Source organism: Musca autumnalis, unplaced genomic scaffold (genome assembly GCF_047663935.1).
Source record: "Musca autumnalis isolate F117 unplaced genomic scaffold, ASM4766393v1 scaffold_3, whole genome shotgun sequence".
Taxonomy (NCBI): Eukaryota; Metazoa; Arthropoda; class Insecta; order Diptera; family Muscidae; genus Musca; species Musca autumnalis.
In genome coordinates, this window is record NW_027411866.1 from 262,564,699 (window position 1) to 262,708,877 (window position 144,179).

Genomic DNA, 144,179 nt, shown 5'->3' on the forward strand with positions numbered 1-144,179 from the left:
TGCTTATGTCATGTTCACACGAGCGTTTCAATTACGTTGTTCGCCTGTCGAACGACGTACACGAATTAACCCGTTTCCACGACACCATTCGTAATTAACAGAAACATAAATAACATTTTCTTAATTTTTGTTTCCTTGTTTTCATGATAATTTGAACCGAAAACACATAAAATATACATTAAATAAATAGGAAAGGCAGTAGACTTTCCTTCAAATGTATCTTCTATATTTAATTACACACATTTCATTCATTTTTTCCATAAATTCTGAATAATTTTGTATTTTCAATACATTTTTATATGTTTCTATTTTCAAAATTAAAGAGAGAGAGAGACATGTCCAAGCAATGTTTGTGTATACAGACTTTCAGTTATTTGTTTCCCTTTTGTTTCTGATTTTTTACGCGATTTTGGACTAATGGACAAGGAATGTGTGTGGAATTAAGAAGTAAACACAATCATCTTCCTTCTGCATCTATATCAGACATGACCAAAAAGAGAACGGAGAAAATGTGAATGTATTCAAAATATTGGCAACTTATAACAGTGTGTTAGTAAGGTTGTATTCACGCAAGCTGTAAAACAATAACAAATCAAAACATTTCTTCTCTTTTGTACGCTTTTTCTGTGCATTCGGGTGGTGTGAGTGTAAATTGCCGAAAATCATCGGCACCGCTGTGCCAAATGTGGCCATGCTTGATCTATATAAAATGTTTAGTTCATTAATTTTCATTAATCTTTTTCTTTTTTTTCTACAAATTTTTGTGTTTTCAACAAATGTTTTAATTTTGAATTTAGACATGTCATAATTAATTTTTTCGATAAATTCTCTCATTTGTTATGTCATGTTCACACGAGCGTTTCAATTACGTTGTTCGCCTGTCGAACGACGTACACGAATTAACCCGTTTCCACGACACCATTCGTAATTAACAGAAACATAAACAAAATTTCCTTCATTTTTGTTTCCTTGTTTTCACGAAAATTTGAACCGAAAACACATAAAATTTGCATTAAATGAATAGGAAAAGCAATATACTTTCCTTCAAATGTATCGTCTTTATTTAACTACACACATTTCATTCATATTTTCCATTAATTCTGAAAATTTTGGTATTTTCAATATATTTTTATATGTTTCTATTTTCAAAATTAAAGAGAGAGAGACACGTCAAAACATTGCTTGTATATACAGACTTTCAGTTATTTGTTTCCATTTTGATTCTGATTTTTTACGCGGTTTTGAACTAATGGACAAGAAATATGTGTGGAATTAAGAAGGAAACACAACCATCTTCCTTCTGCATCTGTATAAAATGTTTAGTTCATTAATCTTCATTCATCTTTTTCCTTTTTTCTAAAAATTTTTGTGTTTTTAACAAATTTTTTAATTTTGAATTTAGACATGTCATAATTATTTTTTTCGATAAATTCTCTCATTTATTAGGGATGGGACATATTTTATCGTCGTTCAGAGAGTATTTCTACTCGAACAACGTAGAAAAATCGTCGTTCGTTCACAAAATTTTGTGTGGGGAAATAAGTAATTTATTCGTAGTTATGGGTCGAACAACGAATAGAGAACGAACGACGTGCCGTGGAAACGGGCTATTAGGGATGGGACTTTTTTATTCGTCGTTCAGAGAGTATTTCTTCTCGAACAACGTAGAAAAATCGTCGTTCGTTCATAGAATTTTGTGTGGGGAAATAAGTAATTTATTCGTAGTTATGGGTCGAACAACGAATAGAGAACGAACGACGTACCGTGGAAACGGGCTATTAAACAGAATATTCGCTCCAGTTTAACAAACTAGTTGCCAACATAGAGTGAATGAATTGCAATGATCAGTGTTTGGATTTGCTACTAGTTTTTTAAAGCATAGCACAGAGTCTATGCTGGAGCTGTGAAAGTGTCGCAGCATAGCACAAAGCCATAGCATCCAAAACAAAAACGAATGCTATTGTTTCTGGCTATGCTGTGAACATGAAAGTAACATAGCAGATGGGCTGTGCTGTGCTTGTGAAATTTTCACAGCACATAGAATAGTCCCGGTTCACACTAGAGTGATTTCATTGATAAATGTTACGAAATTATGTGTTCTTAGGTCGAGTTCCCCACTGCAGCAATTTCATGATATTACTTTACTATGGAAGTCTATCTAGAGACGCATAATTTCAATGAACAAATTTCATGAAATTATGAGTCCACACTAGAGTAATTTCAATGAAATTTTGCATTTTTGTTTTGTACACGCTGTCATGTGTTCTGCAATTTTGCTTTGTTGCAATATTCGTACGAAACAATCAGACCATTTTATTTTACATTTTCTTTTACATTCATGTAAAAATGTCAGTGAAATTACTCTTAGCGTGGACCGGGACATAGTAAAGTAATATCATGAAATTGCTGCAGTGGGGAACTCGACCTAAGAACAGCGATTTCAATTAAATAATTTCATAAAATTACTTTAGTATGGAACTCGATCTAAGAACGCCTAATTTCATGAAATGCACAGCACTTAGTCCCGGGCCACACTAGAGTGATTTCAATGAAATAATTTGATGAAATTAGGCGTTCTTGGCTCGAGTTCCCCACTACAGCAAAATCATTTAGTACTTTTACTTAGTATGGAACTCGATATAAGAACGCATAATTTCATGAAATTATTTCACTGAAATCGCTCTAGTGTGGAAATGGGACAGTCATAAAATCAAAAAACGATTGCTGTGCTATGCTGTGAACATTTCGAAGTAGCATATGGTATGTTCCTTTACTTTTGAAAATGGTAAAACCGGCAAAAGTAGTAAAAGTTGTAAACTGTTCCCATATGCATTGTATGGTGTCTGGAGTAAAGGTACGCTTTTCCAGTAAAAAGAGGTAAAACTTGAAGATTCTTGCACGTAAAGGAACGGATCTTTTGTATTATTAATATTAACCCAGCAAACCCACTGAGAGTTGTTCAGTGTTTCCGTACACTAAGGAAGTGAGAATGTATATTGAAAAAGGCGACAATCACCCGCATTTGTACTTTTTGTAAATTTAAGCTTTGTTCCTTTACTTTTTTAACAGTAAAAGTAACAAAAGGGAGAAGTTCTCTCTTCTCTTAGAAAACTGTGAAAATTGCTTTCACGTAACAAGTTTTGCACAAAAGTAAAGAAACGGAAACGGCTGCTTAAAAAAAATAACAAAACAAAAAAAAAAAAAAAAAAATTTCACTGTTTTTTATTTCACGGGTTTAAATCTACATTATTTTATTTCTTTTTATTTTGCTTTGACTAAGCGCGTAGTTTTCTTTTTATACCCTACACCACTATGTGGGGAGGGTATTATAAGTTGGTTTTGGCCAAAAAGTTTGTAACGCATCGAAATAATGGTCGTAGACCCATACTTGTATATACCAAAATGAATGTCTCGACGAGCTGAGTCGATCTGGCTATGTGTGTCCGTCCGTCAGTCCGTCCGTCCGTCTGTCCGTCTGTCCATCTAAACCTTGTAATCACGCTACACGTCGCAATTTTGATCGGATCGTCACGAAATTTTGGACGTTGATGGGGGTCCCGGAGGGGAAGAAGCCTATTGATTTTAGTGATGGTCGGATAATATTTAGGGGTCGGAAAGGGCAAAAAACTTAGGTGGATAAAAATACAACGTTTTTTTCCAAAGCGAATATCTCAGCTTCTGTATGGGACATACCGAAAGCAAAACCTGACAATGAAAGCAGAAAATATCACCTTTCTAGTGATGTAAAGTAGGTGCTCGTAGGTGATCAAACAACGAAGATATCACAATAGTAGCAAATAAAACCCCAATTTTCATTTTTGCGATTTTAATTATATTGACGAATATCACAGCTTTGGTTGAAAATTTTCCAAAAGCAAAGCCTGACTATGAAAGTAAAAGATCCCGTCTTTACAATGATGCAAACTAGGTCGGCGTAGGTAACCAAATAACGGAGATATCGCAATAGTCGGTAACACATCCCATTTTTCTATTTTTTGGAAATCACGCTACAGGTCGCAATTTTGATCGGATCGCCACGATATAATATCGCCACGGATAATATTTAGGTGTCGGAATGGGCAAACACTTATTTGGAGAAAAGTCAACATTTTATTTCAAAGCCAATATCTATGTTTCTTTAAGAGGTATATCAAAAGCAAAACCTGACCAGGAAAGTAGAAAATATCACCTTTACAACGATGTAAAGTAGGTTGTCGTAGGTGGTCAAATAGCAGAGATATGGCAATAGTCGATAATGCATCCCGTTTTCCGATTTTTTTGTAATCACGCTACAGGTCGCAATTTTGATCGGATCGTCACGAAATTTTGGGGGTTAATGGGGGTCCCAAAGAGAAAGAAGCCTATTGATTTTGATGATCGGATAATATTCAGGGGTCGGAATGGGCAAACACTTACTTGGAGAAAGGCCAACCTTTTATTTCAAAGCCAATATCTCTATTTCTTTAAGAGGTATATCAAAAGCAAAACATGGCAAGGAAAGTAGAAAATATCACCTTTACAACGATGTAAAGTAGGTTGTCGTAGCTGCTCAAACAACAGAGATATCGCAATAGTCGGTAATGCATCCCATTTTCCGATTTGTTTGTAATCACGCTACAGGTCGCTATTTTGATCGGATCGTCACGAATTTTTTGGGAGTTGATGCGGGTCCCACAGAGGAAGAAGCCTATTGATTTTGGTGATAGTCGGATAATATTTAGGGGTCGGAATGGGGAAAAACTCATTTGGAGACAAATTCAAAGTTTTATTCTTTGAGAATATGTTGGCTTCTAGTAGGGGTATTCCAACGGCAAAACCTGTCAATGGAAGAAGAAAATATTACCTTTACATTGGTGTAAAGCAGGTTGGCGAAGGTGGTCGAACAAGGGAGATAACACAATAGTCGGTAATGCATCCAATTCTTCCATTTTTGCAATCAAGCTACAGGTCGTAATTTTGATCGGATGGTCACGAAAGTTTGATTGATTGCTTATGGGGGTCCCAGAGAGAAAGAGGCATATTATTTTTGGCAGTAGTCGGATTATATTCCCTAAAAGAAATGTTTACCAGCGGAAAGCTTATGCACAGGGGTAGTGGTGTAGGGTATCACATGGTCGGCCCCGTCCCGACTATAGCCTTTGCTCACTTGTTTCCTTTTGCCTTAGTTGTCAAATAAATTTCAAATCTGCAGATTGAGAGATTTTCCACTTTTTACACAACGAAATTTGTCGAGCATAAAGTAGTAAAAGAGAAAGCCATTTCGAATCTCTCCCCTCTACTTTTTGGGGTTAAGGAACGCTTTCCGAGTTAAAAATGGTAAAACTTGAAGAAACTTTAAGGTGAAGGAACAAAGCTCTAGTATTCAGAAGTTATTCTTATGTTAGACGTTGAAACATTCGCATGCAATTTTATTAGCTTTTGAAAGAGAACTGAAGGAGAGAGAGTTCTTTTCTCCCTTCTTACCCATAAAAAAGTTTCGAGTGATAGTTGCAAAGTGCAACATAAGAGTAAAAAGGGTCTACTAACAAAATTTCGAAATTCGCTTCCATAAGTCCGGGTCCACACTAGAGCGTTTTCATTGAAAAAAATTCATGAAAGTAGTTGTTCATAGATCGAGTTCCATAGGTAATTTCAATGAAATAATTTCATTGAAATTGCTCTAGTGTGGACCGGGACATACTAAAATAATTTCATGAAAATTCTGTGGTGGGGAACTCGATCTAAAAGGGTGTTTACACTACCTATCAATGTCGTATGAGCTGTCACTTCTTTTATCCATTCGACATTCTCTATGTTTGTCAAAATTGGTCACACTATGTGTAAAACATTCACAGGCAGCGAATTTTACAACTCATATGACATTGGTAGATATATGGCCTGTTCCTTTACTTTTGAAAATGGTAAAACCGGCAAAAGTAGCAAAAGTTGTAAACTGCTACCATATGAATTGTATGGTGTCTAAAGTAAAGGAACGCTTTTCGAGTAAAAAGTAGTAAAACTTTAAGATTCTTGCACGTAAAGGAACAGGGCTATTGTCCGGTCAAAATAGACATGCGTGTAAGGGGGAAATAGCAAAAATTCCCACAAAGCTGAATTTTGGTGGAGAGCTAGGGTTGGCCATTAGAAGCAACGTCCTAAAAGTCCCCATCGATCCCATGTGTGCAAAACAAGTTATTCGGGGTCAAAGGTCATTTTTGGAGGCATTATTCAGTTTTTTTAATTTTTCTCAAAAACGGAAAGACTTAGCAAAAGCCGGCTAAAGTAAAAGTTGTAGATTCAATAATTGTCTATAAGATTGGTCCTTATGATTCCTAAAAAAGACTTACCATTTTCGAGATATCTCGATCTAAAGGACAAATAAAAAATTAGCCGCGTAAGTACATTATGAGGCGAACCGGTTAAAGTAACGATACTATGTGTTAGATATTTCCGTAAGCTTTCAAACGATATCCACTTTGCAGTAATCGGTTCAGTAGAACCGGGTCTAACCCGGTTTTTAAATTTGGCCTTTCGGGTCTAATAACCGGCGAACCGGATCCGCAACCGTTGAAAATTATACATTTCCGTAATCAGCGCAACAAACTCTACCTTGGGACAAAACTTGAAAAAAATCGGAGAGTTTTCGTTGGGGTCGTTCCCGTTGGGCTTTCGACTATACATGTGGGTTAAATGGGCTATTTTTGCATAAAATGACTCTAACATTGAATAACTCTACTAAACACACTCCGATTTTGTTGGAATTTTTTTTAGAAGATAGCTATAATTTCGCTCTTCAAGAAAATATATATATTTTTGGGGGACAGAACCGATTACTTCGCTTATTTCGGCCGGTTCGTCTGAATATGTGCATATTTCCCTTATAAGTGCATAAAAATCATGTGTTTTTTAGAACAGCTATATCTCAAGAATGGTTCCTTCTAAGAACAAAATTGTAAGGGTCAAACTTGTAGATAATTTTTCTGTCTACAATATTTACTTTAGTCACTTTTTGATTAGATCAACCGTTTTCAAAAAATAAATCCGAAAACCTAAAAACCCTTAAATTTTGACCTTTGACCCCGAATAATTTTTATTGCACACATGGGATCGATGGGGACTTTTAACACGTTGCTTCTAATGGCAAACCCTAGCTCTCCACCAAAATTCAGCTTTGTGGGAATTTTTGCTATTTCAATGTCTATTTTGACCGGACTAATAGTAGGTATGTACGATAACTTCGCAAGTAAAAAGTACTTGCAAGTACTCAGCAAGTTCTCAGTAACTTCTCTCCACTAATTTTACTCTCTCGAAGCTAAAAATTTGCAGAATGTTATCGAACAACAATTTGCAAAAACTTGCAAGAAGTCAGCTGATTTGACAAAGAAGAAGTTTGGTAGATAAGATTTAATTTAACAATCGAAGGTTGTTTACGAAAATTATTTGATTATCCATTGCTACAAAAATAATTCTCTTTCCATATCATAAATTGACGGATATTACGACGCATCCATGGAGTAGGAGGAATACTATGTGGACGACCAGCCGTTAATTTAAGGTATGGAAAGAGAATTATTTTTGTAGCAATGGATAATCAAATAATTTTCGTAAACAACCTTCAATTGTTAAATTAAATCTTATCCACCAAACTTCTTCTTTGTCAAATCAACTGACTTCTTGCATGTTTTTGCAAATTGTTCTTGTTCGATGCTTCTTTTCTTTACGACAAATCATATGTCATTTTTCACAAATGAATACAAAATTCGTCTCGATTTTTATCGGGGGTTAGTCAAATTTTATTCAATATTTGCACATCGTAAATATTCTTTCAAAATTACTTAAATTACTACTTCCGGTACCTTCTCCACAAAAGTTCAAACATTTAAGCTCTTGAACAAATTTAGACCTGTTCGCGGATACATTTAAACTTTATTTCGGATAATTCTCGCAGTACTCATTACAACAGTAATGTTTTGGAAACTCCCAGTATATGTTGTTCTTATTCGATGTGCTTCTTTTCTTTACGTCAAATCATATGTCATTTTTCACAAATGAATACAAAATTCGTTTTCTAGATTTGAAAACAATACCTTGACAAACTATATTTTATTTTTACTATAATTTGATCTTTAGATCTTTACTATTGATTTGATCTCAGAATAGTATAACTTTGGTTGTTTTTGGAACTAAACGACAAAATGTACTTGTTAATATTAAGCTAAATAAATTAATTAAAAAAAAATAATTATACTATTTACTGGCTTTGGAAGTAAATACATAAAAATATACTCTTGCCGTCTTGCAATGATATTGAGGGTATTGAACCTTACATCATTCATTCAAGGCTAACATTATCCCCTTTTCTTGATATTTTTCACAGATTTCAAGTGAATTAAAATTAAACATTCCATTGTATTTGGTGGTCTTGGGCAACATTCATGGTTTGGCAATATCAACAAAAGTACAAAAGTGGCACAACTACTTCTGTAAACTTTTCTCAATTTTATAGTTGGTTTTGAGAGATCAATGGCTTTTGTCTGGCCGGTCACAGGAACGTGAGATTTAATGTGAACTTTCCATTTCTAAAAAACAACAAATTCATGCTTGTTGACAGTCGACAGAAAATTCCAATCAGCCAGAGCAAGATAGGATTCATAGCCTGCTTGTACTACCATGGTGGATGAAAACGAAAGGAATTCCTCCAATGCCGCAGCATTATGCAGTTCCTTTTTGTAAAGTTACCGAAACAACAAGTAATTTGCATTTTCTTGTTGTGTGTGTGTTTGTGAATATGATAGAGAAACAATCACAGGAAGACAGCAACGTTTGTCCTCTCCTTCGTTGTTGCCGAATTGATTAATTAAAACGGAATCAAGACAGCAAGGCAAAAATCAACAAAGTTGATTGTCAAAAGGCAATGAACGTGCGGCTGACAACAATTCATTCCTTATTTTTTTTTACTTGGATCAAGTCTGCTTGTCAGGTGGGGGTGTCACTTTCAATTTGATAGGATGTTGATGTAAGATCAGTGCTTGTATGTACGTCAGGTTATGCCTGCCGTAAGGTTCAATTCGTCTAAGCCAGCCATCTATCTGCCTTCTCTTCCAGCCGTTCCTCATCCATTTTATTATCTGACTGGTTTGAAGGTGCAAAAGCTATGTTATATTGGGTGGGTGGTCTTACATTGCTTGGTTGCCGGTAATAGACTTTTACTTAGTACATAGATTGATTTACTTTAGACGAGATTGCCTTGTCAGACTAGCTAATACTATCGACCGGTGTAATGAATTATGTCTGTTTGAAAATTGGTGTTTGGTATGCAACCTGTGCCTAACAGAAAGTGAATGTATGAAGATTTTCATGGAAATTTGACAGTTGTGATTGCAATATTATGACATACATAGGTGGTTGTTCATTTTTAATTCTGATCTCTGGGGGATGGATTCATTGATAAGGGAAAGGGGTTAATAGAAGAGAACATATCGAGCCCTTCCCGCGAAAAAGGTGTAAGCGACAAAAAGCTCATATTACAGGAGACGGTTTTTATTGAATAACTTTTGATCTAACCAAACTTTTTTATTAAATTTTGGTATAGTTCCGTTACTAAATCCTATTCACTAAAAAATAAATCATTTGTGAAATATCTTCAACATAACGGTAATTTGTGTCGCATACATCCTTTTCGCTGTCACGCAATCAGATAATTACGTTAAAAAGTGGCGGTTACATTAAACAAATTTTGTTTGAAAAAAAATAATTCTTTGTGTAATTCACATCTACAATTTAAAAACAAAGCAACTTACGTTTATAGCAAGTATTTATTCGAACAATTATAAGATTAAAGCGTATTCCTTGTAATATGGTCGAATAACTACATAGTATGTTAATGTGGAATTTTGATGTAAGCGACAATTCGCTGTCACCTAGAAATATAAACAAAATAAAAAGGGCGCTTACATCAAAATAGTTTTTGCTCTAATTTCGTAACGGTACATGGCAGAGTTATAAAAATTTTGGAGATGACGTATTGGAATATTCTTTATCGATTTCCGTAAAAAAAGAAAATCGAAAAAAATGTCGCTTACATCTTTTTCGCGGGAAGGGCTCGATACTTCAATCAGCTGTTTCTTTTTTCAATAATCTGTTAATAGGTCTGTCTGGTTACTCAAAAGTTTGCAACAATTTCGTCGGTGTCATGCTTAAGTGTTCCATACGCCATTTTTGACATTTTGAGATAAAGGTACCTTACAATCTTTTGAACCATGCTCTTTCAGATTTTTGGTCGGTTTTTCTCAATCTCTTATAGTTTCTGAAATATTTAGATGCCAGTATGTTCCATATCCGCTTTGTGACCCAACAAATCTTGTCGTTTTGTTCCATATCCATAAAGCCTGGCGTATGGAACAAAACAACTTTGCACTTTTTAGTTCCATATCCATGTCGTTTGGCGTATGGATCAAAAAGAGACTAAAACGAATTGTTCCGCACCAAAAACGATGGCGTTTGAAACAAAAAATTGCCCATTTTTGCCAAGATACGAATAATGTGGCGTATGGAACAAATTTTTTTAAAGGACTTGGTTTAAAAACTGAAGAATAATAGTTTCTAAATCCAAATATTTTTGAATATTGTATTGTTATATGAAAATTGCTTGAGTGGAGTATTATATGAAAACGAAAATTTACCAATCGTTTAAACAAAAAATCCTTAGTTTAAAGACACAATTTTGATGTAAGTCCACAAAAATATACGCAAAACCGTACATTCGACTTGAAGCTAGTGTGGACTAGAGTTGGACATTCTAGTTCCCGGAACGGATCGATCTTTCTAGTTCCTTTTCCCAAAAGGAACTAGTTCCTTAAAGTAGTTCCATAGTTCCAAATAGTTCCGAGATCGATATATTTCAAGGAATCTTTCTCTTTCATCGTTCTTTTCATTCCAAATAGTTCCGAGACCGAAATAGTTTAACGAATCTTTCTCTTTCGTCGCTCTTTTTGTTTTTCGTTCCAAATAGTTCCGAGACCGAAATGTTTTCATTGCTTGGTGGATGAATTGACATAAAAATAATTAAATTGAAGCGAACAAACAGCAACAACGAAAGATCGACGTAGGCGTTAAATTGAAGGAACGAGAAAAACCAAAGGAACTATATGAACTAAAGGAACTATATAAACGCAAGAGCTGGATATAGTTCCAATAGTTCCTTGGAACTAGTTCGTTCCGGAACTACACAACTCTAGTGTGGACACAGACTACAAAAATGGTATTATAAGAAAAACGCGTTTAAATGTTTTGTGTTACGTTAGAAATGCAAAATATCAATCCGTTTTGTCCGATCGAAATTATTACCACAAAAAAATAGTGATAAGTGGAGGCAATCCCTTAAATAAATGTTAAGGAAACCTATAATAATGGTCCTTATTGTATTAATATGCGAAAAATAAATGTTTCATTTAAAGTCCTGATTTTTAAACTCCACAGTAGCACTTCATATAAGGGAGGTGGAACACGATTGATAAAAAATGTTTTGCTTGAAATGTGACAAAACGTGTTCCATGTGACACAAACTGGCAAAAACATGAAAAAAGATTCCTTGGAACAATTCAGCAACTTTTTACAATTATGAAAATTTGCCATAACTTCTAGACTATCACAGATATTTGACTAAAATAAAGTAGTGATATATTCTATGAGTTTAGTTAAGTAGAACTGAGCTCTTAAAGTACTGGATTATTGCACCATTTTTATCCTGTATGGCCTTAAACATTAACTTGAGTTTTCTCGAATCAGGCAAATGGCGTATGGAACACTTAAGTATGACACCGACAATTTGTAGCAATTGATACAGAAAGTTGTCTGTTAACTCACATGTTCTCTGTTCTTCATAGAGAACTTGCGAGTTTTTGCTGGACAGATTTCTTCTAGCAAGAACTGGCAAGTAACCAGACACACTTAATGAATAACTGTTCAAAGTTAACTTGAATTTTGTTGAAAAATACTACAAATATTGCGTTTCAGTTATATTAATTAATTATTAATAATCTATCATTTTTTATTGATTTCACTTAAAAATTTAAAACTTTTTCATTGCTTGGGTATTCGGTTTCCTTTGTTAATCAATTGTTATTCTTCTAAAGTTTACAGAATGCTGTCTATTTACTTTTTTTCTCTATTTCCGTTTGAAAGATTAAAATATTTCTTACTCTCTGAAAACAAATTACTAAAAAGTACAAAAAACACATCAAATGTTCTTTAATAACATATGTAAATGCAATACATTTAATACTTTCCGCCTTATTTTTGTGGCATGTTTTAGATCCGATCGTAAATACCTTAATTAAGATTGACATTTCCATTAGAATATCCTCTTATAGTAAGTTTACATTTACCAAATGGAGTGGATTTCGTAAATGTAAACCATTTTTAGAAGTAAAGGAACATACCAATAAAATGCCAAAGGCTACTTTACTTAGATTTTTTTTTATATGTTGTTACTTTGGGTATTCATAACTCATCGAACCTACGCTTATCCGTAAACCTCCATTATGCGGGAAAGGAATCTATTGTATTGTTAATCAAGTCGAAGACAAAAAGAGCAGACTGCATTAGCCGACGATGCTCAAGGGTTTGCAGACCCAAAAGTAAACATTTAGAATCATATGTGTGAGAACCGGATATAGGAAAAGATCTTAGAGCGTAATTCACAAACTGTCGTTGGGCTCTTTCTACGCGTGACTCATGAATTTTGCTGGGCGGACCCCAAATAATGGACGCATATTCGACCTTAGAACGAACAAAAGCATTAAAAAGAGTCGTTAGGGTATGAAAATCGGAAAAATCTTTGCCATTCCTTTTAAGAAAAGAAAGCATTTTATATGTTTTAAGTAGAATATAATCAATATGGGGTATGAACGACATACCAGTTTTCAGAGCATATTCTCCCAAATAGAAATTACATTGAATAGGTTGATAGGATTTGTGAAATGGTAAATGGAAACATTTAGATAAATTGAGAGATAGTTTGTTATTAATGCACCAGTTTAAAACATTATCCAAATCTGATTGCAAGTTTGCCACATCTGCTAAAGAATCGACTTTAGAAAAAATCTTAAGATCGTCAGCATACAGTAAAAATTTAGATTTATTAAAACAGAATGATATGTCATTGATGAAAAGATTAAAGAGCAAGGGCCCTAACACACTCCCTTGTGGAACACCTGAAGTTTGTAGATATTGATGGGATATGAAACTCCCTATCCTTACTCTACAATATCTCTGAGATAAATACGAAGATATCCAACGTAAGATGTTTGAATGCAGACCAAGACGTTGCAATTTGTATAGCAATATTGAATGTGATACTTTATCAAACGCTTTCGAGAAATCTGTGTATACTGACTCCACTTGACTTCCTTGTTTTATTGCAGATATACAATATTCGCTAAATGTTACTAAGTTAGTGACTGTAGTTGATTCAAATTCGTTCTATTTTAGATGATTTTCAAAACGTATTTATGTTCTTCTAGAAAAAAAATTTGGAACGACCCTATTATTCAATATATATCTTTTTTTTTATTCTTTTAATTATTTTAGACAGATGATACAATATAAGCCCCAGCGCCTTAAATGCATTATAGAGGCAAAATGGCAACATTACATGAACATTATATTCTAAAGATATTAGATAGCTTTTATTACTATTAGAAGTTCAATTAATTTTCAATAACAACAATGTTGTTTTTGTAAATTTGTTAGTTGTTGTAATTCATGCATATACATACCTTATATAAATCTGTCTTGTATAGCACATATGAAGAATTTTACTGTAAAAGCATTGCCAATTTGTGACATCAGGATTTAAAATGTGACGTTGGCATCACTTACCAATGAAAAAGTGGTTGGCTACTCTATAAAAAAAACAACCCCCATTTGAATATGTGGATTGCATATGGATGTGACATGCGTACTTGACGTATTCCTTATTGGGGGCTGCTAAAAAGAATACACGAACGAATTTCCAAACAATAAGGGTGGCATATTGTTAAGAATATAAACAGGTTTATCTCTTCTGCTATATGTTTAAGTTGCAGTTGGATTTTAAAACTTTAAGAAGGCTGTCACAATTCGCGTACAAAGTGTGTGTGGTGTTTTTTTTTCCATTTTTAATTTACAAATTTAGTTAAATAAATGCAAATTTGCACAAAGAGAATTATGGAAAAGCGCAATGCAACTATTAAAAAAGTGTATTCAAATCGAAGTGACATACCATCCTAATTTTAAGAGTGTCTCCATCAAAAATCAATAATAAATTTATATGAACTGTATCCAGATATACTATATTCAATTGAATCCAGATATACTGTGTTTTTTTAATTCAAATACAAATTCGTTTTATGCAATACCTAGATCGACAGTAGTTTTGTCTATCCAGTAAAAAATATTGGACATTTTAATAATTAAATCACAAAAAATCGCACAGATTGCTGTTTGTCATATTTTGTGTATTTGTCGCCATATTGAGCACGAACAAAATCTTCCCCAAAACAAAACAAAAAACACCCCCTTCTGGAATGGTGAATGTTGTAATCGGTTGGTCGCCAAGTACCGGTCATGACGACAGCTGCAAAATAATGTGAAGAATAAATTGTGTACATTTAGCATATGAACAAAACCAATAAGACTTTTTTGAAATTGAGGATTGGAATATTGTGTCCATATTTTCATATCTAATAAGACTTTTTATTAGAAGAGACATATCAAAAAATCAAATAATTTATTACCATGCAATAGTCTGTTTAGTATGAAATATGAAGTCATATGAAGACTTTGTTAACAGTGCTGAAATATACATATGTACATATAGAAATCCTCACTTCTATTTACTAGAATTAGTAATTCAATACTAATAACACCCATACTTAAAGCCAAGACGTAGATGTGGATGTATAGACGAAGAAACGCTCACGTTATGCGCGGTTGTGCGACTCAAAACAAAAATTGCAAACTTTTTTTTCTACATTTTTTGAGGATATACCTATATCCGGACAAGGACTACCCTCACATGTTGTCTTTTATCAGAATACATATTTTAAACATTCACAGTTAATTTCATTTAAAAAAATGAGAGCACAATTGAAGAACTCAATTCTAACATACTCAGTGAGAGGATTTGTTTGTTAAAGTGCACCATTCAGCTGACCCAACGATTTATTCGTTGCTGTAAATGTGAATATATGGGATTCCGGGTTTATTGTTTCATACGGATGAAAGGGAAAATGCCAAGACTCTGCGTGTAGGGGCACACGACATAACCAAAATGACACTAATAACAAATATGTATATACCATTTTCAATTAAAAGTGATTTGTGTGGGAACTTTTTTAAACTTTAAATGGAACACAAGCTATTATAGTCATTAAAAGGCAAAAGGCTATTCATTCGTGCAACAGAAAATATTGTTTTGAAAAAAAAAACATTTTTCATTTCATAGAATTTTTGCGAATTTTTTTTCAAATTGGTTTGTGCAGAACTTTTTTGTAATAGAACGGAATGAATGTTATTTTAACAATTAATTGGTAGAAGTTCTTTCATTCTCTCTACAGGAAATCTTTTTTGTGAGAACAAATGTCAAGAACTCATAACCCTAGTGTTCACATTACGCTCAGTGCGAATGCACATTTGTTGCCATATAGTTTTGTTTTCCTAAAATCACCTGTTTTCTTGATTACCTTTGAATAACACTTTTTGGCAAATATTTGCCCAATGTGGCCGTACCTTAAGATATAAAATGACACGTTCCCATACTTTATAAAGTGTTAAAAGTAGTGAAAAACCCCATATAAACAGTACCAACGCACATTTATAGAAGGTAAAAGTAACAATCAACTGTATTTGTACTTTTTTGTAAATTTGGTTTTTTAAAATGTAATAGGGTCGTCTACTCATGAAATTTGAAACTTAGAAATTTGCTATCATAAAATACTTCTTTTCATCCTAATACCCTAGACAGACGGCAGCGTTAATTTGCATTAACTGCCGTAATTCAAATTAATTCGTGCATTATCCACATTCTTAATGCACAAAAGGGAATTTAAACTGAATTTAGGTATTTCAATGTGGCAATACTGTAAAAGAGAGACCATATTCATACAGGAGAGAGAGTATATTCATGCTCTGAGACACAATTTGCATTGCAAACAACAACAAAGCAGTTGTTTATCGCAAACAGCTGTTTCGTAAATGCAGAAACTGTCGTCTGTCAGGTTAAAATTAAATACACATATTAATGCAAATTAACGTTGCCTTCTGTCTAGGGTATAAACGTGTAATAAAAATGACCTACGACTGTTCTGAATGCTTTATATTTACATTTTTATTCAAATTTGTTCTATTTTAGAGGATTTTCAAAATGTATTTATGTTTTTCCTGAACAAAAATTTAGAACGACCCTATTATTCAATATATTCTTTGACATTTAATTTTCAATAACAACAATGTTGTTTTTGTAAATTTGTTAGTTGTTGTAATTCATGCATCTGCCTTGAAAAGGACTGTGTTATGGTTTGTGGGAGCGCAATTGTAAAAACTTTTTAGTTCCTGAACACAACTTAAATCGCCTATAAATTGTAAAATTGGGAAAAGAGTGAATGTATTTTTTACATGTCCTCCCTTTTTCACAATACAACTTTTCCTCTAGAGCAGTCGAATTTACCAGAATTAAAATATTTTTTGATTAGTTTAAAATGTATATGACGTTGTATATGATTGAAGTTCGAATTAAGGCCTGAACATGGATTTTTTTCCGAAATAACAGATTTCATACCTGTCTGATCTTCTGTCCCAATTTGGACACATCCAGCACTAAGTGAAAATATTAGATATATTCCATGTTCGAACTTGAGTTAAGTATGGACAAAATTATACGATGCACAACGTTTGGTTTGGATTTTCCATCCGAGAATTGACATGGTGACCAGCAAATTTCTTTTGGTAGCGCAGGTTTTTTTTAAATTCTGTCTTTGAATGGACTTCCTCGAAACATGACAAATTTAACTTTTTTAGGGATCTGGTACCAGAAAGAGTTGACAATTACACCGAATTGTCTTATGAAAGAAAAAAATATTAAGTTCACCAAAAATAGTCTCTTTAAAACGAAGTTTCTCTATAAAGTGTTATTTTTCGTCCTCAACATCTACGTTATAGATAAGTTCCCTGCAAGCAAAAACTATCGCGGAAGTGACTTAGTCGTGTCGGCCAGGGCTTCTAAGTCATATGGGGTGGGCAAATAAATGTGACAATTCTTTTTATCCGGAGTTGGTACAAGGTGGATTTTGCTGCGGCTTAGCTCGCCGGACGGGAGGGGTTATTTTCATCCGCAAAACTGCACATTTAATATTGTTTGTACCATTTAAATTCAAATATTTTGTAACGGAATTGTGGAAAAATATAGGGATCTAATAGGAGAAAGTGTAATGGTAGTAGTCCAATATAAATTATTCTTACTAGCGGACCCGGCGAACTTCGTCTCGCTATTGAGGAATAAAATTTCATACAAAAACTCAATTTTCGATTTTTCCAATTTTCCGACTTTTCCAGAGAGATTTTCCAAAATTTTCTTCCGTAAAGACCTTCTCCTCGAAAATACGAATAACTGACAACAAATTTTACAGAAATCGGCCTAGCCGTTCTCATTTTATGAATTACTATAAATTTTTTACGCCATTTTTATTATATATATAGATTATAATAAGAATAATTTAGCAAACTTAACCATGAATGCAAATCAAATTTCCAACTTTGATCAGGTTTTGGATGGAATACCTATGTGGCTGCCCACCCCATCTGACTTCGAAGTCACCCTGAAGTGACCTCCGTTGTGGGTAATAATGGGCCAAATATGAACAATATCGGCTAATGTTTTGGTATAGCCCCCATATAACGGTACCTTCCGATTTTCGGTATTTTGAGGATTTAAGCCACAATTTCGCAGCAAATTAGCTGTAATTTGGTATTTAGGGTTCCTAGTGGTCACAAAATATTTCCACCAAAAATTATGAACATAGGTCCACGTTTTGATATAGCCCCCATGTAACCGTACCTCCCAATTTAAGGTATTTTGAATATCATGGCCACATTTTTAATTCAACTTGGCTGTAATTTTGCACTCCGTGTTCTCACTGCGTATAAAATCTTCTTGCAAAACATTTTCAATACGAATTTATGTTTCGATGTAGTCCCTTTTATGGTACCCCCGATTCGTTGAATTTTTACTTGTTATCCCATATTTAATAACGTATTTAGCTATAATATGGTATTATAGTGTCTCCGGGGGTAGAACTCCTCCTTGCAAACATTTCTCAAGATAGGTCCATATTTTGATTTAGCTCCCATACAAAAGCACAGCTAAATTTGTATAAATTTCACGCAAAATCCCTTATTTTAAATGTGCAGTCATCAAAAGATTTGCAAATATTTGCAGCCCGAATGTGGTTATTCAGTATCCAGAGAGTCCAATTTCATTCCCCAAAAACAAATCGGACCTAAGTTCGGCCAAGTTTACAAGATGCACTCTATGGAACAAGCGCGTACAATCCATAAAAATACTAAAAAATTGAATTTTTTGAAAATTTATTGGTATATAACTAAGTACCTCCAGACCCCAAACTAATTTTTATAATTTAAATCACACCCTCTGCTATTAATTAAACATATATCTTGTCCATTTTCATTACGAATTTATTTAACATTTAAACAAATATGAAGTTAATTTTTTTGCAACAATTTTTTAAAATCTGATGCAACAAAAACTCTTTTATTTGATAGCGAATAACTGAGTGAATATTTACAACAACAAAAATGAAAAAACAAAATCTTTGTCTGCAAAGTGTCTGTAATCGATACAATGGAAAATATTTCGCAATTTTATAGTTCGATTTTTTGACTTTCGCGCCGCTAGATCAGTGGTTTCGACCAGTGTGCGGCGTGTCGTCTTGGAAGTCACTCCAGCGACACTTCTAGAAGATCATTTCCGCGTTATTTCTTGGATTAAAAAAAATATTTTTTTATTTATTTTTATTTAAATTTTTGTATTTTTCTTATTTTTTTAATTTTTTTTTTAATTTATTTATTTTTATTTCTTTTCTCTTTTAGAGAAATTATTCTTTGCAATTTCCTCCTTCATTAATTTTGTCATTTTAACATCTGATCTTTTGTTGCCTGACTTGGGAAGCGAACCCGGACCTTCAGAGAGCAAAGCGAGTATGCTTACCACTGCACCACCGTCTCATGTAATCATCAGATAGAAAATTGTTCTATATTTGTTCAAATATGTTGGATCATTAAATAAATGTAAACAATCGCCTTGAAAGTCACTCCGAAGTGTCGGCATACGCGATAAAAGTTAAACACAATAAGGCTATAGAAATTGTTTGTGTAATTCACCAACGATCTTCCTTGGCGTGTCTCCGGAGTGACTTCCTAGGCGAGGGAGTGGGAAACTCACTTCCAAATGCTGGCAGGGTTAGACCGTGTTGTAAAATAAATTCATACGCCAGAATGATGTATGGGTTTGCTTAAATGCCCTTGTGGCAGTGTATCCTGTGAGAATCACTAAAAGAATCTTTTGATTTTTCGGGACAATTTACTTTGGTCAGTTTAATGCTCTACACGCACACTAACACACAGCTTCCAACAGTGTAATTCAATCGAAATGTGTAGATCTGGAACCACTATTTTAATTATATAGGACTTCGTGGTGTAGGATATATGCACATAGATATGTATGTACATATATACATACTTATGTTCACATAATGAAGAAATGTTCGTCATGTTCTTTGTAGGTATGTATGCATGTTAAACGTGCTCGTGTCTTACTCGAAATATATGTATGTTATCATATATCTATGTACATAGATTTTATGTCCATTGTGGACGAATTTGAATAACTGCAATGATGTACTGCAGCTAAGTGGAATGTGAACTATTAGATTACGGTTATGCTTGGTTTAGCACTTTTTTGGTATGTCTGCAACTTACTTTGATGCACCTTTAATAACATTTTCAAACCAACATTCGCGACGACAGTTAGAAACGAAAAAAAGAAGTGTCTATCACGATAGTAAAAAGCCATTGTATTAATATGAAACTGATACGGACAAACCGTAAACTTGGCGAGGAAGAACAACACACAGATATCTTACATTAAGACCGGTGGGGGCATAGAGGGTTGTGGGGGCGTTTAAAGATTGTTTCATGGCAAACATCTTGAATGGGTGGTGGTTGGTGGTGCTGATTGAACGAGCGGCCAGCTAGCCCATCGAGCCCCGTCGGTCTGTTGGTATACTTAAGCGTTGTCTGCTGAGCGGATTGAGAGAATCATATGACAAATGCGATAATGAGTATCTGAAAAATGCACACTGCTTATAGATGTACATATGTATGTACATATGTATAACTTATGTGTATTTATTTACGAGTCGTATAAAATTTATACACTTGTCATGCTAATCGTAGCACTGGATGAATTTGTTGTTGCGAGAACCGAGAAATAGAGCAGCAATTAACAAAATACAGGAGAGCGAGCGAGGTCTGAAAACATCAGAAAATTGAATTCTAGATGTTGAGATCGAGGTTTCAAAGTTCCCCTTTGAAATACTGTGCTTTAGTTTTTTACTGTGTATTGTCCGGTTGGCAAGTTGTATGCAGGCAGTATTTTGTGCGTTTGTTTTTTGTTTACTCGTTGCGATTCGTCGTAAAATTCGAAATAGTTTAAAAAACAAACCAAGTAAAAAATTTAGACAAGTTGTTGTGATTGCAATTATGCTATTAATTTTGTGAAACGTGCACAACTAATCAGTTAATAATAAATCTATTGTCAATGCTCTGAGGTTATTTATAGCTAATTTAACAAAAAAAAAAATAAATAGTGCAACATTAAAAATTAAAGCGACTTGTAGAAAAACAAATCAAAAACGTGATTATCGATTTCTATTTTCAACTTTGTTGTCAAAATGCTACAACCCACTTTGTGGGACAATTGCAGACAATTGCATCCATATACATACATACATAGTAACATACATATTTTAAAACTGTAGAAACAAATCGCTATATACCATACAAACATACACACTCGCTTCTTGTGATAGGGTAGCCTGTTATTTACTTGTATTTCACATACCCTTGTTATTCTGGCCCATTTTTAATTGATACTTTACTCCAGTACTCCAAATACAATTCAAGGTTAATGCCTCATTGCTTCAGCGTTTCTCTCTACTTACCCATCTTCGTCACGATTGTTTTCGTAACAAATCAATAACCAGATTATGATTCTACTTCTGCGGTTTAATCTTTGCTTTTCTTTCCACTCTTTCTGCATATGAATCACAATGGATTGGAAACAAGAAGAGCAGAACCTTGAACCGCTTGTAAGAGGTTGACTTGTTTCCTTAAAGTTTGTATTCTTGGATGGAAAACGTTTCTAGACACAAAAAACATATTTTTCAAATAGTTCGTTAAAAGACTGTTTTAAATTTTATTTGTTCTAAAACATTTCTGTCTCCGCGTAGATTTTAAGAGCAAACCTCGCTTAATTAATAATAATTTACAGTCTTCCAAAAATAAAATTCTAGTTTAAGCTTCCACATGTTAAGCTTTGTCCGATTTGTTGATAATGAACGAAAGATTGATCTACCTTTATACTTGTCATCACCTGCACAATAGACAATAGTGTAAACAAATCCAATGAATTTTGTATGTTTTATCACCTCCAATATACATACCTAATAAAATTATTTCAGGGGAAATCATAAATAAATGAAATAGACAAGCGAAAGAAGCCGGTTTGGGGTTTGGCCTGACTAGCCAGTCTGCCTGTTCTCCATACTTGAAAAGTTACGGAAGAGTAAGCACACAAAAGAATGTGATAATACCCAGCGATCGATGTCTTTATTGAAGTGTTTGTATTTTATTATGAACTCGTAATAATCAAATATTTTACATTCTCATGTGTGTCCATGGATTATAGAATTCAAATAATTCTCCGATGACCTCCTTGTATCCGAGTGAAGAATTTCATGGCATGCATGCATAAACATATTGAAATGAATGTTAAAATGCGTACATACTTAATGCAGGTATTTGTGGGCGCACAATAAATGGACACTTTTGCATGTGGGTGCAACGGAATTATACCCGTTAATTATAATTTCTACACAGTTTATCTGGGACACTTCAGGCATGGCAAACAACGTTTGGATCGGTGTTGATATTTTTGCATGGAGGTTTTCTATCGTCTTATCTTAAAAGCTTTTGAATGTAGGTATGTATGTTTGTATGACAATGTGAACCAATGTGAACTCCACCCAAAAGAACCCAAATATACATGACAATCTCGTGCATACTTTTAGCTGCCTCCATATTTAAAGTTTGAAGTGTATATTATATTATTTCTTTCCCCACATTTTTGGGCTAATAACTCAAAACCATTTGGGTGGTGTAGGGTACAAAAACAGTAAACAACATGAGTCGTTTAATGGGTATAGATTTGTCATTGTTAGCTGTTTATATTGAAGTAAGAAGTAATTGTCATTGAACGTTGTGCCAAGCTAAGAAATGTTTAACCAAAGTCATGTGGCTAAGAATTAGTCAATGAGCAAGTACTGCGCGTATGTAGATATTTTAGTAAGCATGCATGTTCGCAGCTGTACATAAAGAAATACCAGTGTCAGTAAAAAATAAGAAAAGTTTAATTTTTGCATTGCTGACATGCCCACAATTAATGAAAGACAATATAGGTATGTACGCATATTAATATGGGGCATTTCATTGTAGTAAAGGCATTGTAAGGGTTAGATGGATTTGGAGAACAAAAATATGCAGCACTAAAATGTAAACAATTTTTTTAAACGGTGTTTGCATTAGAGCTTTTTCCCGGGTTAACCTTCTTTATGAGGATTTATTTGACATTTGCGCTGTGGAATTGACATTTCAAACCGATTGGGTTTATTAAACCCGGTTAAGTGCAAACGGGGTATTAAGTATTTAAGGGGTTATATTTTTCCAAGAAAACTACAAGTCATTATTTAACAGATCTTTTTTCATCTGAAAAGGTACATCTTGATCTACTTTAAGTATTTCATTTTAGGCCTGTTCCAGTACTGCAAGAATCTACTAATTTTTACTATTTTTTCCGATAACATAAAGGAAAAAATTTTATCGTAGTAAGAAATAGTACCTACTTGCAGGTTCTGGAACAGGGCATTTATTTTTTTGTTAAAAATGTTGCATAGTTTTGTGAAGATAGAAATGGCCGCCTACAAAAAACTGTTTTTCAAAAAAAAAAGTTTTATGGTGTTCATTCTACCTCGAAAATGTTTAGACCGATCATCATACATCTTAAATACCTAATCCATACCTGTCTTGTCTTTTAACGAGGAGATTTTAAAAATATTATTTTTTAATGGTGGACTGTCAACAAACAAAGAAGGTATATTGTAGGAGCAAACATATTCTAAGAGTAAAATAGTGTATTTTAAAAATCTGAAAATATATATCGTTGGTGTAACAATATGTTTTGTGCCATTATTGCGCCTGACACAAAATATATGGTTAAAACAACATTATATATTTTACGATTTTTAAAGTACACTATTTTACTCTTAAAATATGATTGCTCCTACAATATCTCTTCTCTGCGTGAAAGAAAAACTTCAAATTTTTAGCAAAAAATTTGCCACTTTTTTGGCCCTTTTGTGGCCAAACAATTTTAAATTTATATTTATTGTTGTCTTATTAGGACGAAGGTGATATTATTTATGAACGTTTTTAATTAATTGAGATAATCGAGCTAACATGACCTAAGGAGTTTGTATTGAAAAAGTGAATTCTAGCGAAGTCCCACACCCAACCAATGCTTTACGATCGTTTCGCTGGTGGTCTAATTCAGCTCATCAGGCATATCAGATGTGAATTGCTAGAAGACAAACTCTGACTTTGATAACTTCTATTTATACAAACATTATTGCAAATTTACGGATATGAAGTCAACCTAGTGTCTTGTCTACAATCATTTCTCAATACATACGTATTTTACCGAATTAACCGAATTTACCGATCCAATTGACATAGAATTATTCTTGAATAGATCCTTGAATTCGTAACTTTCTCAGTAACTTCTATCAAAGAATTTTACTCTCTCGAAGCTAAAAATTTGCAGAATTTGCCATCACTTGCAAAAAGTCAGCTGTAGTGGAATTCTGTAACTCATTTTTCGAGTTACCGACAAAAATCGGTAAAATTAAAATGCTTATATTGTCAGTAATTAACGAAATTCTTCGATAATTTAACAACCAAAATAAAGTAGTCGATAAGCCCTACCGAAAACAACAGTGTTGTTAACTTTTCTTGAATATTTTCATTCATAATTTTGAGTTACAGAATTTTACTACTGATTTGACAAAGAAGTTTGGCGAAGATTTAATATAACAATTGAAGGTTGTTAACGAAAATTATTTGATTCTCCACTGTAAATTAAATAAATATGAGCAATAAAAAGAAAATAGATCTAGTGTGTTCTCCAGGGAGGTATACATGGTGTTCCTCCTACTCCATGGATGCACCGCTTTTTGCTGGGATTGGATACCTTTTAAATAAAAAATAGACTTCACAAAGTACAAAATTAGTTATTTTACTTACATCTCGTTTTCCATAATTTATTTAGTTATTTACTCCTTTTTGATCTGGTAATTATTTTAATAACCAAATGTTTGTTTATGTTTTTGCCAAGAATTGCAAAGTCCGCCACAAAATAAATCGAAATTAAATCAGCTGGTCAAACTTGCAAATTCTTACAAGGACAATTTTACTTGCAAAAACTTGTAAGTTCTCAGTAAAAAAACTCTTCAAAATTCTCTCTCAATTTGCTCTCTTTTACTTTACAAGTTTGTTATCGAAGAACATTTTGTAAAAATTTGTGCAAATTTGTACAAACTTATGGGTTATCGAACAGACCTAATGACTAGAAAAAATGCATAGTGCAAAATGTTTATAATCGTTTTCATTAACATGTTAATGTTAAAACACCATTAAACCGGGACTGTCTGGTTACTCAAAAGTTTGCAACTAACAAATTGTTACATAAAGTCGAGAAAAATTAAGATGATATTTGCAATGAGTCTTTCGACATTGATCGACTAGATCTACAGAAAAATGTACTTTATTGAACGTATAGGTATTAATAACTTCTTGCATTGAGGTGTTTATTCATAAATTATAGGAAAATATATCTAAAAAAAACATTATTAAATAAATATGACGATTTGTTTTTCATTATCTTATGTGTAAGTAGGAGCATTGTGAACCAAATATTTGTATATGTTTATTCACAAATATTTGCGTTTCCACAATTACATGTGTGAACTCGGCCAACGTCTAATAGCAATGAAAATGATGCCTGTTTGGTACGTACGAGGAGTACTGTGTATGCGACTCTTACAGCTTTTACTTTGGATCAATTCGAAAGTCCAGGTTCATTTGTCAGGTGAAAGGTTTCCCAAATTTTACTGCATTCAAAATTCAAAGGAATGTTAAAAGAAACATGCCACTTGATGTTTGAATCAACGAGAAGTACATGATTCTTGGGTCAGCTGAAAGGTTTTACTAATTTGAATTTAATACTTAAATCAGGCTGGGTTTAGAACCGACCCTATGTTATACAAAAACATTGAAAGTGGATCCACGCGGTAACTGGTCATCTTAACTTCTAATCCACGCCCATATTAATTAGTTTTTGGTATTGTAAAGCGACAGGTATTTTATTATTTATTAATTGCTGAAAATGACACATTCGAAATGTTGGTAAGACATGAAGTCATCCAGAATCGTTGTTGAAGCTTTTCTGCTAATTCTCTTTTCCTCTATGTTTTGTTTTTTCTTTCATATTGCTTTTTATTCTGTGGAATTTTCGATGTTTGTTTAATTTTTTTTCTTTCGTTCGGTTCTTCTCGTGGCGATCGAGTAAATAATATTTGCATAAAATCAGTTTCGTTTTGTAAATTCACACTCAAATGTTGTCAATACGTTCGATACGTAAATCCGGGTGTGTGTGTCTGTGCGTGTCTCTTTACGAGTTATTGTCGCTATTCTTATGTCTATCTCCTAAGGTGCTCAAGGTGACCAACGACAAGTGTTGAAGAAAGAAAACAACTCAACAAAAAAATAAGAAAAAAACCTTCTGTAAATGCAAAACAGAATTGAAAAAAGAAACACCAACAATAGCAACAATTGACTAACTGACTTGTCGATTATTGACCGCATTGACCGCCCATTTGACGAAGAACCAGAAAACTTTAAAGTAAGAAAAGAGACTAGAGAAAAAACAACAACAACACTAAAACCAATTGGCAATATTGAAACAAGTCAAATCGTTTAGTAAACCAAAGAAATAATCAAACCAAACCATTTGCTCACCGTGAATCCACGCGATGAAATACGAGCATTGAACATAATTGAAATACGCCAGCATATTTTGCCCCCCAATCCCCCCCATCTTTTGTTATAGCTGAGTGGGGACGTAATCGAAAAAAGTGCGCTGCTCTGACAAATTTGCAGTTGGTGGCTGGTGGCATTTGGTATTGGATTTGTATTGTGTGCGACCTCACCAATGATAAGGTGTTGGCGTTTTTGACCACTGTACCGGTTAAGTACGAGCAAAATTACTTCTTTCTACCTACATACCTAACAATTACCCTAACAACGTATTTTGTTCACTGGTGATGCACCTCAAAAATTATATTTGAGTGGAAAGTTAAAATAGGTGTTTGCGGCAAAAGCACCGCTTAAAAATAATAAACATACACACACACACACGCTAACAACAACAACGAAAACAAATAATTAACAAGTGTGGTGACGACGGCCCCATAAACGTAAACAAGTCCCCGCATAACAACGGCTACAATAAACATTGTAAACATGGAAGTTTTTGCTGAGGAGGCACAACAAAAACCCGAAGAAGACCTTTCGCAGTATATGTTGGACGGTAAGTTGAATTGTTGAACTTTGTCAAAATTAAATTTGGCTTTTCTGAAATGTCAGATGTTTTATTTTGAATGCATAGCTACATGTTGTACCTCATTCCAGATTCATCTAGATCATTCTCGAGTAATACTCTCAACATTAGTTCTCCAACCTATAGCATTTAAGTGACATATTTACTTTTAATAGCCAAACATTTTATGTATAAGGATATCCTCATATTACAATGGTATGTTCCAGGACTTGTAAGAATGTGTTATTTTTGATTTTCTTCCTTTATACATTTGAGAAATCTTACATAAATATAGTAAGTAATAAAGTAATAAATAAATATAGTAAGTTAAATCTTTTATACATAATTTAGACGTTGTTTACAATCCTATGTACGAGGAATTGCACCATTTACCTCATATACTTGAAATTTTCCTCCTTGATTGCGACTTTAAATTAACAACAAAGATTTATATATGTACATACTCGTAAAGATTGGAAAACTCAATTGTTATCATTTGTCAATAGATGGAGTTAAGCTCTTTTGTTACGATATCATAACAACATTCTGTTAAGTAGTTAACCATTTCAGGCGTTTTTAACCGCCAAGTTCATATTCAATGTACTGGAAACTATGTTCTATGTCTTTGATAGAACTGTAAAGACTGGAAACGATGCATAATGCACAAATATTTATGAAACAAAGTATATAAACATTTTACCAACAATAGGGGTATGTTAATGATAAAAACCCCATTAAAGCGCAATTCGGCTTATACAAATTGTATGAAAGCAAAAAGTTGGACTCAGTATTGTATTCCATAGCAGTTTCCAGTTCATTGAATACGAACTTGGCGGTTAAAAACGCCTGAAATGGTTAACTACTTAACTGAATGTTGTTATGACATCGTAACAAAAGAGCTTAACTCCATCTATTGACAAATGTTAACAATTGAGTTTTCCAATCTTCATGTATATAAATCATTGGTTCTATGTCTTTGTTAACAAAAAAGACATAAATACAACTAAGACTAGACAAAATGCATGCAACAAAAAAATGTTTACGAAACTTTGTATAGAAACATTACCCTTAACAGGTTGCAGTTAATTCAAAATCGCAACCAAGGAGGAACATTTCATGTAATGGTATCAGAAACGAAATTTATGAATTCAAGGATCAATTCAAGAATAATTCTATGTCAATTGGATCGGTAAATTCGGTTAAATACCTAAAAATGTATAAAAGAAAAAAATGTTATATCACCATATCGTGATATAACATTATGTTATATTCAAAAGCCATTGACTGAAGAATGATAGCAAAGAAAATGTCTTATCTTGTTGTATTTATGTCTTTGTTAACAACAACCTACATTGTTTCTGTTAAGGGTAATGTTTCTATACATTGTTTCATAAACATTTTTTGTCGCATGCATTTTGTCTGGTGCTTCATTTAAACTACACAAAAATCCTTCACTGGATTTAATAAATCCAGTATAAATCTCGCGGCATTTGGATATACCTTTTTGAGGATTTAAAAGGAAGTCAGCTGATTTTTGTTTATGTATTGGTCTGTTCCGGTACTGCATACTAGAAAGTGTCAGTGAAAATGATGGTCAGAAAGGAGATGGGATCTAGTTGTTAAAATAGGCCAGTATTTAGACATTATCAAGGTTTTCTATGGTTTTGCTTGACCAGAAACCAGATTGGCACTTATTAATCGTATCGGACCATTACATTTACCCGCGTCAATGAAATCGGCTTGGTAAAAATTGCCTTTTCAAATGATGATAGGATTTTACAAGGTGGTTTGGAATTATGTACGAAGTACGTAGCGTTGAGATATGGAAGCGGTTTAGTAATACATACTATAATAGCACGAAAAGTAATCAATATTACTAAATTTGGTTCAGTTGGCTCTAGGGGAACGTATAGAAATTTGAATTATTTTTCTGAAGTAACTGTTGGTGAATAGGATTGAGATAAGGTGGTAGTTTTGGCAGTACATAATAGTACACGAAGAATACTAAGTGGCACTACATTTAGTACAATTGGTATTGGTGATACGAGTGTACGGAATGTCATTAATTAGAACTAAATTTAGTATAGTTTGATTTGGTAAAGAAATGTATATGTGTGAAATATGATAAGTACACAAGGTACTATGTGATACAAAACAAACAAAAAATACAAAGTGTAATTGGTAGATGGTAAGGTGCTACGTATGAGGATCGGTGTTGATATTTTGGGGACTACAAGTGAAGGAGAAACACTAAATGGTGTACAAGCTGAAATTGGCCTTACAATTTAAATGCTACAACATTCATGTCCCAGAACGCGATAAATTACCAGCAATATTTGTCCCACCAGTGACCTTCAAAAAAAATATCAGAGTTGTAGATCTCTCGTTCTCTTAATTTATATGGTACCGTGTTTAGTACACTTTAGTACCCTCATGCTTACACACCAATATTACCCAGAATGGTATCAAATGTTGGGTAGCCGTTTTAACATTTACTTTATATGGTTATACTGAATTAAATATTAACAAGTGAGCAAAGACAATAGTCGGGACGGAGCCGATTATAAGATACACTGCACCACTACCCTTGTGTATAAGCTTTTCACGCGTAAACATTCTTTTTTAGGTTGATACTAAAGTTATCAACCAGCACAGATATTTGTCATTAACATCCAAGTTTCTAAATATTTAAATTCGGATGGCATAAGAATAAAACTTTGACTTTTTTCTCCACATAAGTTTTTTTGTGCATTTTCACCCCGAAATTACAAGTATGGACAGACGGACACACCTAGCCAGATCAACTCAGCTCGTTGAGATATTCATTTTGGTATGCGTCTACGACCGTCATTTCTATTTGTTACAAACTTTTGGGTCAAAATCAACTTATAATACCCTCCCCTCATAGTGGTATAGTGCATACAAATATCTAGATATGTAATTAGCATCAATTTTCAAAATTGTACCTTCAATGTCCAAATAACTGTTTAAAATAGGTTCGTAACGGTCATGTCTTTTGGCTCGTTCGTTTTTTTTCACTCTGCGATAAATCTATAAGTTTGCAAAATAACATTCCCCAACGTTTTAGAGTTATATGCATATGTCTTGGGCACGAATCAAACGTTAACCGTTGACATTCTTTTCAGGAAGGGGTGGCGTGAGAATAATTGCAAATAATCGTTTTTAAACCCACGCATTCGCATTCGATATTTGTTTCATGTTTGTATCACTTACCATCAGTTAGTTGCTCAGTCCACCAGAGAGACTTGTTGGCTCTTTTTGTTCGTTTGTAAATGAAAATCGAATACTAAGCAATTTTTAAATTGTGTATCAAGTTATTACCTTGTTGTGCATTTTATGTGTAGTATGAGACAGTGTTTATAAAATAATTTAGTTTATCCATATTATATTAAAACAAAACCGAACATTGAGCCGGACAATTCGCATACATATGCATATTCAATATTCATTTGTGTTCGCAATGAAATATCCAAATTGAAAATACTTTTGCTTGGTAGTGTTAATACAATATTCAAATGTCACAAGTTCATATTTGGACACGAAATGAAAATCAATTCATTTGAAAAGGTGGACTGTGTGCGGCAGGGGCTTTTCTAGTTATGAACTAATAAACAGTGAAAGGTGTTCGTACTTCCAACAATTTGTTCAAGTTACGACCCAACAAGTGAACTTTTCGTACGTTTGTAAAATGCCCGTTCGTCTGTCTGTACGTCGTCCCATTATCGTTCACAGTTGCAAATGTAAAACAAGTGTACACACAACTAGTTATTTCTAGTTTCAATATAAAATGAGAGAAATACGAAAAAGGACAACAAGAGCATCATAAACGTTGTCAAATGAAATCCAATGGATTTCAGATGAATTTTCATTTGACGTATACCCAAAGGAAATGAGAGTTGAAATCGAGTGGATTTCGTAAATGTAAACCAAGCATTACGCTCTGATATACCAAAAAACTACATTTGATTATACCGGACCTAAAATGATGTTAATTGTATGGAGGAGAGATCATAAAAGACCGACAAATTAAAAATGTTTTCGCTCGATTCTGTAAGCAGCTAACGACAAATTAGGATATACGTAGTCGTCGATAAAAATATTTTTTAATGTTGTATTAGCAAATACTTGGTCCACACTATTGGTCCATAGTGTTTTTGAGTGTTTGATTTGCCCCAGAACGTTCAAATCACGACATTTATGTAACTATTTACATCGTCTCAACAAGATGGAACCTACATGGGTTGACTATATTTTTGTTTTAGAGCGATCTAAACAAAACGGTTGAAGTTCATTGATTTTTTCTCTATGCCAGTAACAAAATCTATATAATACATACATATATACATTCATACTTACATACATACATAAACATATGAAGATTAGTTCAAATGTAAACTAGATTAAATAATATACATACCTATTTTTCTAACAAAGACATAAATACAACAAGATAAGACATTTCTTTTGCTATCATCCTTCAGTGAATGGCTTTTGAATTTAACATAATGTTATGTTACGATATGGTGATATAACATTTTTTTCTTTTATACATTTTTACGTATTTAAACGAATTTACCGATCCAATTGACATGGAATTATTCTTGAATAGATCCTTGAATATATAAATTTCGTTTCTGATACCATTACATGAAATGTTCCTCCTTGGTTGCGATTTTGAATTAACTGCAACCTGTTAAGGGTAATGTTTCTATACAAAGTATCGTAAACATTTTTTTGTTGCATGCATTTTGTCAGGTCTTTATTACTTTATGTCTTTGTTTCTAATAACTGCTTACAAGAAATACGATGAATAAAACAAATTGTTAGGTAATTCTTGTCGTACTTTAGCAACATTGCACTGGATGCTTTGCAGACGTACTAGCATCGGTATTTGATGCATTGTTACCTTGTGTAATTGGCTCCACATGTTTTATTTTGGTTGGCGATTTGCGGCACAGGGTCGTCGTTTGCGATGGCAAAGAGCGTTTCTATGTGAGAACAACTTCATGAAAGTTGTCTCATTGTACTATCATGTTGGGAGTCTTCCGATGAACGACGATGGCCAACTGCTGTTAATTTCACAATGAAAACCAACATCAAAAAGTGCTTAAAACTTCCGGTCAATTAAATGTCGAAAAAAGAAAGGGCCAAAAGTTGCTTTGCAAAAAATGCAAATTTATAGAAGGTGTTAGAGCGCCTAGAGACAATTGTCGAATTCCATTTTTTGGGCGGGGGACGGGGTTGTTGTCCATGGCCGTTGGATAAGCCAAGTCATATTCATATAATACTTGTTTCTCATTGGAATGTCGGACTGCCAGACTGAACGAAGACGGCTGGAGTGTTAATTTTGTTGATTTATGCTAGCACCAGATAAATGTCTGTATATTTGTTGTTGTTTCTTTCATAATGCCATCAATACCGTGTGTATACTGTCGCACAATGTCGCGAGTTCATATTAACTGTGGCCAAAAATAGAAGGAGTTGTCGAAGGTGGATCAATTTTGGTACACGTACCTATTATTGACTTACAATCTTCAGGACAAAAAATTGGGTTGGTCGGTCCACGTTTTGATATAGCCCCCATAGAACCGTACCTCCCGATTTTCGGTATTTTGAATGTTTTAGACACAATGACCAACCGAAAGTATTACAATTTTGTGGTTAGTCTTCGGCAGAGGTTTCAAACTATCCAACCGAGAATTGTGGGCTTAGATCCACGTTTTGATATAGCTCCCATACAACGGTACCTCCCGATTATCGGTATTTTGAAGATTTTAGCCTTATTATTACACCGAAATTGCTGAAATTTGGTATTTAGTCTTCGTAGGGGGCATTATACCTTCACCTTGAAATTTGTCTGCATAGGTCCACTCCTTCATATAGCCCCCATAGGACGGTACCTCCCGATTTTCGGTATTTTGGAGGTTTTAGCCTGATTATCACACAGAAATGGCTGAAAATTGGTATTAAGTCTCCGTTGGGGGACTTATAACCTTCCACCAGAAATATATCGGTATAGGCCTTCGTCTTCCTATAGCCCCCATACAACCGTCCCTCCTCATTTTCGGTATTTTGAGTTTTGTGGCCTCAATATCCACCCGATATGACTGAAATTTGGTCTTTAGTCTTCATATAGTTTGTGAGCATATTGAATATATCAAACTCTTGTCTCTATATATGAGAAATTTCCTTTAAAATTTTTTTTTGACCGATTAGTGGACAAAAAACTGTCAATTTTTTGTAAAAAATTGAATTTTGACTTTCGCTGTTCACAATTTTTTTTAAAAAACTTGATATTTTTAAAAATCTCTCGTTTTAAAGCAAGATTATTAGGTACCTAATAAGCCCACAAAAATATATGATGATCGGTCCATTCGTTTTCGCGCTATAGCCAACCCCGCAAAACGATTTGTTAAAAAAGGGGGTATCCTCTCAGTGAGGTGGTCGCTGAAAAAGAGAAATGACACATTCGTCTGCAAACCTCTGCAGCTGGGACCTTTATATATTTGAAGTACTCACTTTTTATTACTCATACAGCAAAAAATATCGATATACACTTTTATAAAATTTTTTCCCACTCCACTCAATTTAAAATTTGCTTCAGAAAATTAATAAACCTAGTAATACATTTTTGGGTAAATGAAAACACCATATGATTAATATTTACACGCAAACAAAAGTGTAGCCAAGTTTATTACATCCAAAGAGAACTTAGGAACCATTTTTGCAGCGACCATTACTTTTAAATTTTAAATATTAACGCATAATATAATTTATTAATTTTAGAAAAAAAAAAACGCAAAAATATGTATTAACTAAAATTGTCGGATTTAAATCCTCATATAGCAAAAACTACTTCACGTATCAGCACCAAAATTCAGATTCTTCTTAATAAATATGTTTTCTATCACTCCCCATCAATAAATTTGTTCAACACAGTATTTAGTTTTTACCATTTTTGGCCACGGCCGTGACACTGTGCGTCGCTAGTTTAGAAAGGCAGTCAGCCACCCTTGTTCATCACACCAGCATATGCAGAAAAATCTGCCTTTGTTTACTAATGGCATAGGTTATTGGTATTGCTGTGCTCTGGGTATCAAATATACAAGTTGAATCTAATGGTAAGTATGTACGTTTGTACGTGGGCTACTGGATAAATTTCAGACCCCATTTGACATTTCCATTGGAAATGTTGTGTTGCGTTGTTATTTACAGTGACTTGATAAATCAATTTGCAAAAAAATATACATATACATTGTGAATAAAGACTTCTCTTGTTCTTTTTCGAATTTCATCCATTAACAACTTTCGTTGGATTTAACACAGTCAATTATTGTTTTGTTGCTGTTGTAGCAGCATTTAAACCTACATAGAATCATAGGTTTAATGCTGGGTTGGCAGTCGCTGGCCGAAACACTTTGGTTCCGGGTCAATCCGGTACGAAAGAACCCTCTGCCGTGGGATTGAGAAGTGAAGGCTAATCATTGTGCACCATGACAATGCGAGGATATATCGCTCAAACCAGAACCTTATTGAAGGCCAAAAACGTGGAATTGATGGGTCATCCGCCCTGACATAGCACTAGGGATGAGATCCCGAAATCCCGTGGTTTTTCTCAAATTTCGAATCCCGGGATTTAACCCTTGTATGTTCATATATGGAATAATAATCATTCATATATGGAACAATAATCATTCATACATATATGGAACAATAAACCTCACCAAAATGGTTTGGAAAAAATATAATTTATCAATTCCATAAAGAGTTACATATGTGTTCCAAAGAAAGTCCAGATTTACATTAGGCGAGTTTACTTGCGGCAATTCTGTTCCGACAAGTTTTGTTATCAAAACAATTAAAATAATATGCCTGTCTGCGTACTCGATAATTTGTAATAATTATTAGAAATGTTTCTAAAATTGACAGTTGTTCAATGGAAAAGTTGCTGAAAAAAGTGTTTCGGCAACATTTAGTAAGTACCATGGCAGAACTACCAGGTAGTGGTATCACACCAGCTGATCGAATATGAAAAGTCAAACCCCTTTATAAAAAAATTATTTTTGTTGTAATTTCCCCAACAACATAAAGAAAGTTTTGACATAACATATTCAAAATTTTACGATGCCACTACCTGGGTAATTGTGCCATGGTAAGTACGAAGACAAATCTAATGTCAAATACGAAAAATTTAAAAGGAATTGCCTGAAAATTGCCGATACGAGCAATTTTTTTCCATTTCCATTCCCCTTACGTGTCTGTCCTACAAACAGAGACTTGCCGCAAGTAAAGTTGCCTAATGTAAATTGAGACAAAGTTCCTTAGAGGAAGTTTATGAAGAGTAGAAAATATTGTTTTTTCTAGAGTAAATTTTAAAATCTATTAAAGAGCCCTCAACGGTGATCTCTTCTATAACTTTAAGTAGACGTGATACAATCGTTTTCACAAAAAAAAAATGGGGATTATTCTGAATGAAAACTCCCCGTTAGTTTTCTCACTTTCTCCGTTAAGTTCAAACGGCAGAGAGACAAAACTCACAGGGAGTTTTTATTCAGAATAACCCCCTATATGAACTAAGCTTTGGGGGCAAGTCGTTACTTCCACTTCGCTTCATGTATTTTTAAATATTTGCGTGATGAATATAATAACTAAATGTTGCTGAAACACGGTCCCGAAATTGAAAATCCCGAAATCCAGGGTTAAGGAATTTGGAAATCCCCAATAGAGGGAGGGTCTCAATCGGATTGGAAAAAGTGCTTCGACAATTGGTTTTGAATACTTTAGAAAACAATAAAAACTATTTTTGATGAAAACTTGGAATTTATGTAGTAACCCTCGTATGCATACATATATATTTGGCAGTTACAAGTATGAACTATGCAAGCAAAAACTATCGCGGAAGTGACTTAGGCGTGTCGCCCAGGGCGATGAAAACAGTCGCGGCGACTGAAGTGACCTCCGTTGTGAAGAAATGAACCACGCCGGCGTGTCGTCACTACAGCGACACTTCTAGAAGATCATTTAGAGATATTATTCTTTAGATTTTCTCGCCAACATTAATTTCTTCATTTGAAAAATGTGATGTTTTGTTGCCTGACTTGGGAAGCGAACCCGGACCTTCAGAGTGCAAAGCGAACCCAGCCAGCATTTTTTTAAAATTTTAATCAAATTCGAGTCTTTTTTGATCCGACTGCACGATTAAAAAGCTAGAATATGAGCCCATTTTCTGATCATAAATGACTCCTTTGTCGGTAGGAAAACATAACCTCAGGCGACTCGTCTAAGCAAATCACAAAAGAGTCTTCCTCTGCATTAGTTTCGAGTCATTTTTGCCCATTTTCTGATGGTATATAAAGTCTTTTTCGATTCGCATTTCAATCATTTATTGGTGATTTGTTGAATAATTTGGGACTCTTTTTCGAGTCTTTTTTGGGTCATGTTAATAATCGTTTATGAATCTTTAGGGAGTCATTTATGAGTATTTTTATTAAACGAAATAAATTAAAAGAATTTTCCCTTTATTCTCTTTTTCTTTTCTTTCCTTTGTTTTCTTTCTGCTTTGTTATGACTTGTTATGACTGCTTCTTCATTTCACTTGGCGAAACCTGAACATGTGTTGTGTTTGTATATACACTTAATGTTATACGTTACATTTATATCAAAGTTTTGTAGAAAGTGTATATGAGAATTTTATTTTTTTATTTACAACCAAATAAAAATAAAACAAAGCAATCAGGTTTTAATCACCTAACTGTTCAAAATATGATCAGAAGATACATAATTATAATCACTTTTCAAACACCTGCATGACCCTTTTTTTGATTAAGCACTTTTCAATCTTCCAGATGATCAAAATGTGACAATAAATAACAACAAATGGTCACATTTTAAACACTTCAATGACTAATTTGTGATTGCTACACATTTATTGTTGTATTTTAAATTGAACTCTTTTTAATCACTACAGGGAGTCACTTTCGAGTCCCTTTCTGATCATACAAGCGCCTTAATCAGTTTTTGATCACCAAAAGGACTCTAAAAAGACTCCTCAATGTGATTTTTGAAAAAACAGTCTTCCAAATGCTATCTGGGAATATATAAAATGTTATATATTTGTTAAAATGTGTTAAATCATTAAATTAATGTAAACAATCGCCTTGGAAGTCACTCCGAAGTGTCGGCATACGCGATAAAGGGTAATCACAATAAGGCTATAAAAATTGTTTGTTTAATTCACCAACGATCTTCCTTGGCGTGTCTCCAGAGTGACTTCCTAGGCGAGGGAGTGAGAAACTCACTTCCAAATGCTGGCAGGGAAGGTGGATACAAAGACAATAACAATTCATCCTCTTTAAATGGTAAATAATATTATGATACAGTGGTTGATATTTCCAGCAGGGATGCGATTTTTTGATACTGTCTTTGCAAAAAAGCGCATCCCACTGAGTTGCTCACGCACACTGTATATGAACAAAAACAAACGATAAACATCATTTGGTTGTTGCTTTTTTCCACTCATACTTTCTCACATGTTTTCGTTTTGATTGTATTTTGTTGGTCTCCACTGATTTAAAGTATAGGAGGATTATGCGATTCAATTAGGGTAGAACAATAGAAAACATCTATTGGAAGAAATTACAAATATTTCTGTAAAGTTTGGATAGAGAAATAAAAAGTTACGAAGTTTCATGAGCTTATAGTAGTAGAAACCTTATACCAAAGATATGCTAAATTTGGCGGATTAGAGTTAAAAAGAAACTCATAGTTGATTATCCACTTATCGCCGACAATTTTTTTTTACGCGAAAACTTAAAATTTTTTATGGAAATGGTATTTTTGAGACCTTATAATTATTTTTTAATAAATAACTTTTTTCTCTAAAATGTAGAGTTTTCTTGTAATCGGGCCTTCTTTTAAAAATGCCGAAAACTTGGAAGGGCAATATAGGTGTATTCCTATATGGAGAAAATACTCTTACTATATTCCTAACAAATCCCTGAATGTATTTGAATGTGACATTTATGATTAACAGCCTGTTCATGAATGTCGCACGAAAACCCGTACGAAAGGAAAGCAGTCACTCACTTCCGTCTAAAAAGGCGTTCATGTATTTCGCAAACTATCGTGCGACTTCCGTTACGTATCCTATGTGAAATATTACTAATTTAAATGAATTTAAATGTACATTTGTACAACTATTTTCCATAAATGAGAGCCAAATGAGAAATAAAAACAAAATCCACATATACATACAAACATTGGAATATGTGTGATTGTTTTGTTTGAGAAAATAAAATGTGTCGGTATTTTGAATTATTTTATTTAATTGATTTCTTCAAAATAATGAACAAAACCGCCTTTAAAACGTGTCTATAAAATTTTAATTTTGTTTCAAGAATGTGTTCCATAAATTTGTTTTAAGATTTTCGGTGTTATTCACGAGTTTACATTCTACTCAACAGCTACAAAGCAAGTGAGTGATTTTGACATTCTCTTTCTATAAAAGACAGTCCTTTCGAAATACATAAACCCAAATTTAATGGAAAAGTGTACGTTTACGTGTTATTTCGTATGGCTTGTCGGTCGCATAGATTTTCGTTTCGAAGGCGTTTACATGAACAGAAAATGATTTTTTTCCACTTCGGAAGCGCAAGAAACCTTTCGGTCGACATACATAAATAGGGGGTAAATTTATATAGCATATTTAAATTTTTCATCAAAAGTAGAATATTACAAAAAAGTCGATTTTTTGAAATGCTTCCGTTTTAGGCAAAATTCATAGACCAAATGAAACTTTATAAGCGTGGAATGATAGATAATAGACAATACTACAACAAAATGCAAAAAACCGCACAAAAATATGCGAAAATACCCGAGTTTTACGTCAATTTTTGCAACCATTTTTTGTGGCGTTTAAACGACCAGTGGCTTTAAGTGGGTTACAAGTGGGTGTAACTGTCCAAAGCACTTTTGTTTTTACGAAAAAAAATAAACAGTATATTCTGCGTTTTTGATGATAATCAGTGTTATTTTGACAGATTTTTAATTGTAATTGTATGCAATTTTTTGGGTCTTTCTTTATATTTTTTCGCTCTGTTTTTTCCACCTTCAGTTTGCAAACATATTAGTGATGCAATTACATCCTCAATACCGTTAAGTCACTTAAAGCATTTCAAAAATAAGTCTGACAAGGTTCAGCGCTTTATTCAGATATCAGATTTCATCATTGTCGTCAGTAATTGTGTGAAGGAATACATGTGTTACTGAGATTTCCTCAGTAGAATGGGATGTGGCTCAACGCAAACGTAATAATCTGAGAAACAAGATATATTTACATACAAGTCTACATATCAACTACACAGACCAATTTGTATAAGGTGCCACTTGTTTACTTTTTGATAAAAAAACGGAAAAATACATTTTACGATACCAAATCACTAAATAATATTTTTTATTAAATTTGTATTGTTTTGGGATAACTGCCAAATTTTCGGAAAGCGCAGCAACAACCCAAAATTGATGGTTTGCCATGATGGCTTCTGCGGTGTGATAATATGTAATTAAATGATGAATATACAGTCAAAATTCTCTATAACTGACGAATCACTGCGTTATAGAAAAAGACTGCATTTATTTCCACCTTCTTTTATAATAATTTTGTCATGGAGTTACATACAACGAATGACCTCCGCGATGAAAAGTTATCTATAAAAAATAAAATGCGCTACTTTTGAAATTTGTAGTTTAAATTATACCTACATATTTAAGACCAATACCACGAATGATCAAAACAGTAAGCGTGAATTGATGAGTAATTGCGAATTGATCAATTTTATAAACATTTCCGTTAATATTGAAAATTCGCAAAAAAAACAATTTGGCGTTGTCAGTTTAACCAACAAGAAATTGATTATTTAAGAATGTGTTCCCATACTGACAAACAATTGGTATTTCAAATTCTCAGAGTGGTGAAAAAAACTAGTAATAACACCAAGCCCCCCTTTTATGCCTCACTTGTTTTTGCTGCTTTTGTTTTAGGATTAACATATTTTGGATCAATATCTAAGTCTTTGTAAAAAAACAACACAACCGGAATGGAAATGAATGAACATTCAAACACACCATGCATTGGGGCTGCTACCAACTGGCGAACACTCTCGCAGTTATGCTGTTACAATATTTCTGAAAAACAAGCCTTTTTCGATACATACACACAGCCGGTGTATTTCATCTGACACAGGTGTCCACATTGAGATAACACGAAATGAGATTGAATACGACTGTAGTTGTAAGGTGTTCTCTCAGAGAAGACAACGACAAGATAAAGTTATATTGATGTCTGTAGCTGTACTGTTGCTGCCAGACTTTTAATTTAGATTCCAAATGTGAATACCTGATATTATTAATTAAATAATTAAAATATCAAATTAGTCGCAGTTGGGTTATTGAGTATAGTAATTATAAATATTTTATGAAAACAACTAATTTATTAGTACAGAAAATTTTACATTGTTCGACAGGGGGTAAGACACGGAAGACTATAGTTTCTGACAGGTCCTCATCAGTTCCCTATTTTTTTGTTTGTTTGCGAATATGCCCCGCCGTAGTTTGAAATAACTTCTTGAAGGAAAAACTTTTTATACCCAAACATCAGTGCTTTCAAATACAGACGAAATTCTCCATAACGTAGCACTTGGGAACGAATTACTACGTTAAAGAGAAACTTCGTAATAGAGAGATTATTTTGTGTGAGAATTTCCACTTGAGCTTTAAAACAACTTCTTGAAATAGAAGTATGTATTAGTTACAGGGAAGTTCGTTATATGGAAGTACTTAAAGAGATTCAAAAGCTTCATCCAGAAAAAATAACGGTTTGTGGGTCGGTGGAGTCGTGGGACCTTTTTTCTTTAAAATGATGCCGGTTAGGACTTCTTCGTCAATGGCGACCGTTATTGCGCGTGATAGCTGACTATTTGATGTCTGAACTTGAAGCTCGCAATCTCGTCGACATTTGGTTTCAACAAAACACGCCACTTTCCACACATCGCATCAATCAATGGATTTATTGAAAGAACACTTCGGTGACCACGTTTTGTACCAGTTGATTGGCCACCAAGATCGTCTCATATCACTCCATTAGACTTTTTCCTGTGATAATTGTATGCGGATAAAGCCGCTTCGATTCTGGCCTTGGGGGAAAAATCAAACTTTCGCCAGTTACCAGTTGAAAAGCTTAAACGAGTCGTTGAAAATTGGACGGATGGACTGTGTGAGACGTAGCCTCGGCCAATATTTGTTAGACATAATCTGCAAAAAATAATGCCATCGAATGTTTTTTCAAATGATAATAGACATTCCCCATTCAATTCGATTCTGTGGTTTTTATACCCTCAGCCTTTAGGCTAAGGAGGGTATATACACTTTGATACGATGAAAATGTGCCTCATCGAAATAATGGTTTTAGACCTCAAGTATGTTTGGACGAAATATGTTTCAGACAATTTGGAGTCGATCTAGCCATGTCCGTCCGTCTGTCTGTCTGTCTGTCCTGCTGGCTGGAGCGCACGATAACTCTCGAACGGATGAACCGATACGGTTCAAATTTTGGCTTTCGTAATATTTTGTCCAAACTTAGTTTAAGTTCGAAGATGAGCTACATCGGTCCACTCCTTCCGGTACCTCCCCCACAAAATTTCGAAAATGTTCGGAAAGTTTGTACGCACGATAACTCTTGTAGGGAGTGACCGATTTGGTCCATACTTTGTACAGCGTAAACTTGCTACCAGAGTAATATGAGTTTCCAATATGGTCTCAATAGGTCCACTCCTTCGGGTAGCTTCCACACAAAATTTCGGAAAAGTTCAGTTTATGGCCATCTCTCGAATCGCGTTGATTTTTCTTTTAGCAACTTGAATTCGCTGCCGTCCATACGACGGTACAAGTTTCATCAGGGGCAAGTCCATACTTCCTGAGAAAACAGCATGAAAGTTGGAAAAAACTCCGGATAAGTTCACTTTAAGACCTAATATCGAATCACATTGATTTTTGTTGAAGCAACTTGCATTCGCTGCCTCAATTACGATGGTAAAAGTTTTTGTAGGGGCAAGTCCATACTTCTTGAGCACACAGCCCGAAGAGTGTAAAAAACCCCTATGGCACCATATGTTGAGGCTGGAGATCCACTTCCATAACGGTCAATGTCGATCCATTCCTTTTAGTATCTCCTCCGCAAAACTTTTGGGAAAAAAAAATTGTTTTGATATACACAGGCTGAGGGTATATCTCTGTCGGCAAAGCCGACTGATACTTTTTTACTTGTTTCTTTAAAGAAAGGTGGAACCTCAAAATGGATCACCCTTTATATGCCAAATCCCCCAATCTTGGTGAACAACTCTTCTACGAGCAAAATGTGGGGGTTTTTCTGAAATGTTCTTTAAACATAAATTACCATGTTTCGAAACATGTCGAAAGTTTAGTTGATTTTTTTTCTCTTTTGCTTGCGCTGGAGATTTTCTAACATAAATTTTTGCACAATAGGCTTATTTACGTGCTTGAACTTTTCACATTTCAACAAAATAAAATTAAAACTAAAAAAGAATTAGTCGGCTTTGCCGACAGAGAAATACCCTCAGCCGACGTGAATTGAAAATGTCAATTCAGATCGAATGTATTTAGAATTTTGTGGCTCTCTTTGGACATTTGAACTTGCCGACAAAAATAAGGATTAGGATAAAAATTAAAAAGTGTTGCGGAGTAGGTACTTGAAATAATGGACCGACATAGTTCATTATGGACGTAGATCTTATTTTGTCATATCTTTTCGATAGTCATTCAGTGGGTCATTGTATAATTTGCCAGGACTTGTCCACGGAAAACATAATATCGCTGTAAAGAGGACCATAACGAACAGCATCGGTATACATTTGCAAAGGATCTTCGAACAGACCCAACACTGCACTCAGACACAAATGTTGAACTCTTGTAAAATTTAAACTTAAACTAAATTTGGACAACACATTAGGAGGTCCAAAGTTTGGGCCAAATTGGTTGCCCCGTTCAAGAGATATTGTGCATACCAATTTAGCGGCATTTTTTAAATATTGGGGTGAAGTACCGGAAGTTGTGGACCGGTACTGCCCATCTTAGAGCTGAAAATAAGTTTGGACAAAATATGACGAAGACTAAAATTTAGGACTAAATCTGCTCTCCAGTCACTACATCGGGCTGTTTTCTCAAGAGGTATGGATTTGCCCTAAAAAAACTTTAACCGTTTTAATTGAGGCAGCGAATGCAAGTTGCTTCACCAGAAATCAAAGTGATTCGAGATCAGGCCTTAAAGAGAACTTAACGGGATTTTTGTGTGTGACGTACCCGAAGGAGTGGACCGATATGGCATATCTTTGAACTTAAAATAAGTTTGGACAAAATATTACGAAGGCCAAATTTTGGACCGACTCGGCAGATCGGTTCGAGAGTTATCTTCCGTTCCTACCACTACACACGGTGTCATAGAGGATGTATGCACCTTTCAGGCTATTTTCCTACGAAGTATGGACTTGCCCCAGATGAAACTTGAATACAAGTTTCTGCAACAAAAATCAAAGTAAACTTGTCCGAAATTTTGCGTGGGAGGTACCCGAAGAAGTGGACCGATTGAGCCCATATTGGAACCTCATCTAAGTCAGGTAGAAATTTCACGTGCAAAGTATGGGCCAAATCGGTTACTCCCTTCAAGGGTTATCGTGCGCAGAAATTTTCCGAACATTTTCCAACTTTTGTGGGAGTGGATCTTCGAACTTAAACTAAGTTTGGACAAAATATTACGAAAGCCAAATATTGGACCGAATCGGTTGATCCGTTCGAGAGTTATAGTGCGCTCCAGTCAGACAGACTCCAAATTGTATGAAACGGATTTCGTTCGGGCTTTAACACTTAGGGTCTACCCTCGTTAGCATAAATGCTGAGGGTATAAACACAGTTTTGCTTCTTCTACCTTTTAATGGTCACATTCCCACTGAATTGTGCTAACCGTATCCAACTTTCATACTTCCCATGCCACCTCCTTGTTAAAATAATTGGTAATTGTCTGTTAAGTAAATAGGTATGACCGTGTTTTTACATGTTTGCTAACAAATTTGTTTAGATGGCTTGGAATAAGTGTACGTGCATATTCGTCTATCCAATACATTTTTATGAAATGCCTTATCAGGGTGGGTGAACCTAACTTCGTTATGAACAGATCCCTAGGTTAGAAATAAATAATTAAATTTAAAAAATGCTGTAACTTTTGAATAGATAGAGATATTTTTATTTATTGTTCGACAGATAGCAGAATATGTTTTTCGGTGAACCAAAAATGTTCAAATTCGGTCTAGTAGATGCAGAGGAATTTCAGGTCGAAGTTAAACTTTAGAGTTTTTAAATATAGTGCATCAAATTATGAGAATGTCGCCAACATTTCTGAGGGGTGATTTGCCACCGTTGAAAATTTGATGTTGCCTGATGATACATATCCTGGCTGTAGGATAGGTATCAAAAACAGTGGGGCTGACTTTTCCTGACTGGCAGACCTATTCAAAAGTACTTTTTAGCAGAATTAAAACACTCCTAAAGTTTAAGTTTTATTATAGTACGTTTATATATAAACGGATTTAACAAACCCACTGGGTTTCAAATGTCAATTCATTTGCTTATATTTCAAATAAATCCTCATAAAGAAGGTTAACCCTGCAAAAGGTTATAATATAAACATGGCCTTATCTTCGATTGGACAATAAATGTGTAAATTTATGGAAACTTTGAAGGCCCAGTGGCCTTAAAATCTTACAAAACTAAACAATCGAATGTGCAATATCTGTGGTATATTATCATGTAAATCAACTTATGTATGTACGAGTATTACTTGGCAGTTAAAATATGTTCCGTGGAAAACTAGAGTCCATACCCGGTCATCCCCGTCCGACTACAGCCCTGTCTCGCTTCTTTTTCAATTGTTCTTATGGTTTTTCTGCCCCAATAGATGTTAAGTTAATACATCTGGCATCGTTGGCTAGTTATACCAACCAGTTAAAATTTAGTTTTTTTTTACTACACACTCTCAGCAGCTCTGTTATGGTTGTGGAGTGTGTTCGTGTTGGAGTTGTTTGTTGTTTGGCTCGTTCGTTGGCTGAGTAACAAAACGTGGCAATTGTTAGATGCTTCAGATAGTCGTCGATGGAGCCAAGAGTCCCCCATTGATCATGCTGACCGTGGGGTATGCTAGCCAGTCGTTGTTTGGTTGTGCCGCTGAACGCAACGTTTTTGTTGTGCATTGTCGTGCGAGGGCTTAATTTCGAGCGTTTTCGTGTTCTTCAACGTTTTGGTAGCTTTTGAGTTTGCTTAATTGGCGGTTCCCAAAAAGAAAAACAGTGCGTGTGTCTGTCTGTGTATGTGTGCGAACGTTTGTATCAGTGCTTCGCTATTGTATTCTGCATCTAAAAAAAAAAGAAAGAATTAATGGCACACAAAACCGGGAGAGTAGTGATCGCAGTGACTCAGCCCACAACTGTTTTTTAAACATTCCAAAGCACTTGCGCAGCATCTTGAGATACTTGTGTGTGTTTTACAAGAAAAACGAAAAGCCACCAATTTTCATTCCTCCTGAGTAACCATCGGGAACGGAAGAAGAAGGTGGAAAGACCAGTTCTACTCTGCTGGTGCGCTTCTTTTGATTTCATATTGCGTAGCCGAGCCAAGGTGCACGTACGGCATTCGGGGGTAGCCACCACGATTGATGATAAAACATAGTTGATGCAAACGCAAATCGTATCGATGCTGGCTGTCTTTCGTCTTTGTCTACTGGTTGACTCCGTGTATCTATTGTAAGCCATTACCGGTCGTAGCCAATGTGGTTCTCTCGCTTTTCAAGGCAAATCCAGTGCATTGACTCCAAGAAAATTGTTCAATTCAGGTTCTGCACCTAGTAGTGCTGTTGCAGATCGCTGACGTCGTTACTACCAGTACCAGATAGCATTGCAGTGCAGGTCGCCTATTTCCTTGCGCTTGATTTCGTTCGTGTTTGCCATAATTTGCACAAAAATTCACACAAGAAAAAAAATACAAAGAAACAAAAAACGAGAAGAGTGAAAAATAGTGCAGAAAATTCTAACAGCGTCCTAAAAACTTTGCTTGTTGTTGTGTTGATGAAAGCAAATGCCTTGTCCACATCAACTGGAATTGAAGCTAAGTGGAATTTAGGCTATAATGCTATTTTGGCCAGTGCAAATAATTTCGAGTTTTCTTTTTTACATCGAACACTGATAGAGAAGTATGAGTGGTGAATTGAGCAAAGATTCGAACGGATCGCGTAATGTGAAGCCTAGTAAACCGTTCTGTTCGTTGGCTTACCTGGCAAAGAGTACGATTGCTGTACATGGTACCAATGACATCATTGGACGAAGTACTGCTGTAAATGGACATTCACATAAGAACGCCACTAATGGTTGTGACAAAAGCCAGTCTTCGTCCAGCACCAGCACACCTAATGTGGCAGTTACAGCGAAAGTGAATGATCGTGCTTCACCTTCGTTGCCGACCGGCACCAATACTGGTCACCAACAAATACACAATGCGAATTCACCGTCCCCAACCTGCCCAAACAATAACACCAAGGATGATGGAGTTGCGGATGTCTTTGGAGTAATTAATGAGGAAGACCGGACGCCAAGTAGTAGCGATCAAGTCGATAATGTATTACGTCGACCTTGGGAACTTTCGAACGGTCAGACCAGTGTCCATCATATGCCAAGTGTCGGCAGTCATCAGCATTACAATGGCGGCACTTGTTTGCCGTCACTTTCCAAATTCAACAGCATTGATTGCTGGGATTACACGATCGAGCTGGAATGCCTTAAAGGTCCACAAGGTAATTTCTAATACCCAAATTAAATTTTAAAATTCCGAACATGTCTTGCGGACACACACATTCCTATTGCCGAAAACTTTCACGTTTTAACTCTTTTTTCTCCAATTCGATTTGTTTACGACTTCGGTTAGCTAGTCATAAAGCTGCTAATACTACTTCCTTCACCAAGAAGTGATGAACAACATGCGCCTATTATTGCCAAAAAATACAAGCAGACAAGAGCTCTCGCTAATGACTTGTCAAATTTGGAATATCGAAATATGTATGTGAGATGCTTGAATAGTTAACTTGTTGGTGGCCGATCGACCGACTGTTTAACTTATAACTTCCTGTAAATACATACACACATACATACATACGTTCTATTTGTTTAGCCACCTAACCAATTTTGAGGTTTTCGTCTGCGTCATTACTGGTATAATAGCTGCAAGTTGGGGTTCATTTACCTAATGTGGTTAAATTTCTTTGATTTTTCATTCACTTTGCTGTCGTTATCGTTTCGTATAACCAACCAATAGCAATCTTTGACCCAGTTAAGGTAGCATGCCACGATCGTTATATGCGTGAGTGTCTATTACAGACAGCTCTTCTAACATTGCAAGTCAGAGTATTTCAATTATTGCTTTGCTGTGTATTTGTTTGATGAGTACTTGTCATTGACTTCCCACATGCAGTATCCATTAATGAAGACTGTCAACTTTTATTGTTTTTTTTTAATTTCGTTTCTTCTTTTGAGTGGTGGTGTTATCATTTCTCCAATCAAGTGTAACGAATTGAATAAACATGCATTAAATAGATACATACATACATATGTGTTGAAACTTACAACATTCCTTGGTTTACATGTTCAGCCAGACCCTTGTTGCATCAACGCCAATTTGTAAGTCTGAAATATGTAGCATAACACGATCTACTTACGGTCTGTAGACAGAGCGACTGAGCAGAGGTCAAGAGCTAAGTTCATTGTAAAAGTTTATTTTTATGTATGTTACTATGCATAAAAAACTTTTTGTAAATTGTAAAATTGTATTCATATTACGCTATTCATCATATTGGCTTTACAAGACTTTATTTAAGGTTAGGCCTATCAGAACAAAATATATAAATAATTTCAAATAAATTTGTAATTTGGTCTACATAAAAAATTAACCACACTAAATTGTTTTATTCGCAAAAATCTGTATGTGACAAATTAGATGAAAACAACTAGGAAAATTGATGTACATAAATTAATTTCATATTTTGTATTAGTAGCACATTGTAGCTTAATCAGGGGTTTTACAGAAAGAAAATTGTTTTGAAAAAAATCTAAAAACTTTATTTAAAAAGAAACGTATGTTTTTCAAAAAGGTGAGAACAGATTTACGTCAATAATAAATTTAATAAATTACTGACATTTTAAGTAATTTTGCACAGAACCGGTTTGTTCAATTTATCAATGACAAATATGGACGAATTCAATATTTAAAGGTTTAAGTGATTTAAATAAAGTATGTACGAGTTTGTAGACGCGATAGCATGTCTATTTAATATGCAGAAATGCTTACCTCAGCACTGTGACAGAGGGGTTTATTTTTTAAGCAAAAACCTGCCTTTATCATTCATCCATCAATAAAGTCAATGTTTGGATTTTATTTTATTTTGGTTTCTATTCATTCATGAACAACAAAGTGTTTGCCACGCCCTTTGGAGAATTAAATATGAACTGCCAAAACTGAGCTTATGAAGCTCTTACCTGAGCCATTGCCACAATGTGTCATTTTTGATAAGCAAAATATTCGTTTGTCTTCATTTCTGACATAAGGGTTTAATATTTTATTCTCAACACGTTTGACCAAACAATATTTTAATTCCGCATTTTGTGAGTCATGATTCTGAATTGGTGTCAAGCAAACGGAATAAATAATTAGAAACGGCAAACCGCAATATTGTCATTCTCAGCTGAATTCAATATTGCCAAGGGGTTAAAATACTCGTATATAGAGAATACTGGGTTTTAAGATAAGGTAGCAAAGTCTAGGGAAAATTATAATTTAGAAGTGAAAATATAATCAAAACTATTGTAAATTTAAAATACTTTCTCTGATTTTAGATTTATACATTGTTTTTTTTAAAGATAATCATAATCTACGATACGTCTAGTTAAGATAATTGTTAGTCGCCCGGAGTCCGCTGTATGATTGATTAATTTCTTCGATTAGTTGTTGTTGTTGTTAAAATGCTATATCGGCGTTAATTTGTTTTTATTAGCCTCCAGCAGAGTAATCTAAATCTATTTTTGTCATAATAAGCAAATAAATTCTGATTAGATTTAAGTGTTCATTAACATATCAGAGTTACTGAAAAGCATACTTTAAATGAGTTAATATAGAAAAGAGTCAGAACATACAAATTGATAATAATAATACTTTTTATACTAGAATACTCGATGCTTAAAGAGTTCAGGTTTTCACTAGAAAAATCATCATTTCAAAAACTGAAAAGCCAATTGATAATTCCCTTCGCCGGGATGAAATCGTGATATTGGTAGCGATCAGTAAATTTTGCAAGCTGTCAGTGCGTTTTGTAAACATTAATCTCTGTAAAGAAAATAATGATGAAGTTAAGTCAATGGAGGAATCCTCCAGACTTAAGCAATCAAATTTTATAATTTTATACTAAACTAGCGGACCCGGCGAACTTCGTCTCGCTATTAAGGAATAAAATTTCATACAAAAACTCAATTTTCGATTTTTCCAATTTTCCGACTTTTCCAGAAAGATTTTCCACAATTTTCTTCCGTAAAGACCTTCTCCTCGAAAATACGAATAACTGACAAAAAATTTTACAGAAATCGGCCTAGCCGTTCTCATTTTATGAATTACTATACATTTTTTACACCATTTTTATATATGGCGATTTCTGAGTGAAATCGGACACTTTTTCAAGATGAGGTTTTTGATTTCCTTTATTTTTCTCTGCGGTGATGCTGCTCATTAGCAAAACATTTTAGTATATTTTCAGATTTTTTTGGACTAACGGTTCCAGAGATACCGCGCCTTAAAAAAGTCAAATCTTTATATATAAAACTCAATTGTCGTTTGTTGGTAATTGAATCAGTTGAAAACGGCTAGAGCGATTTGGATAATTTTTTTGTGGAAATGTTAGTCATAGTCCAGTTTAGGTTTTTATGCAAAGAAAAATTGGCCACGCCCACTTTTCCGCCCACTTTTATAAATATGTTATATCTACGGAACTACTCTATAGATTTTCCTGAAATTTGCAGGGAACGTAAAGTGATGGCCCCGGTTGAAATAGGCTACATATTTGGTTGAATTTCGGATCGGGCGGGGTACCTCCCCTATGCCCTATTTTTGTAAAAATTCAATATTTGCAACAAATACGAATGTATCGGTTTGGGAATTTATTTGCGAGTCAATGGCGATTGTGTCTCCGACCTTACGTGCCTATTTGGGGCATTAAGACTGGACAACGCCCACTTTTTTAAATATGTTATATCTACGAAACTACTAAATCGATTTTCCTGAAACTTTCAGCGAATGTACAAGGTTGGTCGCCGATAAAAATAGGCTACATATTTTTTGACTTTCGGATCGGGCGGGTACCTCCCCTATGCCCTATTTTTGTTAAAATGCAATATTTGCAACAAATACGAATGTATCGGTTTGGGAATTTATTTGCGAGTCAATGGCGATTGTGTCTCCAACCTTACGTACTTATTTTGTGACTTAAGATCCGACCACGCCCATTTTCTAATTAGGTTATATCTACAGAGGATTTTCAAGAAAATCGCGATTTGTCTAAACTTTTAAATCTGTATAATTAAAAATCAAATATCGTTCGTTGGTAATGACATCAGTTGAGAACGGCTGGACCGATTTTCGACCTGGGTTTTTATGCAAAGAAAATTTGACCATGCCGACTTTTACGCCCAATTTTTTTAATTTTCTATTTTTATCATTTCAAAAAAACTACTGAACCGATTTTCCTGAAATTGCCAGGGAATGTACATAGATGGTCCCCGCTTAAAATAGGCTACAAATTCAGTTGAATTTCGGAAAGGGCGAGGAACTTCCCCTATACCCTACTTTTTTAAAAATGTTATATTTACAATAATTACGAATGTATCTATTTGGAAGTTAATTTGCGAGACAATTGTGGTTGTGCCTCCGACCTTACCTACTTTTCTAGGAACCACAGACTTGACCATACCCACTTTTTAAAATATGTTACATCTACAAAACTACTGAACCGATATTCGTGAAAATGTCAGGGAATGTACAGGCATATTTTCTTGAATTTTGAAGAGGGCATATTTAAAAAAACGCCTTACCTTTATGAATAAAAATCAAATGCTGTCATAACCCAACTTAGGTTTTTTGGAAAGAAAAGTTTACCACGCCCCCGAAAACAGGTTACATATTTTATTGAATTCCAGAGGGGGCGGGGTACCTCCCCTATGCGATATTTTTTAAAAAAACGTTATATTTGCAAAAATTATGTATGTATCGGAATAAAAATTTACGGATTAATCTACAATCTAGGTACTTCTTTGGGGCCTATAGACCCGACCAAGCCTGTTTTTTAGTATGTCTTAACTCCAATACTACTGAAAGGATTCCATAAAATTTGCAGCAAAAGCTCAATGTTTGCCGTTGTTATGTGGGGTACCTTCCCCATGCCTTTCTGTTAAACGCTATATGTATAAGCCAAACTTATGACTATATCGGTTTCAGCATACATTTTGGTAGGCAATGAAGTTGTGTGCACCCTAGGACCGGACCAGGCCCACTTTTTTTAATATGTTATATCTTGAAAACTGATGACCACGTCCATTTTTTTTTTCAAAACATTATTTTTCCAAAACTACTGAACCTAATTTTCAGAAAATATTCAGGAATGTCCCGTGGTCCAAAATGCTATGTATTTGTAGACGAATTTCGGGGCCTATTATTTTATAATCGGTGTATTTGTTAAACTTATGAGTGCATCAGGTTGCAAAGTAGTTTTCGAGACAACGGTGGTTGTCCCCCGATCAAGAAAAACTATATATTTACAAATGTACTTAAATGGTGAGGTTCAACGGTCCATCAGCCATGAAAAGCTAAAACATATAGGTCTAAATAAGCGGGAGAGTTCGATTTAATCGTTTTTTTAACTTTTATTATTAGATCGCTTTACAAGGCACAAATTGGCGAAAAAATCCGACAAAGTCCGTAAGAGAAAAGAAAGGTAACAGACTAAATCTGTTGATAAATTTAAAATCCTTCTCGGTTTGACAATGGATCGAAGAAGTGAGGTAGAAAATACCTACTTTTGAATTAAAACTCATTACGACGGGCCAGCAACGCGAACCGGGGTCTGCTAGTTCTGTAAAAAATACATGCAAAGAAATATTCATAACTTCTTTAATATTGGTCCAATTTGTAAAAATCTTTTTTTGTATGTTTTGCTGTTTTATAAGCTGTTAAATAAAAAATAGCAAAAAAATTTGCACTGTGGGCTTGGGTGCTATTTTTGCGATTTAATATTTAAAATCAATTTTTAAAGATGTTCGACCCCTTCGATTTTCTTTAATTTTTTTTTGTATCAAACTACGTTCAATTACAAAAATTTTAAGTCCTATGTGGTAATGGGATTCGGACGATTACTATTTATACCCTATACCACAATGTGGAAAAGGGTATAATAAGTTTGTTTTCCCAAAAATTCATGTAACGCCGCGAAATATTCGTCGTAGACCCCTCATGTGGTATACCAAACTTCATATCTCGACGAGATAAAGCGATTTAGCGATGTGTGTCCGTCCGTCCGTCCGTCCGTCTGTCCGTCCATTAAAAATTGTAATCAAGCTAGAGGCCGCAATTATGGACCGATTGTCACGAAATTTAGTATGGAGGTCGGGTTTGGACCAGAATAGAACTGATTAGTTTTTGGCGATGATCGTGAAATGTTAAAGGGATGAAATGGACCAAAAACAAAATTTTTGCTCGATTTTGTAGCCGCTCTGTAGGTCGCAATAATAGTCCGATCGGCGCGAAATTTTAAACGTAGTTTTGGTTTGAGATGAAGAAGTAGCGTGCAAGTCAACGGTATGATCGGATAATATTTAGCGGGTTAAATTGATCAAAACTTTTGTGTGAAAATTGGTAAAATTTCTAATGCACATCTTATAACAGCTAGCCCGGAAAGCTAGTGCACAGGGATAGTGGTATAGGGTATCACATGGTCGGCCCCGTCCGACTATAGTCTGTTCTTACTTGTTTTTTTTTTGAATTTTTTAAAATTTGTCAGTACAAATTATCCGTTATACCATTGTCCAAAATTTGTATTTCCTGTATTTTTGAATCTAAGAGTACTTATTTATCATTATATATTATATATTTATCATAAAAAATAGAAAAAAATGCGCAGTGGGCTTTAATGGAATTTTCGCTGATGCATTTTCAAAATCGAAAAATGACGCTGTTTTTAAGATGTCTGAGATAAATTCATAAATATAAAATCAAAACAAATGTTTAAAAATGAAACTTTTAATTTTTTTAATAAATTAATAAATTTTGCCCAAAATTATAAAGGAAAAATTGAATTGAAAAATTTTAAAACATTCAGAAAAAATAGTAATCGTCCGAATCCCATTACCACATATGACTTAAAATTTTTATAATTGAACGTAGTTTAATACAAAAAAATTTAAAGAAAATCGAAGGGGTTGAACATCTTTAAAAATTGATTTTAAATATTAAATCGCGAAAATAGCATCCAAGCCCACTGTGCAAATTTTTTTGCTATTTTTTATTTAATAGCTGATAAAACAACAAAACATACAAAAAAAGATTTTTACAAATTGGACCAATATTAAAGAAGTTATGAGTATTTCTTTGCATGTAGTTTTTACAGAATTTGACTTTTTCAAGGCGCGATATCTCTGGAACCGATAGTCCAAAAAAATCTGAAAATATACTTAAATGTTTTGCTAATGAACAGCATCACCGCAACAAAAAATAAAGGAAATCAAAAACTTCATCTTGAAAAAGTGTCCGATTTCACTCAGAAATCCCCATATATAGATTTGAAATGTAAGACAGAATTCGGTATAGAAACAAGTTTGCTAAATTTAGTTAAAATTTGTGCAGACATGTGTATATACGTACGTCTATGAATTCATACATGGATTAAATTGGTTAAAATTTAGATATGGCTACCATTATGTTATTATGTTACAAGACTAGAGCAAAACTTGCCAAATATAGGCAAAATACGTTTGTATTTATAAATGTATTGTAATCTTCACAAGAATCAGCATACAACAAAATTGGTGACAAATACATTGATATTACAATCCAAAAAATGGAATTTGGCAATTGCAGTTGAACTTCCCTATACCGAACAATTAATTCTCTATAGACCAAGAAAATTAATTTTCATACAAAATATACTTTATTTTTTATTTCTATTTACATCCTACAGCTTTGAGAGAAGTTTGACATTAGTTTTTGTATGTTGCGAAGAATCTACAAACTTTTACTAAGATAACAAATTTTCTTTGTGATATCGAAAAAATACAATTTAGTAGATTCTTTCAGTACTTGTACAATAAAGAGTTTTCTATAAATATAACAAATATAAATTGAAACCCAAAAATTAACTATGTTTATCATTGCGTTTTAACAAAAGCTGCAAATTGTACAAGAGGGAAATAAAACCGTACGCTCACTATTCAGTGTTATATTTTTTATTGAGTAGATTTTTCGGAAAGATTTCTAGTCGTAGAGCTAACAGTGATAACATATTGAAATGTGGTTTATCTAAATCTCCCACCGGTTTATTTAGTTCTTTAAAATCTAACCAATATCCAAAATAAGTTATAATACAAACTAGTAAAGTTTTAAATCGTGATTAGTTTTTTTTCCAATGATCAATTGTTGAGTATCAATTACCAATTTATGTATGGATATTTAATTTAGTTTAGCCAGCTGAGATTCGCATCAAATTTGCACTACGAGTATCTACAGTGTTGCGCAAAACAAAAGCAATATATCACGTTAATTTTGTAATATTGAGTACCGGTGTGCAAAACATAAGAAACAAACGTACATATATTATGAACAGTTTCGGTATTGTTGGTAATAATTAAGAACATTTTGTTTTCCCAGTAGGTTTGGCATTTCCTTGTAATTTAACGTTGATCTTTGTAAAATATTATAATACACATAAACATCACTTTTTAATAAAGACATTGAAATTCTAAAACAAAATACAAAATAATTAAAAAATTAAGTTATAGTGTTTTATTTATAGATGCACTGAAAACTAGTAAATATTTTTTCATGATGGAATCTCTCAAATAAAACGATTGCCGCGATTGCAAGCTTTTAGCCAATTCGGACTGAAAATGAAGAGAAAATCCTTAAAATACCTGAAATCGGGTGGTACCGATACATGGAGGCTATACCAAAACCTGGACATTTGTCCACAATTTTTGGTGGAGACGTGTCTGTACCATTGGGAATGCCAAATTCCAAGTTACAGCCAATTCGGGCTAATAATGAAGATAAAATCCTTAAAATCAGGTGGTACCGTTACATGGGGGCTATAGGAAAAAATGGACCCATATTGGCTTTGGTTGCATATTCATGTATTGTCATCCAAATCTGAAAAGTGTGCAAAGTTTTAGTTCGATTGGTCAATTGATATTGTTTTAAAAATGAGTTATTAGATTTGAAGTAAACAGGCAGGAATCAAAGCAAGTTAAATAAAACACTGTAAAAATAAATAATAATAAAAGAGTTGAACAACTTAATTATCCTAACCACTATACTCATATGCTGATTGCATCTTTTGTTTGAAAAACTACGTGTGAGTGATTTCATAACTTGTATGAAATCACTCATACGTTTAGGAACTAGGACAGTGAACTAGGAACTAGATTGTCCAACTCTAAATTGTGTGCACCAATTCCGAAAATATAAATCAATTTAAAGTCCATTATGTTTCTTTTGTTTTGCTCAACACTGTATGTTTGTATGCATTCTAATTTGAAAATGTAAAATGGTAAGGGTTTTTGGTTCCCTTGCCAACAGATGTTGTTATTGATAAGGCATATTTAAATGGATTATTTTCTATATTCATGTATATGTGCCCGATAATCGAAAAAAATGATAAACGCTTGTATTGCCATTGGACGCTCTTATCGCTTAACAATGACCTTGAATTTCAGTGCTTCACTATGCCATCACAAATAAAAGCAAATGAGGAACATTATTAGTTTCTTATTCATGCATACTTTGCATCGTTTTTGTTGCTTCGATCAAACTGAAACACAAAGAGAAGACTGAATAAAATTTCAACTAACTATCATCCTCCAATCGCGTTTGCACCATAACTACCTGGGTACAATCGAAGCTTACGTTTTGTTAACAGCGAATGGAGGAGAACTAAATCGTTCATTCAGCAGTACTGGTAATGGTCTCATGCTGTAGCCCACGGCAATACATTTTGCGATTCGTGAATGATTGACCGAATGAACGAATGTTGTGGTAGCCGGTAAGCATTTGATAATGATGTTATAGATGTTGGCGCTTCTGCCGATGATCAATTATGTCCGATACGTTTTTGTTTTTGTTTTTCATTTTTATTGTTTGACATGATTTGATGTGGCCCCTCAATTTGGCAGAAAGAACAATATGAGATACACTAAAAAAGTAATAGGCATGGCTGATTTAACGTTTTGGCTGAGTTTGGAAACATAACTTACAATACAAACCTTCAATGAAATCAATGTGTCATTATTTGTCATTTGGAAAACATAATGGAATTGATGTTCACCTGAGGCAGTATTATGATGCATATGTGTGTATGTCGTAAAGAGTTAATGTGGTCATGTATTTGTTTCATTTTGTGTAGAACGTTTTCCGCCTATTCTTGTCTTTGCTTTAACTCAACCACATTTTCAGAGAAAAACTTGAACCATCTTTGAGTTTTGGTTTTCATTATTTTCATTGTATGTATGTGCGTTTATGTTTTTGTTGTGATTGCTGTTCCATCCATGTCCGTCGTTGTTAATGGAGTCCGTGGGAGGTCATCGACCGATCGCAGTTTTGTTTCTTGTTGTGTGATAACTTCGCATTTTCCCAGTATGTAATTTAAACTCGCTTAGATAATAAACACATACATGCATACATATGTATATGTGTACATGTACACATACAATAATTATGATTGAATATATTTTGTTCTTTCTGTTGTTGATGATCAAAACATGGATTTCAGTACATGAATGTATGACAGACATGCATTTCATTGATTGTTCGTGAAGGCAAACATCCAAACCAAGTTTTATATCCATTCTCAAAATTTAACCAAATACAACGCAAAGTCATTATAGTGTTCTCTTTATATAAGGGAACAAAATACGTATACGTACAACATTTGTATATTAGGGCGGCCAACAAAAAAAAAAAAAAAAACAACAACAAAAACCTTAACCCGTGTCACCAGAGGGATCTTTATTTCCATAGTAATTTGTATGGGGCCAAAGGTGCTTTTTACGAAAATTCTCTAAGAAACACATTTATGACCCTATAGAAAAATAAATTGTGAAAATCGGATCAGATTTCGATATATCTATGTAGGGTCCAAAATACCTAAAATCGGCCTATCGGTGCTATATCAAAATCCCATCTGATTTTCACAATTGTTTGTAGGATTTGTTTAGTAAAAAATGTTCATTGATTGGATTATAAATGCGGATTTTAGAGATAATGAACCTTTGGCCCCATATAAGTTACTATGAGAATAAAGATGTTAGCACGGGTTACCGTTAACCGACCGTCATAACATTTCATATATATATATAAGGTTTTTGGGTCAAATGGAAAAAATAGGGGGTAGACGTTTCAAGAAAAAAAATTGTCGTTTTTTGGGTCGCCCTAATTATATGTGTGTATTTGTAATTGATTAAATCTTCATAACCCTCATCACGGTTAAATGTAGTGTGTAGGAAATCAGGATTACATTCTGTAAACGTAGCATATTACATTTTATTGAACAGGATTGTGAGATTTTTTTAAATTTGAACAATAATGGAAATTGAATTCATCAGACAGATCAGTGACTGTTTAAATTTAATTATATATTTATGTTACCACGACGACGATGGAAGACGAGATCGAAAAACACAGTATTCCAAATTGGAAGAGTAAAACAACAAATAGAGATGAATGAAAATATTTTCTTAGTGCGGCTTATAGGACAAATGGTCTGTGCTATGTTACTGCATTCATCCCCAAAGGGGAAATGGAGACTTCTCTTAACTCAATTAGTCTACTGTTATTGCACACTGAAGGAACAAAATATTTATCTAAGAAAGCAAAATAAATTATTAAGGAGAAACATATTTTCTTATTTCCGATAATTGCGGTCGGAAAGTAATATTTGTACTAGATTTTAGAACATAAATGTGTTCGAGACAAGTGTGCCAACATTGAAAATAATAACAACAGATATACGAATATTTAAAATCACTTTTCCTTTCGAACAAGCTTTGCACATTCTTCTAACTTTTGGAATCAAACATCAGTCATGAAATCATAATTCAGTCGTTTGTTTTTTCATATTTGCGGTGCCATTAATTTTGAATGAATTATTTTTGACATTCATTGTTTATTCTTTCATTCGGAACGAAGTTCATTCGTCTAATAAGAAATCTAATGTCAGCGCTGCGATGCTCATCGTTTTCATTTTTTGTTTGTTTTTTTTTTTTTTTTTTTCAAACAATACACACTTACAGCGTGTTTTTGTAAAAAGTTTTTGCCCATTCGTTCGTCGATTTCATGAACGAAGACACAATTTGGTTTTCATAGCGGTTGACGTTTGTATTCGTGTGACAAACAAATGAAAGCTTTTTATTTTCGTAATTTTTTTGGTTTTCGTAACAAAATCAGACGAACGAATACGTCAAAAATAAACGAATGGAAAAGACCCATCGTTTTGAATGAAAATTAAATAATTTGAGTAATAAATGCCACAAAACACACGAAAACTGGATGGGAATGCAATTTTATTTATTTCCATAGAAGCACACGCGTATATGTACATCCGTTTCTTCGTATTATCACAATTATTTTTGGACAAATTTGATTACATTTTTTTCTTATTTTTTGTTTGTCATCTGTTTATCGGGGTTGCCATCAAGTAACACATTTTACGTGCAGATGCCTATGCAAAATTCACAAAATAATTATCATGGAAACCCTGAAATATAAAAGCTTTTATGAAATAGACGAAAGCTTTCAGATAAAAACGAATGGTTCGTAAAATTTTACAAGAACCAAATTTTGAACGTATTCGTTTTAGTACGAACGGTTCGTGTGACAGGCAAGCATTTTTACAAAAACACCCTGTTAAATACGTTTCCTTATGTTCAGCCAGTCCCATAGCTATTACATACATTAATTCAGAGTGACTATCAGACACGTTGCACAAAATATAAATGTATGCAATTAAGTGGATATTACATTTGTTGCATGTCGTGTCATCTAAACCTACCAAAGACAATTCCACAACTTGGATTAATAATAATAGGAATATTTAAACAATAACTCTAAAATTTACAATTATTACATCACACTGGAAATGAAGATGAGCTACAAATACTACATACATACCCTATGTATGCTTACATTTGGTTGGTTGGCTGGCTCAATCATCGCACGATATTCATCACAAGAAGCTAATGAATAATTAAATCTCATGCATTCACACACTTGCCCACAAATCGTGTGAAGTTTTCTTGTGCGGCGCCCCTTTTCCACTTGCGCAGAAATCGAGAAAGACAAAGGGCAAAGGTAAACTTGTTTATTGGAGATTAACGTGTGGCATATTTTGTTGATGCGTGAGAAATATGTTTAATAATTTGCATTTTAAGACACATTCACATATACATATATGTACACACATAATTAAGTTATTAAGGCTAATGTGTGGTCATTATTACAATTCTTCATTAAACACCATGACACAGTATGACAAATAAATAACAAATATTTCTGTTTTGGACAAAAGTTAAATCGACAACCATGATGCAATTACAAGTTGAGTCTATAAGCCCAGTTGATGTCTTCTCTTGCTGTCAAAATACATTTTTGTTTAAAAAATGAAAAAAAAACAAGTAAAAAAGTATCAGTCGGCTTTGCCTGTGTATATTTAAACGATTTTTTCCCAAAAAAATGTATTTACGGGGTTTTAAAAATTGGGCGTTTGAACAGACAAAAATGTTGATTAGGATTAAAGATCAAAAGTTTTGCGGAGGAGATACTTAAAGGAATGGATCGACATTGACCATTGATATCCAGGCACTACATATGGTGCCATAGGGGGTTTTTACACCCTTCGCGCTGTTTGCTCAAGAAGTATGGACTTGCCCCTGAAAAAAATTTTACCATCGTAATTGAGACAGCGAATGCAAGTTGCTTTAACAAAAATCAAAGTGATTCGATTGTAGGTCTTAAAGTGAACTTATCCGAAATTTGTGTGGGAGGTACCGGGTGGAGTGAACAAATATAGTCCATATTTTAACCTGATCTATATCTGGTAGATATATTAGGATGTGTAAAGTATGGACCAATTCGGTCACTCCCTTCAAGAGTTACCGTACGAAAAATTTTTCCTAACATTTTTGAACTTTTGTGGGGGTGGTACCTGAAGGAGTGGACCAATATGGCTTATCTTCGAACTTAAACTATGTTTGGACAAAATATTACTAATTCCGAATTTTGTACAGAATCGGCAGATCCGTTCGAGAGTAATAGGACAGTGAATACAAGTTTCTAAAACAAAAATGAAAGCGATTCGAGAGCAGGTCCTAAACTGAACTTATCCCAAATTTTGTGTGGGAGGTACCCGAAGGAGTGGACCGATTGAGTCCATATTCGAAACTCAACTAAGTCCGGTAGACATTTCACGATTTGAAATGTATGGACCAAATCGGTTACTCCCTTCAAGAGTTATCGTACGTACAAATTTTCCGAACATTTTCGAACTTTTGTGGGGGAGGTACCGGATGGAGTGGACCGATATAGCCCATCTTCGAAGTTAAACTAAGTTTAGGTAAAATATTACGAAAGCCAAAATTTGAACCGAATCGGTTTATCCGTTCGAGAGTTATCGTGCGCTCCAGCCATCCAGACAGACGGACGGACATTGCTCAATCGACTCCAAATTGTCTGAAACACATTTCGTCCAAACATACTTGGGGTCTAAAACCATTATTTCGATTAGGCACATTTTGCCCGTATGAAAGTGTATATACCCTCGTTAGCATAAATGCTGAGGGTATAACAAGTAAAAAAGTATCAGTCAGCTTTGCTGACAGAGATATACCCTCAGCCAGAAAATTTTTTTCCCAAAAAACGTATTTGTTTAGGGGATTTTAAAAATTTTGGATGTATGAACCGACAAGAATGTTGATTAGAATTAAAGATCAAAAGTTTTGCGGAGGAGATACTTAAAGGAATGGATCGACATTGACCATTATGGAAGTGGATCTCCAGCTACTGCATATGGTGCCATAGGGGGTTTTTACACCCTCGGGCTGTGCAGCGAATGCATGTTGCTTCGACAAAGTGATTCGATTGGAGGTCTTAAAGTGAACTTACCCGAAATTTTGTGTGGGAGGTACCGGATGGAGTGGATAAATATAGTCCACATTTGAACATGATCTATATCTGGTAGATGTATTAGGATGTGTAAAGTATTGACCAATTCGGCCACTCCCTTCAAGAGTTACCGTACGAACAATTTTTCCGAACAATTTTGAACTTTTGTGGGAGAGGTACCTGAAGAAGTACACCGATATGGCTTATCTTCGAACTTAAACTATGTTTGGACAAAATATTACTAAGACCAAATTTTGGATCGAATCGGCAGATCCGTTCGAGAGTTATCTTGCGTTCCAACCACCTCACACGGTGGAATAGGGTTTTTTTGCAACTTTCCGGCTATTTTCGCCGGAAGTATTGACTTGCCGCTGATGAAACTTGTACCGTCGTATGGGCGGCAGTGAATACAAGTTTCTAAAACAATAGTCAAAGCGATTCGAGAGATGACCCTAAACTGAACTTTTCCAAAATTTTGTGGGGGAGGTACCCGAAGGAGTGGACCGATAGAGTCCATATTGGAACCTTAAATATGTCTGAAATTTCACGATGTGCAAAGTATGGAAAAAATCGGTTACTCGCTTCAAGAGTTATCGTGCGCACAAATTTTCCGAACATTTTCGAACTTTTATGGGGGAGGTACCGGAAGGAGTGGACCGATATAACCCATCTTCGAACTTAAACTAAGTTTGGACAAAATATTGCGAAATCCGCATTTTGGACCAAATCAGTTCATCCGTTCTAGAGTTACCGTGCGCACCAGCCAGCCAGACAGACAGACGGACATTGCTAAATCGACTCCAAAATGTCTGAAACACATTTCGTCCAAACATACATGTGGTCTTACCCTCGTTAGCATAAATGCTGAGGGTATAAAAAGCCATTATTTGGAAATGATTTTTTGCTGGTTTTCATTGTTATTTTTAAATTGTTAGTTGTTGTAATCTTCCCCAATTTTGATAAGAAAAAACAAATACATGGAGCATGAATAAATCGACTCGGAAAGTGATTCAATGTACATTTATCCCTAAAACGAACTATGGGTCTATATCGCTGTCTTTCGCATGTTACATACAAATGCACAAATACATAATACTCCTTAACACAGTGTGGTGTAGGGTATAAAAATTTCTTCAGTTAATTGTGATTTTGCGACGATGTTACAAATATGTCTGTCGCTTCATGTAAAATAGACTAATATTTAATAAATAAATTATTAGTTGCCGATATTTATAAGTAATTTCTAGATAGTTGACTAGTTTGTCCTAGTCCTCTTCTTCTTGTCCATCAATTATTGTAATTAATTTGTCCATGATTCAGTTTTGTTTCTGTTGAACATAATTTTATATACTATTCACGTTTATATAATTTCTGATTAAATTCAAAGTATTTTGTCTACGAATGTTATCTATATGGAAGAAATGGAGGAAGTATATGCGGGCAAGTTTGTGTGATTGAATCTGGAGTTGAAATTCAAATTGGTCCATAAAGTTTGCAGCAATCATTTTCCTGTAGCCACTGTGCGACATTAAACATTTATGTTGTTTTTTTGTGATGGTATTTCTGAATGAATCTATTGAATTGAGTGAATAGTGAATTGTATAATGACCGTAATTGAAATGCTGACGTATTTTTATTTGTATTATAAGTGTGTGTGTGTTTGGACCAAAAAGAGTGTTGCTTTTCCCATACTAAATACTGTTAAGTGTACTTGTATGAGTGTACATATGTATTCGTGATTGTTGTATTCAATGTTTGCCCTCCCAAATGCGATTGTGGGGGTTTCGTTGGAGGATGGGAATCTGATCGGCAAGATCTCACAACAAATTATAATGAAATATTTGTCATGCACGCGCATAATGCCATTCATAAACATAAATATTTTTTGATTGCGATTGTTTTCACTTTCCAAAAAAAAAAACGCTATGCATATGTTTGAAAACAATCACACATATAAATTGTTTCGGTGATATGTCAAGGTCCCTCTAAGACTCCTTTCACTACTGTGGACGTGGGCTGAAACTAACACCTGCCACATGTTGTAATGGTTTCACATCAAACTACTGACGAAGAGGATGCAAGATGACAAACGATAATTTGTCTTTCTTTATTTCTTTCACTATTGGACACATGAAGTACAATTAGTGCAGGCAGAAAAGGCTACGAATGCAAATTGTAAATTAAAATGTTATCTTTCCTTTATGTGTTGTTGTTTGACTGTTGATATTATTACCGGCATATTGTTGTACCACATCTTTGATTCGTATTAATGCCACATTGTACTAGACGCCCAATGCCTATCAACTGTATTGTTGTACTTGTCGCATTGTCAAAGTCACCATCCATCCATCCATTCATGCAACGAACGAACAATCCACCAAGTCCGAGTTAGCAGCAGATGGGTGTTTCAAAATGAAAGCGACTTTTTTACAACATTGCATACATAGCAAAATGTTTTTGGCATGCGGCGGGGGAATGGACAAAAAGGGAACTGCAATTTTAATGAAATCTTAAAAATCGTGGTTACTGCTCTGTTGCGGCAAATATTGTTTCTTGGCGATTGCTACAAAAGGTAAAAGCAACATTAGATTCAACTGCAGTTACCAACCAACAAAGCAAATGAATAATGCAAAACATTTATACATTTCTTGTCGCCATGTATCTACCTGGTCTGATAGTGGGTTGTTTTCATGGTTTTGTTGCAGACTGCTCATGCTCTAGTGCAGCAGCATGCTGCCCACAAAAAGATGAGCGAAAAAGACATGAAATGCAATGCGATGCAATTTAATCGAATGATTAAAACCCACAATAGCGCCACCACTACACCACACCACCACCACCATCATCAACATTGCCAGTAATCAGAAACAGACCAACAGGTAAAAGTGAAAAGTAATCGCCAACAACAAATTCATCTCAAGCATTTTTGAGTAACAATAAAAATTGCTGGTCGGTTGGCGGTCGTGTTGTCGCGATTTAATATACAGAAGGTAGACAGGCGATAGGATGACAACAACAGCCTTCACTGCCACCCATTTATTTATCTGTGAGATTTGGCAAAGTCCAACTCCCACGATATGAGAGATGCGGAACTTAATTTAAGTGACTGTTATTTGATGGGTCATGAATCAACTTCCTTGGAAAAACAAATTATTTCTGAAATATGTATCTTGTATTTTTTTGACGATTACATTTTTGTTTCATATGCCATTCACTCGGCTGTTATTAGTTATGGGAGTATTGTAAAAAAAGTTAAGGAAAAACGAAACAAAGTGTGGCCTTTCCTGAAGGTTTGAGGGAAAGCGTCCGGCGTGTTCAGTGACACTAACATAGTAAAATTAGATTTATATTAGCGCCTGCTATTAGGCCAGAATCTACTGCAAGAATCTACAAATTTTACTACGATAAAAATTTGTTCCTTTTGCGATATCGAACGAAATAATGAAATTAGTAGATTCCTGCAGGTTTTGGAAGAGCTAATAAACATTTTTCAAATTATAAAATCATAATGGATACGACTTATGATTTTTACAAATTAACCATAACCGAATAATCGTACTAAGTTATGCGAAAAATGTTACGAGTTCTCGTTTAGAAAATTCATAACCTGCTGAATATGTATTTATGCATTTCGAATTTTTGTTGTTGTTTCACAAACACACACACACAGAGAGAATATGCAAGTCAAGTGACTTCCTTAAACCAAACAAGTTCACAACAAGATTTTAAAGATTTGCCAAATATATGACGAGAAAGTTTTGAGGTTCTCCACTGAGCCAAAAGATCAAGCTTCGCTACTCTGGCGGCATCCAACATTTAGTTGCCATTGGTATTAATATTTTTTTGCAGTGCTTGTTCGGTATGTCCGAACATGGTGGGTATGGCTTAGGGAACAACACCTGTGTTTGGAATTCTGTCGTGTGTTTTTTTTTGTCTATTCGGGACACTTGTTTGGGGGGTGCATTAAATGCAATTTGTACTGAGTTATCAGAAGTTACAACAACAGACACGTCTCAGTCATGGCTGAGTGAATGATGGACGACGTCAACAGGTTTCTTTTCACAGACGTACGAATTTCTTGGCCATGCAACGTCGTTACTTTGGTAATTCTGCTAAGAAAAGTAATAAATTTGTTTGTTTGTTCGTTCGTTTGATGGAGGTCTGAGAGAAAGTTAATTAAACGCGGACATATTCACAGGTTTAACCTATTTGTTGGTTATCTCGAAATATCAATGTTTGCACATTTATTAAAGTCAATCCGACCAAGTCAAGAAAAATATTAAATAGAGAATCGTTCTAATACTAAAAATAAAATAAATAAATTATTGAGGTAAGGGTTTAGCTCGAAGCCATGTTCATCTTCTCCGTCTACCAAAAGAACCATGAGGATGTTTTCTTTTTCTGTTGTTTCTTTGACAGCTTGTACATTTCCTTGAGAAAGTTCTCCACAGTCGGTTCCTTCTTTTTGTGGCTTTTGACGCGGGTCTTGCGTTGGATTTTTCTTGTCCCACGACGTATTTGACGCATTAAGCGGTTGATGTATTTGTTCCATGAGGATTTTCTAGCTTCTGCCGAGGACACATCGGGGTCAGCGCTACGTTCGGCTGGTATGATTTGCAAACGGGCATATGGCAGCGCTTCTTTACCTTTGGCAGCATCTTGCTCTTCTTCCTCTGGTGTAAAAGCCACAATGAAATAGCCACGGCCCTGGCGTTTGCCACTGGCGATGCGTGGTTCCACATCATCCGGTAGTTCTGATGCTGTCATACGATAATTGTCATCGTCCTCAGTAATGTCCTCGCCCTGAGGGAATGATATTGATTTGATAATTTCTGTTATTTCATCGTCTGTTAAAGCCTCTGCAGCTTTTCTTATTGTTTCGTCTTTAAAGGATTTGCCTTCTCGTCCCGAATACTCCAAGGCTGGTGGTGTGTTATCAATCTGCTCATCAAACCTTATTAACTGCTCCAATTCATCTTCGTTCAATTCCAATTTGGTCACTGTCATTTTATTCTCCCCGACATTTTGGTGATCTTCTTCTGTTACACTTTCAGCACAAACTACGAATAACGCAAACGAAAGAAAGTATGCCAATGTCAGAAATCGCAGTAGTTGGACTGACATTTTGCAGGCTTTAGGTTAAAAATTTGACTAAACTCGTAACAGATTATTCAAAGCTTTTTATACAAGCAAAAATTAATATTTGCAGATGGCCAACAAAGCAATACATTGTCGTTAAATAACTATGTCGATAGATTTACTGCTGCTGCTGCTGCTTATCGAACGACGAATACCTGCCTGCCTGGCTGCTTTTGGTTTGGTATGTTAGGGAGAGGTGTATGTGCGTATGCAGACGACCACCGGCATGATGTAATTAATGGTCCCTTTCAAGCTCGCACTCCAAAAACACACAATTGGTCGAGAAATCAATAATTCATTCACCGATGTCGATTCGTTGCCGACGAAGAAAGTTTGGATGATCATCATGAAATCAATGAATTTCACTTTTGTTGTTGTTATGCCGTAAAATTCAAGTTGAAATGTAAATTTGATTCCATTCATCGCAAATGGCATAACCGTATTACTGCCGACCTTGTTGCTGAATCATCATTCCGCTTGGAGTGATCACGGCACTTAAAATTTGTTTGGAGAGACCCCAACAGGTAATTGTTTCAGAAACAGCAGGCTTTCAGTAAAAAACTCTCCCTTAGGATGAATAGGTGGGGTATTGTACGTGTATACATGCATAGGTGTAAGAGCGAGATTTGATAGTGTCTTAAATATATGCTGCCGGCATTTCTTCGGAAGTTAAAAGGGCAGCGGCACACAGAGGAAACGCTAATGATGATGGTTTTTTGTATTCTAATTGTTTGGTTTCCTTCCTAACCTGAGAGATATTAAAGTTGTCCACACTATACAATTACACACATGTATGGACAATCAATCTACCTTTCTTATTGTGTTTAAATAAGCCGCGCTGGCGGTCTTCAAATACTGTCGGGAGTGCGTTAAGCGTTAAAGCAACATATGTAATCAGACTTTGATTCGTGGCCACATCATAGCAGAAGCAAATATATTGCAGATTTTTTTGTCAGTGGAATCGAGTATTGTTTATTAGGTTTGGAATGTACATATATTTTCATGATTCCTTTCCCGAATCATCAGCCATCCACTGACGTGTTTCTTGTGTTGATAATGAATTTTGTGCGAACGCTTTTGATGAAGGTACAAGGAGGTATTGATTGTTTCCTCATTTTCCAAATATTGACATGGAGACTGCCAACACTTTCGAATGGCTCGCCTTAAGAGGGAGAGTAATGGTGTGTGGGTATTCATTGGTACGTTATAGCTACGTGTATGGGAAATTTCAAAATCCTTTCATTTGTAGTTTATGCCATTGTTAGATATTGTGAGCGTTAGCCATCGCAGTAGTTATCACTTTTTTTACGCGTTTCCTTGATTTATTGACGCTGTGGAAGGTTCCCACTTTGCCATAAACGATTTCCTTCCTTGCCATGTGATGATGTTAACCGTCGATTGTTGTAAATCTGTTGTTGTTTTGTTTCTCCTGAGTCGATCGGGACTTTCACTTTCAAAAATGGACGAAAAACAACGCAACAATCAAAAACATTGCTCATATTCATGCGTGTACATGTGTGTGTGTATGACAGCCTGTGTAAACATTGTTATTTTATTGTCATTGCAAAGCTCAAGAGTAGATTTTGTCTATTTGTGCGGCAGCATCATCTATGATAAAGTATCGCTGCAACAACGTTTCGCGTTTAACAAAATTTGGAAATTCGTGTAAATCGCTTTTGGTTGTCAATGGTGAAGCATGTTTTTGGTATTCAAGATTTGAAAATGACAACAACACTACACATGAGCGCTAGCTTACTTAGCCATTCATTCCGACACACGCAATGAATTGCCATTCCATTTCACGCAGCAAATCTAGCCAGCCTTTTCCATTATTGGTCAGCAGAAAGACGTCCACTTAACATTTGGACGGACCATCATTATCACAATAAATTGAAACTATTGACTGTTTGCACATTGTTTATCGTTTAATCCCTCACTTTGAGACACGGGCAAATCCCAAGTTACAGGTGGTGGTATTGGAAACATTGTTGACATTGTTTGTGTCTTCAAATATGACCTCACATAGTTAGGATAGCAATTTGGGAAGCTCAGTTTCCTGGTATATGGTGTAAAATATACGAATTAACACCCAACTGGTGCTAATATATAGTACATGTGTCCATATTGCAATATACAGTGATGCTGAAAACATTTGCACCTGAATTTTTACTGACTGTTATACCATTTTTTGGAAAAATAATTTTAAGAATATAATATTATAAAAATACAGGTTAATAGCGATAATTCGTACCCCGATAAATCGAAAATCTCGATAATTCGTATAAGCTGTCGGTCTCTTGAAACCATTTCCTTCGCATTTTAACCTCGCTAATTCGAAATCCTCGATAATTCGATACGAATTATCGAGGTTCTACTGTATAACAAAATCGGTAGATAAATAATGAGATTTTAATAGGTTTGCGATATGAAATCCACAGATTTGCTTTCTTTTTTAAACTCAAAAGAAAATATATCCAACAGATTATATTACACCATATGTTTTTCACATGTATGACATCAGCTGGTCTGTATATTAGTATACCCAAAAACATATGGTGTAATATAGCCATTCGAAAAAACATATGGTGTAATATAGCCATTTGCAGAATTTACAATAGTTGGCAATAACAACTGAAATATACTAAACAAATGTATTTTCACTATGAAGCCATTCAAAAAAATTCTACTAATTCCGTCCTCAAACCATAACTAAGACAAATGACGACAACGACAATTAATCCCTTAAAAATTATCGTCAACTTAGATTGCGCTAGTGAAGTTAGAGTATTCTATTTCGTGGGGTTCCGAAGCAATTAGAATATTTTTATTGTATTGTAATTTTAATATTTCCTATTTCGAATTTAAAATAAACACGATTTCCTATTTGAATTAATTATATGTACCGCACCTATCATAGATGTGGTTCGAAATAGTGGTAAATTGCAACATTTCATTTGAAAATCGAGAATTCCGCACACAATTCGTTACATCCCATTCAAAATTCACGTAAAATTTGTCAAAGCAGGTCAATAATTTATCATTAAATTGTAAAGATCCTCTCCAAAATCTCGGATGTCACTCCCCATTTGACATCTATATTACCACTGGAAGATATACAATATTTCATATACAATATGGCATGTCTTGATGTCGCAATTATGGTTTAATATACTCAAAATACAAAATTTTTACAAAGTCCGACATGGGTCTTCTATATTTTTCCCACTCTTATTCACGATGAATATAACAACACTTGTCTAGATAGATCACACGACAACTTCTTAACAAACTCGTTTATAAAAAAACATCAAGGATAACGAAAATCTGGTTAAAAAACGTGAAATAAGGACCTGAGTTATATTTAAAAAAAAAACTGATAGCAAAACTGCTTCCGGATTTGAAAACAACTCGACAATTTGAGTTAGAAATACAAAAAAGAACGGATGAAACAAAAGTATTATTTACCAGTGTAATTAAAGTGTTTAAATTTTCATCTGAAATGGTGTAGTTGTCAAATTTATCGATAATAGGTGTGTTCGTTTACTCAATAATTTGTACAAGTCAAGTAGCTTTTTGTAATCGACTAAGTCTTTTGCATTGTACTGCAAAGTAAAGGAACACACATAATGATTGAAAATGTAATTGGTTTATTTTGATAGGCCAATTAATTGAAACGAAAAACGAATGGTTCACCTTTAACTATTCAACATATTTGCATTTATAGGAAATAAATTGACTTGATCACACGTCTTTATTTGGACATTGGTGGGGTAATAGCATCCTATGGTGCAATTAAGGGATAATCCCTAGTTAAACCCACCAGAAAAACTCATTTTTCTATCGTTGGCACTGACTTAAAAATTTAATATCGAGAAAGACGCTTTTTAAGGTGCGCCCCTACACACAAAACACCAAAGTTTTTTCTCTTTTAACTGTCATATCTTAGCCAATTTTGCTCCGATCGACTTGAAATTTTTTTACTAAGCCAATAAAATCGTAAGTAGACATCGGATTTTGCATATTTGCATATTTTTTATTAATAAAGATACGAAAATTCTGATTGGACCAAAATTCGTTTTGAAGAAAACTGAATGCAATGACAGGCTCATATTTTTTATTTTTTTGCATATTTTGCATATGCACAAAATATGCAAAAAATATGCTAAATATGCAAAATATGCAAAATATGCAAAAAATATGCAAAATATGCACCTAATTTTTTGACGAAAGTCGTCAAATTAAAGTTGGAAAGTCATCAAAAAGTGTTCTAAATTAAGTTTATTGTCGTTAAACGTCGATTTATTAGCAGATTACTATGTTATTATTTATTATTCCGCCACAGCAATAAATCTGGACTAAAAGACTTAGAAAATTTTCTATAACCCAGCCTTCTTATTACAACATAAGTTGCTTTCTAATACAAATTTGTTCAAAAACTCAATCAGAAATGTCAAAATGAACGTATCCAAATATGTTGATGGTTTCTGCTCGGCCAAATTGTCTGACAGAATATCAAATGAGCTAGAAATTAAGACTAAGACAATATTGAATATTACATAAAATCTTTCATATTTTACTAGAAACATATAACATATAAAAACATATACAGGGCAATCATGAATATTTCCCTCCGAATTTTCCGCACGGAAAATAATTTTAGAAACTCTTTTAAAATCAATATTTGTTAAAAGTCGAAAGCTACTAGATTCGCTTCATGATGGCATATTCTAGTCGAATCGACAAAATTATTCCCTTTTTGGGCATAAATATGGAACAAATTGTGACATTTGGGAAAGGAAACAAATTATGCACGGAATTTGTATTCATGATTGCACTGATAACAATATTTTAATACCCTAAGGGTATTATGTCTTAGTGAATGAGTTTGCAACATGCAAAAGGAAACAAAATAGACCCACAGTTCCTTTTTATTATCTGCATAGATTCGCACTTATCCATCTGGCCAAGTCATTTTGAAAACAAAGTACAGGTCACATTTATAGACCAATTCGCATAAAAATTGGAGATTTTTTTGCCCTAGGGCGATCCTTGTTTATTTTGGTAAAAATCGATTCAGATTTGGATATTGCACCCATATATACAGTATAATCTCGATAATCCCTACACCACAGGTTTCGGCTTTCAAATTGTCCGGATTAACGAATAGTAAAGAAAATAATTATTTTTCTATGATTAAATAATTCGTGGTAGTTATATAATACTCTACGTACTCTAAGTGTTAAAAATAGTGAGATTTTTCTATACGTCAATCCGGACATTTTTATTGGCATTGCCCGTAATTGTTCCTTTCCTTACTTTTTACCAATTTACCATGCAACAAAACACAATTTTCCCAAATTACAGAAAACGCCAATCAGATTGTGAAAGTAGAGCTAGAAATATGACGTTTTTAAAGTATACATCAGGATGTAAGATTCCTTGAAATCTTTGCCTTTTAGGTGTATAGTGCCTTTGGCAACTTTAATGACAATATTGCGGCGAATATTTTTCTTAATATTTTATTTATATCCTAGACAACAAGACTAATGTGTTATAAAAGGTGTTATATCCTTGTACTCGACAATTTTTTCTAAATGTTGCTGAAAAAATGTATACAGCAACTCCTCCATTAAACAACTGTGCAAATTCGAAATATTTATAATAATTAGTTCAAATTATCGAGTACACGGTCAGGTATAACCCCCTGTTTTTGTAAAATTTTTTATTCTTCTCACACGAATTGTCAAAATTTGTATATTGATTTACTCGCCTTAGCGCAAATTCAGAGCGCTGATTTTTATATGAGGAATTCTTATATATATATGGAACTCATATACAAAAAATTAAGTCTGTATGTCACCTGTGGGCTGAGCTATGGATGCCTAAATTATTACGAATATAGACGAACGAACAAAAATAAGTTACAAAAACTGGGGGTAAGTTAATTAATTGTATAATTTCTTTTCGACTGTGTTATCAAAATTGCTTTCCTGTAGCAGGAATGAAAGAACTATATTTTTTAGCATTCCAAATGCTTTTCTAGTAGAAATATCTGAGTGGTTTTGCCATGTTAAAGATAATTCCAAGGGCTTGACTTATTTTACCACTACCAGCCAATGTGTGGTTTTTCTGAGTGATGTCATTTTGCACTAATCATTTGGTGTTCTTCACATCAATTTTAACCACATCCCACTATTGTTGTTTTTAAAAATTTGAAAACAACAAAACCCGAGATTAAGCTGAAATTATTTTACAACAATAAAATAATGCACATCTCAACAAAAATGCCAAAAGTGAATCTAAAAATAATGCATTACTTTTCGCCGAGGAGTGAACATTTCCCAATTCTGCATTAAGCGGTTGTATGCGTACAATATACATATAAAATTATGTATTTTTAGTGCATTAAACTAAAACCATGTCATCAATATTAAAGCGGCAGTTAGAGCATTTGTCCAAAGAAGCTTTTTGACCACAAATATAGGACTAAACACTATAAAATATATTCAAATCTAATATGTGGATATTCAAAACGTATACTTCTAATTATAGTTATATTCCAGAACCTTTTTCCCATTTTGCGCTAAAAAACGAACCCTATTTCCAAAAACTAGAAAAAATTGCGCTTTTATCTAAACAAAAATAGCGATGACTAACTCTAGCTCCTTTGTTTTTCTGCTAGACAATTTTGGTCGATTTGAAACTATCACCATATTTGGATACGTTGATTTTGACATTTCTGATTGAGTTTTTGAAATTTTTCCATTATCTATCTACATTTGTACAGAAAGCAAATTATGCTGGGTTATTTGACATTTTCTCACCTTGTGAAAACTGATTTAAGTCTTGTTAGTCTAGATTTATTGCTGTGGCGGAATATCTGGAGAGTCTCAATAACATAATAATCTGCAAAAAACTATGTTAAATGTCAAAAAACTTAATTTTGAATGCTTTTTTGATGATTTTCCAAATATAATTGACGATTTTTGTCAAAAAAACACTTGCATATTTAGCATATTTTTTGCATATTTTGTATATTTTTTGCATATTTTTTGCATATATTTTGCATATTTTTTGCATATATTTTGCATATTTTTTGCATATTTTTGATATGACCCCAAATATCGAAAAATTGACCCTCAAAACGCCTAGATCCAAAATTTGAGTCCAATCGGATAAGAAATAAAAAACATGCTAAAATCCGATGTCTAGTCATAAGTAGAGGTAACCCCTTAACCACTGCTATTTAATTTGGCCTCTTCTTCGTCTGCAGCATCTACCTTAAAGAGAAATTCGACTGAAGTATCTTGAAACAATTTTTCAAAGAATTTGGTATCTTTTGAAAAAATTTATATAATTAGGACGTACATATATGCGAGTATGTTTGTACATACTGGTTTTAACGACAATTTACCTTTACTGTGTGAACAGTCTATGATGACAAGCGATAGATATGTAGGTACATACGTATATATTCATTACTCTTTGTCACATATTCGCAAACATTTGAAATATTTTGTTTGCTTACATGTTCGATTGTATGTATTTATGTACATAATGCTGTGTGTACTCTGTTATTGTTTTTTTATGTTAGCTAATAGCATTAAATAAATAATTTCACAAAATGCCATACATACACTGGGTTTTACTTAAAAACTCATTGAGTGTAAACGCTTGTTAATAGCATTCAATTAAAATGTATAAACTGGAAACTAGTATCTGTCTATTTGTACGTTGTTGTTGAAAGACGGGGAGGAGGATTAAAAAAAACTGTAAAAGCCGTAATATAAGCATCATGATTATGTGTATATGGTAGCGGTCATTTGTTGTTATTCTTCGGCCCATTAAAAATATTGAGCATTTGCGCATTGACATCGATTTTAAATAATTGTCAACATTTTAAATAAAAGCAAGTACAAATATTGGCATAGAGTTATCAATCCTTTAGATTAATACAAACATGACAAAGATTTGTATGTACATTTTATATTATTCACACAATTCCCTCCGTTAAGTTTCATTCAATTCAACTTTATTTGTATTAAAGAAAATTACGTTCTTAAATTTTTTGCAAACTCACCAAACAGCTCCATGCAAACGATCGTCATATATTTGTAATTAAATAAAGTAATTACTATATAGATAATGACTTTTCTAAACAAATTGTTATTGATGGGAGTTCAAAGTGCGATGTGTAAAAGTTTCAAGTATTTAAATGTGTTTGTATCTCGAAGATAATCACGAGAGTACGTACAAATATGCAATAAAGTTATCATTAAAGGGGTTTGCAATTTTAAAATGAATTATTTGAGATTGGAGCAGCTAGCGCACACGAGCACTTTTTCCGTATACCATCAATGTATTTTAAATGGTATAAGATGATTGCGATACTCCCTTTGGCGAATTCTCTGACTCCGTTGGCGATAGTGTATCAACACCGTTTGTGATCGAAATTATCACAACATTATCAATTTGACACGAGTTGGTGTCAACGGTTTCGAGAATTGACAACGTTCCGTGGTCAAAGTGATCTCGTTTGTGGTCGAAATATTAAAAATTGAGCACGCATGTTGAACCATTAGTGATCAAATTAAAAAAGGCAACGGCCGTGGTCAAAAATTAACACTCCTGTGCTCATGTTGACACCATTCTTTCTATACGATGTTGATTTTAAATCAACTTTTTCCCTCTGAGTAGAGGGGGACGTATATCACTAAATGGTTTTGAATGTTGCACAATTGGGAATACAAGTGTATAAATGGACATTTAATTGTACTAAATTTAGTGCATTTTTATTTGAAAGCCGATTATTACAAATTGGTGTGTAGTGTTGAGATAAGGAAGTTACAGTTGCTGAAAAGCTATTTAGATAACAGGCGACAGTTTGTCCAAATAAACGACCAAAAACTCGGAATCTCAAGTCTTGCATGGCGTACCTCAAGGGAGCGTGCTTGGGCCATTGCTCTTCAAAATATACATTAACGACATTACAAATTTAGATTTAACCGGCAAAATATTTTTATACGCAGATGATATATGCCTTACATATCCCTACAAATACGAGCAAATTGCTAAGATTACCATGGAACGAGACGCAGCCTTTATTACCGAATATGTTAGATTAAATAAATTATTTCTAAATGCAAATAAAACAAAGGTTATTCGTTTTAAGCCACGTTGTGATAACAATACCTTTAGCATAAATATCAACGGTACTTTAATTACTGAAGTAAAATGTTTAAAATATCTGGGTTTAACCTTACAAAATAATCTCTCTTGGGAAAAACATATTCAGCTTATAAAAACCAAAGTGTCAAAGGCATTGGGACTTCTTTATAAGTTCAAAAACCAATTTAGTTCGGAAACCAAGTTTTTAGTTTACCAGGCACTAATTCATAGCAACCTCAGTTATTTGACTATATTGTTTGGATTCAAAAGAAGCGTGGAGTTAAAAGCTTTATCTAGATTGCAGAATAAAGCCTTAAAGAGTATTGCGAATCTCCCTATTACATACCCAACTATTTTACTGTACAAGCAAATATTTCCCACTGTTTTACCACTTTATGGCATTTATAAAATGCAGGTACTAATGTATGTGTTTAAATGTATTCATAAAATAGGACATCATACAATAAACTTTTTCGTGAGCCAAAACATGTTTAACACCAGAAATAACACAAACCTAAATGTTGCCCGGTGTAGATTTGAGCTTACCAAACAAAAGATTGTATACGTTGGAAGTTGCGAATTTAATAATTTACCGCATGTGTTGAAGAATATTAGTAGAATTTCTGAATTTAAGAATAATCTGAAAATTTATATACATGATCACTTAGATCAAATATTAAGCTGATTATATAGTTTCTTTATATTATTAATTTTTTCTAAATAGAGAGGAATACTTAATGCACTATAGATACTAATGTTAATAGTTTTTTTTGCCAACTTGCCTCTACAATGCCTTAAGGCGCTGAGGCATCAAAACGTAATGTGTAATATATAGTATTACTTATTATATTCTTGATATATATTCCTATGTGTGTATTTCAAAATGTATTAATTGAATTAAATACAGAATAAAAAAAAATCAGGTCGCGAGCCAATTTTTGGTTATTGCGGACAAAAAAAAAAAAAAAACAAAAAATGTTTTTGAAATCCAAATTACGTGTAAAAAATTGTAAATGGTACTAAATATAGTACCTCTGTTTGTTTTTTTTTTGTGAACGAATAGAGTTGGGATTTAAAAAAATGTAGATTGAAAAAGGAAATGTTTACTAAGGGTGTCGAAAAATTCTAAACATTAATAAATTTTAAACCATTAATGTCGGATGAAAGGTATTATGTGAACGAATAGAAATTGAGAATAGAGTTCTGAAATTTATTGTTAGCTTTGAGATGCGCAATGGTTCAGAAATCGATTATCCTTGTCCTAATTTTTATTGTCGCCGATTATTAATCTATATATGGTATTCGGGGCATATTTTTGGTTTCTGATTAAATTGCAATCAAAACATATGACATATGCAAAATTATGCATTTTACATATTTTCTTATGCAAATATTTCAATAATAGGTACAAAATTGTTTGTATGTACAATTTTTCTGTTTAAAATTCTTTTCAGACAAGTCAATAAATGGAGAAATGTATAACCACAGCCTCAACCTTCAAAATACCGAAAAATCGGGAGGTATCGTTCTATGGGGCCCACATTTCAGCCATTTCGGTGGTATTTTTAGATCACAAATCCTTGTATATACATTTGCATATGGTTTTGTATGTGCTCATTTTATGCAAATATGTAAAAATATGTCAAAATATTCTGTGATAAAACGAGTTTCTGTCTAATCAGATTTTCTCTACGACCATCCTAATCATATCTGCATTTGCATAGGATTCCGCTGTCTAGACATTATAAAACATAGGAAACCAAAAAAAGATCAAAATATTGGAAGGAAATTGAATATTATCAGAGGACTGATAAGAGGACGAAACCGGTTATACAATTCTTGAGTTATCGTAGTCAAAGAAGTATGCGCATGCCCACAAAAATATTTAATATTCTCTTTTTTTAGCAGCTTTCGAGAACGAAGTAGCGAACACATTTTAGTTGTTTACATAACCACTATCATTTATTTGAAGACTACATAAAACTACAGTGCAATATTTACATTCGACGATGATAGAATAGACTATCGTAGATTTATGTAAACTTGACACTAGTTTTTTAGAAACATTTGTATAATGTGCGCCCTGAAGATGCAATGTAAACTATTGCGAAATATTGGTGACAACAAAAAATAAATTACACCCCAATATAGACCTTAAGCTCAAAAAACACTCGTCTATTTATTTACAACATAAAACTGTCAGTACCTGCTTCAACTGTACTTAATTTTCCAATGCGAATAATCCCATCTTATATTGGAAAACCTGCGTAACCGTGTTAATCCACATTGCCTTTGTTTTTCTTGCGAATTTTTTACAGCCGGTGTTTTTGGAATTTAGGTAATCAAATAACTTTGTAATGCGGTTACCTAAAAAAGATCATGTATTAAATGTCCACACATTATTTACCTGTGTGTATCCTTCACAGGTACCTTTTTTGCTAACCTTAGAAATAACTTGTGTATAAAATATCAACCTGCTTCTCGAAAAGGACACAGTCTAGTCTTACGTTTCGTAACGATCGCATCACTGAACAATCAAAACAGTTTAACTGTAAAAAATTTGTCTAACAAATTGAAAATCTAAATTTATATTGTAATCATGGTTAATTTAAATCTTAATTTCTCAAAACTTGAAAAAGATATTGAGAACTTTACCTCAGTTGATGAACGTGAGTTCGAATTTCTAAACATTTGAAGTTTCTTCTGTATAACTAATTATTTCATTTTTAATTTTATTTACAGATCTGCAATTAGCAGCTGAATTGGGTAAAACACTCTTAGAGCGCAACAAAGAACTGGAAACACTTCTGAAAGAGCACAAACATACCATAGAGGAACAAGAACAGGAAATTGTGGTAAGTAACAACAAAAGAACAGAATGTTCAATTCACAGTTTCCAATCATGTCTCTCTCGCTGTACTATTTAATGCTTCATTAACATGGTCTTCCAACCGGGCAAAGTAGCGCTTCGCCCTAAAAGCGACGTCAAGATCAATTGCTTTTCGATAGAGTTCAATGCATAAGTAGATCAATCAAATTCATGCAAACTGCATAGATTTTGGGTGCAACATAAAATGTTTGGGAAATGCAAATTTGAATATCAATCAGGCGAATCGCTTACCACAGCATTCCACAGAAAACACCAACAAAACATTGTGCGGCATTTCGTCACAAACGAAAAAGTAGAAAACAAAATATTTAAATAGAATCTCAATTTAACACTTGGCATTTGATTGTCTGATACATTCTGAAAATAGAACGAACGCATTAATTGCATTTGGCATTTCCGTATCATTTGATCGCTTGATCGATGATGACTAACAACAAATATCCCCTTGCGCTGCTACAAAACATTAATTAACATTATTTTCTGTTCGTTCTTCTTCTCCCTCTGTAGTATTTGAAGAAACACACAACAGCGTTGCGTGAAGTAAATGATTCCCGCCTCAAGGTCTACGAACAATTGGAAGTCGGCATACAGGATTTGGAGCGTGCCAATCATCGTTTGCTCGTTGAGAATACAGCCGATAAGAAGCATATCAAAACGTAAGTTTCGGTGTTTAGTGTGAATTGTTTGGTTTAGTGTGAATTGTTCTATTCTTACTAACCAACTAACTTTTCCATTGTAGGCTTTCACATACCATTGAGACTCTAGAGGCACGTACCGAAGAACTGACAAAACAATTGGATGATGTCCGCCAGGCATTGACCGCAGAGAAACGTAAAAATGAACGGCTATTGGCTGAGATGAGTAAAAATGGCGGCGATGCTAATGCTGTAAAGTTGAAGCCTAAACAAAATAAGGACGCTGCAGAAAATGACATTAAATCTCCTCAGCCAGGCTATGATGCCAATACAACAGCGCCAGAAAATTGTAGCTTTACATTCCAATCACCAGCTGCCCGTAATTCAACGGGGATCAGTGGCACTGAGAATGATAGCTCCTTTGATCTGAGCATGGTTGGTGGCCAAGAGGGCAACGATGAAATTATTAAACTGGTTAATGATTTCGAGGCAACCAAAAAGGCTTACATGGCAGAACAGCAACGTTGCGGAGAATTGGAAGAACAATTGGTAGCCATAAGTAAGTGATTGGAATGTGAAAAGAATTCAGTCATACCCTAACTAAAACTTATCTCAAATATTATTTATTTTTAGTTCAAGAGAATCAAAATTTACAAACTCGTATTGCTCAAACTAGTGCCACGGAAGAAATGAAGTCAATGCATGACGAACTGTCGATTTTGGACGAAGTGCGGTAAGTAAAAGCGATTCATATTTGCTTATATGTAGCGGTTATTAATTCACAACTTATTTTCTTTCTTTCCATAGGCAAGGACAAATGTGCAGCCGCTGTCTTCGTTCAATGGATGAACGTGCTATTGATGAGCAATCATCATTGGCACCCACAGAAGAATGCGAGGAGGATGAAGAGAATAGCCTACTGGATCTGGAAGGCAGCCGAGCTGGCGACAATGCAAGCGAACACTCGCAAGCGGCTTACCGTTCCAGCATGTCGATTAAGGTGAGAAATTGTTTCTACTTTAAAACACTCTTCTATGGCTTATTGCGAGGTTGACAATGTGATCAGACTAATAACAAATCATGGTGTGTTCTCGCACTCGTTCGTTTCCATTACTCGCTCTCATTTTCGTGCACTCGTTCCAAACATGTTCCATCATACGCTCATAACGTACATCATCATATCTTATTGTATATAAAAGTTGGTGTTTTTGATCTCACTCTATGTTCTCTCGTCGTTCATATAACTCCGTATTGTTGTTGTGTAGTGGGAGAGTAATCTATTCATGGTATCCATGACCTCTATATATGTTGTCTGTACTAAAATTTAACGAACCCAGTGTTGTGTCTTTTAACTCTGTTCGTTGGCACCGAAATGTTCTAATTGTCTGCAGTGAATCGGAATCCACACATACACACACACTCTCTATCTGTATCCGTTTCTGTTCCCACCAAACTCAAACTCTGATAACTTTAGTTTAAACTAATCCTGTTTTTAGCAAACAAAACACCATGATTTTTTCTATTTCTTCTTTTTGATTTTTCTTCTTTTTTGGTTTATTAGGCTAAAAAGCAAGTTGGCCCGACCACTTGCCCGATTTGTTCAAACATCAACACTAAGTACCTGCATGAGCAAATGCCAATTTCGCTAGACACGGTCTTGTTAGAACTTTGGCAGAAAGCCGTCAAACGTTTCAGTCTCATGAGTTGGCTGGCGAAAATGCTGCAATGGCCGGCACTAGTTTTAAGCCGTATGATCACCTCCATACCTGATGACGATGACTTTTCATTGCTCTTTTGACTACAGACATACGTGACAAATTTTGTCGGACAAACGAACAATGTTCGTTGTACAATTAAACGTACTTATTGACTGACATTCCTGTCGTTTCATTATAACACAAAATAACCGGGAAACATTCCGCTCTAACCAAGTCACAAATAATGACGGACTAAATCCAGGTCAGCGTTCCAAACGCTGTTGACATTTAAATGTGCCAAGACTTTACGTTTTTTTTACCAATTTCCAATTTAGACTAATCTCTAGTTTGTAGGAGGTCAAACCGTAATCGTGTGTTTTTGTGTGGATAATTTATTATTATATTTTTTTAACGTATTTTTAGTTTTGTAAAGTAACAAAAGACGTACATATTTATTTTAAAGTATTCTACATACTCATATTGTTCTAGTGAAGTAAGTAAAAGGGGCAAAAACGTTAAGACAGACTATTAGACTGCGGGACAGACATCCATCCTCCCTTTAACCCCCTTACTCCCTCCCTCCGTCCTCCCTCACTCATTACACATGTCCCACCGATATCTTGCCAGTATATGCACATACACATCAGGCATATTTAGTTTCATCTACAAATCTACATTTCATAATCCACAATTTGATCTCCTCCTACCCAACTCCTTGATCCTGACCGATATCCTTTCATCTTTCCCCTGCCCACTTGTTAAGTGTCTAGTGTTTCTCTCAACGTTTTTCGTTCCGTTTCTATATTAAATGTAGAAATATGTTGTTTTTGTTTTTGTATTTGATATTTTTTGGTTAACCATGAAAAAGGACAATTTTTTTATGTGATATTTAAGTTTTGAGAAAGATGAATAAAACAAATGTTACAATGTTATAGTTGATGTTGTTGGTATTTCTGCAGTGCATGAGTCCAAGTTTGTATCTACTTACTTACACACATACACATACAACAAACACAGCTACATATATTTATATTTTTATTTACCTAACAAATACATACATATTTATAAAAGACCGTATTCTCCCAATCTCCCCCTCTCTCTCGCTATGGATACTTATATTCCTTTATTAGTCCTTCCCAAAATCTCTTTTCTCGCACGTAAAAACGTATATATTGTTCTCTTCATGCCTTTCTATCTATACATAATATCGCCCTCATGATTTAAAAAAAAACCCACCGACCGAAATTGTTAATTTCGTTACAACCTATAGAAACCTTTGTTAGTGTGGAAAACGAGCCTTAATAACCGTCTAAACCTCCCATCCCCATTACGCAGGTTATGCCTCATCATCCCGATTCTTTGGACTTGCATATTCCCGGTAGTCCGAATCCATATCGAGACTTGGTGGAGAAATACGAAGCGCTGCTGGAGGTACAACGATCATCGATTGCACGCAAAAATACCAATGGTGGCTTGTCACTGGCCGAGGAGTTCCAGTCGTCCGGCGAATTTAATCAAACGCAGAAATTGATGTTGCAGGCAGCTCAAGCTGTGGTGTCGGACCACTGCAATGCTTCGAACAGTGGTGATGCGGCCAGTAGCTGCAATGGAAGCATGACCAACGATAGTAAGAACAATACCAAAGCCGATAAGAACCGAGGCCGTACTCCAACTGAATTCTCAGAGGCTGAAACGTCCTCGTCGGGCTACTCGGATGAGACCAGCAATAAGGCCACACAAACTGATGAAAGACCTGGCTACTTCCTGTGTTCCATTGGTGATGGCGAAGACTGTAAATTTAGCATCTACGACGACGCCAGTCCAATTGATTCTCGATTCCGCAATAGACCTGAATATCGGGAACTCTTCAAGGAAATCTTTGCTGTGTTGAAGAAGGCCGCCGAGAACAAGGAGGAAGGTGAAAAACTGCCATTGCTCGATGACACTCATCCCGTGAGTGTGAATACCGTTCAAAAGGTTCCACCAGTGACCCCTGCCAACGAAGAACTTCCTGTCGATTTTGGTGATGATACTCAAAGTATAATTTCATCGGCCGTGTCGGAACAGTCGTTTGCCATGTCAGAATGTATCACCAAATTGGAACGTAAAACAGCCAAAAAGCACATTATCGAAAAGAATCAGGAAAATAAGCCCCCACTGACTGCATCTATCTCCCAATTGACTTCACCTAATGCCAAACAAATTATAGAAAATGGTCGCATATTGACACCACTCAAGCGGGAGCCTTTGGACTATCTGGCTGTGGGTGTTGGTATTAAAAAGAAGAATCGCCGAAAGAACCGCAACTTCTCAAGTGATCGCTCTGAATCTCCTTTGGCCCTTCCCACACCACCTCGCATCTTTGTAGCCAGTGGCAAGAAACGCAAAGATGTCCGTCCGTATGTCGAATCTCCTATGGCCTCGAATTCGAATCTCAATCAAACAACACCCAACAGCTCAAGAGGATCACGCAGTGCTCCCAAATATGAATGGAATGGCAATTCAATGATAATCTATAATCGTAGTCTTAGTGGCCGAGGAAGTCGTGATGCTGACGTCACCAGCATTCCATACCGACCAAGTACTGTTTCCCAAGATTTGCACAAGTTAAAGAAGCTGGATTTGTCCTATGCGGAAGTGTTGAGACGTGCTGATGCCTGCAAGTCCCACAACCAGCAGCAGCATTACCACCAGCAACAACAACAGCAATCGCAACGACGACGAAATCATCGCCACTAAGTAATTAAAGCAGCAACAGCCAAGAAAAAAATCTCCCTTTAGTATACAAACCCCAACCCAGTGTTATCTACTGAAAGAACAAAACAAAAACAAACTAAAGTATTAAGTAGGAGTTAATGTTTGCTCCCCCCGCCCTTAACCGATCACAACTGTAGACTCTCTTTGATGGGGGCTACAAACTCTCCTATTCTGTTGCTGGCGCATCTCTGATCGCCTACTCATCATCTGCCATTTATTGTAAACCTATCCTAAATTAGGCTTACAAGGATCAACTCATTTGATTTAAATTTAGTTTTTAATATTTTACAGAAACAAAAATGTCCTTTGTGTTTTTTAAAAACCCTCCCAAACTTTTAGCTTCCCCGACTATCCTACTTGTTTTATTCTCGTTTTATTTAAATTAAGTATAGATTTTTGATTTTAAGTTACATGCGCATGTTCTATTCCTCTATCCCCTTTTTTAAATTATGAAGATACCAACTAAAATAAGCAGGCGATGCGTGAAGAGGCATTGAGTATTTGTGGGCTCAGCGCACAATCCCCAATCCGCATTGATATGTTTAAAGAGTAATATTAAATTAAATTATATTTTATTCGTATTTTGTAAATAACAACAACAACAACATGAGTTTAAAATCAACCAAATTTGAATCAACGAGAAAAATGAATGAAGATTATACCCTTATGTTCTGGCCCCGCAATGCAGCTCTACTCACATCACCATCCATTGTATGAATTCGATTTGATTCAATTAATTTAGCCTAGTTAATGAAAAATAGTCGACAAATAAATTAAAACAAACAGAAAAGAAAAGAAGAAGATTATTTCCTACGGAACTATTCAATTGAATTGATGCGAATGTATTTTGTATTTTGATTGAGGTACACTTTAAGCGGCGGTCTACTTATCCTCCCCAACTTGTGAATGGGGGAGTTTATTATGAAATTGCGCATAATGAAAATTATGGACAGTATGTATTCCAAATAAAATAAACCATAAGACATGAACAAAAAATATGAATTAATTAGAAAATATGAAACAAATTAACGGTTGTTTTATTCCTCTTAATAATGGCTGGACTTCTAAGACGCTAGTGGTAAGTATTTACGATTATTAAATGTAATTGAGGAAATTGTTTTTAAAGTGTGTAAGCATTACATTAGGTGTGTTCGTTTACTCAACAGTTTGTACAAATTTGTAAAAGTCCAGTAACTTCTTGTAATCGACTAAGGTATTTTGCATTGTATTGTAGAGTAAACGAACAACATCCAGTAACAATTTGTACAAATTTTGAGTAAACGAACACACATATTGTATTTATTAGATTGTGTATTAATAGAATAACCCCCATTATTATAAGTCTTCTTTTGTTATAGTTTGGATTTACCGAACAGATTTATAGCGTTCCGGCCAACTTAAAGTTAAAAGTGATGACTGAAGTTCAAGGAGGAGCTTCTTGTCATTAACTTTCAATGTGAAAATTATATTTTTAATGCCTCCAAATTAGTTTATTTTGCATTTTCAAATCCATCAGATAGTAAAAGAACACATGTAATAATGGCCCTAAATGTAAAATTTTCCTACCAAGAGGGTTGGAGAAAAAAGTACACAAAAGGCGAGCGTTTCTTAAGTGATCTACATAATTTTTCCTTCTTTAAAATTTGTTTTTATTTGATAACATATTTCTTACGAATTTAGGGGCCTTTAACATTTGCTAAGAGGTGGGGCAAAATAGTCATATATACCAAAACATCAGAATAAGTTTTCAATGTGTAACTACAAATATACATATTAAGAAATCGAAATTTAAGACTTATAACAGGAGCTCTACAACATCACGTAATAAATAGGCTGAACAGTGGCGTTTTGGAATATAGAACTTGGCATTAATTCTGTGTTATTGTGATGCGGAAGTCAACCATGATTTCTTATTTATATAACGAATGACTTGTAACATTTCTCATTTCAATGGGCAGATCCTTATACATCTTACTACCAAAATATCGGATATGTTAGTTGTTTCAGTACGATGTAGTTGTAGTTACAGGAAAAATGATTTCATGAAATGCCCCAGTAACGTGCATAATTATTCTAAACAAAAATTCCCCGTGAATTTTTTCACTTTCTCCCTTAAGTTGAAACCGCGGAAAGACAAAAACTCACGGGGAAATTAACCTTCAAAGCGTTCCTTTACTATAAAATCACACAATTTATATGAGAGCAGTTCACCACTTTTACCATTTTTGCCACTGTTACCATTTTTAAATGTAGAGGAACACACCAATAGTGTAATGTTCCCGTTGGTGACTATTTCATTTTTATAGCTCACATACCGCAAATGTTATTCATAACAAAAAGCATGTTAATTTTACCAATTTTTGTCGGTAAAAAATAGGTAGAGAATTCTGATTGATATGGAATGTAAATAATTCAATTAGTTTATTAGTTCCGCCTTTATGTATACACCAAGACCTCGCTTTGCGTCGTAGATACGTTCCAAAACAAACACGACTGAAAGTGAAACGACGCAAAACGAATTAAAATTTTCTATGGAAAACCATGTTAAGTTCGGAGATAGGTTCCAGAGTAGAACAAAACTATTTTTTCTTATGCCCAAAATTTTAGGTGGAGAAATTACTTAAACACTAGGAACCCTAAACCCTAAATTCGTCCAGAAAATGTAGCTAAAATAGTCAAAATGCTCGGGCGGTATCGCTTTGTAAGGGCTACACGAGGACCAATGTCAAGTTTCTACATCACTGGGAACACTAAATGGCAGATTCGCTCTGAAAATGTAGCTAAAAAGGTAAAAATAACTGAAATTGGGCGGTCCTGTTACATGGGGGCTTTACTAAAACCTGGACCGATGTAGCCCACCTTCTTTAATATAAGTTCAGACCAAATACATATGTGGGCAAAATTACAGTCCTCTATCTTAAATCATTCAATGATAGCGTGATTACAACAAACAGACGGACATGGCTAAATCAACTTAGAATTTTACGCTGACCAAGAATATATGTATGTATATACTTTATAGGGTCACAAATGATTATTTCAATGCGTTACAATCGGAAAAACAAATTTTATATACCCTCCAAAATTTGGTGGAGGGTATAAATAATTAGACACTCAAATTTAAAACAAAGCAACATCGAAAATCGAACGACGCAGAATAAAAATTGGAATTAACTAAGCAACGGCACAACTTCGAAAACAACGCAAAGCGAGGCCTTGGTGTATATACCTAAATCAAAATGGAGCACTTTATTAAATATGGGCTAGTGTAAACATATCATTTGTTGACATTACCTTGTCAACAAATGATATGTTTACACTAGCCCATATTTAATAAAGTGCTCCATTTTGATTTATTTACACTACAGAAGTATTTGACATCATAGCATACATTTAGGCATTTGGAACTTTTAATGTTTGGCCGATGACATTGTTGACGGTGCTGCCAGATAAGTTTGGTCAATTCTCGGGTACGAAAACCGTCAATAGTATTTCAAATAAAATAATAATAAAATAGCATTTATTTCACTTTAGTTTATTACTACATTTATTGGAATATAGAACAAAATTGTAGCTTCTCTGTTAATAACTACAATTTACTTCCAATTCTTACTGATTTTATTACTTATTTTATATTACTATTGTAGGCCGTAATAATTTGAACACGTCTGTTCCTTTTAACCAATATTACAAAACTGAATATTTATTTTCATTTGACATATTTTAGAATGTATACATAGAAATAAATTATAGTAGGCTAAGGGCCATTATTATATGTGTTCTTTTACTATCTGATGGATTTGAAAACGCAAAATAAACCAATTTGGAGGCATTAAAAATATAACTTTTACATTGAAAGTTAATGCCAAGAAGCTCCTCCTTGAAATTCAATCATCACTTTTAACTTTAAGTTAAGCGGAACGCTATAAATCTGTTCGGTAAATCCACTGTTTTCTTCTTTATTCCACTCTTGTACTGGAGTACTTTCTGCAAAAAATAAACATTGCTATAATATATTCCAAAATCTGCTAGAATCAACTATTTTTTGCTTAAAATACGAGATTATTATGATACCAAAATACATAATTATATTGTTCAGAGTATTGCAAATCGTTTGTCAATATTTTTCGCTATATTTCTGGAGGCATTATTGCAACATTTGGCCGAGCGTTGTCATGATGGATTTGGCCCCTCGGACCCAATTTTCCTGCTTTTGAATGAATACCAGTGCATTTAAACGTTTGGAAATGGCTTCCTGTTCGACTCCTAGCGATAATGCAATATCTTCTTATATTTGACACCAATCATCATGAAGTAATTACTACAATTCCTCATTTTTAAACTTTTTTGGCTAACGAGGCCGCTCCTTGTCATCTATGCCAAAATCACCGCTTTTGAATAGCGTAAACCATATTGCACAAGTTTTTTAGTGTGAGTGAAGGCCGCAAGCGCCTACCTATAATCTATGACTTTCAGCAGCCGTGTACTTCAAATGAAAGTATGTTACCAGACTTCCCGGCAAAATATAATTTTTCGATACAAAGTTCGAAATATTCAAAGCGCTAAGAAATAGACGTACTTGCAATTTGAGTCCAAACGTAAACTGTGTTCAAATAATACGTGTCTTCCCGCTCAAACGCCATACTTGTTACCATTGTCACACTTCATGTTTATTTGTATTGCCAGATGCTTTAAAAAGGACACAATTAATTGTCATTATTCTGAAAGCCAGTAAACGGAATCCAGAGGGCGGCCGGCAACTCGGTGACTTGGTTTTCGGGCGCGTAGATGCTCTGGAACTGGATGTTTCGCTGTTCAGTGGTAGCCGATTTAAGAATGATCGACGCGGCGAGTCGTTGCTGGGTAGTAGATGATTTCATAATGATCTGGAACTGGGTTATTCGCTGTTTAGTAGAAGACGATTTAAGATGATCGGGAACTCAAGGATTCGTAATTTAATATGATCGGTAATGCTAAGCTCGTTGATCTGTTGCATATGTACAAGATGTCCCTGCCGTGGGTTTTTCGGGCCGTCAGCAATTCGGGATGCGTTGAAGTGGTTTGGCGCTTCGGCGCTAATGGCTGCAGTGGTTCGACCAATCGGTGATCAGGTGTTCGTATTGGGGTAATTCGGTACTTCGTGTTGTAGATGTTCGTCTACTCGGCCACTCCGCGATTCGTGTTGTGGTTGCTCGGCTAATCGATGATCCTTGTTGTTGATGTTTTTCCACTCGGTGATTTGTTTTAAAGATGTTCGGCCACTTGGTGACTCGTGCTAGGGATGTTTGACCACTCGGTAATTCGGTGTTCGTTCACTCGGGGATTCGTGTTGCAGGTGTTCGTCCACTTGAGATTCGTATGGTTGTTCAGGCCCTCGGCTCTCGTGCTGTAGGGGCCACTCGGTAAGTCTGCACTCGGCTCGGTTGTTCGGGTCGTCCTTCGTTAGTGTTAGTTCTAAATTAGCCTTTACGGTATACTACGAGTACTGACTAGTGGAACAACACCCGAAGGTGGAGTGAATTAACCAAATTGAATTATTAGTGTGTACAGTCGCACAGAGCTATTGAGAATTACTGTGCAGTTGTTATGCTGTCGATTGCCTGAAACTGCACTGTAACACACACATCCCACAGAAATGCAAGCGAACCGAACAGTGTATATGGATTGACAGGTTGTGATGCTGTTGGGTAGTGGGGCCTTGCTGTTCTCTGTTGGCCGGTTGTAATGTTGTTGTGGTAGTGGAGCGTCGCACACTGGTCGAAACCATTGATCTGGCGGCGTGAAAGTCAAAAAATCAATGTATAAAATTGCGAAATGTTTTCCATTGTATCGATTACAGACACTCTGCTGACTAAAATTTTGTTTTTACTTTTTTGTTGTTGTAAATATTCACCTAGTTATTCACTGTCAAGTGCAAGAAATTTTGATGCATCAGATTTTAACAAAATTGTTGCTAAAAACCTGATTTCATATTTGTTTGATTGTCAAATAAATTCGCAATAAAACTAAACAAAGTCTATTTTTTATTGATAGGGGAGGGTGTATATTAAATTAAAAAAAAACAAGTAAGAACAGACTATAGTCGGACGGGGCCGACCATGTGATACCCTATACCACTATCCCTGTGCACTAGCTTTCCGGGCTAGCTGTTATAAGATGTGCATTAGAAATTTTACCAATTTTCACACAAAAGTTTTGATCAATTTAACCCGCTAAATATTATCCGATCATACCGTTGACTTGCACGCTACTTCTTCATCTCAAACCAAAACTACGTTTAAAATTTCGCGCCGACCGGACTATTATTGCGACCTACAGAGCGGCTACAAAATCGAGCAAAAATTTTGTTTTTGGTCCATTTCATCCCTTTAACATTTCACGATCATCGCCAAAAACTAATCAGTTCTATTCTGGTCCAAACCCGACCTCCATACTAAATTTCGTGACAATCGGTCCATAATTGCGGCCTCTAGCTTGATTACAATTTTTAATGGACGGACAGACGGACGGACGGACGGACGGACACACATCGCTAAATCGCTTTATCTCGTCGAGATATGAAGTTTGGTATACCACATGAGGGGTCTACGACGAATATTTCGCGGCGTTACATGAATTTTTGGGAAAACAAACTTATTATACCCTTTTCCACATTGTGGTATAGGGTATAAAAATTGTTATATAGCAATAAATTTTCAAAAATTATTATTTTTTTATGTTTTTAGTGCAATATACTTTTGTTGAATGGAGCGTAACTACAAAGGATCTCTAAGGTCCAGTCCAATTTTTGTTTTACTAATTAATTTGGACTTCATAGATTCCGAATGATCACAATTTAGCTGCAAATAGCTGCAAATCTTGCTGATAAAGAAGTCTCCCTTGTCCCTTTTGGGATGTTTGTGGAACAATTATTATTATATTAATATATATTACTACCCACGGACACAGACTGTGTTTGTACAAAATTTCAGAAAGATATCTTACTTCGTTTCCAAGTTATTAATTTCGCGCCGCTAGATCAGTGTTTTCGACCGCTGTGCGTCGTTGTTGTTGGTTTTATGTACGTGATCAATTTGTCACGTTACAAAACGTCGTTTGAAGCACCGCGACCGTTTTTATTCACAATTTCTTTGCACCAATCCACAAGAGCGATTGTCCTATTTTGCTGAATCTAACGAGAAAAATCCATTTTTGCGGCCAGGTGTTCATGCAATATAAAATATAAGTTGGTGGAAGAAATGTCCAAGTTTGCCTCTATCTTACGGTATATAACATTGCATTTTCTGACCTTCGTTTTTTGACGAGTCTCGGCCACGATTGAATTCATTAAACCAGTTTTTCATAGTGCTATAGAATGCCCCCATGGTACAATAATCGATTGTGATGATTGTACCATGGGATGACCCTTTATCGACATACAAATATTAAATTTGTTCGATGCACTCTTACCGTGATTATTCACGTCGAAAGTGTTAAAATTATCGAACGAAAATGTCAGAAGCAAATTCCATTTTTTGTTAGCAAAATGATGTTTTCAGTTCTCTGTAAAATGAGTACGTTTAGGTCGAAAACTGTCGAACTATCAAAAAAATCAAATGGTGCCTGGTAACAAACGGTGTTGTTTAGGCCAGAAAGTTTTCGTGCAGCCCTCGTAGTAACTCTGAGACATGAAGAGTGATATAACGGTTTTGACGAAAGAGTAAACGAAATAGTTGGAGATTTTTAGAGTGGGTGGAGCTGATCATTATGTCTCGTTTTTAATAAAAATTTTGAAAATGACAAAATTTTGAGTTACAACCCTTTTGTTGAACAGGAGCGATATATGACTTATGTGTGTATGTATATTTCGTTTAAAAATGCATGTAACGGCTTACAGTGAACAATAGTCCTCACTCTGCCAATGTATGGGCGTAGTAATACCGACCACACAAAAATCCTGATACCGTTAAAATGATAATGTGTAGCCGCCCAGCAAACCAATCGTACCAACATCGTAACGAAATCGGAACAAAATTCAGACGCTACGTCTGATATCTGATCCGAAATCGCAACAATGTCTTAACGAAAGTTGTATGAAGTGGTTGACATAGTTTCGGAACGAAATGTCGGAGCGAATTGGGATCGATTTCGGTCAGAATTCGAAACGAAATCGGAAGAAAATCCTTGGGAAATTCGGAATGCGAATTTTTTCCTCCGACTTTTCGTAAAGATTTCTGATTGTAATTTCAAACGTATCTAATGATTTTCACAGTTGTTATCATTTTGTAGTTATAGCATTTATATTTAAAATATTTAAAAATTGTGTATTCAAAGTTTATAACAAACCATTTTGTTTTTCTACCCTCAGCACTTATGCTAACGAGGGTATATACACTTTCATTCGGGCAAAATGTGCCTCATCGAAATAATGGATTTAGACCCCAAGTATGTTTGGACGAAATCCGTTTCAGACAATTTGGAGTTGATTTAGCAATGTCCGTCCGTCCGTCTGTCTGTCTGGCTGGAGCGCACGATAACTCTCGAATGGATTAACCGATTCGGTCCAAAATTTGGCTTTCGTAATATTTTGCCCAAACTTAGCTTAAGTTCGAAGATGGTCTATATCGGTCCACTTCTTCCGGTACCTCCTCCACAAAAGTTCAAAAATGTTCGGAAAATTTGTTCGCACGATAACTCTTGAAGGAAGTAACCGATTTCATCCATACATTGCATATAGTGAAATTTCTACCAGACTTAGATGAGGTTCCAATATGGACTCAATCGGTCCACTCCCTCAGGTACCTCCCACACAAAATTTCGGATAAGTTCAGATTAGGACCTGCACTCGAATCGCTTTGATTTTTGTTGCAACAACTTGTATTCACTGCCCCCCATACGAAGGTACATGTTTCATCAGGGGCAAGTTCATACTTCCTGAGAAAAATAGCCTGAAAGATGGAAAAATCCCCTATGACATCGTGTGTAGTGGTTGGAGCGCAAAATAACTCTCGAACGGTCCAAAATTTGGCGTTCGTCATATTTTGTCTAAACATTGTTTAAATTCGAAGATAAGCTATATCGGTCCACTTCTTCAGGTACCTCCCCCACAAAAGTTCAAAAATGTTCGGAAGAATTGTGCGCACGATAAGTCTTGAAGGGAGTGACCGATGTAATCCATACTTTGCACATCCTAATATATCTACCAGATATAGATCAGGTTCAAATATGGATTGTATTTATCTACTCCTTCTGGTACCTCTCACACAAAATTTCGGATAAGTTCACTTTAAGATCTGCCCTCGAATCACTTTGATTTTTGTAGAAGTGATTTGCATTCGCCACCTCCATTACGAAGGTAAAAGTTTTTTCAGGGGCAAGTCCAATTTCTTGGGAAAACATCCCGAAAGGTGTAGAAACCCCCTATGTTACCATATGTGGCGGTCGGAGAGCACGATAACTCTCGAAGTGTTCAACCGATTTGGTCCAACATTTGGTCTTCGTCATATTATATCCAAACCTAGTTTCATGGGCCAATACCGGTCCACAACTTCCGGTACTACTCTCCAATATTTAAAAATGTCATTAAAATGCTAGGACGATATCAGTTGAATGGGGAACCAATTTCGTCCAAACTTTGGATCTCTTAATATTTTGTCAAAATTTAGTTTAACTTCTCAAATGGCCAATATCGGTCCTCCCTAAGGGTATCTTTCGTCTTTGGTAAAGGCTCGTCTGATGATCGGATGTGGGACGGCTTCGCCATCATCAAACTTTTCCTCTTGAATGAATATTTTTTCAATCATTGTATGGCTTTCATGACAAACGCTTAGCGTAGTGTTTGAAATTTATGAGTTTGGCTCTGAACACTAACACGCCTTTTTTTAGGCAAAGATCATTTTTAGTATTAATTTTTTAATTAATTTTCCGTTGCAATCGAGCTTAATGATCAATAATGCAAGTGAAAAAGGAAAGCCGACGACCCGAACCCACATTTTGTTTTTCGACAACAAACTAAAATGTTGCTTTTTAGATATATACAAAAGGTGGTTGTTGTTTCCAACATATCGATCCGAATTCGTACCGAAATCGGAAGAAAAACATTAACATATTCGAAGGAAAATTTACTTCCGAAATTCTCTCCGAAATCGGAACGAAATCTGAATGATTTCCCCTACGAAAAATCTTATAGAAATTGGAACTAAATCTGAACGATTTTGCTTCCGAAATTGTTCCGATGTATCGAACATCCGACATTTGGTTTGCTGGGCAGCTACGAACACGAACGAATGCACAAATCACTGGCATTATTTTCTCGTTTCTAACAATGTTTACATGTATATGGAAATGTTAATATATTTATGACTCTGAATGTGTGTGCGTGCGCCTCATAATGCGGAAGGAGTGTTAAGCCATCATCTGAAACACAGGAGACTGGTACAGCGTAAATGAAGGACATTTATTAATATTTAGCATTGGCTAAACACTTGCCATCGGCAAATTCATAGCATCAAATCTCAACACTGTATACACAATAACAGTGAAAACCAAAACTGATGAAATAATGATGGTTTGGTGAATGTTAAAAACTTTGTGTAGTTGTTATAAAAGAATTCTTCAAATTTGCTTGTCATTGTCAGCAATTTGAACAACAATAGCAATGGCAAAATTACCACTCTTGTGTGCATGTATGTTATTGCTATACCAAGTTATGTTTCATTGTAGTCAATTAAAGCTTATCGCAAACAAGGCCATATTTGTGGGTATACAAATAATCACACACATACGGTTACAAGCAATTCTAAACTGCCTCTGTATGGGTATCGTAAATGCATTTTATTGCCATTCGTAAATACAATCACACGTCGTCTGTGGAATATGACATCGTTATTGTGCTAATAATGTATCGAAATATTTAGAAATAGGCACTCCCATACGGTCAAATTCTGATTGTCTGATTGTCATACAAAATATGAGATTGCAATGAATCGCAGAGGACTTTCCTATGGTATGTGTTTGGTAGTGGTATAATCCCGAAAGTATGAAAGTATTAGTTTGTGAAAAGTGTCTTCAAGACGACGTTGACGACACCAACCTTGTAGCTTTTTGTGATCATTGAAGATATTATCATACAAATGTCCCAGCTCTGCAAACATTTGGAAATTGGTTGGAAGATTTTTTGATCAGATTTGTCTTCTGTAAGTGGTTACGGCGTCTTTTAGCGATTTTTTATATAATTACCAACCATTCGAGTAATTTGACATTTACAGACGATAGATAAAAAAATGAATTCGTAAGATTCTACCAAAATTGAGTGTGTTTTTTAAATTTGTTTTCTGTTTTGAAGCAAAAGCATAGGAAATAATATATCCAAACCTAAGGTTTGGGTGTGTTTCATGCCCATACCAATATACGTCCATATACCCAGGGCGTGTGTGGTAAAAAAAGTAGAACACATGTATTCTTATGAGAACTACCGAAATACGTCGAGCGTAATAATTGCAAAGCAAAATTATTTATTTTACGAATGAAATCATTTAAATAAGTTTTGGTCGCGGATTTGGTGTTTTAAATGTGATTTTGTACTCAACGTAGTTGGGTAATACGGATGCTCATGTGGTATAAAGGTGAAATATTTGTGTACGTCCCGTCGTTATTTAGGTTTAGCAGTCATGTGCACACATTTTCGTTTAGAAATACATAAACATGCCGTAAATTTTGTATGAAAATTATATTTTTTAGAAATTTTAAGCATTATTGCAATATTTACCTCACATTACGATGGTGGTGATTCTACTCTAGTTATAAGTGAATATTTTTTAAGTTTGTTTTTACGTATTTTGCGAACATGACAATCCTGATGAAGCAATTCAATGCATTTGCGAAATATTGATGATTAAATAAATAAATATTTGCAAAAATAGACCTCGAGCTTGACTAATATATCAATTTTTAATATCAATTTTTAAGAAAAGAAAAAAGGTCGAATTATAGAATACTCTTCAATTAAGCATTTTTTAAAAAAAATATTTTTTTGCTCTTTTCTTCTAAAAATGCTAAAAACTTGGAAAGGTAGTATAGCTGTACACTAATACCTCGATCTGCGTTAACAAAAAATTTTGTTTCGATTGGCGTTGCTGATTTTATTTGCGTACCAAAAAATAAATATATCTATATATATATAAATGAGCTTGGTGATAAGTGATTGACTGACTGACTGACTCATCATCAACGCCCAGCCAAAACGGCTAAAGCTAGGAGCTTGAAATTTTACCAGTGGGTCACTGTTGATGCAAATGTGCGAGATAAGGCCGGGTTTTAGAAAATTCGTCCTGGAACCACAAAAAATAACAACAACAAAAATCCTTATTTTTCATTACTATTACGTACTTATTCACTTAGTTGGCCCTCTGCAAGACATGTGTAAAATTAACAATGCCATAACTTCTTGATATCGTAAGAGATCACACATAATTTCAAATTTTGTAGTTTACTTCTAGGCGCACTTATTTTATCGTAAACCACTAAATAATAGAAAGACAAGACATTTGTTATCTTCCATTGCAACAGATGTCGCAGTTGGTGATAATGGTGTATAAACATCAATTACGCAAATGAACAAATGAGTTGCTGTTGAAGACAACATTAGGGGAATAAATTCAGAAATCGGCCAGAAATAACAACAACTAAAAACTGTATGGACCTGACTTTTTGGTAATAACTAAATGTTTGCAAATCAATGAAAGTGCAATAGAATTGTGCATATTACCACGATTTATTTGCAATTAAGAATTTTATCGTATATGGAGATGTACAGTCATAACTATTCAATTTTCAATTTCAAAATCTGTAATTTGATGAAATCGCTAAATAATTAATGAAATCAATAATAGGCCCCAGGAATATAGGAATTTGGTATGGAAATCAAGGTTGGCAAGTGGTGCTTCTAAAAGGAAATGGTTTGGAAAATTACCAATCATGTGTACGAAAAGTACTAAATTTAGTACAATTTAGATTTGGGTGAACGTAAAGTGCTGGAAAGCTGAAATTTGGAATTTAGGTTACTGTTGTAGTGTAGGATTGAGATATGAGGGTAGTTTTGGAAATTCGTGCTTATGTGTACGAAAAGTACTAAATAGTACTAAATTTGGTACAATAGGGATTTGGGTGAACGGATAGAGCTGGAATCCTGATATTTGGAATTGAGATTACTGTTGGAGTGTAGGATTGAAGAACTTTTGGAAATTCGTACTTATGTGTATGAAAAGTACTAAATGGTACTAAATTTGATACAATGGGGATTTGGGTGAACGGATAATAGCTGGAATCTCGAAATTTGGAATTGAGATTACTGGTGGGGTGTAGGATTGAGGTAGTTTTGAAAATTCGTACTTATGGGTACGAAAAGTACTAAATGGTACTAAATTTAGTACAATTTGGATTTGAATGAACGGATAGAGCTGGAAACCTGAAATTTGGAATTAATATTACTGTTGAAGTGTAGGATTGAGATATGAAGGTGGTTTTGGAAATTAGTACTTATGTGTACGGAAAGTACTAAATGGAAATAAATTTTGTATAATGGGGATTTGGGTGAACGGATAGCGCTGGAATCTCTAAATTTGGAACTGAGATTACTGGTGGAGTTTAATATTGTGGAAGTTTTGGAAATTCGTACATAGGGTACGAAAAATACTAAATAGCACTAAATTTGGTACAGTTTCGGTTTTGGTGAACGGATAGGGCTTGATTCCTCAAATTTGGACTGAAGATCACTGATGAAGAGTAAGAAAGATGCACCAAAGGCTTTTTGGAAACTTGAGTGTACGAAAAGTAATAATTGGTACTAAATTTAGTACAATTTGGATTTGAGTGAACGGATAGAGCTGGATTCCTGAAATTTGGAATTGATATTACTGTTGGAGTGTAGGACTGGGGAAGTTTTGGAAATTCTTACTTATGTGAATGAAAAGTACTAAATGGTACTAAATTTGGGACAATGGGGATTTGGGTGAACGGATATAGTTGGAATCTCGAAATTTGGAATTGAGATTACTGGTGGGGTGTAGAATTGAGGTAGTTTTGAAAATTCGTACTTATGGGTACGAAAAGTACTAAATGGTACTAAATTTAGTACAATTTGGATTTGAGTGAACGTATGTATGTAGGTGGAAACCTGAAATTTGGAATTAAGATTACTGTGAAGTGTAGGACTGAGATATGAGGGTGGTTTTGGAAATTCGTACTTATGTGTTCGAAAAGTACTAAATTTGGTACAATAGGGATTCGAGTGAACGGACAGAGCTGGAATCCTGAAATTTGAAATTGAGATTACTGTTGGATCATAGGATTGGGGAAATTTTGGAAATTCGTATTTATGTGTAGGAAAAGTACTAAATGGTACTAAATTTATTACAATTTGGATTTGGGTGAACGGATAGAACTGGAATCCTGAATTTTAAGTATCAAGGTTGGGAAATGGCGTTGAAATAAGGAAATGGTTTTGGAAGTTCGTATTTATGATTACGAGCAGTACTAAATTTGGATTTGGGTGAACGGATAGAGCTGGAATCCTAAAGTTTTGAATTAAGATTACTGTAGGGGTGTAGGATTGAGATAGTTTTAGAAATTCGTACCTTTGAGTACGAAAAGTACTAAATGGTACTAAATTTGGTACAATTTGGATTTGGATGAACGGATAAAGCTGGAATTCTGAAATTTGGAAATAAGATTACTGTCGGACAGTAGAATTGAGGTAGTTTTGGAAATTCGTACTTATGGGTACAGAAAGCACTAAATTCGGTACAATTTGAATTTTAGTAAACGGATAGTGTTGGAATTAGGAATTAAGATTACTGTAGGAGTGTAGTATTGAGGAAATTTTGAAAAGTCGTACGTGTGCGTACGAGAAGTACTAAATGGTACTAAATATGGTACAATGTGGATTTGGGTGAACGGGTAGAGCTGGAATCCTAAAATTTTTGTTTGGGAAAGAAATGGTACTAAATTTGATACAATTTGGATTCGGGTGAATTAATAGAGCTGGAATCCTGAAATTTGGAATTACGATTACAGTCGAAGAGTAGGATTCAGGTTGTTTTGAAAAAGCAAACTTATGGTTACGAAAAGCACTAAATGGTACTAAATTTAGTACAATTTGTATGTAGGTGAACGGATAGCGGTGGAATCCTGCAATTTGATAGTATGATTATTGTAGCCCTGTTGCGTTGAGGAAGTTTTGAAAATTGGTACGAAAATTATAAATTGTTCTAAATTTAGTACAATTTTAATTTGGTTTAACGGATAGAGTTTGAATCCTGAAATTTGGAAGTAAGATTACTACTAAAGTGAAGGATTGAGGTAGTTTTGGAAAATCTTTCTTATGGGTACGAAGAGTTCGACTTGATACTAAGTTTGGTACAATTTGGAATTGGACGAACGGATACAGCTGGAATCTTGAGATTTGGAATTACTGTAATTATTATGGAATTTACTGTAATTATTTTGTATTAATGTCCGTGTATGGCTGAGATATGTCGTCGAAATACGTACCATAAGTATACGAAAATTACTTAATGGTACTCAATTTGTTTTTGGGTGTAGGGACAGTGCTGGAATTTTTATTTTTTGGAGTTAGGGTGTGTATTGGTGTGCAACGTTGATCTCGCTGTTAATGTGTAAGGGTGAGATACGGCTGATCTTTTTTAAAAACGAACTTAAGGGGTACGTACAGTACTAAGATAAAAATAAATATTGATTAAAATTGGTATTAGTGCGACCAAATTTTCAGTGTTTGTCATTTCCATATTATATATTGTTTATTTGTTTTTTTATATCCTTTCCGCATACGAAGTAGCGGGCATTTTGCTAGTATATAAAATAGTTGAGTGATGATGACTGACAGATCTACACCGCCCAGACGAAACGGACGAAGCTAGAATCTTGAACTTTTCGTGGTTAGTCTTGTGGCGAAGGTGGTCGACAAGGCAGGGTTTTTGAAAATTCGTCCTAGAAGGTTGCGAAAAGTACTAAAATGTACTAAAAATAGTATTATTAGTGTGACTGACCGACTTATAATCAACGCCCAGACGAAACGGCTTAGGCTAGAATCTTGAATTTTTGGGTGGGGGTTAGTCTTGGGGCAAAGGTGGTCGATAAGTCTGGGGTTTTGGAAATTCGAACTAGAAGGGTACTAAAAGTACTAAATATGGTACCATTTGTATTTGGCAAACCAGTAGAGCTAGAAATTTGGAATGAGCGTCATTGATGGAGTATAGGATATACGTACCGACCGGTTGTTAAAAACTCGAACTATAAGTGTACGAAACGTACTAAAATGTACTAAATTTAGTACAATTTGATATTATGTGAACGGATAGAGCTAAAAGCTTGAAATTTGGAATGAGAATCAAGGCCCGGGTACATAAGCTGCCCGGCCCGGGTACATAAGCTTTCGAACTAGGTTGCCCTTTTCTTCTTTATTCTTTAATTTCTGTTATTTCAGAAATGAAACAGGAAAGCAAGGCAACCAGGCGAGGCAGCTTATGTACCCAGGCCTTCAGAGTTGAGAAGTAGGGTTGATACAACGAGGTGGTTTTGTAAATGTGCACCCATGTAAACGAAAAGTTCTAAATGGTACTAAATTTGGTAAAATTTGGATTTGGGTAAATGGATAGAGGTGGAATCCTGAAATTTGGAATTGAGATTACTGTTGGAGTATAGGATTGAGGAAGTTTTGGAAATTCGTATAAAAAGTACTAAATGGTACTACATTTAGTAAAATTTTGAAGTGGATGAACGTGTAGAGCTGGAATCCTGAAATTTGGAATTAATATTACTGTTGGAGTGTAGGATTGACGACGTTTTGAAATTCGTACTTATTGGTACGAAAAGTAGTAAATTGAACTAAATTGCACGGATAGAGCTCGAATCCTGAAATTTGGAATTAAGAATACTGTGGGAGTGTAGGATTGAGGAAGTTTTGAAAACTCGTACTTATGTGTACGAAAGGTTCGAAATGTTAGATAATTTTATATAATTTTTATTGTGTAAAAGGGTTTTGCAATTTTAGGAAGAGGTTTCTGAAATTTATGCTTATGTATTTATATGTAAATTACTATTATTGGGCTTGGAAGAAGTGATGGAGCTGAAAACGAGATTCGAAGTTGGAATAAATGGTTCATATAAGAAGGTATTTTTTTATTTTATTTTAGTTTTACCCAGGTGTACGAAAAGTACTAAATTTGGTACAATTTTGTTATTGCATGAACGATAATATAAGCTTTTTTGAGATGCTTATAACTTCTGAAATTTGTATGCGGGCCGTTGTTGGCTGAAATGGTATGGGAATATCTACTACTAGCAAAATGCCCGCTACTTCGTATGCGGAAAGGATATAAAAAAACAAATAAACAATATATAATATGGAAATGACAAACACTGAAAATTTGGTCGCACTAATACCAATTTTAATCAATATTTATTTTTATCTTAGTACTGTACGTACCCCTTAAGTTCGTTTTTAAAAAAGATCAGCCGTATCTCACCCTTACACATTAACAGCGAGATCAACGTTGCACACCAATACACACCCTAACTCCAAAAAATAAAAATTCCAGCACTGTCCCTACACCCAAAAACAAATTGAGTACCATTAAGTAATTTTCGTATACTTATGGTACGTATTTCGACGACATATCTCAGCCATACACGGACATTAATACAAAATAATTACAGTAAATTCCATAATAATTACAGTAATTCCAAATCTCAAGATTCCAGCTGTATCCGTTCGTCCAATTCCAAATTGTACCAAACTTAGTATCAAGTCGAACTCTTCGTACCCATAAGAAAGATTTTCCAAAACTACCTCAATCCTTCACTTTAGTAGTAATCTTACTTCCAAATTTCAGGATTCAAACTCTATCCGTTAAACCAAATTAAAATTGTACTAAATTTAGAACAATTTATAATTTTCGTACCAATTTTCAAAACTTCCTCAACGCAACAGGGCTACAATAATCATACTATCAAATTGCAGGATTCCACCGCTATCCGTTCACCTACATACAAATTGTACTAAATTTAGTACCATTTAGTGCTTTTCGTAACCATAAGTTTGCTTTTTCAAAACAACCTGAATCCTACTCTTCGACTGTAATCGTAATTCCAAATTTCAGGATTCCAGCTCTATTAATTCACCCGAATCCAAATTGTATCAAATTTAGTACCATTTCTTTCCCAAACAAAAATTTTAGGATTCCAGCTCTACCCGTTCACCCAAATCCACATTGTACCATATTTAGTACCATTTAGTACTTCTCGTACGCACACGTACGACTTTTCAAAATTTCCTCAATACTACACTCCTACAGTAATCTTAATTCCTAATTCCAACACTATCCGTTTACTAAAATTCAAATTGTACCGAATTTAGTGCTTTCTGTACCCATAAGTACGAATTTCCAAAACTACCTCAATTCTACTGTCCGACAGTAATCTTATTTCCAAATTTCAGAATTCCAGCTTTATCCGTTCATCCAAATCCAAATTGTACCAAATTTAGTACCATTTAGTACTTTTCGTACTCAAAGGTACGAATTTCTAAAACTATCTCAATCCTACACCCCTACAGTAATCTTAATTCAAAACTTTAGGATTCCAGCTCTATCCGTTCACCCAAATCCAAATTTAGTACTGCTCGTAATCATAAATACGAACTTCCAAAACCATTTCCTTATTTCAACGCCATTTCCCAACCTTGATACTTAAAATTCAGGATTCCAGTTCTATCCGTTCACCCAAATCCAAATTGTAATAAATTTAGTACCATTTAGTACTTTTCCTACACATAAATACGAATTTCCAAAATTTCCCCAATCCTATGATCCAACAGTAATCTCAATTTCAAATTTCAGGATTCCAGCTCTGTCCGTTCACTCGAATCCCTATTGTACCAAATTTAGTACTTTTCGAACACATAAGTACGAATTTCCAAAACCACCCTCATATCTCAGTCCTACACTTCACAGTAATCTTAATTCCAAATTTCAGGTTTCCACCTACATACATACGTTCACTCAAATCCAAATTGTACTAAATTTAGTACCATTTAGTACTTTTCGTACCCATAAGTACGAATTTTCAAAACTACCTCAATTCTACACCCCACCAGTAATCTCAATTCCAAATTTCGAGATTCCAACTATATCCGTTCACCCAAATCCCCATTGTCCCAAATTTAGTACCATTTAGTACTTTTCATTCACATAAGTAAGAATTTCCAAAACTTCCCCAGTCCTACACTCCAACAGTAATATCAATTCCAAATTTCAGGAATCCAGCTCTATCCGTTCACTCAAATCCAAATTGTACTAAATTTAGTACCAATTATTACTTTTCGTACACTCAAGTTTCCAAAAAGCCTTTGGTGCATCTTTCTTACTCTTCATCAGTGATCTTCAGTCCAAATTTGAGGAATCAAGCCCTATCCGTTCACCAAAACCGAAACTGTACCAAATTTAGTGCTATTTAGTATTTTTCGTACCCTATGTACGAATTTCCAAAACTTCCACAATATTAAACTCCACCAGTAATCTCAGTTCCAAATTTAGAGATTCCAGCGCTATCCGTTCACCCAAATCCCCATTATACAAAATTTATTTCCATTTAGTACTTTCCGTACACATAAGTACTAATTTCCAAAACCACCTTCATATCTCAATCCTACACTTCAACAGTAATATTAATTCCAAATTTCAGGTTTCCAGCTCTATCCGTTCATTCAAATCCAAATTGTACTAAATTTAGTACCATTTAGTACTTTTCGTACCCATAAGTACGAATTTTCAAAACTACCTCAATCCTACACCCCACCAGTAATCTCAATTCCAAATTTCGAGATTCCAGCTATTATCCGTTCACCCAAATCCCCATTGTATCAAATTTAGTACCATTTAGTACTTTTCATACACATAAGTACGAATTTCCAAAAGTTCTTCAATCCTACACTCCAACAGTAATCTCAATTCCAAATATCAGGATTCCAGCTCTATCCGTTCACCCAAATCCCTATTGTACCAAATTTAGTACTATTTAGTACTTTTCGTACACATAAGCACGAATTTCCAAAACTACCCTCATATCTCAATCCTACACTACAACAGTAACCTAAATTCCAAATTTCAGCTTTCCAGCACTTTACGTTCACCCAAATCTAAATTGTACTAAATTTAGTACTTTTCGTACACATGATTGGTAATTTTCCAAACCATTTCCTTTTAGAAGCACCACTTGCCAACCTTGATTTCCATACCAAATTCCTATATTCCTGGGGCCTATTATTGATTTCATTAATTATTTAGCGATTTCATCAAATTACAGATTTTGAAATTGAAAATTGAATAGTTATGACTGTACATCTCCATATACGATAAAATTCTTAATTGCAAATAAATCGTGGTAATATGCACAATTCTATTGCACTTTCATTGATTTGCAAACATTTAGTTATTACCAAAAAGTCAGGTCCATACAGTTTTTAGTTGTTGTTATTTCTGGCCGATTTCTGAATTTATTCCCCTAATGTTGTCTTCAACAGCAACTCATTTGTTCATTTGCGTAATTGATGTTTATACACCATTATCACCAACTGCGACATCTGTTGCAATGGAAGATAACAAATGTCTTGTCTTTCTATTATTTAGTGGTTTACGATAAAATAAGTGCGCCTAGAAGTAAACTACAAAATTTGAAATTATGTGTGATCTCTTACGATATCAAGAAGTTATGGCATTGTTAATTTTACACATGTCTTGCAGAGGGCCAACTAAGTGAATAAGTACGTAATAGTAATGAAAAATAAGGATTTTTGTTGTTGTTATTTTTTGTGGTTCCAGGACGAATTTTCTAAAACCCGGCCTTATCTCGCACATTTGCATCAACAGTGACCCACTGGTAAAATTTCAAGCTCCTAGCTTTAGCCGTTTTGGCTGGGCGTTGATGATGAGTCAGTCAGTCAGTCAATCACTTATCACCAAGCTCATTTATATATATATAGATAAAGGCTACAAAAAATACTAAATGGTAGTAACATTGGTCTTGGGTTTCTTCGTTTACAAGAGGACAGGAAGCCCTTAGTTAAAATAAAATTTAATATTGATTAAAATTGGTGTTAGTGCAATAAAATTATCAGTGTTCGCCATTCCCATATTAAATATTGCTTATTTGTTTTTATATCCTTTCCGCATACGAAGTAGCGGGCACTTTGCTAGTATATGTATATGGCTTTGAATATCGAGAAGAGGGTATTTATGAGTTACTAACTTCATACGATGAGTCGATTAAAATAATTTAAATATTTTCCATTGTTTCGAGGAACATGTATTAGAGAAAGAATAACCTGTTGCCGCAGAAATAGGAGGTTTAGAGGTTACTCAAATATCAGAAGCTGTGTAACTTATAGTCAAAGCAATTGATATGGACAACAAGCCAAATGCAAATAACAGCAACAATGTCAAAAAATTGAAATTGAATTATTATAAAGAAATATATGTACATACATACATATTTACATACATATTTACCAAAATTTTACCATATTTACGGACCCAGTTGTTCGGGTAACTAGGGAATAACTAGCAATTTTGCTGGCTACTGGTAAACATCGCTAGTTACCACCCAATCTACTCGCAATGTTATAGACTGGTGAATTTAACATGGGGATGTCATAGAAAGGGGTCTATTGTCCCCTCACTGCATTACCAGTACCCACCCAATTCGATAGGCATGTGAAAGGCAATTGTCCCCTCACTGCATTACCTGTAACCACCCAATTCGATAGTCGTGTGAAAGGCAATTGTCTCCTCAGTGCATTACGAGTAACCAGTCAATTCGGTAGTCAGAAAAATACTAGTAACTTGAAGTCAGATAAATGGGTTAATGCATATATGCATTAGCCACACTTTATTTTAATACATGGAGTGCAAATATTTTACAAAGGACAATATAATCTTGTATATATAGATCTTGATCCTTGATACTGGAACTAGTGTATGAATACTTGATACAGCGACTTATGTTTATTTGGTCCTTGGAATGTTTTTTCTCGTGGGTCCTTCAGATCATTCAAAAGTTCCTGAAATAAAATGTATAGAAGATATGTATCAATACTTTTTATTTTATTATTCATCATTCTTATGATTTAGCTGGTAACACGTTCTTTTTTGCATCTTACATTTTTTCACAACAATCGCATCAATAAGTTTTTTAATTATGAATAAACAAACAAAATGACAGAATATTTTTTATATTTTGTTTAAAAAAGAAATAATGTTGAAAAGAGATTACAAGAGAGAAACATTGTCTATTACACTATCCATCGGTAGTTATAACGCGTGGTTTTATCGAAGGCTGAGGTTAGCTCAGCCGCTGCCAGGGTCGACTCAAGGACCCACAAACCTTAAGTAATATCAGACACGATGAAACTGTGATTCAAAGTTTTATTTACATAATTTCGTAAACATAAGTTTCAAATAGTATGGAGATTAGTTGACAAATACTACAAATGTTGGTAAAGTTGGGAAACACCCTCGGGTGGAGTAGGTGGTAATCGGCGGATAGAAGATGGGCTTGGTAGTTGACAGTCGGTCGATAACACTCGGCTCGAAAATGGTGAAATCAACAATCTTCTGATCGTCAGCCCTCGCTCGGCAATACTCGGATTGGCAATGGGTCGGTAGTTCCCGTTGTTGGCGTATCGCACGGCTCGGCGTTATTCGGATTGCTGTCGGATCAGTAGTCTTCGTGTGTTGAGTTCGGCTCGGTAGTCTCCGGGTGTTGAGTTCGGCTTGGTAGTCTTCGGGTGTTGAGTTCGGCTCGGTGGTATTCGGTTAGTTGTCGGCTCGGCAGGCGTCGGCTCTGTGGTCTTCGGGTTGCTACTCTGTAAAGAGAAGAGGCGGGTATAGTTAGGCAATAGAGCGAACGGATCGCAAGGAGCGAACGAATCGCAAGGAGCGAACGAATCGACAGGGGCGAACGAATCGACAGGAGCGAACGAATCGGCAGGAGCGAACGAATCGGCAGGAGCGAACAAATCGCAAGGAGCGAACGAATCGACAGGAGCGAACGAGTCGACAGAAGCGAACGAGTCGGCAGGAGCGAACAAATCGCAAGGAGCGAACAAATCGCAAGGAGCGAATGAATCGACAGGAGCGAACGAATCGACAGGAGCGAACGAGTCGACAGGAGCGAACGAATCGGCAGGAGCGAACAAATCGCAAGGAGCGAACGAATCGCCAGGAGCGAACAACTCGACAGGAGCGAACGAATCGCAGGGCCGACGGCTGTTGCTAGGTTCGGTTCAAGTGACTGCGGACAATGCCACGCGTCTTATCTTGTACTTCGTTTAACGCCAGCACTCGACCAATTCAGCGACGAAAACTAAACATCTTATCCACCTGGGTTTACGGAGTGAATGAGAATTATTTGTAAGGCGAGACAACCAGGAAATACACTGAAGTTTAAATAATGTATGAATGGAGTTGTAATTATGCGTGAAGTTGGGATTATGCATGCACTGATAAGGTAGTTTTGTATTGATACTGGATGTAATATCAGAGGGGCGGTTTTGCAATGTAGCGGTCACGTTACATAGTCTATAAAATAGTCAATATATTACACTCCGCATTACCTGCAACTATCTATGTCAAAGTAGAGAATTGCTATTTATTGAACAACTGGGTAACTAAAATCGGCGAATTATTTTCGAATCCTGTCGCGGTTTTTGTTTTTGACATAGCTCAAAATGGTTTTTACGATTTTTACCCAGAATTTCGTTATTCTTCGGTACAAAAAATATTTTTTTGGGGGTTTCGACTCAAATATATCAAGAAGAAGTTGCGCGCTCGATACAAATACTTTCTGCAATAATTATGGTGAATACATCAAGGGACCGTATTTTGAGTAATTTAAGCAGTAATAACGTCATTACGCCAATAACGTCCAGTATACAAATATATAATATAAAGTTCATAGCGGCCATTATCCGGCCAAAGCCTAAAAATCGCCATGAAGACTGCTAACGAAAAGTAAATGGCTTATGTCGTAAAGATATCATTCATTATGATTTCCGCTGATGACGTAATTACTGCTTAAAGTACTCAAAATACCCAATTTTTACAAGGTCCGTTGTATGTCTTCTATATTTGTTGATATATGTATATTCACTAGGGTGACCCAAAAATCGATATAGAAAATTTGTTTCCATTTGATCCAAAAATCCAAACTAAAGTTTATACAGTTGGGCACTAAGCCCACCTGATTGTTATGTTTGTTGTCAAAACATTATTGTGATTTAAAATACAAAGAAACTCAAATCACAATAATATAAAATCTATTAAGTTTGTTGTCAAAAGTTGTTAACAGAACTCTGAATGGCCGACCTTCTATAGGCCTTGATACAATCTTTTTAATTTTGCTGTCCGATGTTATTTTCATAAGTGGAGGGTAAATTTTTGGCGGTAAAACTGATAATAATACGTGAGTTGATTAAAATTAAGACTTGGATTCATGCAAAACTCTAATAAATGACTTTAGTTTGCACAGATTATGCTAAATAAATAAAATGAAATGTTAAATTATGATAATCAAATTGCGTAGCACATTACGGTCGTGTCCTCGAAATGTTAGGTCATTGTCGAGACCACTTCGTATTTTTATACTTAGACAAGAACATAATTTCATATTCAAACAATGTTCCAGGACGAAGCTCATTAAATGCGCTCACCTCTTTTAACCATGATTGCTGATGATATGTATTCAAATGAATGAAATGACAAGTTAATGACAACAAATTCACTAGAGATAAATATTATGAAGTCACTCACCATAAGACCAAGAAAGACCCATGTCGAATATCATTTAGAAGTGATTTGGTATCATTCAAATTTAAAATTGTACCTTCGATGTGATTTTGTCGCCTAAAACGTGCACAGTTGTTTCTGAAGTTTAGAATATAATACATATATAAGCATGTTTATTCAGGGGGTATTATTTAAAATTTTGACAATTGTAAAATAGCCTGTCGAAATACTTAACCAGTTTTCAATAAATACTTCATTTCTTCTTAATTTTTGAATTTATGTATGCCATAATTTATTTTATCGATAAATTCTCTCAGTTATTAGGGATGTAACATATTTATTCGTCGTTCAGAGAGTATTTCTACTTGAACAGCGTAGAAGAATCGTTGTTCACTCACAGAATTTTGTATGGGGAATTAAGCATTTATTGTGTTTGAAAGTCGAACATCGAATAGAGAGCGAATGACGTACCGAAATTATAAGACCGATTTTTGTCGCTAACTCAAAAAATGAGTAGAGAATCGTACTCAAAATAAAATGTTCACATAACATACATATTCCAAATTTGTCGATACTTGCTCTGTTCCAGAACCTGCAAGAAGCTGCTATTTTCTACTACGATAACATTTTTTCCTTTATGTTATCGGAAAAAATAGTAAAAATTAGTAGATTCTTGCAGTACTGGAACAGACCAACTCTGTTCAATTTGCATTATTTCGATTTCAATCATGGCACAATTAGGTAGTGGCATCGTAAAATTTTGAATATGTTATGTCAAAACTTTCTTTATGTTGTTGGGGAAATTACAACAAAATTAATTTTTTTATAAAGGGATTTGACTTTTCATATTCGATCAGCTGGTGTGATACCACTACCTGGTAGTTCTGCCATGATTTCAATTTCATTCAATTTGTCTTCAAAAATAAACATTTGTTTACAGGAAATTTTTGTTAAAATTTGATAATGGGAATAGCAATGCAAAGAAGTTATAATTTAGAAGAGGATATGGAGCATGACCCAAAACAAATAAATTTAAAAAAGGATAATAATCCGTTTATGTAAGTATGCCTACATTATTTTCTCATCAAAATGACCCTGCAATGCATTTTCATTTGTACATACATACATATGTAGGTCACATAGAAATGAATTAATTTCGGATTGTTGTCAAATAGATAAAGTTACTCGGAAGATTTTACGCTCCATTGCTCATTGTCCAAGGGAGAATCTATTTGAAAACATTAACCAATGTATTCGAAGACAATCTAAATTATTGCTCAAGTGTTGTAATGAAGCGACTGAATGCCAGTACGGGATTATGGATTTAGTTACAGAACGTTTGAATGGCTGTGCCAGGAAGGATAACATGCCCGACTATCATGTCCCCAATTCTAATTATGAAGATGTGAACATTTACATAAGTTCAAACGATTCGAATAGCAGCAATGAGACTATACGACAATATCACCAGAAAGATGGTCAACATTCCAAAGCTGAGAATTTCGAAGTCAATGATGATGTTCACATTGGTGTTGATTTCATGTAATAATGACATCGATAGATTCATTTGGTCACAACAACATAATTCGCATTCGAACAAGAAAGAAAAAATGAAACTCTTAGATACCATAATGATGCCTCTCAAAATAAATCATAACGATTGTTTATGCTAATGAAATGTCAACTCCGACCTCGTCTCTGTATTCATTGGTACTTATTGGCAAGACAACAGGCAAACATGCTAACCACATTGGGGAAAACTTGGTTGGTAAGTATTTGCAAGTCAAATCTGTGTATTCGAAGCAATAACGATGTACAGTTAGTTAACCAGACGTCGGACAAGAAAAATTCAACACCACCACACAATACAATAATGGAGCTACTCCACGCCCTCCTACTCAACACTGAGCATACATATTTGGTATGCTGTGTTTGAGGACTTTAGATCGACAGTTTGTGCCTTGTGGCCCAATAAGTGTCCGCCTTTTAATGCCAATATTCAGAGGGGCCACCACCACACACTGTCGTTATAATCACATAACAAGACAACTGAAGCGTAAAGGACGATATTTTCATTCCTCATTATTATTTTGTTTTTCGTTTTGTTGGGAACATTAAGGAAAACAAACAACTATATTTAAAATATGCAAAATATGTACAGTGCTGGTCAAAAATTCACAATTGAAGTGGTTAATTCACTTCATGATACATAATTCTGGGATAATTTAATGATTTGAAATGTATTTTTTTTGTATTTTGGCTGAATATTTACCCTATTTGGAGATTAGAAAGAAAGAAAAAATAGTCCATTATAAGAGGTTTCATTAAAATGTTTTATTCTGCTCAAAATAAGCCCACCTGTTGTAGTGGAATTCCGTACCGACAAAAATTGGTAAAATTAGAACGCAAATTTATGAAGGTTCTTTTAATTTTTTAATACTAACAGTAGCAAAAGGGAGAACTGTCAAACTTGTTCTCACGTAAGAAGTTTTGCACAAAGATCTGGCAGCAATGTCAAAAAAATTAAAATGGCTGCTTCAAAAATAACAAACAAAATAAATTTCTTTGGTTTAAGTTTTTTATTATTTAAATTTGTTTTATTTTATTTCTTTATATTTTGCTTTGACAGTGCGCGTTGTTTTCTTTTTCCTTCTGCCTTAATTGGTAAATCAGCAGTTTGACAGATTTGCAACTTTTTACTCCACGAAATTTGTCTAGCTGAAAGTAGTAAAATGTTGCTTCAAGAGTTAAATATAGTAAAACTTTAACGTATAGAAAGAAAGCTTTAGTAAACACTTACGGTATTATTGATATCGGTAGGACTTAACGACTACTATATACTTACCAAAAAAGTCGTTAATAATCGAATTATAAACATTATAATTTTACTGATTTTGTCTGTAACTAGAGAAATTAGTTACAGAATTCCACTACTGATTATTATTTTAATATTGTAGCTGTGGTAATCAACATATCAAACCCCTGCAAGCAAAAACTATCGCGGAAGTGGCTTAGGCGTGTCGCCCAGCACGATGAAAATAGTCGTGGCGATAGTCGCGTAAGTCACCCTGACCTCCATTGTGAAGAAATGAACCACGCCGGCGTGTCGTCTTGGAAGTCACTCTAGAAGACTATTTCCGCGATAGTTCTTAGAATTAAAAAAGAATATTTTTTTCTATTTATGTTTATGTTTTTTTTTTAATTTTTTATTTTCATTTTTTTTTGCTCTTTTACTTATTTAAATTTGACATTTATTTGTCATTTTAAAAATGTGATGTTTTGTGCAAAGCGGGTATGTTTACCACTGCACTACCGTCTCATATAATCATCAGATAGAAAAATGTTCTATATTTGTTCAAATATGTTGAATCATTAAATAAATGTAAACAATCGCCTTGGAAGTCACTCAGAAGTGTCAAGGTAAATTTATAGAAGGTATATGCATGAATTACAACAACTAAAAAATTTACAAAAACAACATGGTTGTTATTGAAAATTAATTGTCAAAGAAATTATTGAATAATAGGGTCGTTCCAAAAATTTTCTCAGGAAAAACATAAATACATTTTGAAAAACTTCCAAAATAGAACAAATTTGAATTACAATGTAAATATAAAGCATTCAGAACTGTCGTAGGTAATTTTTATTACACGTTTAGGAAGAGAAACAGTATTTTACGGAAACAAATTTCGATGTTTCAAATTTCTTGAGTAGACCCTATTACATTTTGAAAATTAAATTTACAAAAAAAGTAAGAATACAACTGATTGTCACTTCTACCTTTTATAAATATGCCTTGGTATAGATAATATACATATACCTATTTAATATGTACACTCCAGCTCTTGTCAATAAGTGAGAATGGTTTTTATATTTATATGTAATATTATGTTTACATTACATGATGGAACTCTCAAGAAGTATGTAGTATCAAAACACCGACATCCCAAATTGTAGTTGTTAACAATTAGAATACAAAATTGGTCTTATTCCATTGAAGAGATGACAATGTAAATGTCAGGTTATTTCATTACCTCAAAATGTTTTATAATTAATTGTTTTTAATAATGTTTAAACTAACATTTTCCCGTAAGAATAAAAAGGCTTAAGTATCTATCGACAAAGCTATGATGATGTCGGGCATAATAATACGATGCTAAAATATATGAACATTTGATGGCATTGTGAGTCGTAGGCTCCAGATGTTACCTCTGTTTTTGTTATTGTTGCTTGCTTTCTGTGAACTTTCATTGCACATTAATTTTCATTACTTGTTCTTTTGTGTTTTTCTGGCACAACTGCTGCGAATTGTTCCGCTTAAGCATCCGCTACATAGCTGAAACATGTTCACATCCGGTGGCGAATCCACTTCCGGTGCATATGTGGAAATGTAGGAGAATAGTCAAGAGTTTGTAATTACAGTAAGCCAAGACGTCTTAACTAAGTTCCTGCATTGTGGTGATAAAACTATATACTATTCGCCATGAATGACCCACGAGTAGAATGAGTTCTGGGAGTATAGACAAAATGAAACGGATGAAATAAAACTTCTTTCTGTATGTGTGTGTGTGTGTTGGTACCATGAAACAGCTAAGAAAAACATAAACTCTTTTTATGTAGTTTTAACGTCGCCTTTTCAAGTCACACAAATACATACACAAGTTTTCCTTTAGTGGCACACAGAAAGCTTTCAGTGTGGTACGTTTCCGTGGTGCCATTTCCTTCACATAAAATGATAAATGATTTTTGCAGACTCCTCTCTATTCTTTTTTTTTTGGATGGATGAAAACTGGGTCACAACTCGGATGATGGCTGATGTAGCAACAAACCACTAAACTTTTGCTTTCAGTGTTCGTACACTATTTTTGCTACAATACGCTAGCGTGTATTCACACCCGGTTGTACTCAAGTATGTGTGTATCATATGATACAGTGTGAAATATTGTTCGAAAATTAAAATTTGCAAAATTTACATTTGTTAATTTATGTTAGGTCTATGACATATAAGGCTTCTAGTTAATGGTTTGTTCCAGAATTACAAAAATTTACTAATTTTTTTTTATTATTTTTCAATATCATAAGGAGAAAATTGTTATTGTTGTAAAAAACAAAAATGCATTTGAAAGAAGAAAAGTTCGATGACAGAGAAGCCGCTCCACAGCCGATATGTCTGAAGACCCTCTACCAAAGGCGAAATATGCATGTCACATAGTGGTGGTTGTGTGGGTTCGAATCTTCGGCTTTCCTTTTTCACTTGCATCATTAGTCATTAAGCTCAAAAATCACATTCGTTTCAAAGGTATCTGTACGACAGTTGAAATTTTTAAATCAATTTTTCGTTTTTGGAGTCCTATTGCTAGGAAGCTGTACAGAGCTCATGAGAAATCCCAGCAAAAACATCCTTACTAAATAATGGGGTTTTATGGGACCTTTTTGTAGTCGTAACTACTTACAAAACCAACTACTCACCCATTATTTTAACAAGGGAATGTCGCACAGTTTACTGGTTATTCTATGACCACTAGAATTACTTGCTATTCTGTGGCCACTAGAAGTTGAAAAATAAGCTAAAAAATTTATATTTTTAGAGCAGTTGAGGTGGAATTCTTTTCAATTTCATCACAATTCATATTTTTATTTTATTGCGCTTTCTGCTGGATTTGATCATGCGAACTTATGATTTGCAGCCGAACACACTACGCACTCGCGTACGCGTGGCCTCCAAAATACCGAAAATCGGGAGGTACCGTCCTATGGGGGCTATATGAAGGCGTGAACCTATGCAGACAAATTTCAAGGTGAAGGTATAATGCCCCCTACGAAGACTAAATACCAAATTTCAGCAATTTCGGTGTAATAATGAGGCTAAAATCTTCAAAATACCTATAATCGGGAGGTACCGTTGTATGGGGGCTATATCAAAACGTGGACCTAAGCCCACAAACCCCTGTTGGAATATTTGATATCTCTGCCGAAGACTAACCACAAAATTTGAATACTTTCGGTTGGTCATTGTGTCTAAAACATTCAAAATACCGAAAATCGGGAGGTACGGTTATGTGGGGGCCATATACAAACGTAGACCGACCAACCCAATTTTTTGTCCTGAAGATTGTAAGTCAATAATAGGTACGTGTACCAAAATTGATACACCTGCGACAACTCCTTCTATTTTTGGCCACAGTTAATATGAACTCGCGACATTGTGCGGCACCTATCAAAATGGCAAATCCGCAAGATAATTCTCGCAGAAATTGGTTGGTGCAAACTTTGCACATCGTATTATTTAATCCAGTCATGTATCAGGTTGGAATATGGACTGTATCGGTTCACTCCTTCGGGTACCTCCCACACACAATTCGCATAAAGTGACGTTTAAGAGCTCCTCTCGTATCGTTTTGGTTCTTTTTTCAGTAGGTTGTTCGATCGGCCTCATTTACGATGGTACATTTTCGGTGCCGTGACATAACTCCCAACGGACATAACTCCAAAATAAGTAGTAGCCATCTCAAATCGAACTATATTCATAATTTGCCTTCAAACCTATTTTAAACGAAAAATGCTGACTACAGGAAAATAAAAAGTTTTGGTTAAAATTCGCAAATACTTTCTGAAAAAATCGTGCGATTTGTAAAAAAAATATTTTCACAATTTAAGAAAAAATAAGTAGTAGCCATCTCAAATCGAACTATATTCATAATTTGCCTTCAAACCTATTTTAAACGAAAAATGCTGACTACAGGAAAATAAAAAGTTTTGGTTAAAATTCGCAAATACTTTCTGAAAAAATCGTGCGATTTGTTAAAAAAATATTTTCACAATTTAAGAAAATAAAGTTTTTGTAAAAATATTTTACGAAAATATTTTCACAATTTTAGAAGATAAAAAGTTTTTATAAAAATATTCAAATACATTCTGAAAAACTAAAAGCGCCGCAGTCGAAAATATTTTTGAAGAAATCGCGCGATTTTTTACAAGAATATTTTCAAAATTTAAGAAAATTAAAAGTTTTTGTAAAAATATTCAAATACTTTCTGAAAAACAAAAAGCGATGCAGGCGAAAATATCGCGCGATTTTTTCAAAAATATTTTCACAATTTACGAAGATAAAAAGTTTTTGTAAAAATATTCTCAATTTTTTACAAAAATATTTTCACAATTGAAGCAATCCATATTACAATAATTACACTTTCATGCCCTCTACATGTCAATAGTAACAATTTTCATAGTTTTGTACCTTTGTCATTGTGAGTTTGTAAATATTCCAATTTCCCATTGTGGTTGATTCATTGTATTTTAAAGTTTACTGACAGAATGCAACTATGTAAATAATTTATTCTACTACTCTTGTAAAACAACTCATTAATGTACCATTTTATGCAACTGTAAACAATTACTAATATATTTACGCCCTACTATTTCTTCTCACGATTGGTACTTAAGCTAGAACAAAATTCAATAAAATCGCTCAGTTTGTGATCTACATTCTAAAGCGCTCGGCACATACGGTGCGTTGAGCGTTGCGGTACAACAACCACATGAAAAAAGTGTAAGTGAAGCCAAGTTTTTTGAAAAACAACAATATGGCTGACGCATTAAAGTTAAACATAATTTAACTGTTTTGGGACAACGCGTGTCCCAACGTGTCACTAAACGGACCGTATGTGCCGAGGGCTTAACGCGTTACATAACCATCAGATAAGATCACAAGGGGTGATCTCCATTCTAACACGTTATGGCATGGCTGGTGTGCACCCGACAGAATTATAGTCATATTTTATAAAAATGTTTTAATACTTTTCTAGTTATTAAATGGTAAACCTCAGCTTCAAGGATTGCAATGTTGCCGTATACCCTCGCTAGCGTAAAGGCTAAAGATTTATTACATATAGGAAATTTCCTAAAAATTAAAGTTTTCATGTATTAGCATTTTTAAGTATTCAAATTCCTACAAAGAATTTGTTCGTAATTTGTGATCTGTTCTTAAGAAAATTGTTCACCCACTGTATGCGACAATGCACACTGGTCTGAAATCCAATTTTTCTGGCCAAAACTATTTGTCACAAAATATTAATTCAAAATTATTTTCACCTGAATTTCCAAAAAACCGTTAAAATATAGTAAACAGGGTGATCCCACTGTATAGGGTCTAAACTAGAACTTCGACCTATGTTTATAATTTTTGGTGCGAACGGTTTATATCTTCTTAGAAATCAAAATTAAAGCTAAATCGGATTAAAATATGGCTAAAATTGTCAGATTATCTCAAATTATATTATATGGGGGCTATACCCCAACGTGGACCTATGTCAAAAATTTTTGTTTGAAACATTCTCTGGCCTCTCAAAATAAAATAATACCAAGTTTTCAGGAAAATCGGTTTAAAATTGTGTTTCTTAGAATTAAATTTGTACCAGCCGAATATGAAATATTTCGGAATTTGATGTAGCCTGAAAAAATTGTGCATCATTTATCGCAACGAATCGCACCCTCAATTTTTTTTTATTAAAGTACACACATCAAAGTAATTTTGATTTTTTTCTAACATCGACCACCAGCGATCAAAATTATTTCGGTCCAGAACAATTTTACCATTGAAAAAAATTAAGAATTTAAGAGGGTTCCAGAAATATGTTGATAACTTTGTTTTTAGACCTAATTTTTATTTTGTTCTTTTGGAAAATGAATCTATTTACATTCATCTTTCTTCTCCATACATGAGTTTTACCTTTACATTTTTTATTGCGATTTTATAACCCACAAATTATGATAAAATACTGCGCACTCAACTCGATTAATCACACAGTAAACAAATCTCTACTTTGACTCCTTCTCGTCTAACCTTAAATGCAAATTTGGAATAAACAATCTTTGTTTTTGTTGTTTTGGAGTATGAAAGTCCATCTTGCGAAGAAAAATACTCAAAAGAAGAATGTAAAAAAATTACTTTTTGTTAAAGAATTCACATTTGCGACCAATGTGCAATGGTTCAAAGCCAAGTAATAAATGTGGTCAATCATCGATTTACGACACAATTTATGTATACAAGTAGGTATGTATAACATTGTGGAACAATAAACCATTTTATAGCCAAAGTTAAATGTTTAATATGTCCTGGAGCAGAGGATGCTGCAAAATACTGCTTGGGGAACTATTTAATGGCCAGAGGCAATATTAATCTGTCTGCAGACTTAGTTCATTTAACAGATAAGCCAACAAAATTAGGCAATGTATGCTGCTTGAAAAAATATGAATAGACACGAAAACGCCCATATTGCCAAAAGATACAAAAATGATTTTGGTAGATTCTTTTCCTGCAGACGAATACAAATATTTAACAGCTAAATGCTTGTACAGTTTTCAAAGTATTATTTGGTTTTGGTATTATTTGGATTGTTTGCCTTGAATAATGTACGATTTTCTAACTAGTTAATCAAAAATCCGGAGTGAAAAAGAAGTTATGTACGTTGAACATTTAAGAAACACTGTTTTCACGACAAGTTTCGTGTAGCACAGTGTTAGTATTGGGCTTACCAATACCATTTAATTTTAAATTTTTGCACGTCTTAATTTTTGTCAATAAAGTCAAAAAATATACAGAACACTCCTACAATTGTCAAAATTTTGTTTTTATTGATTCTCGAGTATTTGTATACCCTCTACCACACAATGATGAAAATCAAATTTAACTCACTCGTGTTGGTCTATGGAAATCAATTTAGCTATCCGTTTGGATATAAAATCTATATACAGTCGAAATCGCTTATAACGTCGGTCAAGGGACCGGCCAAAATCGGACGCTATAAGCGATAGTCGTTATAAACGATATTTATAAAAGAGGTAATATTATATTATGTATAGTGACATTTGGGTATAAATACGTGGTTTTATTAAGTAAATAAATAAAATCAATTCAATTTTTTACTTTTTCATTCTATAAATGACAAAATAAAAAAAATAACGATATTAAATTCATTCTTCAGCAGATCACCTTGAAATAGGATATGGTTCTATTTCTAAGAGTCTGTTACAGTCGAAATCGTTTATAGCGTCAGTCAAGGGTCCGACGGAATTTGTCGCTATAACCGATATGTCGTTATAAGCGATAGGGCTACAAAGGGCCCCAGAGATTTGGGACTTTTGGATATCGTCGTTATAACCGATATGACGTTATAAACAACGACGTTATAAGCGATTTCGACTGTATTTTAGTTTGTGCTTTTGAATTTCGACAGAAGTTTTAAATTTAACTCAGATATGAGTTTTGAAAGGGTTTCCAAAACACATTTTTGTTTGTAACATCTTCTGAGTAAATAAATTTTTGAAGATTTTCTACAGCTAGACACGCCTCTGACACTTACAGCATTTGAAAATCAGTTCATTAGAATTGCCTCCATCTAAAACTTCCAATATTATGTCGTCGTCATTACATATGGAAGATGTGAAAACTTTGTCATCGATGGCAAATAATTAATGAATATCTTCTACGTGTTGGGAGAAATTAAAACGAAGATAAATGTCTTCAGAAACGTTTAAAGGTCCATTAACAATCCTGCAAGATGAAGAAAATTATCAATGACAGAAGACGTTACATTTTTCCATGATTCACCTAACACTAACACGACATCCAACACATTTAATTTCGTACTTTGATCCTTTTCTATTCTTGACAGGATAGTGGATATTTGCTTATCCGGCAATGCTATTTTAATGATTTTATTTCACCTTGGTCCATGGGTTGTAAAACAGATGTGACATTGGGTGGCAAACATTCAAGCTTAATTGGCTTGAGACCGCCATCTTCGAACATGTTGTGCATAAGTTTGGTATTTTGTTGTTGTTTGAGTTTGAAAAAAAATACAACAAATTATTAAGAGACAATTTCCTTCTTCGTATGATTCGACGTTATAACCGATAGCGATGACGTTATAAGCGATATTTATTTGTGTGGAATATAAAGGGCAGAAATTCGGGACTTTTGGATTTCGTCGCTATAAGCGATATGACGTTATAAACGACGACGTTATAAGCGATTTCGACTGTATATAAAAGAGTAAAGTGATGACTGACAGATCTACAACGCCCAGACGAAACGGCTGAAGCTAGAATCCCCAAATATTGTGTGAGGATTAGTCTTGGGGCGAAGGGGCACGATAAGGCTGGGTTTTTGGAAATTCGTGCTAGAAGGGTACGAAAAGTACTAAAATGTACTAAAAATGATACCATTTGTGTGGGGGGCCGACTAAGAATCAACGCCCAGACGAAACGGCTGAAGCTAGAATTCCCAAATTTTGGGTGAGGATTAGTCTTGGGGCGAAGGTGCTCGATAAGGCTGGGTTTTTGGAAATTCGTCCTACAAGGGTGCGAGAAGCACTAAAATGTACTAAAAATGGTCACATTTGTAAGGCTGACCGCCTAATAATCAACGCCCAGACGAAACGGCTTAAGCTAGAAACCTGAAATTGTGTGTGAGGGTTAGTTTTGGGGCGAAGGTGCTCAATAAGGCTGGGTTTTTAAAAATTCGTCCTACAAAGGTGCGAAAAGCACTAAAATGTACTAAAAAGGGTCTCATTTGTGTGACTGACCGCCTAATAATCAACGCCCAGACGAAACGGATGGAGCAAGAATCTGGAAAATTTGGGTATGGGTTAGACTTGTAGCGAAGGTGCTTGATAAGGCTGGGTTTTTGGTAATCTATACTTATAAAAGAGTTCAGCAATGATGACTCACTGACTGACTGATTCATAATCAACGCCCAAGCTAAACGGCTGGAGCTAGAATCTTCAAACTTTGGGTGAGGGTCACTTTTGGTCCGAAGGAGTCAGATAAGGCTGGATGTTTGGAAATTCGAACTAGAACGGTACGAAAAGTACTTAAAGGTACTAAATATGGTACCCTTAGAATTAGACAAACGCGAAGAGCTAGAATTCTGAAATTTGGAATGAGGTTCACTGATGGAGAGTTAGAAAGGTGTACCAAAGGGAGGGTCACTCTTGGTCCGAAGGTGTCAGATAAGGCTGGATGTTTGGAAATTCGAACTAGAACGGTACGAAAAGTACTTAAAGGTACTAAATATGGTACCCTTAGTATTAGACAAACACGAAGGTTTTTGGAAATTCAAACTATAAGTGTACGAAAAGTACTAAAAGTTACTAAATTTAGTACCATTTGGTATTACGTGAACGGATAGAGCTAAAATCTTGAAATTTGGAATGAAAATCAAGGTTTAGAAGACGAGTTGATATAAGGAAGTGGTTTTGAAATTGTGTACTCATGTGTACGAATAGTACTAAATTTGGTACAATTTGAATTTGGGCGAACCTATAAAGTTGAAATTCTGATATTTGGAATAACTATTGCTGTTGGAGTGTAGGTTTGAGATATGGAGGTAGTTTTCGAAATTCGTACATATGGGTAAGAAAGGTACTAAATAGTACCAAATAAAGTACAATTTGGATTTGGAGGAACGGATGGAGCTGGAATCCTGAAATTTAGAATTAGGATTACTGCCGGAGTGTAGGATAGAGGTATTTTGGAAATTCGTACTTTTGGCCACGAAATGTACTAAATGGTACCAAATTTGGTACAATATGAATTTAAGTGATCGGATCGAGCTGGAATATTGAAATTTGGAATTAAGATTACTATTGGAGTGTGGGATTGGGTTACTTTTGGAAATTCGTACCTTTGGCAACGAAAAGTACTAAATTCGTACTTGTGGGTACAGTACTGGGTGGTAAAAGTACTGAGTGGTACTCAATTTTGTACAATTTGGATTTGGGTGAACGAATATAGCAGGAATTCTGAAATTTGGAATTAAGATTACTGTTGTAGGATTGAGGTAGTTTTGGAAATTTTTGGTATGGGTACGAAAAGTACTAAATGGTACCAAACCTTGTACAATTTGGATTTGAGTGATCGGATAGAGCAGGAATAGTGAAATTTTAAATTATAATTACTATTGGAGTGTGGGATTGGGATACTTTTGAAAATTCGTACTTATGGCTACGAAAAGTACTAAATGGTACCAAATTTGGTACAATTTGGATGTGGGTGATCGGATACATTTAGGAGTGTGGGATTGGGATACTTTTGAAAATTCGTACTTATGGCTACGAAAAGTACTAAATGGTTCCATATTTGGGTGATCGGATACAGTTTTTGAATTAAGGTTACTTATGGATCGTAGGAAATTCGTAGTTATGGGTACGGAAAGTTCAAAATGGTACTAAATTTGGTAAAATTGGATTTGGGTGAACAGATAGAGCTGGAATCCTGAAATTTATAATTACGATTACTTATGGAGTGCAAGATTAAGGTAGTTTTGGAAATTCGTACTTATAGGTACGGAAAGTACTAAGTGGTACTAAATTTTGTTCAATTTAGATTTGAAGGGACAAAGCTGGAATCCTGAAATTTTGAGTTAAGGTTACTGTTGGAGTGTAGGATTGAGGAAATTTTGGAAATTCATATTTATGGGTATAAGAAGTACTAAATTTGGAACAATGTGGAGTTGGGTGAACGGATAGCGCTAGAATCCTGATATTTGAAATTAGGATTGCTGCTGGAGTGTAGGTTTGAGGCGGTTTTGACAATTTGTACTTATGGGTACGGAAAGTAATAAAGGGTACTAACTTTGGTTCAATTTGGATTTGGTTGATCGGATAGGAATCCTGAAACTTGGAATTTAGATTACTGTTGGAGTGTAGGACTGAGATAGTTTTGGAAGTTCGTACTTATTGTTACGAAATGTACTAAATGGTACTAAATTTGGTACATTTTAGATTTGGGTGACGAGATAGAGTTGGAATAATGTAATTCGGAATTACTGTTGTTGAAATTCGTGCTTTCATACGAAAAGTATTAATGGTATTATGAATAGAGATGGAATTGTGAAATTTGGTATTATAGCCGCTGTTGGTGTGTAGAGCTGAGCAGGGACGTACGCAGGGGGGGGGGGGCACGGGGGGCCCGGGCCCCCCCCGAAATGGTTTGGTCGAACAAAATTTTTTAAGCTACTGTAACTAGTTATTATATTTTTTTTTTGTCATAAAAATGATTGTATATTTGAAGATTTCAAATTAAAACTTATATTTTCTTAAGTTTCTGAACAGAAAATGTACATCATTAACAAGTTTTGTAAGAAAATATTTTAAAAATTTTTGTTTGTAAGCTGTTTTTGAGAGAAACTTCCAATGAAATCTGAATTACTTCTTTATGTCATATCATACCACTATCAAATGCTAATTCCTTAATGAATATACCCCATGTCTATTATTTATTTGAACTGTTTAGAGCTCTCGAGGCTTAAAATGCATCCGGTTATAACAAAAATAACGAGTTCAGTATTGTGGGAATAGAAATATATAAAAAAATCTATTGAATAAAATGTATGAATAGTCGGTCCTTCGTGGACTACATATTGAAAGCCAATTAGACATTTTTTTACTGTCATCGCCAAAATTTTGTTATTCTGTTTTAGACAAATTTGCTGCTAAACAGTATGAGAAAATAATGAAGACAAATGAATTTTTGTGCGTCACTTGGTTTTTACTTATCATCACCGAAGTATAATTGTAACCTCAGACTTTAGATTACGAGATTATATACACTAGGATTGTATCGTATAGATTTCATCAAAATAATGATTTAAGACTTCACATATGTTTGGACGATATTCGTTTCAGCCAAGATGGAAGTACTTACCACCGTCCGTCCGTCTGTATCTCTGTTTGTCTGGTAGGTTGCAACACATGATAACTCTCGGTCCAAGTTATGGATCTCGTAATGTTTTGTCCAAATTAAATTTAAGTCATATCGGTACCTCCGCCATAAAAGTTCAAAAATGTTCACTAAAATGGTCGAAGGGACTAACCGATTCGGTCTAAAATCGAACCTAATATGGTTCGCAAGATTACTTCCAAAAGTACATCAAGAGTATATGTTTGGACAACATCTTCAGGTCTCTTGTACAAGTCTAACATAACTGCAGTTTAAAGACTGTTCGATGATTCTTTGGACATTTTGTAGTCTTGTTTACAGCGATATCCTACTTTTTGTGGACAAGTTTATGCTTCCTGGAAAAGCTCTAAATACTACGGTGGCCAACTAAAAAGCTTATGGGCGCGGTAACTATCGAGAGGAGTGTCTCTCAAATAATTATTAGTGAATAATTATGTGGGGTTCAATAAGTCCATCAAAGTGTTTGTCATCGAGTCCAAAAACTTCTAATCGTACAATTAAGAAAACAAATTATAACGCTTCTTTTGTAACATAATATTAAAAGTAAAAATAATCCTGGTATCAGAATGTATCTCTTTCGGTAAATAAAACTGTGCAACATTTTTAAGGTAATCTTGTGCAAATAATTTGATGTGAGGATTTTTTGAAAGTACAGACCCAAAGTACAAAAGCCGTAGTTCCGTTTTGTTGAGTCAGATATAGCTTGGATTTTATGGCCCCATCTAAACATTGTTAAATATCGACTTTTTAAACAACTCGGGGCTATATCTCTGAAACCAATGCAAATCTTCTTCTAACCTTTGCAGCAAATTTGTAGATAAGGGCCAAAATAAAATATTTGGAGAAATTAAAAAAAAAATAAATTTTATAATATATCTAAAAATTCCATAATTTCTATACATTTCGCACCATATCTCCAAAACTGTAAAATTTTTCTTAATGTTTTCATTTGGAAACATATCAACGACAACGACAGCCGATATTCTTAAAATTAGGCTAAGATCATCGAAATAGTGAAAATCTTGCTATAGCAAAGACAACGGCAAATCTTTGTGGTTGTAAAATTCTGCCATAAACCATAACGTGGACCTGTATGATTAAAAACTTCAATATACTTCAATAAATTTTACATGGCGACATTACGGAACGTGGCCCGATATTGTCTATTTTCAATTCTAAATATCCTACTCTGTAAATATTTAAAATTGTATCCTTAGTCCCGATTTACATTAAACGATTTTTCTTGCGGCATTTTTTCTCGTTCTCTTTTGCGTTTATACAGGCAATTCTGTTTAGGCATGTTTTGTTTTCAAAAAAATGAAAATAATGTCAAAAACGAAAAATATAAAAGGAATTGCCTGAAAATTGCCGGTACGAGCAATTTTTTTCCACTTCCATACCCCTTACGTGTCTCTCCTACAAACTGAGACTTGCCGCACGTAAACTCGCCTAATGTAAATTGGGACTAAATATTATGAATTCTTTCTATTGAATTTATATACTTTGTACCATTATTTCATATAAAATATAGAATAGAATATAGAATAGAATATGTGCCAAAATTTCCAGTCCATCGGACAAAAGTTTACCGAGATATGAGCTTTCGAAGGGAAACATTTATTGTGTTTTGTATGTAGAATAGAATCTAACAAGTAAGAAAAGCGTTAAGTTCGGTCGGGCCGAACTTTTTATACCCTCCACCACAAATTTCAGCCGTTTCGGTGGATTAATGTGGCCACTACCTTCAAAATACCGAAATTCTGAAGGTACCGTTCTATGGGGGCTATATGATGGCGTGGACCTATACCTACAAATTTCTGGGGTAAAGTTTTATACGCCTAAAGAAGACTAAATACCAAATTTCAGTCATCTCGGTGTGGTAATGAGGCTAAAACGTTCAAAATATCGAAAATCGGGAGATTTGTATTATGGGGGCTATATCAACACGTGGACCTATATAAACATTTTATGGTAGAAATGTTTCTTAGCCTCTGGAAACACAAAATACAAAGCTGCAACCGATTCTTTGGTCAAATGGGTCTAATACATTCAAAATATATTAAAATGACGCGTACTTTATAAGGGGTCTTATGTGGGGACTATACCAAAACGTGGACCTATATAACCCAACTTTGGTAAGAATGTTTTCTGGCCTCTGAAGACAAAAAATACCAAATTACAACCAATTCTGTGGTCAAATGGGTCTAATACATTCAAAATATGTTAAAATGACGCGTACTTTATATGGGGCCTTATATGGGGGCTATACCAAAACGTGGACCTATATAACCCAACTTTGGTAGAAATATTTTTTGGCCTCTGGAGACACAAAGTACCAAATTACAACCAATTCGGTGGTAAAATGGGCCAAATATTTTAAAAATTCCTTAAAACGACGACGCGTCATTTTTTATGGGGGCTATACGAAAGCGTGGACCTACATAGCCCGCTTTCAATACCAAAAGTCCTACGTAAATATAACATATTTTCCCAAAATTGCATCAACCTACGTCAATCCGTTCGGACGCTAGAGTGATTTCCACAGACGGACAGACAGACAGACGGACGGACATGGCTATATCGATGTAGAATTGCACGCTGATCAAGAATATATATACTTTGTGGGGTCTACAATGATTATTTCGAGTAGTTACAAACGTAGTGACAAACTTAATATACCCCCATCCTATGGTGGAGGGTATAAAAACGTCTTTTCCTCGAAGTGGCACTTTATATGTTTTTGTGGGACTATTGTGCTTAACCGAGAGAGTCTGTTCACGTTCGTGAAGCGCCTTTTTTTTTGGATACCTTGGCGGCAAAGACGAAGTGGCAACATTTCCTGGAGATAACTTTCTGGATGTGGCAACCCCGTTGTGAGATGTCACTCGCTCTACATTTTTGAGCGAATATTGCTTTTGTCGTTGTAATTAAAGTTACATGGGCTAGTTGTTGAATTCGTTGTTCGCGAGCAGTTCGCATTTGGCGCATCTTGCTTAAATAATTAAAATAATTAAAAAGAATTTGAATTTGTTTAATATTTTCATTCGTATCGTGAATTTTCCATAATAATAAAACGAAATTGTTTTCTTTTACACCCGATATCGTTCGGAAACAGAAAAAGTGTTTTTTCTTTCTTATTTTTATCTTGCTATTTGTGCCTTTTTCCCTTTTGGTTGTCTCCCATTTTGCTCCCCAGCTGCCGCTCTATTTTGTTGTTGGGATTTTGCCCAAATTGTATCGGCGATAAACAGAGTCTTTAAAAAAACTGCTGACGGAGTCAGAAAAAACATCAATTTTGTACAGTGTTTTGTTTTTGTTAAAATCGAAATTTTGATTTTAACTGTTCAAAATTTTTAAAAATTGGCGTTTTTTATTGTTGGACTGCAGAATTTTACATCTTTGTGTTTATTTCAGCTCGAGTCCATATTTTGTTGTAATTCAATTTGAGTCGAACTAAAGAATTTCATATAAAAACAGTGGTGGATATGAAATTCTTTAGTTCGACTCAAATTGTTGGGTAAACAGCGTTAGGGCCATACAGCAAATTTCTCATTTTATTTAATTTGCTAGATGGCTTTATTGACCTGTTTATCGATACAGAGTCGGCAAAAAAGGGAACTGATGAAGTTGTTTGGTGACAACTGAAACTATAGTATTCCCTACCCTTCGCCCGCAACTAATCAATTTCATATCCACTTTAAAATATTTTGTTGTTATTCAAACAATTGAATTACAACAAAATATGGACTCGAGCTGAAATAAACACAAAGATGTATTTTTAAAAATTGATTTTTTTTTAATTCCTTTTCGATAACGGACAAGATTATTAGGTTCGTAATGATCCCACAAAAATATATGCTGATCGGTTTATTCTTTTTCAAACTACAGTGGGTACCGCAAACTGCTTTAGTAAAAACAGTGCTTTATAAGCGGGCACTTAAATGTAAGATTTTTCAAAAAAAAAAAAAAAAAAAAAATAGATGGTAACTTAAGGTTTAATAGATTTTTTTATAAAAAATGCATGAAATTGGCTTTTCTCATGCTTATAAGTGGCCATAACCCCTTAAAATAGCTTTACGTAACGCTACACAACATTTGAATTTTTCATGATTTTTGGTCAAGTTGTGCCCCCCCCGAAATGAAATCCTGCGTACGTCCCTGGAGCTGAGATATGGACGTGGTTGTGGATATACGTACAATAAGTGTACGAAAACTATTAAATGGCACAGAATTTGGTTCAAATTGTTATTGTGTAAAGGGGTAGAGCTGAAATTGTGAAATTCGGTAGTAGTATAGCAGTGGAGATAAAGAGGAAGTTTTGGAAATTCGAACTTATGTATGTATATGATAAATACTAAATCGCGGTTGGGATATAGTTTTGGATATAAGAAAGTAATTTTTGCAACTATTACATATTCTAAGTACTAAATATGGTACCAGTTTGGTGTTGCATGAAGGGATATAGGTAGAATTTCGAATTGTTGTATGAGGGTTTGTGTTGGTGTTTAGATAAGAATTTTTTGAAATGCATACAAATTCTGAAATTAGGCCGAGGGCTGGCTGATTTACTGAGAAATGTACTAAATGGTATTAAATTTGACATTGGATGCAGCAATGAAGCTGGAATTATATAATTAGCATGTGAAGAGGTGGTCGTACAATAAGTGTACTAGAAGTATTAAATAATATTAAATATAGAAGCGCAGGTATTGTGCGAATCGATAAATGCAATTAGTTATGAGAATAACTGTTGAGATTGGATCAGAATGTTTATTAAAATCCGCATTTCAATGTATGAAAGGTTTCTACATGTAATATAATTGGCATTGGGTGAACAAGTAGAGCTAAAACTGAAAACTTTGAGGTAAGGTCCTGGATTTTAAAAATTGTACTGAATAGTGTACTATTGTTTTCATGATAACACGAATTCGGTTCCTAAATAATGTACTGAAATCAAAAAGTCAAACGTATCGTTTGAACAAAATTTGTTATATAGGGTAACATATTTTGAATAAAGGTTTTCTAAATTTTGATATAACAAATTCACAAAATTCGGTTGGAAAATGGGAAAAAAATGTGGATAAAATTTTCAAAATACCCATACCGTCCTAATAAAACATTGACTGGAATTTCAAATGTAGGCAGCTGTTGAAGTGTAGAGGTGCGATGAGGTTTTTTTTTGAAATTCGAACAAAAGGTGTACGAACAGTACTTAAATAAAATTAAATATCAATTCAAAAATGTATTATTGCATCAAACTTTTCAGTGTTCACCATATTAAATACTGTTTATTTTTATATTATTCCTTTTCCGCATACGAAGTAGCGGGCATTTTGCTAGTATATGTATAAAATATTACTGAACGTTTTTAAGAAAAGTTCTCAATATTTGTCCATGTTTGGCCTATAGCCTACATTCAATAGAAAAAACGGCAAATTGTCATTTTGAGTTCTGGATGGGAAGATTATTTTTAACATACATATGTATGTAGGTTCACGTTTTGGTGTAACCTCGAGGTAATGGTACCACCGCGGTAAACGCGTTAAAAATGTGTCACATTTACCCTGTTATATCGAGCTATACGGATATTTGTCGGTTTAATGTGTTTTATGTTTTATTCTAGTTTGTATACCTACGAATTAGCCATTCGCCAAGTTATGTAATAGGCAAGAGTAAATTCTTTGTTTCCTTGAAATGCACAATGAAAATATGATGGAGGTTGCAATAAATTTCGTTAATAGTACGTATACATATGTAGATATGTTTGTATGTATGTATGTACATAACCATTTCGCACCATATTACAAACCACTGATCGGATGACATTTAAGACGTACATATGCACATGTAACTTACAAACACACGCAAGACATGTTCATGCGTGAACATTTACTAACTGGATGGATTTGCCATTCGTCTTTTTTGCCATTACACCAAACTAGATGTAATATTGGCAGTTCGTTCTATGTTGACATATCCTACATTCTGTGGCTGTAACACCACATCGTTTAGCTTTGATTTATTGCGGTTAAATAAATTAAAGACATACATATCGACCGACATTCTATTCGAGTCTTGATAAAATCTAATTTCTAATCAAAATCCATACGCATGTAGCTAATAAAAAATCGATTGACACCCAACAGCGAGCCTTACTTTTCCTATAAAACATATTTTGTTTTATATTTATTAGAATTTTGGGTTTTGTTTTAAATTAAATAAATACTGATAAAATCATAACATGCCATTCTTCTCTATTCTACATACATATGTACATATATTCATACATATTTATACGCTCAACCTTCAGCTTAAAGTGGGTATTTGATACAATGAAAATGTGTCCAAGTATGTTTGGACGAAATCCGTTTCAGACAATTTGGAGTCGATTTAGCCATGTCCGTCCGGCTGGTTGGAGCGCATGATAACTCTCGAACGGAACAATCGATTTTGTCCAAAAATTTGGTTCTCGTAATACTTTTCCAAACATAGATCAGGTTTGAAGATGGCCCGTATCAGTCTACTCCTTCGGCTATAAGGTACATTTAGTAAGGATACACTGTACAAAATCCATAAAATATAAAAAAAATTACATACTCTTTGAAATTCTGGTCAATAGGTGCTAAACTGTTAGGAGTTGAAGCAAGTCACCTTTACAAAAAAAATCCAAATAATGAGTTTAACAATTCCTTAGAATATTATGAAGCTGTAAAATACTTCCTTCGTGCTATTTTAGGGTTCTTTTAATGCATGCCTTTTACACCAGGTATATATTTGTCCAAAGATAGCACTACGACAAACTTAAAGTTTAAGAGATACAGTTAATTAATTCCATCCGTGCGGAGTTGTTTTTTTTCACTTTTTTCCTCCCATCGGACGCCTCCCCAGGTGGTGGTTAGGGGAACGTTCATCAGTATGGTGGATACAGCAAAAATAAAATATGTGGGGCGGACCAAAAAAAAAAGGGAAAAAGGCAGCGTCTTTTCCCAAATTGGGCGATTGCAAACATCGCACAGTGGAAAAGAATACAGATCTAGCGTGCAGAAAATAAAAGTCGATGTTTTTTTGTATGTTTATTCATAATTTAGATAAGAATAGCTTTAAATTGACTATTTTACTTCATTTATTGGGATTTTGGGAAAATTTGTATTTTTATATACTTTTTATAATTATCAGGTATAGCTCCGATAGAACAGTACCTCCCGCTTTTCGATATTTTGGAAATTTCTGTCATATTACCCAACCGAAATGGCTAAAATTTGGTAGTAGTCTTAGTTGGGGGGACAAATTATTCCGCCAGAGAATTGCCGGTACAGGTCCACGTTTTGACATAGCCCCCATAGAAAGGTACCGCCCGATTTTGATAATTTGGAAGGGTTTGACCACATTATCCAACATTAGGTCATATCTAAAAAGCTGAGATTTGGGGGTTAGTCTTCGTTGAGAGTATAAAACATTTTGACTGAGAATTATCGGTGTAGTTCCATGTTTTGTTATAGCCCCATAGAACGATATTGCCCATTTTCGGTATTTTTCAATTCAATAAACTTTATTTTTTTTTTCAAAATCGTTATAATACATGAAATATTTTGTGTGGATATATAAAGTGATAGAAAAATATAAAGTTTTTCAGCATGGTTTTTACTTAAACCATCTGCCGGTATTTTCGGTATTTTTAAAGTTTCAGCCACATCATTCAACCGAAACGGCTGAAATCTGAAATACATAATTTATGGTTGAGGGTATAATAAGAGTTCAAAATAACCCCACCGTGTTCTTTTTAGTAATAAAAACTTGTATTTATCAGTTTTTTTGGATACGCTTTCTACTTTCATTATCGTACTTTCCCCGATTTCCTAGGAAACATAGGGCTGTGCATAATTCCAAGTGGTATATGAGATTTTATATCAAAATTTTTTTCAGAATCGTCATTTTAAACCTGTTTAATTTAGTTAAATACCTTTACGATAAACCAAAAAAACAAAAGACAATAATATGTTCACAGACTGCACACTCCTATCGCAATTTTACAACTAAAAAACAACAAATATCTATGTTAAATGTACCGTTATTCCGTTCCGACTAATCAATTCCAATTATTGTATATGCCGTTAAGTACAGTAAACCTTCCAGTTTAATACTGTACTATAGTTTCATAGCTTCTTTGAATTCCATTTTTCGATTTTCTGTACGCTAGAACGGTATTTTTTCCCACTGTGCAGTGTCTGTACTCCAGTGGAGCGGCTGAATACGGAGATGTTAACTCTAAACCCTTTAGAAGGCAACGGGAAAACACTAAAGTAGTATCCCATTAAAATCATACAATGAAAATGGAAACACAAAGTAACAGTCGGTCCTCCGTCTCCGGCCAATCGAGGGTGCTAAGAATCCCCGGAGGTAAAACAAAACTTAACATCGGAACATGGAATGTTCGAAGTCTTTATGAGCTTCGAAAACTTGATAATACCATAAGCGAAATGAAACGGATGCAAATAGATATATTGGGTATAAGTGAGACATGTGGACTGAAAGGTCAGAGTTCTTCTCGGAGAATAGAAAGGTTTATCACTCAGGCAACGTTGACGAAATCCACAGAAAGGGTGTTGCTATACTAATAAAAAATACTAGAAAGGGTGTTTATGAGCTTGGAAAACGTGATAATACCATAAGCGAGATGAAACGGCTACAAATAGATATATTGGGTATAAGTGAGACATGGTCGACTGAAAGGTCAGAGTTCTTCTCGGAGAATACAAAGGTTTATCATTCGGACGGAATCCGCAGAAAGGGTGTTGCTATACTAGTAAAAACCAATATTGCATCCAGCGTCACAGGATTTTCCCCAGTATCGGGTAGAATAATGATGATTAAATTATCCTCAAAACCGATTAAATAAATGTAATACAAGTCTATGCACCTACATGTGATGGTAACAATGAGTAAGTAGAACAATTTTATAACAATTTTACTAACACGCTATTTTGCCTCCATCCGAGGCGTTTTTATACTTGGAAGTCGCCACAAGATAACAGTAAAAATATTGTGAGAAACCAAATAGATTACATGTTAATAAATAAGAGGTATGCTTCCTGTGTGAGCAAATGTTCCACATATCCCGGCGCTGACCTTCCCTCAGATCACATCCTTTTACTTTGCAAAATACACATAAAAGTGGCAATCACACGCAAGAAAAAGCCGCAGAACAAGGTTAGCTTTGGTAGACTTAATGATGAATTAACGAGACAATCCGTAAAAACTCGACTAAACGCCGAATTGAATAACATCGTAAAAAATAGCGAAAATATATGGTATGATGTTAAAGGATCCATCAACAATATAATCAATAATATGTTAGGTACCAATACGTCTAATAGAGAAAAAGCATGGATAAAAGACGAAATACGATCTCTACGCAAAGAAAGAAGCAAATACAAGAACATAAATAATGAAAAATACTGGGGAATTAATCAGGAAATTAAAATTGCAACTAGGGCTGCAAAAATGCACAAATACAAAAACAATGCCAGGAAATTGAAAGATTACAAAATCTCCACGACGATTTCAATCTCCATAGAAAATTGAAAGAGGCATTCGGGATATATTCCAGAAGATCATCCACATTTCTCTTTGATGAGAATAATGTAGGCCATTTTGAAATTGTTGATAAGAAAAAAATTTGGGAAACATATATAAAAGCTCTTTTCACAGACGAAAGTCGAACACAACTACAAAATATAGAACATCAAACCGGTTTAACGATAAGACCCATTACAGAGGAGGAATTAAAAGCAACTATCAAATCCATAAAAGAGAAAAAAGCAACGGGTCCGGATGAAATACCCACCGAAGTATTCAAATTAATAGAAGGACGAAATATACAACTAATATTGAGTTTATTCAATCAAACTTACTCTACAGGCCAATATCCTCAAGACTGGCAGGAATCGACTTTGTAATCATACCTAAGAAAAACAATGCGAATTTATGCGGTGATTTCCGACTAATTAGCCTTATGAGCTATGCTCTAAAAATCTTTTTAAAAATAATACACAGACGAATATACCCATTATGCGAAATGCATATGGGTAAGACACAATTTGGATTCAGAGAAGGCATGGGTACCCGGGAAGCATTGCTTGGAGTTCACGTTCTAGTACAACAATGCTGCGAAGTTCAAAGGGACTTCTTTCTTTGCTTCGTGGACTACGAAAAAGCATTTGATAGCGTCAAGAATGCGATAAAAGATGTATTCAAAATCTATACTGGAAAGAAGTATCAAAAATTAAAGTGGATAGTGAGTTATCTGACAATATCCAAATTTCAAAGGGTGGAAGGCAAGGATGTATTTTGTCACCACTTCTGTTTAATCTATATTCGGAAAAAATATTTCAAGAATCAATAGCTTCCAAGAACATTGGTATTAGTATAAACAATGCCCTCATCAATAACATTCGCTACGCTGATGACACCACATTACTGGCAAGCAGCTCAGGAGGATTACAACGACTAGTAGATGCACTTATGAAGACTAGTGAAAAATATAGATTAACAATCAACATAAGAAAAACAAAATATATGATTGTCAGCAGAAAACAGGAGGACAGTAATACCCTAGACAGACGGCAGAGTTAATTTGCATTAAAAATGTCCTAATATGAATTAATTTTTCACCCTGACAGACGATAGTATCTGCATTTATGAAACAGCTGTTTGTGTTGTTTGTTTGTACCCAGCAGACCATTTCATAAAGCTTTACAAAAGTTCGCCAAAATATGCGAAACAAATACACTTTCTACCTTTGATATTTTCACCACGATGAAGCAAAAATAAATTTAATTTATTCGCGATATTTTTGAGTTTTTTGAGTATTATAAAAATATTGCAAAACTTTAAAAAACATTTGAGGAAGATATAATTTCCGATAGAATTGGTATGGTGGGTAATGAGATTTTTTGTGAAAATAAAAATTTGAAAAAGAGATTTGTTAGAAGGCCTGAAAAACGATTAGCTGCTATTCTACACGCGAAAGACCACTACTTATTGTGAAGAAACGCGAAAATTGCTGATTTGCTTTCCCTTTTTATTTTCTTAAACATGGAAGTTTGACAAAAGAAAATTGATTTTCAACAGCATTGCCATATTGAAATTGCTCAATTCAGTTTAAATTCCCTTTGATTTTGTGCATTAAGAATGTGGATAATGCACGAATTAATTTGAATTAAGGCAGTTAATGCAAATTAACGTTGCCGTCTGTCTAGGGTATAATGTACATATGATAATAAATAACACACAAATAGAAAGAGTAAGAACATATAAATATCTAGGAGTACAGATAAACGAACAGTGGGAGATGTCAAGCGAAATCAAATGTCGAATTGAAGCAGCGAGAAACGCATTTTCTAAATATAAGAGAACGCTGACTAGCCATGATATAAGTCTATCAATAAAAATGCGTTTTGTCAGATGCTACATATTTTCAGTATTACTATACTCTGCCGACACCTGGACGCTAAAACTAGCAGACGTAAAACGAATTAATTTTTCTTCTAATTTGCTGGACTGACCGCGTTTCAAATGAAGAAGTGCTACGACGGATGAATGTCGAACGAGAAGTTATACTTATATTGCGTATAACTTCTCGTTCGACATTCATCCGAAAAGCCGTAAAACATCCTACTTAGGACATGTAATGTATAATGAAAAATACAAGCCATTATCGAAACAAATACAGAGGGAAGAAGACCGAGAGGCAGAAAAGACACATGGTGGATAAGAAACATTCAGGAATGGACGGGTCTACAAGACGAAAGAAGCCTCCTGAATGCCGCAAAGAATATAAACCTCTCTATAATAGAATAAATCATATATTGTATATATGGTAATATTCAAAAAAGTTTTACAATCGTTGAAGTTTAGGTTCACCATTTAATAAGTCGCGAACTGTTAATATATTTTATAAAATATGAATATATTTATATTAATTGAAGTGTTTTAGCCACGATCTCATAATATGGATCATAACAAATAATTTTCGTGGAAGCTGCGTTAGTGATAATATAAAAAAATGGGAAAAATGTGTTGAAGTAAACATGTTTTTTTTGTGTTCTTTTTTGATTTCTGGCCAAACCACGCAAAATTCGAACTTGTGCTCAAAGAAAGAACTAAACAATACCCCTTGGGCAACATGGTTCTAGTGTATGACTTTTGGATATATGCACTGCATCCCCCTAAAATCGATGCTGACATTTTGAAGTTTTGATTTCAGTGTTTTTCGAATTTTTCTTATTTTTTAGAGGGTGCAAATAGATAATAATCCAAACTACTTATAGGATTGTATAACTCGCGATTCCACGTCGTTCGATGTATATCTCATGAATGTGCTCCGTACAGCTTCCTAGTAATAGGCAAATAAAGAAGAAGAATTATTTCCAAACTTTTCCTATAGTCTGACTTCTCTCGTAACCCGATTTTTCTATGCTATATTACAAATACTAATACGAAGACGATTTTATCGATTCTTCCTTCCATGATAACTCTGGAGTAGCCGATTGGGTTCATACTGTGCAAGTCGCAATATTTCCTCTAGACATATATCAGTTTCGAATATGGACTGTATATGTAGGTCCATAACTTCAAGTATCTCCCCAAAAGTGTATACAAAGTTTTGACACAAGTGCAGTTTAGGGATTCTTGTCGGATTGACATGATATTTTTGCCGTAGGTTGTACTCTCGTCTCCTTTCACGACGGTAGTTACATTGGCAAACATGACACAAAAGTTCAATATTGGAGGATCGTTTGGGAATTTTTACAGAAAGTACATCTTTTGGTCATGGGCAAGTCCATGCTTCCTGACATAATGGTATAAAAGCTGTAAAAAATCCACGTTTACCAACTAAAGTGAATGATATTAGTCCAAACTTTGCACATCGTAATATTTCTTTCACACTTAAATCAAGTTCGAATGTCGTTTCACTTCTACCAATTGCTACTAATGGCTCTAAAAAGGGAGTGTTCGATTTGCTCAAATCTTTGCATATCGCAATACACTCTAAAATCAAATTTTTCGAAACCTCCTCACAAAACTTCAAGCATTTGGCCTTACCAACAGTTTGAGACCATTTCGCTGATACATTTTCACTGTATTTCGGATAATTCTCTGTGTTGAAAAAAAAAATCCCATACAGGGTTTGCTTCTTTTCATTGTGTTACAGGTTGAGGGTATATCACTGTCAACAAAGCCGACTGATACTTTATGTGTTGTATCCCATAAATATATTGTAATATTTTGTATTTAAAATGTCGCTTGTGTTAAATTAATCGAAAACTTTATAACAAGTATTAAATATTCCCGACAATTTCGATAACACTTATGATGTGCTTATTGGAATTTGTGTTATACTGCTCCTTAAACATATTCTTAGGTATTATGACCTCATTTTAAAGATGGACTAATTGCAGTCACTAACCACATTTTCAATATTGTTGTAAACATCATAGTTTTCTTCTAAACCATAAAAATGTAACAACTCATTTTGGTTTGAAAGTTAATAATTGATAAGGCCAGATGAAAAACGTTACAACATCAACGACCGTTTCGTTCGTTGGCCCTACAAGAAAACAACAAAATTGTTTTTACCAAACAGCATTTTAGGGATTTGTCAAAATCACAAAAAGGCTTACGTATAAATGGTATTGACAACAACAGCAATGATGCCCAGGACACGAGATACCTAAATACTTATGTATGTACATATTTAGTCAGTATGGAGCAGTAAACATGTATATCCAGAGTGATTGCTGAGAAGCTATGACTTAGGGATGCCAATGCATATTGGCCTCTTTGTGTAATTTAAAATATGTATGACTAAGCTATGTTTGACGTATTGTAATATGCTAACAGTTGTACCTCACCATAACCTTTAAATGCGTGATACTAAAAAAGTTGATATAAAAGTAATTTATGAAAAAGGTCTGTTTCTTTACTTAAGAAAATGGTAAAACCGGAAAAAGTAGTAAAACTTGTAAACTGCTACCATATGAATTGTTTGGAGTAAAAATTAAAGATTCTTGCACGTAAAGAAACAGAGGTAATAATAAATAAGGCAAGTAAAATAGGATTATGAGGGTTACTACATAAGTTTCTGGCCTTGACGCCATTAGAGGTTCTTATTGAAAAGCATTTTTTAGCATAAACGTACTTGTGAACGGTGCAAGAAATTTCGAAGCTGGTCGTAGGTTATGAAAGAAAACAGCAATCGCCAAACATGGTGTTGAATTACGATTTGGAAGTGTTTCAATGGGAGTGAAGAAAGTGCTTCAACAGCTGGTTTGAGCGCCAGAGATGAGAAAAATCGAAAATAAAAAAAAATCGCACGAGGAATTTGTAAATAAATCGCGCTCAAACTTCACATTTTTAGGGTTTTTTTAGTTTTTCACGATTTTGCCTGGAAATCGTAAGTAAATCCTACCGAAATGGGACTAAAGAAAATGTTGTAGCAGTTAAAATTCTCTAATTCTAATATCAGAACAAAAACCAGTTCCTAGGGTAGTTGGTAAAGATTTATATTCGTTTTGTTAAACCTTCACCAGGAATGCATTTGGTTCGACATCCCTATTTTAGTTAAGAGTGCGTTACATCTCTACTTTAACAAAATCGACAGAATGAATGAATAAAACCTCAAAAAAAAAAGAACAGGAAATTGGATCTGCCACCGTGTGACAAAGAGCTCTAAAGTGGGTGGTACTATATCACCAACTCGTCTTACGCAATTACAGTGTCACGCTTGGTTAGATGTCTGAGCAGACGACAACAAAAAACGCTTTCCAATGACTCTTTTATTTTTTTCCATTTGCTATAGCCTACACTACTAACTTTCCTATTTGGGTTGTAATGGCTTAAGAAGTTTGTATACAATTTATATCAGTTTGTTAGAGAGCTGCCGAGTTGAGAGGACTTCTGACAAAAAAGAACAACACTTGTAGGATTTAGTGGAGGTATTTTTCTAAAGTAATTGCTTTTTTGCTATTTCGGTCTTGAAGTGAGATTTGAGTTTAGGGTTGATTAAGTGCACATTGCGGAGTAAGAAATGGGAAACGAGCAAAGCATGCTCTTGCCTTTCCACTCAACTATTCAAGTGATTTGCTGTTTTGTTGTTTACGGCTTACCTTTCATTTTCCGTTTCGAGAACATCGAGGCAAGGATTGGTGTGAATTGGTATAAATTGATGTTTAAAGGTGAAAATGTTAGAATTTAATCCGGAATGACATTCCTGGTGAGACCATTTTAAAGAGAGAAAACAAAACAATTCGAAGTGTTTTTTGTAAAACGTACTGCTAATGGAATTTGTATGTACATACATACCAGAAATATGTACATATGTTTGCATGAATGTCACCTAATGTTTAACATGTTGTATGTCTAAATACATTAAGCAACATGAATCGTTAGGAAATAATAAAAAAATAATAAACGTAATGAAAAAATATAATTATGGGTGTGATGTTTGTTTTTTATATTTGTGTCGAAACTTTGAAGTAATATTATTCGCTTATGTATTTTTATAAGAACGGTTACTCCTGTCAAAATTGATCATTTTGCCACGCTCACATCTTCTAAACTGCTAAGTATTATAATTTGCTCTCGTAGGCAACGTTGTAGCTTTTGTCATATAGAACAAAAAATATGAACACATTAAATCCACCTAACTTCATCTTCAAGGTCAAAATCGCCAAGGTCTAATTTCTTTTAAACATTTTTTACGGATTTTGGTCTGCAGGTATCAAAATTTAATAAAAGAACCAACTACAAAAATTATCTTAGATCTCAATAAACATTTTTCTAGAAAATACGAACTGTGCAGAAGCGGTTCGTAAACGTAAAAAAGTAAAACAAGTGTGGCGTTTATAATTTTTATCTGTTTCTGGACCATATATACTATACCGTTGAAATTTTAAGAAAACAATCAATTACAATACAGTTGCAATGATTTCAGTAAACTACTTTCTGGAACATACGAAAAATATATGAATGGTTATTTAAGGTCAAAATATCAAAAAACTGTAGAAAATATTAAATGTTTATACATCTTTCTCCGATTCTGGTCCGTAGATACCAAGCCGTTCAAAATTCAAGAATACAAATACAAAAATGTACATAAGAAAAAAAAAAGAAATGTACATAAGATCTCAATAAAAAACATTCTAGAACATATGAACTTTTATTAACGGTTCTTCAAGCTTTAAATCGATTATGTTTTCCCCATTCTTTCCTGTTCACACCCGTAAATACCAAACCTTTCAAATTTCTTTGAATTCGGAACAGTTTGTTATTTACAGACCTTAGCAGGGGAAAATGTTAATAATTATAGAATGGTTTGTGAATTTCAGCTTCATTCCAAAAATATTCATATGTTATTGAAAAAACTGACATATGACGGAGAAAAAAATGATAAAAAACGAATATTTTCTAAGTTTGTTTTGCTATTCTGACCTCCAAGAACAGTTCATAGACAGTTCGTAAGTTTCAGGAATTTAAATTTTTGCTAACTTATTGCAGTTTATTGTTTTCTTGAATATTGAATGCTTTACTAAGGCACATCCTATGACACTATAAAAACTAGTTTAATGAATTCAATCGTGGCAGACACTCGCTAAAAACGAAGGTGAAAATCGTCCAAAAACGGTCGTTGTGCCTGAAACAAATTAAGCTGTGCGTGAACGGATAATGCAAGATCGCCATGTTATATACCGTGAGATATAAACATCCTTGGGCATTCCTTCAACCAACTAACATATGATATTGCATGAAAAATCTTGGATCTCTTGGTAGCCTTTATGTTCGAAGAAGGTGCCACCAAGAACCATTCTTCGTGCGTTGCAAAAGTCCACGAACCGTTCTCCCTTATTTCGTGTTCCCAGGTCGTGTTTGCCCATTGCATGGTGTAGTGCTGTATTGTCGGAGCCAACCTTTGCATTTCAATTACACATAACGCATATTATATATCCACGAGAAATGTTATCATAGATTGCATTTAGTTGGCTGTAGCAGAGGTCCTTCGCTTCTTCGGAGGCGCACTCGGTTAGGCCACTGAACGATGGTAACGTTACTCATTTAGATTTAAAGCGGGCGGTAATAATTCTGTCTGAACACGGTGTCCAACATTAGACTTTTTAGAGCCTCTGTTGTTAATAAGCAGCCCCGTCCACACCCGATTCATTGTTACTGCCAACAGGATTCTCGAAATATAGGAATCTGGTATTATCGTTGGGGGAGACATATTCACCTTAACCGTTCTAACGTACTTCAAAGGTCGTCAACGAGTATTCCGGTTTATTTCTGCGATTCGGTAGCAAGAAAAATTCAGAAAAGTGGGTTGCCGGCCTACCTTTCCTAGTTTGGTGATAGAGCTGGTATATTAAATTTTAATACATACCGTAAAGTTCGGAAAAATGTAAGTTATGGTATGGAGTTGTATATCAAGCAGTGGTGTTGGTAACATCCACATTTTAGGGGAAACAATGATAAAGGTTTTAAAAAATCGAACATTGGTGGCGTCGTTTTTTATTGAAATTCTACGACACATAGCAGTGGGAAAAGGTTTAGTTTGTTTCGTAAACACTTTCGTCGGAGTTGTGTTAGGTTGCCAAGGAAAAACTTCTCATTGAAGTTTTTTCTTTGTTCACCTTTATACTTCGAGCTGACGATTGATGTTTGGGTATAACAAGTTTCTTGTTGAAGAAGTTATTGAAAAATAACTTCGGTGGAGAATATCCACAAACAAGAAACAAGGGAACTGATGAGATCCAGTGGCGTGGATCGAAACTAGTATTCCCTGCCTTACCCCTTGGCGAACAATGCCAAACCTTTTTCCACTAATAAATTAGTTTTTTTAAAATAATAAAACAACAACAATGGGATTAAGCCAGACTATTTTGAAAAAAAACAAAATGGTTTTAAAAAATGATTTAACCAACATCGTCAAAAAACTTGTGCCTGTTGACCCTGAAAATTCAAACAAATTGCAATATAACTACTACCAAGATAACGACCTTAAGCCTAAATCTTATTTATGTAAGACTTGGTTGTTATACAACTGCACCAAAGTCACGCACTCCAAAGTCTAGATATTAACCCCATCGTACACCTGAAGAAAACAAATCGGGAATAGATCGCCACTAAAAGAAGGGAAAAATGCATTAAAGAAGGATGGGGAAAATATCATTGGATATTACATTCCGAAACTTATTTATTAAATTCAGGGACGCCTTGTAGTTATTGATACCCAAGATGGGCATACGAAATATTAGAACCAACTTCTCGAAAAATATCGTGAAAGTTTGATAAGTTACTGAATCCTGATGCCCATAAAAATCTTATGCACATTGTGCAATATGTACCTACTTTAAGGTTTTTATACCCTCCACCATAATATGGAGGGTATAATTAAATTTGTCATTCCGTTTGTAACACATCGAAATACTCATCGGAGACCCTATAAAGTATATATATTCTTGATCAGGGTAAAATTCTAAGTCGATATAACCCTGTCCGTCCGTCTGTTGAAATCAAGATACAGATCGCAATTTTTAAGATAGAGCTTTGTAATTTGGTATAGAAGTTTCTATTACCCCTAGGATGTTTGGTATTGCAAATGGGCTATATCGCTCCACGTTTTGATATAGACCCCATAGAACGGTACCACCCAGCTTTCGGCTTCATATAGCCCCCATAGAACGATACTTCCCGATTTCCGGTATTTTGAAGGTTGTGGCGTCAATATTCCTCCGAAATTGCTAAAGTTTGGTATTTAGTCTTCGATTGGGGTATAAAACTTCCCCCCAGAATTTTTTTGGTATAGGTCCACGCCTTCATATAGCCGCCATAGAACGGTACCTCTCGATTTTCGGTATTTTGCAGGTTGTGGCTTCATTTGGAGTATAAAACTTCCCCCCGGAATTTGTCGGTATAGGTCCACGCCTACATATAGCCCCATTGAACGGTACCTCCCGATTTTCGGTATTTTGGTAAGGTTGTTGCCTCAATATTCCTCCGAAATGGCTAAAATGTGGTATTTAGTCTTCGCTGGGGGTATATAATTTTCCCCCGGTATTTTGTCGGTATAGATCGACGAAATTTGCTGAAATTTAGTATTTAGTCTTCTTCATAAATGAAAGAAAACTAAATGTTCCATTTTACTTCAATATAACATGTGGTGTAGGGTATAACAAGTTCGGCAAGGCAGAACTTAACGCCGTTCTTACTTGTTTTCATTACATTAGTTTCACTGCTGAGCGAAACATCGAATGAATAGCTATTGAAAGATATTCGATCCGAAAAGCGGCTGCGCATCAACTGAATTTAAGGAATTCTCAGATGACAGAATTGTCTAATGTTCACAAATTTTCATTGTCTTTATTGTACCTACATCTAGAATTTTTCACAAGATACATTGTTAATTCTAGAAACTTTCTGTCTATTATTAGCAACATTATGCATTATCCCAAATCAATCATGGTTATGTAATTGGAATTCATTTATAAACTTTTAAGGCCACCTCTTCATATGGAAACAGTTTTATTTTGCTTTTATCCCATATTACGACATAATAAATTTGCATAGCGCCCTCCCCATATTTGATTCTACCTTTCAATCACAATTATATTACATTTTGTCCTATTAACAGCAACAACCTCAGTGTACATTAGATGTTGATGTGGGTGCGTATTAAAAATCTATACCTTTATAGTTGTTGATGGTGATGGTATTTTTGCCCAGCATATTAAATCAATCATGCATGACACGATAACAACATTTACTTGTGCGGTAGTGGATGTTGTAAATGAAGGTATTTTTAGAGTCCATCCATTCGACCATACATCCTTCCATAACAAATTGATGGCAATTCAAGTGCACAGCCAGAGCAAAGGATATGGGACACTATCTGAAAAAGAACATCCTGCCACGTAATGGGCCATGTAGACAGATAGAAGCCCATAGTGTGGCCATTAGTTTAAATGTTTTTTTTTTTTTCAGGATGTTGCGGTTTGTAGAAAAATTCTTTCGTGTCGACATTGCTGTTCAACTGCATTGTCAATGTCAGAGTGTTGAGAGTGTCAGAGTCACGTTTAATTAAATTGCCTGTCCTCGATAACTAGAATTGTCTCGTCTCTATTCAACTTGATTAGGTTACGGCAATAGCAACAAAGTGAAATTACAACGAGGTAAATATAAAAGTGGCGGCACTATATTCTCGGATTTATAGCTTAATTTCAATGTTACATGGAATATAACATGATAAGCTTAACTTGTTCTTGGAATTATACCCCTAGAAATACAAATATGAATGAAGGAAATTCTTGGGCAAACAAGATTTTTAAATTAACTATTCAGCAGTTTGACGCTTGTTTATTTCATTTGACTCGTAGTTCCTTTTTGGGATATACATAGAATCACTTTTTAAGTCGATCTTTTTTTGAAACGCTTATCCCCTAATTTTTTTCCATCTGATCCAAAATCCTTATACATATATGAAATTTTATGGCATTCGGTTAACGTTAACCCGTGTCACCAGAGGGATCTTTGTTTACATAGTAATTTGTATGGGACCAAGGTTAATTTTCACGAAGTTGCTTTAAAGGCCACATTTATAGTCCAATCCATGAGAAAAGTTTACCAGTTCATTGTTGTGGGTAAAAAACGATTTGTACA

At 34.6% G+C, this 144,179-nt stretch overlaps 2 protein-coding genes across 41 annotated transcripts; both read left to right on the plus strand.

Moving 5' to 3' along the window:
• The first annotated feature begins 13,975 nt into the window (after positions 1-13,975).
• Positions 13,976-84,917, plus strand: Cen (cerebellar degeneration-related protein 2-like). Of its 40 annotated transcripts, none has more exons than XM_073978432.1 (9): positions 14,021-14,113; positions 26,139-26,329; positions 26,783-27,016; positions 78,656-78,768; positions 79,311-79,459; positions 79,543-79,997; positions 80,072-80,171; positions 80,246-80,438; positions 82,471-84,917. In XM_073978432.1, exons 3-9 carry the CDS (start codon positions 26,950-26,952, stop codon positions 83,872-83,874), a joined length of 2,481 nt encoding a protein of 826 aa, XP_073834533.1. In that variant the 5' UTR covers positions 14,021-14,113; positions 26,139-26,329; positions 26,783-26,949; the 3' UTR covers positions 83,875-84,917. The 40 variants fall into 40 exon arrangements, with proteins under 40 accessions (XP_073834514.1, XP_073834547.1, XP_073834527.1 ...); XM_073978438.1 differs by having other exon boundaries at positions 14,063-14,233; XM_073978439.1 differs by having other exon boundaries at positions 14,063-14,219.
• Positions 84,918-109,668: 24,751 nt separating this feature from the next.
• LOC141399513 (uncharacterized) lies at positions 109,669-110,406 on the plus strand. Its single transcript, XM_073978453.1, has 2 exons — positions 109,669-109,786; positions 109,863-110,406. The coding sequence occupies exons 1-2, from the start codon at positions 109,692-109,694 to the stop codon at positions 110,272-110,274; spliced, it is 507 nt and encodes a 168-aa protein (XP_073834554.1). The 5' UTR covers positions 109,669-109,691; the 3' UTR covers positions 110,275-110,406.
• The last annotated feature ends 33,773 nt before the right edge of the window (positions 110,407-144,179 follow it).

Coding starts and splice junctions, on each gene's coding strand:
- LOC141399513 (XM_073978453.1), top strand. CDS start 109,692: ATGGGAATAGCAATGCAAAGAAGTTATAATTTAGAAGAGGATATGGAG. Junction 109,787..109,862: donor AAGGATAATAATCCGTTTAT/GTAAGTATGCCT, acceptor ATACATATGTAG/GTCACATAGAAATGAATTAA.
- Cen (XM_073978409.1), top strand. CDS start 46,355: ATGAGTGGTGAATTGAGCAAAGATTCGAACGGATCGCGTAATGTGAAG. Junction 46,950..78,655: donor ATGCCTTAAAGGTCCACAAG/GTAATTTCTAAT, acceptor TTTTATTTACAG/ATCTGCAATTAGCAGCTGAA. Junction 79,998..80,071: donor AGAACAATTGGTAGCCATAA/GTAAGTGATTGG, acceptor ATTTATTTTTAG/TTCAAGAGAATCAAAATTTA.